This window comes from Somniosus microcephalus, chromosome 20 (assembly GCF_052327205.1).
Source record: "Somniosus microcephalus isolate GS21.2 chromosome 20, FLI_Smic_1.0, whole genome shotgun sequence".
Classification (NCBI taxonomy): Eukaryota; Metazoa; Chordata; class Chondrichthyes; order Squaliformes; family Somniosidae; genus Somniosus; species Somniosus microcephalus.
In genome coordinates, this window is record NC_141006.1 from 45001160 (window position 1) to 45145338 (window position 144179).

The 144179-nt window shown below is 44.8% G+C and overlaps 1 protein-coding gene and 1 long non-coding RNA gene across 2 annotated transcripts; one reads left to right on the plus strand and one right to left on the minus strand.

Moving 5' to 3' along the window:
* The first annotated feature begins 3726 nt into the window (after positions 1-3726).
* Positions 3727-13668, plus strand: LOC147103187 (uncharacterized). Its single transcript, XR_015072910.1, has 2 exons — positions 3727-4021; positions 11052-13668. It is a non-coding gene; the product is annotated as an uncharacterized LOC147103187 (long non-coding RNA).
* Positions 13669-34223: 20555 nt separating this feature from the next.
* Positions 34224-66379, minus strand: psmb2 (proteasome 20S subunit beta 2). The gene is made up of 6 exons (XM_085962574.1): positions 66160-66379; positions 63122-63244; positions 58272-58342; positions 37594-37756; positions 36010-36059; positions 34224-35282 (listed from the first exon to the last, which is right to left on the minus strand). Exons 1-6 carry the CDS (start codon positions 66248-66250, stop codon positions 35181-35183), a joined length of 600 nt encoding a protein of 199 aa, XP_085818700.1. The 5' UTR covers positions 66251-66379; the 3' UTR covers positions 34224-35180.
* Between the last annotated feature and the right edge of the window lie 77800 nt (positions 66380-144179).

The following is a 144179-nucleotide window of genomic DNA, read 5'->3' on the forward strand; positions in this document are numbered from 1 at the left end:
AAAGTGCAACATCCCCACCGACACCTGGGAATCCCTGGCCCAAGACTGCATAAAGTGGAGGAGAAGCATCCGGGAAGGCGCCGAACACCTCGACCTTAGACCTCTTCGCCGGGAGCAAGCGGAAGCCAAGCGCAAGCAGCGGAAGGAGCGCACGTCAACCCAAGCAACCCACCCACCCGCCCCTTCAACCAGCGTCTGCCCCACCCGTGACAGAGACTGTAGGTTCCGCACTGGACTCATCAGTCACCTGAGAACTCATTCTTAGTGTGGAAGCACGTCATCCTCGGTTCTGAGGGACTGCCTAAGAAGAAGAATCTTCCATTAAATATAAAATAATTTTGCTCTGAGTTGTGATAAACACAAACTATGATCTCACCTAATGATTGAGTTAGTAAAGCTTGCATGTAACTGAGACTACAAGGTCCCAGGTTCAATTTCTGGTCATTGCTGATATAATATTGGGATTATAATAAGGGTGTGACAATTGACCTCCCTGGGTTAGGGAGAGGAAAGTCAGCCAGAGTTCCCACTTCCCGCCCTGGGAAGGAATTTTTCCTCTGAGAACGATGTGTAGCAAAATTGTTCATTTGAATGCATTCACAATTTTGTTATACAAAGCATCCTGAAGAAACCTTTCCCCTTGAACACAACCTAGTGCTGTGTGATAAAAAGAGTGTGTATGTGAACATTGGGTGAGAATAGGAGTAGCTCAGTTATAATGCTTCCATGGTTGAACAGCCTGCCAACACCCACTATCTAGGCACACACATGAATGATGGTCTCTGGTGCCCGTTGAACTGGTTCCCACTTTGGGGAGAAGAGGGGAGCAAAGCAAAAAGATCCACAAACTATGCTCTGGTAGCATATGTACTGAACCTGGAACAAGAGATTATTAGCATTATTAGAGTACAGGACACAGAAATGTGTCAATGATTGCAGTTTTAAGAACGATGGTTAATCATTCTTTATTGCTGACCCAATTATTCTTCAATACAACCTGTTAGGATCCTACCCATCGCCTCCCCTTCAACCCTAGAATGAGACAGCAAATTTGTCAGTGTAAGGATACTGTTCCTTCTCATGGAGGTACAGGGCCATCTGCAACCTGAGATACGCACTCAGCAGTCAGCACCATACTTCCTCCTCCCACTGTGGAATCATTTAGACAGAGTAGTAGGGAACACAGATCACACAATTTTTTGTGACGGGGAGCATCAGTGGGCGCACATGCACCTCGCACCATTAGGGGGGAGGAAATTAGCTTATTTTATTTCAACGGTGTCCTACGAGTTCAGTTGGGATATGGTGGAATAAGATAGCAGCAGAGGACTGAATTTATATCTATGGTAGGGCCAAGGGCAAAGGTGCAAAGGTATGGATAGTGTATTGGTCCATTTTATTGGGCCACTTTGTTTGTGCTGTGCGTGCAATAGGCACTTAAGTTGATTAAAGCCGGCCTTACAGCACATCAGGGGTGAAATTTGACTTTGGCGCAAGTGCGAAACAGTCAATAGTGAACTGACAGCCTGGTTACATCCCACCTGATTTTCTTTTCCATTGAAGCTGGCTGCTTTTCATGGGGAAAATGATGAAGGCGTTTGCTCTAGCAGATAAGGCACCTTTTATTTATTCTTTGGATGTGGGTGATGCTGGCAACGTCCTTGCGGTGATGGTGCTCCCATGATGGCGTTAGGCAGGGAACTCTAGGATATTAACCCAGGCATTCATGTATGTGCCTAGAGAGTGGGTGAAGGAACAGTGGTATATGTTTAAGTCAGGATGATGTGTGACTTAGAAGTGAACTTTGCTGCTGTTGTCCTTCTCGGTGGTAGGGTTCTCAGGGGAGGCAGGTATTACCAAAGAAACCTTGCTGAGTTGCTGTAGTGCATCCTACAAATTGTAAGTACTGCAGACACAGTGCACTAGTGATGGAAGGAGTGGCTATTGAGTCCAGAGGCAGGGGCCCCAATTCAGCAAACTGTTCTATCCTGCATGGTGCTGAGCTTCTTGAATATCATCACACTCCTCACTTGAGCCTTGTAGATGAGGGAGCGGGTCTGAGGAGTCAGGAAGTGAGCAGATTACCCAGTCTCTGCCCTGCTCTTGTTGCCATGGTGTTGCTATAGCTGGTCCAGTTAAACTTCTGGTCAAGGATGACTCCTAAAATGTTGTTGGCGATGGACTCGGAAATGACAGATCAAGGGGAGATGACTGGACTTCCTTTTATTCGAGATGGTCATTACTTGGCACTTAAGTGGTGAAGAGAAAGCATTCAGGAAAACAACTAGGACCATATGACAAGTTTGGTCCCAGGTGATCGCTTCAACATTTGCTTCATTGTGGCAGGCATCTGCACTTTCACAACTATCTTTTTATACCAGGATTTGCAATCTCAGTATCAGATGGGCACTAGGACCCAGATGCATCTAAAAAAACATAACCTATCCACATATTGACCTGATAAATTTTAATTTATTGTTATAGTGCCAGAAAAATACATTAATTACCCCAAATCAACTTAGCACACAGCTGTCAATCATTTCCTACCAGTCCTGGGGGGGCACTGACCTGCTTTCCTCCATATGTGCCCCAGTAACCAACCCTGAACTTAATGTTATGTAGAATGACTGAAGTATGTAACAAAGGGATGACAGAAAAATGGACAATGTTTCTGGTTATTAAGACCTTTCAGCGGCAGAAGGAAGACTAACTCTAAACATATTAACCCTTTGTGCTGTGAGAGTCGGCGTATCTGCAACATTTTGTAAACAGTTATGTGTGGTAGCTCCTTCCTTTGGTCTCCGCTGTGCACATCATCTAACAGGTGTCAAAAGAGACGTGCAATTGGGAAAATGACGACGTCACCATTTTTACCAATCCTTTCTGCACTTAAAATGAAACTTAGTTCAAGGATTGAAACGTAAGTGAAATTCACACCGCGATACTTTCCAGGGCAGAACCATCGCAGTGTGGCAGCTCCAATACCTGTCGCTACTCTTGGCTTACCTACAATCCCCAATTCCATGTTACAGCTATTCTGATAACAGCAAGTGTTGCTACAGGTGTGGGGTTTTCCCCAGTAACATTTTTTGCTATAGCATCTTCTTCCTGTCAAGGTTGAGCAGCTCCTGTTTGAAGCTCCTGCCTCCTTTGACTGCAACATGGTTACTGGCGGAACAACGCATGGCCCAACCTGGCCTGTGCCCAGGGGCCCCAGCAAATATGGAGCCCCCGGTAAAACGCTCCATAACGCAAACAAAACTGCATACAACCGCTGGATCTGTTTCATTTAAGCGTAGTATATTGTGATATGATTTGCTTTACTAGTAATGCTGTATGTAAACATTCTAGGGACCTATTACTTCATGCGTTTCACTGTGTGTTTTATGTTTTAATGGAGTGTGGTGGGGATGATTGTGTGGGGGGGGGATTGTGGGGTGGGGGGATTGTGGGGGGGGGATTGTGTGGGGGGGATTGTGAGGGGGGGATTGTGGGGAGGGATTGTGTGGGGGGGGATTGTGAGGAGGGATTGTGGGGGGGGATTGTGTGGGGGGATTGTGGGGGGGGGGATTGTCCGGGGCGGGGGCGGGGGCGGTGGGTGATTGTGGTGGGTGGGGAGAGTGCGGAGGGACCCTGAATATTCTTGGTGCTCGGCCCCTAGAAATCTTAATCCAGTTCTGATCACGGTGACCTCAATCCTTCAGTGCCGTGCGCCGAGTGTGGAAGCTGTCTGTTCAACTTTGCTTCAATGGCCCAGTAATTCCGGTCCCAACGTGTGAGTACGGACGGGGTACTCACGCGTGGGCCCGTTGGAAGTGCCGGATTTCAGCATGCACAGTGCATGCGCGGAAAACCGGCATTTCCTCTCCTCTGAACCAAGGGGTTAAGAGGCGGTTCCCTAGTGACGTTTGAGGCAGCGGGTACGCGTTGAACTTCGTTTTTTTTGACAGGTTTGTCCGTGCGTGAAGGCCTCCACTTTTTACGAATGTAAAAAGCAGACGTAAGGACTTAGTTTTATAAGGTAAGTGGTCTAATAATTAAAGTTAGAATTTTTTTTCCACAGGTTTATTATTTTTAAAGAATTTACAGTAAGGTAAGTTAATTTTTGGACCCGATTTCTTGAAAAAAAAATTTTGGCAGAAATTTGAATAATTGTTTAAATTAGTTTTTTAAAGTTATTAATAGTTAATTTAATTATTGGAATGTTTTTTAAACTTTTATTTAAAGTTTAAGTAGTGTTTTGGGCGCCCGTACTTTTCATGAGTTTGACAGGTCTTATGTCTAACTCATGAATGGACTTTTGCAAACTCCCATTGGTTGCCCAGTGCTCATGTGATCCCAGCCGGCTCATCGCACTAAGTACGCCGCTGGATCACACACGCACAGCGCGCCGGGAGCTGAACCGGGCCACAGACCGGAAATCCAAGCAGGCCCAGTCTTCAAATGTCAGCGCGATATGTAAGTGTAGGTCGGGGGCTTGCACCCACGGGAAGCCCCCGACCCGAATTTCTGGGCCAATGTTTCAGGTTTATTTCCCTGTACTCAAACAGTACATGTAACTGCATAAAGGAGTGTAAAAGCATTTCATTTGAAAGTAGGGTCTATTGTACAGTACCAATAACCTTTCTGAGGAACTATTTAACATTAAACAGTTGACTTCACGCAGCTCTAAATTAATTGCCCCCTCCCCTTCCAGATCAGGTGAAGTGTCGAACTTGCTGGTGAGCCTGTGAAATGGGGCCAGACTGCAAATGGGTGAGAACACACAGCTCAGCCCACCTGAATTCATTCAAAATTGGTATTTTGGTAGACTGTCAGAATTATTACCCTGGCTGCACTTTTTATATTAACTGTACCTTTTTTTAACTGATTTATTCACAAACTGTTGGCACTAGAATTACAATGTTAGTGATTCTGGTACCAATAATTCCAGCTCAGAATTGCAGCTCCTTTAAGGGGATTTTTCACGACTAAGTCTAAAGTTGGATCATTGCATCAATGTTAATAGTAAGAAGGTGAGTTCTTGTTCAGAGCAAGTGTTAAGTTAGAAAACACTGCTCGAGCTTGTGTGAAACTGACCTGACATACAATGCTGATATGTAAGGAAATTCACATTTTGCTTGTGAATACAAACCTACATACTTAAATGAAAATGACATTTTTATTACACACAGAATGGTTCAGGCTTTCAGAGAAATAAATAGGGGGGATGTTAGTGTTTAATAAGTATGCACTTATAGTCAAATCCTGCAACACACAATCCTGCTATAAACGAATTCATGCCAATATCCTGAGGTGCCGATTATTACCAAGTCCCAGTGTTGTATCTTGTGTGAGAAATATTGTGAGGTTTGTACTGGAAATACACACATGACGCACATTTGGTGCAATGCAAATAAGTGGATTCACTGCTGTATATTTCATACTGTATTCTTTCAAAGAGTCCTTCAATATTATGGTGACCTATGTTTCAATTTGTGTCTCATTCATTACACAACCTTTCAATAACTGCTGGTAAACGGAGTTGTTACAAGCATGCTTTAGTGTGATCAACTTTGTAAGTGCCATGGTATGTTTTGTTCACTGATGACCTAGCTTTTAGCTTTAGTCTCATGTTCAAGCTTTGGCCTCATTAGGAATTGAGGACTATAACTTGAAGCCTTATATAAATATATAACAGTCTGTGGCCGCATGCAGCAAGACCTGGACAATACTTAGGCTTGGGCTGATAAGTGCCAAGTAACATTTGTGCCACAAAAGTGTCAAGCAATGACTATCTCCAACAAGAGAGAGTCTAACCACCTCCCCTTGACATTCAATGACATTACCATTGTCGAATCCCCCACCACCAACATCCTGGGGGTCACCATTGACCAGCAACTTAACTGGACCAGCCACATAAATACTGTGGCTACAAGAGCAGGTCAGAGGCTGGGTATTCTGCGGCGAGTGTCTCACCTCCTGACTCCCCAAAGCCTTTCCACCATCTACAAGGCACAAGTCAGGAGTGTGATGGAATACTCTCCACTTGTCTGGATGAGTGCAGCTCCAACAAAACTCAAGAAACTCAACACCATGCAGGACAAAGCAGCCCGCTTGATTGGCCCCCCATTCACCACTTTAAACATTCACTCCCTCCACCGGCGCACTGTGGCTGCAGTGTGTACCATCTACAAGATGCACTGCAGCAACTCACCAAGACTTCTTTGACAGCATCTCCCAAACCCGCGACCTCTACCAGCTAGAAGGACAAAGGCAGCAGGCGCATGGGAACACCACCACCTCCAAGTTCCCCTCCAAGTCACACACCATCCTGACTTGGAAGTATATCGACGATCCTTCATCGTCGCTGGGTCAAAATCCTGGAACTCCCTACCTAACAGCACTGTGGGAGTATCTTCACCACACGGACTGCAGCGGTTCAAGAAGGCAGCTCACCACCACCTTCTCAAGGACAGTTGGGGATGGGCAATAAATGCCGGCCTTGCCAGCGACACCCACATCCTGTGAATGAATAAAAACCATTAATACTGCAGACATTCCAGAATCCAACCTGTTTTTCAGAAGCCACCTAACTCAGAAGCTCTCGAGGCTCCATGTTCTGAAGATAAGGAATGTAACAGAAATAATTTAAGAATGAGAACCGATACATTTGTAGGGTTTGCCGGTGTCAGGTTTACACTGTCCAACTCTATATTTTCCTTTTAGTTGCAGATAAGATCATCTCAATCTCCCAGAGTAAGAGAAACACATAAAGGTGAAAATTAAGCTTGGCTTGTGGGTGAAAAAAAGGTGAAAAATTGGAGGGTTTAAACTATATTTTACGTAGTTTTTGTTCTACAAAATATTGAACAAAGAGGTTTCTTCCTAAGGCCCCTCACCTCCACCCACTCCCCGATATTGTCATGTTAAATTAATCATTACAGCACCAATGGAAACGCACCATTTATCAGTGGCAGTGGAAAAGCAAAAGACAATGTATTCCCATACTACTGTGCACTCACTGTGCTGCATTCCCATATGGTGGACATACCTTGTGCAGGATTTTACCTCCAAACATCTGTACATGTATAAGTCATGTTGACATGTACATTCATGTTTCTGAAACTGTTTTCTTGGTAGATTTTTATCAGTGCACTCTGGTAAGGTTGCTTCTGTCATTGGCTGCTTCTACAGCTTTCATTTGCATCAATGACGACTCCATGATTCTTATCATCACAGCTATCTCCTGCTTGGAGTGTAGGGCTCACCTGAGGGTTCAAGGAAACCCAGTGATAACCTTTCTTTAACAGGATGTGGAGCTCTGCCTCTATAAGCTATAGCACCAGTGACTGACTTGAGAACTGATGAAATCCATTGATGGCTTAAGACACTTCTCTTTGGGCAGTAAGCGGAGTTTCTTTGGCGTCAAGTTAGCTCCAAAATGATAAGCTTGGAGGCGGGAGGTCAGAATCGAGCCACTTCTTTGTGGCAGACTCAACAATCTGACACTTGACCAAGGCAGGTCCACAATACTGTAATGGTCAAGCAGCCAGCCTAGCTCATCGATGGAGGCTGGAGGGGCAGTCTAGGCTTCTTCCCACATGGCGCCGAATAACCCTGCATGACAATGGGCTAATGGATAAAGTGGTCCTAATTGGACAAGCTTCAAGAAGCTTACTAGTAAGATGCATTGCTTTAGTTGGCTAAATTCCAGTAGTATCCCTGTGCACACTTGGGGATCCTAAGTCTTGGCTTTTGCCAGCCTCTCCTAAGTTCTCTGGCCATAAGTAACGTAAGAAGTTAAGATGAGAAAAACTAAGTGGGGAGAGAGTATGCACTCTGTATCAGGCCAACAGAAACTCTATTCATGTGGACTTTTCAATGGTTTGGTTTGGAAGATTCTTAAGCACGATGATGAGGTTCCATACATGACAAAGAAAAGGGGAACTGTTCTGTTGATATTGTGCGGCTGACAATGAATATAAATCCTCTGATGGTGCCTGGGACCCATTGTTTCACGAACCCAGAAGCAGATGTTAGCAGGCTGTTATCTACTGGTTCTTTAAAGGAGATGTGAAGTGCATAGGTGCAATAGAAAGGGGAGAGTGGTACTTGGAGGTTGCGGGTTTCATCTGAGTGCTGTGTCTTGGAGCACCCAGTATAAAGGTGGTTTGACGTTAATGGAATGCTGTTGACTACAGATGCACAGTATCCATTGCCGTCAACAGCACGAATGATCCAAGCTCTGCAGGCCTGATGGAATTGGAAACCCACATTTTCTTGTAAGCTGTCTTCAAACTTAAAGCACAGAGCTAGATTCCCTCCCATATAACAAAGGGAATTGCAGGTCTCTGGGGTTGATTAGGAGGGTGGAATGAGAAAAAATAAAGAGAGTGGCTGTTGCAGATCTTTCCTGGGACCACTTAAAATAATGTGAAAAGGTATAAAAGTGTCTTTTAAGACTGGAGTGTCAGGCAGGACTGAGAATCAGACTTAGACTCACAAGTACCATCCCATAACATGCGTACAGACTGAGACATGCCAAGGTTCTTCTTAGGCAGTCCCTTGGAACCGAGGATGACTTGCTTCCACATTAAAAATGAGTTTGCAGGTGACTGATGAGTCCAATGCAGGACCTACAGTCTCTGTCACAGGTGGGGCAGACGGTGGTTGAAGGGGCGGGTGGGTGGGGTGCTTGGTTGACGTGCACTCCTTGCGCTTGGCTTCCACTTGCTCCCGGCGAAGAGACTCGAAGTGTTCGGCGCCTTCTCGGATGCTTCTCCCGGATGCTGCCAAGGCTACAGCTAGTAGCACAAGGGAGACGGGTTCCGAACAGATAAAGACTTGTGGAACAAACGGACAAATATTGTTCTGCTAACACCGTGAATTAGGAAATGTTTCCATTTTCTAATAGTTGCACTTCCTAATCATCAATATTAGAAAATTCATTTTTGAAGCTTGTATGTGGCAGATTATTTTCAAGTGATTGCGGGTTGTGGCTGCTTGTTCTTACCCAGCTTTTTCAGTGTTTAGTGCTGTAAGGTATTCAAGAAATTATAAATATTGGGCTGCACCCAAGACCATGTCATAAGCTGGAATTGACAGACAAGGGTTCACATCCATTCTCCTCTCCAGCAAGTTCCCTGTAAGCCTTAAATGGTCAGTTGTTAAGTAGAATAAAATAAATTCACACAACTAGAGGACTTTTAATCAAATATCCTCAAGTTTAAAAAGAAAATCTTAATTTTGTTCTACACCTTTTCTTTTATTCGACTACTGAAATGTTGCCAAACTGTAGGGGATCACCCAGCTCCCATTTCTTTCATGGCATCAGATTATTAGCAATTAATCTCTCTGAAGGCTGGAGCCTTGATTTGGAAATAAATATTTTGGGGGCGGGTGGGTGGAGGGCAGGGGTGTGTGAGAGAGGGCCGCCAGGAGTGTGCAGTGAATGGTGAATTGTGACAGGCCAGGATTACCCTGTCACTCTGTGCTTCATTAAACTGGTAATAATAGAGGTATTGTCAATGACCGAGTACTTCTGACCTCGACAATGGGGACAGGCAGCTGACGGTTGCAGCTGTTTCCAAACACACACACACACCCTATCGAGTTCTAATCTGCCATCAACAATGCTATTTAACCGAAAAACTTCAGCGTTTAGAAAAAGAGGCTACTGCTTCGAGACCCAATGAATTTAATGTGTATAATAGAATTAAGGGACACAGTCACACGAGCGTTTAGTTTGACTATTGAATCATTTAGCCTGGCACTCTCTTAAACCAAGTGCCTTCTCCTGGTCTCCATTAACCTGACCTCGAATTTCCTCATCGTTTGTGAATCAAACATATGGTGCTGATTACAAGAGAAATCTAGGCAGCAAAGGCCAAGTATTACTGGTAGAGAAGAGCTGAATCTTTACAAAAAGTAATGAATCAGAGCTGTTAACTGTTTGAAAACTGAAGTTTGTCAGAAATGAACTTGCATCACTTCATTTTACCACTGTAACAGTCTGAAGGGACATAGTAGAGAATAAAGAGTAGAAGTTTTGGATTATGGAATAATAAACCAATCACTATACTAGTAGCCAGTGAATAGCTCATCTTTACTCTAAAATGCTACTTTCCGTTCTGTGCTGAGTCAATTGACATCATCCAGAGCAGCAGTTGAGATGCTCCAATTGTCCTCAGTGGCGCTGGGCTAGCAAGGGAAACAATCAGCCATGGTTCTTACTTCTCATTGCAATCTAGTGACGTCTAGTAGTAAGTGTGCGTGCGGACATTGGGTGACACTGTCTCAGCTCACACTTGATAGTTGGCCACTTGGGCGAGGTAATGGAGGGCTGCCGGCCCCCAGAGCACCGTATCCCAGAAGAGTTAGCACCTTCAGAATAGGAAAGAACACTAGAACAAAACAAGAAATGCGGCTTTATTCTGCTGAAAAGGTTATTCTAGTTGGGGCTGCTTGAAGTAAGGTCCTTGGAGTTCCACCTACATGCACAGTGACACAAATCATTTTTCTTCATGCAACACAGAGATTGCTACATTTCACAGTAAACCAAACCAGAGGCAGTGAATTCACATATGGTAGCCAACATGGAATATGTATGTAGATTATTAGCACAGGAAAGATACATTGATGTAGAAAGCACTTCATGGTAATTTAGTAATGGAGCTAATGAGGTTGACTGAACTGCCTTGTCTAAAATAGTTAGATTTTTCCACCTTCACCATTCAGAAGCTTGTTTTATTCATTTTGACAAATATTTTTCTGCCAACACTGTGAATTAGGAGATGCTTCCATTTTGTAATGGTTGCAATTCCTAATAGCCAATACAGACAAGAAATGCATTTTTGAAACTTGTGTGTGGCTGGTTATTTATGTAGTTATTTTCAAGTGATTGAGAGTTGCGGCTGTTTGTTCTCCCCCAGACTTTTCAGTGTTTGGTGCTGTCAGGTTCAGGAAAGTAAAAACATTGGGCTGCACCCAGGACCATGTTCCCACCTTCACCATTCAGCTCCTTGTTTGAAGCTCTCACTCACTTTCACCCCTTTGTTCCTGTTCTGAAGGTGTTGAATCTTGCTGGGCAAAGTGGCCATCAACATGTGAGACTTGGAGTAGGAAGGCTGGGCAAATCATCCAACACACTGGCTCTGAGGCCAATTGTCATGCCCCAACTGCCACCCTGGCTGAGATCAACTAACTTAACATGAACTGGAAATCAAACCTGGGACCATCTCGGTCTGTATAACTCAACTACTTAATAAATACAATCCCCGAACCATTGGGGAAACCTCGTTGTTTCATTTGTAACACTCGTCAGCTCATCTTGAATAAGGCTGAAAAATTATGAATATATTCTATGTTTTTGAAGGAAATTGTACTTTGTGTGTGCACTTACAGAGCTGAATTAGCTAGTGCCATCTCTGTGATGAGCCTTCTCAAGTCAACAGAGATCAGAAAGTAGAAACATCGGCCCTATTTTTATAATTAGTGAGAAATTTGCTAATGACTGTTTAAATGATCCTCTCACTGGATGATACGATGTGATGCAGTGATAGCGGGCACCTTATTTGTCAAATATTAAAACCCATAATGTTGGAGACATTGGCGGATGGATAAAAATAAACAGGTTAACACATCTGTTGAAATAGCAGACCGAGGAATAGAGTCAATGCTTAAAGCAATCGTCCGCTAGTATCGCCGCTAGATAGTTCCAGCCTCAAGTCTATAAATTATTAATTGACCAAAAAAAAGGCTGATTGTGTTTGCAGGGTGCTGATAATCACGATTTAAGAATTAGTTGTCAGATTCAGTTAGCGTCAGACATTAAGGGATTAAGTTTTCTGTCCATTGGAAATTTCTTGGAAAATAATTGTAAATTCAAAAATAGCCACCATCAACTACATGTAAATAGATTGGAATAATGGCTTTCACATTTTGCTGTTTTAATTCAAAACAGTCAAAGAAACTCGCATCAATCATTAATCTGATTCTAGATTCATACGAATAACAACAGTAATAATCAGAGAAGCACAATTTGCACAAAGTCTACAGATACAACACAACTCTTCATAATGTGCAAGGAAAACAGATTGATTGCCACTTAGCACGACACTCACAAACTGCTACTAATATCTTCAAAGGGTTAAACCTTCGAGGGATAGACATGCTATGCAACTTCTCTCTTTTTTTCCATCACAGAATAGATGAAAATTACAAATCATACTTGGCATAATATTAAAAGCCTTGGTGACCTGTTTAAATTATCACAGATACGCTTGTTAAGTTCTTGTTATGCGTAAATGCCTTTGCAGCCCTCAAAGGAAGAAAACCTCTTGGATGGGGTTTTAGGAATATTAGTACACATGCTCCAATAACCATGGATGCTTTTTAGTCAGATTACAATGAGGTAAAGCTACTATTTTTTGATAAATGCGAGCTCAAATGTAGTGTTAACTTCAAAAATAATGAGAAATTTGTAACTTAAGTGAGTGAAATGTGATCCATATGGAGTTTTTGGGGTAGATATTCATTTTGGGTGTAGCGCAAAACGGGTGCTATCGTATCAGGCGTCTGTACGCCCCGCCCAATATCGAGTTCCACTGACTTCAATAGAACTGAATATCAAGCCGGGCAAGCAACAGGCGGCTGTTTCTTGTATATAAAATTGTAATTGTCATTCACATTGCAACAGTCGTTCACTTTAATAATTGAGTAATCAAATCTTATTTCACAGGAGTATGAAAGTTTTAAATTTCTGATAATGTTTCCTGTTTTTGACCCATTTTATGCGTTCAACACACAAAATGATAAGCGTATCTTTAAGATGGTGTTGTTGCATCTGCAAAGTCACAAGCCCATAGGAGTGACTTAGTAAGAGGAAACAATGGGGTAGATTATCGTTCTCACTGCCTAGGTAGTAATGTGGTGGGGTGAATTGCTCACCCTTTATAGAATATGCATTATTTGCATTCTATTGATTTCAATGGAATGAAGATCAGTCAGGTTCTATAAAGGCCTTTTTAACCAATCTGCCAGATTACACCACAGACCATGAAGGTGAAAATCTACCATGTATTTAATGTTTAATATTTAACAATTGATTTTCACTACTAAATACTGACTATATACCCATAAATGGCAGCTTTATTTACAGAATTAAATCAGAAAATAGTGCAAATCCAAGCGTTAACATTTTGGGAGCGACCAAGTTCTGATGAAAGGTCCCACCGTAATATTAACCTATCTGTCTTTTTCAGATGCTGATTAACCTACTGTTCATTTGCATTTTTTTTATAACAGCCCTCTGTGGCGGAACCACCAGAGGATTATGGACAATTGTATATAATTCCTTTTACAGCAATGTAGTACAGCTGGGGGCTGCACCTTTAATGTATCTGTTAACTGTACTGGGGCTTCTTTCCTGTACTCCGCGTGATGACGTCATGCCGTCCGTCACGTGATCTCTCAACGGTGGGAAGAACATCATGACGTCAGAGCTCGGAACCTTCTAGCAGTAGAGCTCGGAACCTGCTAGCAGTTGAGCTCGGAACCTGCTAGCAGTTGAGCTCAGAACCTTCTAGCAGTTTCCAGAGAGGCTTTCAAGCAGACCAGACCTATTTGCATTGTATCCTACAGTTTCCTGTACAGCTTCGTTTGTTCATTAAATTTTATTGTTTTTGATTTTCTGAGTCGATTTCAATTCTTCGGCTAGGAACCCCAGTTCCTACATTGGTGACCCCGATTTCTTCGAACAATTTTCGTTGAAGTTACATCATGGACACGAACGCCGTCACCCTCAAACTGCCGCAATTTTGGGAGCAACAACCAGCCGCATGGTTTTTCCAGGCGGAAGCCCAATTTGCAATCTGGGGAGTAGCAGCGGATTCGACCCGTTATTATTACATGGTCTCCACCCTCGACAGCGCCATGGCCTCGCGGGTCGTCAGCCTCCTTGAGAGTCCACCGAACGATGGCAAGTACGAAGCTTTAAAAGCACGTTTACAGCAGGTTTTCGGTCTGTCCAAGTCAGAGCGCGCTCGCAGACTTATCTCCATGCCCGGCCTCGGGGACTCAAAACCCTCAGAGCTCATGAGCCAAATGCTCACGCTTTTGGGCTCGGAATCGCAATGTTTTCTGTTCCGCAAGCTGTTTCTCTGTCAACTACCAGAGCCAGTACAGACGGCCTTGGCCAATTCCGCGATCACGGATTGAGCTGAACTCGCCGCGGAAGCGGATAAAATATTCACCGTCTCACAACAATCTTGTGCAGCCACGAGGCGCCCATCCCCCACAAGAGCGAATCCGACTCCTCCTCCTGCAGGCTGGTGTGCATACCACGCTCGTTTCGGCGCGAAGGCCAGAAATTGCTGCCCGCCCTGCAGTTTCTCACCAAAAAAAAAACCTACCTCAAACCAGCAGTTTCTGAGAAGATCAATAAGACCTAAGGGACGCGCTGGAGTTGTGACGGCCGTCGGGTCCGCAGGGAAACTCCTATACATTACAGACTCTCTGTCAGGGCGACGTTTTCTCTGTGATACTGGCTCCCAGTGCAGTATCCTACCAGTGTCGAAGCTAGATCTTCAATGCGGCGGTCAAGGTCCCCCCCTCGAGGCAGCCAATGGTGCGGCCATTCGCACGTTCGGAAAGCGTAGGGTCCAGTTGAGTTTTGGCGGCGAACGTTTTGTTTGGGAGTTCATCACGGCGAAAGTCTCACAGGCCATCCTGGGGGCAGATTTCTTCTGCGCAAACGGGTTTCTCGTCGACGTCTGACACTGCCGGCTAATCAGTGCCTCCACTTTTCACTCGGTCCCCTGCCACCGAAGCACCGCGATGTCTTGGTCAGTTGCCTGTGCAGTCCCATCTCCAAATGAGTTCTCTCGTCTTCTCAGTGAGTTCCCTGAGCTCACCAGGCCCACATTTTCTTCTTCAGTCGCGAGGCACGGTGTGGCGCACCACATTACCATGACAGGATCCCCCGTTTATGCAAGAGCTCGAAGGCTGGAATCCGGGAAACTCACGGCCGCCAAGGCGGAGTTCCATACAATGGAACGCCTGGGTATTATTCGACGTTCGAATAGTCCTTGGTCCTCGCCATTACACATTGTTCCTAAGCCGGGTGGCGGATGGCGACCATGCAGCGACTACAGACGCCTGAATGAGGCTACCACACCGGATCGGTACCCAATTCCTCACATTCAGGATTTTTCGGCCCATCTGGCAGGGAATTCCATCTTTTCCAAAGTAGACCTCGTCCGAGGCTATCAACAAGTGCCCGTGCATCCTCAGGACACCCCCAAAACTGCCGTCATCACACCTTTCGGGCTCTTTGAGTTCCTTCGTATGCTGTTTGGGCTGAAGAATGCAGCGCAAGCCTTCCAACGTCTCATGGATTCTGTGTTGCGCGATCTGCCGTTCATCTTCGTCTACCTAGACGACATCCTTATTGCCGGTAACAGCACGAAAGAACACATTACGCACTTGCGTACCCTTTTTTCTCATCTCAGCCAACATGGCCTTATTATCAACCCGGCCAAGTGCCAGTTTGGGTTGCACAGCATTGATTTCCTGGGACACAGAATCACCTCAGAAGGCGCCGTCCCGCTGGCCACGAAGGTGGAAGCAGTCACCTCGTTCCCTCTTCCTCAGACCGTCAGGGCCCTCCAGGAATTTCTAGGAATGGTCAATTTTTATCATCGGTTCGTCCCCAAGGCGGCATTGTTGATGCAACCTTTGTACGAGGCCCTCAGAGGTAAATCGGGCAAAGACCCGATCGATTGGACACCCCAGATGGACCAGGCTTTCCTCGACACTAAGAACGCTTTGGCTGCTGCAGCCATGTTGGCACATCCCCTTCCGGGCGCAACCATTGCCCTTACCACTGACGCATCTGATTATGCCATCGGGGCAGTACAGGAGCAGTGGGTCGACGGCACATGGCAACCACTGGCTTTCTTCAGCCGCCAATTGCGGAAGAACGAACGCAAGTATGGTACTTTTGATAGGGAGTTGTTGGCATTGTTTCTGGTCATCCGCCATTTTCGCTTCCTACTGGAAGGACGCCCATTCACGGCTTTTGTAGACCACAAGCCACTTACTTTTGTGATGGCCAAGACAGCGGAACCATGGTCGGCACGGCAACCTCCAAGTCCTGCTTGCCCATCACTCTTGCCCTTGCTAACCTTTTGTTGGAACCTGATGATCTAACACCTCCCATTAAAATTCTCATCCCTCCCTATCTCTGTAACTTCCTCCAGTACTACAACCCAGTACTCCAACTTTGGCCTCATGCATTCCCTACCCCCTGCCTCAACAGTGGTGGCTGTACCTTCAGTCATCTAGTTCCCATGCTTTGAAATTCCCCCCTTAAGCTTCTCTGCCTTCCTCTCTTCCTAAAAACCCACTTTGACCAAGCTTTTAGTCATCCCTCCTAATGGCTCAGTGTCCATTTTGTCTGATTATGCCACTGGGACATTTTTCTAGGTTAAAGGTGCTATGTAAATGCAAGTTGTTATTGCACATAGTGAGGCCTGGAGTCTGGGTTCACATTGGATACTGTAGTGTGATTATGTGTGTGATGGATGCTAAAGGCTGCAACAGTCACCTGCAAGAAAAGTGAATACAGGTGAATAAAGACTCTGGCTATAGCCTTGTACATTAGTGGACTTTGTCTCATGTTCCAGCATGAAATCAGTGTGATCACATTACTGATACATTGTGATCACCATTGACATTATTGCTGCCTTGCTAGTTGTGCCACTGGATATTAAAGTATAACACATTTCTGTAAAATTCAACCTTCAAGTGTTTCGTTCCATATAAAGAAAGAACTTGTATTTATAGGCCTAGAAATTCGGTTGTTTGCACCAGCGATTAACGCCTAAAGAGCCTGAGAATTGGGGCGTTACCCAATGTTCGGGTGGGCGCAGTGAATATTGCGCCACCTCCCATATTGAGTATTGTTTTAGCGCCGGCGCTAACTCTTTGCGCACGCCCGCGGGCGCAGGCAGATCATGACGTCATTTCAGTGTGCAACGCCTTTTTGGCGCCCCGGACCGGATATTGGGTGGCGCCCGGAATCTTTGCGCCTAGCGCTGTTAGTGACAGTTCAATGGAACGCTACCAGGCCCTTCTTGTAGTCGGGGGGCGCTATTTAAAGGGGACAGCTCTAGTATAAAAGCTGCAGCCACTTGGCCTGTTCATTGTGATCGTTGCTGGAGAGAGTTGGTGAGCTACTGTGGAGCAGATTTTTGGGAATTTAGTCTTAGACTACTTGGGACCTTCAAACCTGTCTGGAGCAGCTGGAGCGCTACACCTAACAGCGTTTGGACCGACTGGCATCGGTATGGGAGCTGCTTTGGATGGCAACGTCCTCATGGCCGGACACTGTGAAGGGGCAGAGAGACGGCGGGAGAGAGGGCCGGGATTGGCCAGAAGGAGGAGGGGCAATGGAGGTCGGCCAATCCGAGGGTACGCTGCGAGGGTATTCAGGCAGCAGGTCTCATACCTTGCAATGTCAGAGGAGCAGTGTGTGCGAAGGCTCCGATTCGGGAAGGCGGTTGTAACTGAGCTGTGCCACCTGCTTGCTCAGGATCTGCAGCCGCGTCTACGGTGCAGGACCTCTCTGTCGGTGTCCGTTAAAGTGACTGTTGCCCTCAATTTCTATGCCACCGGATCCTTTCAGGCAGCCACTGGGGACATTGCGAATATCTCTCAGTTTGCAGTCCATTGTTGCATCCGGCAAGTCACAGCTGCCCTTTATAGACGAAGGCGTCAATTCATCAACTTCCCTCTGAGCCTGGAGAAGCAGGCGGAGCGCGCGCAGGGCTTCGCTGCTATTGCGGACTTCCCCATGGTGCAGGGGGCGATTGATTGCACACACGTGGCTTTGCGGGCGCCATTGCTCAATCCTGAGGACTTCCGCAACCGCAAGGGGTTCCACTCCCTCAATGTGCAGCTGGTCTGTGACCACCGCCAAATGATCATGGCAGTCAACGCCCAATTCCCAGGGAGCAGCCACGATGCCTTCATCCTGCGGCAGACCTCAGTTTGTGACCTTTTTGAGGGGCCGGCTCACCCACGAGGCTGGTTCTTGGGGACAAGGGCTATCCTCTCTGCCCATGGCTCATGACACCACTCCGTTTGGCCACCACCCCAGCAGAAGAGCTGTACAACAGCAGCCATCAGGCGACCAGGAACATTGTAGAGCACATTATTGGTGTGCTCAAACAGCGTTTCCGCTGTCTGGACCATTCGGGGGGAGCCCTGCAGTACTTGCCGGAGCAAGTGGGTCACATCGTCGTCGTCTGCTGCATGCTCCACAACTTGGCGATTCGACGCACCCAGCCAATGCCAGCTGTCCCTCAAGGTCCAGCAGAGCAGGCGGACGAGGAGGAGGAGGAGGAGGATGAGCAGGCGGACGAGGAGGAGGAGGAGGAGCATGCGGACGAGGAGGAGGAGAAGGAGTGTTATGTTCATTAATAAATAGACATTCTTATTATGAACACAGCTAGCTTTTGCTAGTTACTTTTATTGAGCACATGTGGACTTGTACAGCATCTTGTAGAGGCTTCCATCTTGACTGCTGCCTTGTGGGTAGCCTAGTGCCTCATGGGTAATGTAGTCTTAATATCATACAGCTGGGTAGTGTAGTCTTATACATACAGGATTCGACGCACCCAGCCAATGCCAGCTGTCCCTCAAGGTCCAGCAGAGCAGGCGGACGAGGAGGAGGAGGAGGAGGACGAGCAGGCGGACAAGGAGGAGGAGGAGGAGCATGCAGACGAGGAGGAGAAGGAGGAGGAGGAGGAGGAAGATGGGAGGGCTCCTGCAAGTGGAAGGGCCATCCGTCAGAGGCTCATCAGGACTCGGTTCCAGGCCCCTCTGGCGGAATGATGGGTGTCATTCGTCCTGCGCACTGCGGATCTTTGAAAGGCTCTGAAGGCCAGCATGACTGTAAATAGTTACGTGTACCATTGCAAATTAAAACTTTTCTTTATTGTCACAAAAGTCCTTCCTTCCAGCATAACAACGTCATGTCAACAGAAACCATAACTAACAAAATAACAGTTAACTCTTCGGCAAAGCCACAAAACTAAACAAACCATTTCCAACTATCACAACAGGTGAGGGAGTCCTTCAATTTGGCCAAAGAAACGTCTCTGCACCTCCCTCTACTGCTGGCCCCTTGATGGAGAACGACTTCTCTTTCGCGGTCGGCCCCTTCCCTCCCTGCTGCTCCTACGTAATTGAACCCCAGTGGCGGGGTCAAGGCTGGGGGAAGCCTGCTGACTGTCTGGAAGCGCAGAAGCCCCTGAGGGATGGCCTGGCCGACCTCTGGTCTTGGAGGGTGCGGAAGCTGGCTGCTTGATCTGAGCATGGCTGGAAGCAGTGTGCCCTGCAGGTGGTGGCAGCTGCACTGCAGACGTACCAGCGGTGGCATGAGCAATGGTCACCTGCCGAGAGAGGACACCTGCACCATGGTCGGACGACACACTGGCTCTCTGAGGGGACCGGTTCGGCTCAACCGCCACAATCGCCTGCTCTACTGATTCCTGGCCTTGTATGGTACTGGAAGGGCCCGGGGTGATCCTAGCTGATGCAGATAGGGTGGCTGCAGTGAGAGTTCGCGTTGCCTCAATCTGGGTGTGGACGAGGCCAGCAAGTGACTGCGTGGCAGCAGTGAGGACCTGTGTGGCAGGTGCCAGTGCTTCGGAGAAGCCCTGGACAGTTCTTTCCATTGCTTCGGACAAGGCCGGAGCAGTCCATTCCACTGCCTCGGACAAGCCCTGGACAGACCTTTCCAGGGATTGTCCGAGGCTCTGAACAGTCCTTTCCATTGCAGCCTTGAAGCCCTGGACAGTCCTCTCCATAGCAGCCTCGAAGCCCTGGACAGTCCTCTCCATTGCTGCTCCAAAGTCCAACACACTCTTTGCCAGTGTTTCTATCGACTGAGGCATCCTCCCCACTGCAGCCATCAGCTCAGTGTGCCTGAGCCGGGCCTGGGTGCTCATTTCAGCAAGGCTACGCACCTCCTCTGCACTCTGTGCAGCAGCTATCACTCCCTGCCTTGCCCTCCGGGGAGCCGGTGGCCGAACTTGCCTACCCCCCCCACGCTGCTGCATGCCGCTTGTTCTGGCAACTGGCTCATCACCAGAGCCCCCCCCCTCCCCTCCAGGGAACTACTATCCCCAGTCTGCAGATGTGTACGCTCCCCTGAAGTTGGAACGGATGCTCCGGCTTCCTCCTGATCCTCGCCTCCGGAGGCACTGGCACTGGCAGCTTCAGGGCGCAGATCCCGAGTTGGTGCTGCAGCATCTGAAAGCAGGGAGGTGGAAGAGTGGCTTTAGCAAAAGGTCAGGTTGGCGGCAAGGCATGCCAGATTGCGGCAAGGCTCTGACATGGCTGCACACTGAGAAAGCATGCTGGCGGGGGGACCAAGTGGAAGGAGAGAGCTGAAAAAGGTGAGAGCCTTACCCTCGCTGTCGAGAAGGGGGTCGGCAGCTGCAGTGGTAACAGGACCACTCAGACGTCCTCCAAGAATCTGGTGCACTCTCCTCGAGATCCGTGAGAGTGACCACTTGTGGAGGTCCGCCACCGGTTCGACACTGGTCCTTTCGGATCATCGCCAGCTTGGACTGCAGGGGAAAGAAGGGGAAGTTCTGTTATTAATAATAATAATAATAATCAACTTTATTGTCATTGTTAGTGCACAAGTGCAGTACAACGAAATGTAGGCTTGCGGCTCCCAAGAGTGTACATTTAGATTAAGACATTTAAACATTCAACATTCATTTGGCTTGTAATACATTAACATAAACATAATAAAGTGCATTGGCAGATGTGCAGGCTTTAGAGTTTATTTGTGGAGTTCAGTAGGATGACAGCCCTGGGACAGAAGCTGTTCCTAAATCTGGTCGTTCGGGTGCGAATGCATCTGTAGCGTCTCCCAGATGGCAGGAGGGCGAACAGACTGTGGCTGGGGTGGGTAGGGTCTTTGATGATGGTCCGTGACCTCCGTAAACAGCGTTTCTGGTATATGTGCTCTATGGTCGGTAGCCGAGTACCGGTAATGCGTTGGGCAGTTTTGACTACCCGCTGCAGGGCTTTCCGGTCATAGTAGCTACAGCTGCCATACCATACTGTGATACAGTTCGTCAGGATGCTCTCCATTGTGCAGCAGTAAAAGTTAGAGAGGATCAGGGGTGACAGGTTACATCCCTTCAGCCTCCTTAGGAAATATAGGCGCTGCTGGGCCTTCTTCACCAGAGAGGAGGTATTGAGGGACCAGGAGAGGTCTTCCGTGATGTGGACTCCGAGGAACTTAAAGCTGTCCACCCTTTCCACCACAGCCCCATGGATGTGGATGGGGGTGTGACTTCCGCCTTTAGACTTCCTGAAGTCCACAATGATTTCTTTGGTTTTCTTGATGTTGAGGGCCAGGTTGCCTTGAGAGATCATCTCATGCCCCCCATGGTGTAAGAGCCCTTACATGATGCCTTGAGAGAGCATCTCTTGCCCCCCATGGTGCAAGAGCCCTTACATGATGCCTTGAGTCAAATGTGCATGTGTGTGCCCAGAAAGGGCCATGGGTGCTTGCTGACAGATGGCCATTGGGGCATCATGGCAAGAGGGTGCGCGAAGTCAGGTGCAGATGGAGGGAATCAGAAGTTTGCATAAACAACACTCACCCTAACGACCCGAGTGAGGTCGTTGAATTTCTTCCTGCACTGAACAGGGCTCCTGGTCGCCATGCTGCTGGAGTTGACCCTCTGAGAAACATCCCTCCAAGCTCGGCGGTAATCCTTTTGATTTGGCCTCCTGCCATTGTCAGGATACAGAACATCTCGACGGCGCTCCACTGCGGACACCAACTCCTCCAGAGCCTCAGTGCTGAAGCGCTCTGCTCTCTGTCTCACCTTCTCCATCCTGACCAAGTTTTTTGCGCCAGAGAAGGAAGAGCGCCGATTCTGAGGCCTACAGGGCGTTGAGTGTGGAAGCTGAGGCTGACTGACCCACCCCTTTAAGAGCCGGCCGGCGCCTGGAAGTCTTGTGGTTATCGGTAATTGAGATCACCTGCGCTGTGCCTGTCCGCGCCGATATTGGGTAGCGCCGGAAGTTTTGCGCCTTAGGAGGCCCGTGCAACGTCTGAATTCGCGCCTCAATCCCCTTTGGGGGCGATGCGACCCAATATCGCGCCAGGCGGCGATAAGTTTCGTCTGGCTATAAACTTTGCGCAGCGCCAGTTCTAACGCCTCAAGCGGGGCTATACCCAATTTCTAGGCCATAGTGTCTCCCAAAGCATCTTACAACCAATGAATTACTTTTGAATTACAGTCACTGTTGGTGCGTAGGCTAATGCCACAGCCAATAAAGGGAATTTTAGTAAACATGGGTAAAAATAGCAGTTAAGAGGATGCATATTTTAAATATATATATATTATTTTGATGCTTCTGGGGGTCAATTGCATCGCATCTTTGGCCACCACACGGTACCTTTCAGAATTTGAGTTGCTCTATAATCACAGCTAAGATTTTCCAATATTTCTGTCATTAAATTTATTAAGGAAATAAACTTTTCTGAATCCTTCCTTTTGTTGATTAGACCAATGCAGAAAGATAAAACTATTCCCAATCTGAAAATTCAGCGGCTACTCCATTGCACTGTAATATCACAGTAGGAAGAAAATCTCAAGCACAGGATGGATACTCCCAATTGGTTGACATTACACAATAAAGTTGTAATTAAATCAGTTCCAGTGTCTTCATATCTTTCGAGACAGATTAAAATGCATAGAGACAGAAAATGCTGGAAATACTCAGCAGGTCAGGCAGCGTCTGTGGAGAGAGAAACAGAGTTAACGTTACGTGAATTCTGTTTCACTCTCCACAGATGCTGCCTGACCTGCTGAGTATTTCCAGCATTTTCTGTTTTTATTTCAGATTTCCAGCATCCGCAGTATTTCGCTTTTGTAAAATGTATAGAGGTGTAGGAACTGGGGTTCCTAGCCGAAGAATTGAGATCGACTCAGAAAATCAAAAACAATAACATTTAATGAACAAACGAAGCTGTACAGGAAACTGTAGGATACAATGCAAATAGGTCTGGTCTGCTTGAAAGCCTCTCTGGAAACTGCTAGAAGGTTCCGAGCTCAACTGCTATCAGGTTCCAAGCACAACTGCTAGCAGGTTCCGAGCTCAACTGCTAGAAGGTTCCGAGCTCTGACGTCATCACGTCATCACGTTCTTCCCGCCGTTGAGAGATCACGTGACGGACGGCATGACGTCATCACGCGGAGTACAGGAAAGAAGCCCTAGTACAGTTAAGATACATTAAAGGTGCAGCCCCCAGCTGTACTACATTGCTATAAAAGGAATTATATACAATTGTCCATAATCCTCTGGTGGTTCTGCCACATGCGCCCCCCCAGAATTGCTTTTAACAGAGAAGGTAAGGCGAGAAGGGGGTCTGACGAGTCTGTCCGACTGACTGCGATACCCCGGTAGCTGGAACGGAGCGCTAGAAGACGAAATGGCCGTTGGCTCTGGCTGGGATGAAGCCGCAGGCGGAGGAGAAGAAGAGGCCGGCTGTGGTTGACCCGGTGAGGCGGGCACTGGCGACTCGGCGGATGACTGTGGCTGTACTGGACCGGCAGTCGACGGTGGACGACCACGACGAGGCAGCTGAGCGGTGACGACTGGTTCGCTCAGATCCAGATGCACCGGTTTCAACCGGTCGATGGAAACGTGGTCAGGCTTACCGCCGACGTCGACTGTGAAGGACTTGTCACCTGACGAGATGACGCAGAACGGACCTGTGTAAGGCGGTTTGAGCAGGTTTTTGCGAGCATCCTGCCGAATGAACACGTATTCTGCGCTCTTAAGATCCACCGGGACATGGGAGCGCTGCAGGTCATGATGCGACGTAGGCACTGGGATGAAATTCCTAGCCGCTTCCTGGTGGCTGACGAGCTGGGGACCAGGGTTCCGTGTGAGGAGGAAGAAAATTGCCAGGCACTCTGAGTGGTTGGCCGTAAACCAGCTCTGCTGAAGAAGAATGCAGGTTGTCCTTAGACGCCGTGTGAAGACCTAGCAGCACCCAAGGGAGCCTGTCCACCCAACTAGGCCCACGGAGACTAGCACGCAGTGCGGCTTTAAGTGACCTGTGGAATCTTTCACACAGACCGTTCACCTGATGAAGGCTCTGGAGATGTCTGCCGCTGTGGTGGCAACCAAAGGAATTGCCTCTGGCCACCTGGTGGTGCGGTCTACCATGGTAAGGAGGTGAGTGTACCCGCGAGAGGAGAGGAAGGGAGAGGACCAACCAGGTCCACGTGCACATGGTCGAATCGACGCTCTGGAACCGGAAAAGTGGCGACTGGGGCCTTAACATGGCGTTGTATCTTGGACTTCTGGCAACTCACGCAGGTACTGGTCCAGTCACGGACGTCGAGATGCATGCCCTTCCAGACAAATTTCTTTGCCATGAGTCATTGTGATGCTCTCATGCCAGGGTGTGACAACTCGTGGATAGTGTCGAAAATTCTCCTGCGCCATTCGACTGGAACGATTGGACGTGGGATGCCCATCGAGATGTCACACAGGAGTGTGGTCCCTGCGGCCTGGAAACTGACATCAGCCACTTGTAAGCTGGAAGGTGCGGTCCGGTATGCCTGCACTTCAGGGTCTGCCTTCTGTTCTTTTGCCAAACCAACATAGTCGACTCCCAGGTGTACTGCGTGGAGCTGGGCACGGGAGAGACAATCCGCCACCAGGTTGTCTTTGCCCGAGACATGTTGTATGTCGGTTGTAAATTCAGATATGTACGTAAGATGACGTTGTTGTGTATGTAACCTGTTCCACCTTAAGAGAACTTAAGCCTGGTCCACCTTAAGAAAGGTACTACTTTCTTTGGCTGCTGTATACGTAATACCGGTGGTGACCACACCGGTATATAAGCACAGTGTAATAATATTGTATTCAGTATAGTCCGACCTCCAACCAGTAAAGACCTGTTGAATTTACTCTTGTGGTCTGTGTAGTAATTCTCGCTATAACACACAGACTTAACAGTGGCGACGAGTCCGATTCTTACCCTGCTGCAGTAATTTCCACGGCGACTTCGTCCACAGACAGGACGTCGAAGAGAGGTTTCCACCCTCATCACCTACGGGAAGACACGTCGAGCGGCAGGCATCGAGCAACCGGAGTGCAGAAGACATCCTGACCTCGAAGCCTCCATCAGCGACTGTCAGCTTCTTCTACTACCTCGTGGTGGGTAAGCCGGGCAGCGACGCGACAGAAAGTCAACTGCGTTGGCTGTACAGACGGGGCTGGGAAGACGGAGGAATAAGGGCGGTGAGGTCGATCGCAACCAGAGATAAGGGCCGGGCCGCTTTCGAGCGAGAGGCGCAGCGTGGGACATCGATCGCGACCGGAGATAAGGGCCGCATTCGGGCTAAAGGCGCAGCGTCTGGGGAAACTGAAGGCGTGAGAGCCGCGCTGAAGCAGAGACAGCGTCGGGGGACGGGTGAAGACCGCCAAGCGCGGGAAAACCGCCATTTTGTGGGCGGAGGACAACGGCAAGAGCGGGAAGCCGCCATCTTAGATAACATTAAAAATACGATAAATTGCTACGATGCCTAAACATGGGAACATTAATGCCTTCGACAGTGATATAGAAGACTGGGCTATGTATGTAGAACGCATACAAAACTATTGTAAGGCAAATAAAATTCCTGAGGCAGATAAAGCACTAACATTACTAAACTTAATGGGTGCGAAGACATACGGGCAATTGAAACACCTGTTATCACCAGATGAACCGGCAGATAAGGCGTTCGAACAGATTGTTACTGTCCTAAAAAATCATCTTAGCCCCACACCGCTGATGCTAGCGGAACAATTTAAATTTTACGATAGAAGACAGCTGCAAAATGAAAGCAATGCTGAATATTTGATGGAATTACGTAAGCTAGCAAAATATTGTCAGTTTGGAACGGGACTGACAGAGGCACTTCGAGATAGATTTGTGTGTGGTTTATTTAAACAGGATACACAAAGGCGACTGCTCGAGGAGAATGAGCTGTCTCTCGAGAAGGCGGTCACTATGGCAGCAGCACACGAGGCCGCAGCGAGAGGCACGGCAGTAATGCAGCTACGGCCACCGGAACTCGGTACAAACAAATTGGGTTTGAGTTCTGTCAAATGTTATCGTTGTGGAAAGACAACGCACGATCAGAACCAGTGTTGGTTTAAAAACCAAGAATGCAGAACGCGTGGCAGGCTTGGCCACATAGCTAAAGTATGCCGGTCAGGAAAGAAGACCAGCAATAAAAAGTCACTGCAAGGAAAATATGCAAAGGTACACAAGGTGACAAAGAACAGTTTGACCGAACAGAAGTCAGATTCAGACGCTAGCAGTAATGAGCTGGATAGCTTAAGAATACACAACGTTGGTAAGGATACAGACCTCCAGACAATTTGGGTCACTCTTAAGATAGCAGGAGTCCAAGTAAATATGGAATTGGACACTGGATTGGCATTGACGGTCATGAATAAGAAAGATTACAGAAGGTTATTCCAACATATTCCCTTACAGGATACGGAGATTATATTGAAAACGTACACGGGGCAAAGAGTGTACCCCATCGGGAAAATAGAGGTAGAAGTGGTCCACAAGGGTGAAGGAAGCCAAGTAATGGACTTATATGTGCTACCTGAAGGAGGTCCACCACTACTAGGACGGGAGTGGATTAGGAAAATGAATATGGACTGGCACTCCTTGAAACCACTAACGGTAGATTCCGGGGAAACAGCTGTCAAACCTAAACGATTGTCCAGAATATTGGATGAGGCTAAAGAGGTGTTCCAGCCGGGACTGGGAACACCGAGAGGAATTACGGCAAACATCAAGATTGATGAACATGCACAACCAAAATTTTTTAAAGCCAGACCGGTACCCTATGCAATACGACCTGTGGTTGAAGCGGAGCTGGAAGCACTAGAACGTTCAGGGGTACTGTCTAAATTAGATTGGAGTGAGTGGGCTACGCCCATTGTTCCCGTTATGAAACGTCCTGCGAACAATAAGCCAGGAGATCCAGGGAAGGTTCGCATCTGTGGAGATTTCAAAATCACCGTTAATCCGGTGCTTCACACGGTGCAGTATCCGCTTCCACGGATTGAGGATATTTTTGCTTCACTGTCTGGCGGGAAACACTTCACCAAGATAGACCTGGCGCAGGCGTACTTGCAGATGGAGGTTGAAGAAGAGTCACGCCAATACCTCACGATCAACACGCATCGAGGGTTGTACCGGTACAATAGGCTGGTTTTTGGTGTGGCATCGGCTCCAGCAATTTGGCAGAGGGCCATGGAGCAGGTATTACAGGAAATTCCAGGCACACAATGTTACCTGGACGACATTCTGATCACAGGTGATGGTGATGAACAGCATCTCGCTAACTTGGAACTGGTGCTCAACAGACTGAAAGAGTATGGACTTAGAGTAAATCGGCAGAAATGTGAGTTCTTCCAGAAGCGGATCTCGTACTGTGGTCATGTCATTGACCGGGAGGGGCTTCATAAGTCTCCTGACAAGATAGCGGCAGTTGTAAAGGCTCCCGCTCCGGAGAATGTCTCTCAGTTGAGGTCGTTTCTAGGATTAATTAACTATTACCATAAATTTCTGCCACATCTATCCACGGTGCTGCATCCGTTGAACGCTCTTTTACAGAAAGGGGTACCATGGGACTGGGGCGAAAACTGTAAGAAGGCATTTTGCAAAAGCAAAGAATTGATCACCTCAGAGGAAGTGTTGGCTCACTTCAACCCGACACTGCCTATTCGGTTGGCTTGTGATGCTTCTCCATATGGTATTGGGGCAGTACTCTCACATAAATTGCCAAATGGCACGGAAAGGCCAGTCGCGTTTGCATCCAGATCATTGACCTCCGCTGAGCGCAACTATGCGCAGATCGATAGGGAGGCCCTTAGCCTTGTATGGGGAGTGAAGAAGTTTAATCATTACCTACAGGGCCAAAAATTCACACTTCTGACGGACCATCAACCGTTGGTGTCCATTTTTAACCCTAAGAAGGGTGTTTCGGTGATGACAGCACAGCGTCTCCAGAGATGGTCTCTTTTCTTAGGGGCACATCAATATCAGATAGAATTCAAAGGTACAAAACAGCATGGCAATGCTGATGGCCTGTCGTGCCTGCCACTACCTGAAGATGAAGACACGACGGAAGTTGACCCTGTTGAGTTATTTCATTCGACCATTATCGAGTGTTTACCTGTCACCAACGCAAGTATTGAAAGAGAAACCAGGAATGACCCGACACTGTCCAGAGTCTGCGAGGTGACAGTGAAAGGATGGCCAACACGGGGTGATCCTCTGTTACCGGCATTCTCGGCAAGGCGAGACCAGCTGTCCGTCTGCCATGGTACTTTGATGTACGGGACAAGAGTGATTATTCCTCCCAAGTTAAGGGAAAGAGTTTTAAAAGAACTACATGAAGGTCATCTGGGGGGAGTTAAAATGAAAAGTCTTGCTAGGGCTTACGAATGGTGGCCGGGTATTGACCAACAGATTGAGGAGTTAACGAAAAGCTGCGCTGGGTGTCAAAACGTGCAAAATGCACCTCCGATAGCACCGCTACACCCATGGGAATGGCCTTCAGCCCCATGGCAACGCGTACACATTGACTTTGCTGGTCCATTCATGGACTCCATGTTCCTAATCGCGGTGGACGCACATTCCAAATGGCCGGAAGTCATCAGGATGAATACCACGACTTCAGAAAAGACAATTGCGGTGTTAAGAACAATATTCGCAAGGAACGGATTGCCAGAACAGATCTGTTCGGACAACGGACCACAGTTTGTATCGGAAGAATTCCAACAATTCTTAAAGAAGAATGGAGTTAAACATTATACCTCTGCCCCATATCATCCGGCGACAAACGGGTTGGCTGAAAGATTTGTCCAGACATTCAAAAGGGCTATTAAGGCCATGAATGATGATCAGATTCCGCTGCAACACAAGGTCGATAAGTTCCTGATGTCATATAGAAACGCCGATCATGCCGTGACTAACCAAAGTCCTGCTATGATGTTTTATAACAGGAGGTTGCGGTCCAAGTTGGACTTGTTAAAACCAAATGTGCGGAGGGAAGTGGAAAACAAACAGTTTCGGCATATTAACAGCAAGACCACTCGAACTTTCGACGTAGGACAACCAGTGATGGCAAGGGGCTATGGAAGCGAAAAATGGCAGTCCGGAACAATCCGGGCCAGACAAGGACCTCTGATGTACATCGTAGATATTGGTCATAATGTGATAAGGCGTCATGCGGATCAACTGGTAGAGTCGAGAGCAAGGGTCGAACCCATGGTTGTGACAGAGACAGCTGTGGAAGACGTTCATGAACCTGAAGCATCTACCTCAGCTGAGAATGTATTTGATGATGATGACACCCAATACATTGGCAACCAACTAGAGGAGGCACCTCAACAAGAATCAGAGACCACTGAAAGGCGTTATCCAAGCCGAATCAGAAAGCCTCCTGAGAGACTGAACCTTTGAACTGTTATACCTGAAGTTATATATGTTATGTTTATTTGGGGATATGACTGTTAAGCTAAAAAGGGAGGATTGTGGTGTATGTAACCTGTTCCACCTTAAGAGAACTTAAGCCTGGTCCACCTTAAGAAAGGTACTACTTTCTTTGGCTGCTGTATACGTAATACCGGTGGTGACCACACCGGTATATAAGCACAGTGTAATAATATTGTATTCAGTATAGTCTGACCTCCAACCAGTAAAGACCTGTTGAATTTACTCTTGTGGTCTGTGTAGTAATTCTCACTATAACACACAGACTTAACAGTTGTTACAAAATGAAAGAGATAAAGTAAATTCCAATGGGGTGTAAAACTATAAACAAGATAACACTGAACATGGTAAAGTTGGAAAAATACTGGAAAGGTGGGATGCTACCTTAGTCTGAGTGACAATGGTATTTTGACCATTAGAACCAATTATAAAAGGTGATTTTGTTAAAGACTATATATGGACACTGGCCAAACAAACTGTTGATGAGAACAGGGTTAAAACCGCGATACTTAAAGAACAACTTCACACAGACGTAAAGCGAGGACAAAGGAACAGACTTAAGACGACGTCATCTGTGTCCGAGAGGTTCCAGAGACCTAGGGCTGCGAACTACTCGTTAAAACTATCGCCTAATATTAAGTATATTACGCTGTATGCTTAATAAATCTTGATCTATTGCTCAAACATACTGCCTGCTGCCTATTGGTGTCTTGTCCAGGACCTCAGAGATCATTAAGATCTTACACATCCTCCAAGTCCTGCTTGCTCATCACTCTTGCCCTTGCTAACCTCTCATTGGAATGTCATTGTGCATGTGGAAGTTGACCCTATGTCTTCAGATGATTTTGCCAAGGTGTATGAGGAAAAGGAGGGGGCCAAAGATAGGTCCCTGGGGGACTCCAGAGGCAACAATGCAGAGACAAGCAGAGAAGCCATTGTTGCAGATGCTCTGGCTACAATTGGATAGGTAAGAATGAAACCAAACAAGGGTCGTCCCACTGAGCTGGACAATGGAGCAAAAACATTGGGGGGGGGGGGGGGGGGGCGGGGGAAGGTGGATGGTGTAGCTGACTTTGTTAAAGGAGGGAAATGTGGAAAGACGATGATTGTTCTGTTGGCAGAGTCCAAGAGGGCAGTGGTGGGTGGAATGAGTGGGATGGGAGAGAGATTATCTCTCTATACAAAAATCAAACTACTACCATCAGTATGCATCTTGTATAAATCACACTAGGACCATCCTAAGAATTCAGTAACTGAGCAGCTAGCAGAGGTGGATGAGTCCTTTATCTAGTACCCCAGTTTTGCTAAATTGAGTACACTGCACATAATGGGATTTAAAGAAATGCTTGATACATTTACTGGATGATGCATAGGAAGATAGTAGAGTACAAAAACTGATCTAATTTTAAAAAACTGTTAAGATCATTTGGATAGTAGGTTTGAGGTGTTCATCAGAAAAGGGCACTGATACTTTAGGCTACAATTATTACTGCCATTTTTGTATCAATGCAAAGTGGTTCTGGGTGCACATCGATGCAAAAGTGGCAGCATAACTCTGGGGCCAGGTTGTGTTCGATCACCTGACTGCACTAAAGACAAGTGATGCAAGATCCCATCCAGGAGCTTGTCTTGCACCACTTGAGATTCTTACCAGATGGACATTGGTATCTGCTCAAAAACATTTTAAAAAACTATTGGAGGGTCTGAGTTTTATGTACATGTAAGCACACATACACAAAGCACTCCCTTTGTACGTAGGGTACAAGTAACATTGTAACTCCAGTTCTGCTTTGTGTTTTACATATTTAAGCTGATTTTATACTTTGGAAGACCTCTGCTTGCATTGTTGGCTCCCAATCCACAGGTCTCATGCAGCACACTGCAACCCGATACTGAATTCTATCAGGTTTGCTAAGCCTGGTGGGGATCTTCATGGCAGGTGGCCTAAATGAATCTGGAAGGTTTACCTTCAAGTTGCAGCCAGCATGAGACCAGAAGTGCCTAAAAGCAGTGGTGCTCACACAGGTCTTGCATAGTATAAAAGCAGCTTTAGTCACCAGTCTCAATAATAATGTTGTATACATGCAGCCTAAGTGTGAACTAGGTGTACAGACTAAATATCCTTTATACAAGATACAACTTCTGGATAAACCAAAGTTTCCTGTATGTCCGGAAACCTCGAACGGCAGAAATCAGCAGCCGTTTTGTTAGGATTTTTTATTTTATTTATTTTATTTATTTATTTATTTATTTATTTTTTTAAAACAGTCAGTCTCTGGAAAGCCTCTCGGAAGCTGTTGCTAAGCTACAGAGACGCTTCCAAGGTATGGGCCGACTGTTTACAAGCTGTTGCTAAGCAAGTGTTTGTTGTCAGATACGGAGATGAAAACCTCCGTATCCTTCAACATTAGCGCTGGTCTGTCCGGAAGTTTTCATAGATCGGCATCACGCCGGTCCCGTATATCACGAAGTTTCCTGTAAATGAATTGGGAGCAGGACAATTTTGACCTAGTGCATCTTGAAATGGAGTAAACTATCAGGTAAGGTTGTTCCAAAGCAGTTATCACCTCAATATGATTCCTCCCATTCAATCATTAACACCAACTCATTCAGACATTAGTTTATAACTTTTAACAAACAATTTTATATTTAGCTTTGGAGAACAGATCACAAAGAACACATTTTAGGTGAATATCAATATTGCTGATTAAAAATTGATTCAAAATATTGAGCTTTGGTTTGAAAAGTTCGACACGAGTTGGGAACAGGGGGCCATTCAGCCCCTCGAGCCTAATATGGCATTCAATTAGATCATGGCTGATCTGTATCTCAACCCCATGTATCCACTTTTGATTAATATCCCTTGATACCATTACCTAACAAAAATCTATTGACCTCAGTCCTGAAAGTTTCAGTTGACCCAGCATTCACAGCCTTTTGGGGGAAGAGTTCCAGATTTCCACAAGCCTTTGTGTGAAGAAGCGCTTCCTGATTTAACTCCTGAATGGCCTGGCTAATTTTATTATGCCCCGTTGTTCTCGATTTCCCCCACCAGAAGAAATAGTTTTTCTTTATCTACCCTATCGAATCCCATCATTTTAAACACCTTCCAAATGTTTATTTTTTTTAAAAAAAGGCTTTATGTAACAACCTCAATCAACATATTCTTCCCTATCTCAGACTCTGAATGCCATGAAATTCTCAATGAAAGCTGCTGGCTGGTTGTGTGCTACTGTGAAGAGAGGAGTAATACCCTTGCAGCCTCTCTCAGCGGGGAAGCCGGAGGGTCTCCAGCCTCAGGCGAAACATATGTTACTTTCAAACTGATTAATATGAGTTTATTTTGGAGCAATAATTATCAAATGTCTATTAATCACCTCTGTGCACATGAGCACCACTGAATAAAGATCACCTCATTGAGACAGAGGCACAAAAAAAAAACAAAGGGACAGGTGAACAGCCAGGAAAGATAATTTTGTTACCACAATTGCAGATGCTGTGAGATGTAAGATAAGTCACACTGTGCTGAGCCAGTTAATGCAAATATAAACCAGGAAAATAGTTTAGTTTCACAATTTTTAAATCACTTAAACCCTTGCACGCATCCACTCCATTCAGCCCCGTTAGATACAGTAGATCCACACTACAGCAGTGACCTTTCTTTTAGTAACAGGTTCAAGCCACAAGGCTGGCTGCTAAAGACTCAGTTTACCACAGCAAAATGCTAGGAGTTTCCACAGATGAAAGTCAGCTGAAATACTGGAGCATTTCACAGAGGGTTCAGAACAGCCTGGTGAAAACCATGGTTCTTGCTAAATGAAATAAAGCAGCCTTGGTATAAGTTATGGCAAAGTCCACTGCTCTCAGCAATAGGAGGAGGTATGAGGGTCATGGGGTTAATGATGAATTATGAAAGGTTATGTTAATAGGCAGGAGAACACAGCAATAAAATCCTGACTGCTGTGTTCTACGGATTTGGACAGCTGAAATTAGTGTTGTTGGTTCAGTTCAGTTCAAAAAATGGTAGGAGTTACCCCAATCTCAACCATAAACAACCCTGTTATATTGCAGTCTTACCACTGAACCTCAATTATACACCATAACAGAGGCCACTGGCAGATGATATTTACTGTATGATCCACAGTTCCACATTTTCCACTTTCAAAATGATAGTTCGCTCATGTGCAGAAAGTCCTGGATGCCACTGAGCTTTACGGGAAATGTCTTTCCCCCCACTCAATAGATATTAGAAATACTCCAGCACCTGTATATGGTTTTACATTAAATGAAAATCGTCAGGATCAACAATGCAGAAAAATCAAAGTTTACATATTAGCTTTTGTTGGCCCCTCACCCAGGGAATGATTTCAGCTTACTACTTATAGGCCACATACAGCAGCTGAGGTCGACCTCAAGACCTTATGCAAATCAGTGGTGGGATCACACACTGCAATATTGCCTGATTGAAACGGTGAAAGACAATTTTTCAAATAATGACTGGCATTTTTTAAGCTAATTTCGATCAGTGGATCTGATGCAATTAATAGGTTTAAATTAATCTCTTGATTCTGATTAAAATTCTTCTCTCCAATGACAAATGAATAACTTCAGTCAGAAATAAGAGTGAAATAAATTTTATTTGCAAGAATGCTGCACATTTCTATTAATGACCCGTAGCAGAAAAAAAAACAAGTGTGTAACATTTTATGAATTTTATCTAATAGAAAACAGGTGTTCAGACCTTCTCTGTAAAGTGGGCTGGACTCATCACAACACTGGGGAAATCGGGGCAGGATAGGCACCCGCCCACCCACCCAGTCATTGAACTGTGCAAATGTAAAGATTCCCCTTGCCTCATTTGGTGAATTTCAGTTTTAAAGCTTTTATGTAATAGCGAAAGTATGAAAACTGTCCCCAGTTGATTATCTACGTGTGTGATAATGGTAGAGTACGCTAACATTTTTCAAAACAACTTTAGTAAGTACATTTGGGGAGAGTTTTATGCTCAGCAGGATACAGGTCAATGTTCAGCATGAAAACATTTCTTCACTTTTTGCCCATGTTCAATCATCAAGCACTCCAAGGCCAGGTATTACTGCATGGATCAGATACAAAGTTCACCTTCCTCTGTGCTGCTGCAACAATGCATCTTAACAAGAAATGCTGATCTACTCATAGAATGAGCTGACTATGACATCCCCCGTCCTCTGTATTAAGTTTACGTGAGATGCAATTCAAATAATTTAACACACCATCAGAAAGATACTGTAAACTGGCACACTAATGGGTCTGAAACAATTCTATGCATAGTATTTCAGTAATGTTGATTTTTCCATATTCTCTAGAAATTGCTGAATAATTTTCTACTTTCAAAATTTACCTGGCCAATCAATTTTGTACCAATATAAAATTTGAACTAAGTGTGTAAATTGTGTGTTTATGCACGAGTGCGAGACCACATTTTCAAACAAACTCCACAACTCAGTGTGAACCTCAGGCTTTATTCTGAGCTCATATACATAATAAATTTCAGCAAGTAAAAAAAAAAAGCGCAAAAAAAAGGCTGAAAGTAAAATTAGATTTTTGCCACAGAAATCTGCTCCATATCATGAACACCATCTTTATCAATGATCCGAACAGTAAAGGAGGGAAGATTCAGAATAAATCGTTTTTGGATCTGAAAAAATACAAAACAATTACAAGTGAATCCAACAAAACGAACATTCTGACTAGTGATGATTGACAGTTGAAGCATTTTATCATTTACAGGTTCAATATGAAAATATATATTTTTTTTTTTACTGCATTTATGAAATGTGTAAAGATGGAGTGCAATGGAGTAACAGGACACAGGTTCACACTTGCTACTCCTGATGTCAGCTGTGCCTCAAAAGGAAGAGGATACTGTAGGAGGAATTCTTTTAAAGCAAGAACTCTCCCTGCATGCCCGGTTCAGATTTTTTTTGAAAATCTGTTAATAGCAGGATTACAACTGCATGCTGGGAGAGAGCGAGTGAGCGAGTGCAGTTCAGGTCAGGTGGAAACCCACATTCCCACTCAATTGATGCCAGGGAGCACTTGCATAAAATGAAGGATGAACACACTGTTCTTTCTTGGATGCCTAGCCAGAGCAGATGATAATTTCAAAACCCAGCAACAGCCATGCAGCATTCTTTAAAAGAAAACAAAATCTTGCTCTGCTATGAACACATCTACTCTGCGTGATCAGAGAACAGCATTATGAGGGAAATGTAGGGACTATACAGTCTTATTCTCTCTCATCAGCTGATGTCATGTGTGAAAATATAACCATATGCAGTAAATTTCAGAAATCCCACAGCTGAATACTGTCCTTTGTATAAAACAAATTTTCCTATACAACTGTATTCAGATTTGGACCTCACCTCTTTCAAACACTTCTTCAAGAGCTCCATTGCTTCTTCGCGTGTGAGATCTGCAAACACACATTGTTTCAATTTTTGAAATCTTCTCAAATAAAAACAACCCCCCCCCCCCCCCTGCAAAATTAAATAAAGTCCAGACTTGAAAACAGAAGTCATCTGACTCACAGCTGAACACAGTCCATATGTAAAGCAGGGTTCTTTTTTTCCAACAGAATCAGGCCCACTCAAACCGCAAGCTGGAACGAATCAATTAGTTTTTGGAAATCGAAGCGCATCAGAATCCGCCTCCTTTTCCTGGTCCAAACTCGGGAAAAGGACAGGCACCTCTTAGATTCAATTTATTACAAACAGTGTGAAAATGAGCTCCATCTGCAGATGCCGGCTGCAGTTAGCGCACTTCTTTCACCGGCCTCCTGCTGAGCATTAGATTCATCAATGCAAGTGACACGTGCTTTTTACTTCTAAGAGTACAGACCTGTGCTTCCTCTGCCATTAGGATCTGCGATACAGTTAATGCCACTTAACACAGCGAGAGCAAGTCTATTCATTGCACGTTTTAAAATGAACTGCAAGGTTTTTAACCCTTCAAGCACTGGTAAATTTCTTGTGATTCCAGAATTCCACTTTAATTGGACAAAAGCTTTTCTGTACATTTTATTAGCCAATACAATGTTTTTTGGTCACATATGATATGTACATTCTCAAATCACAAAGATTTTTTCCTCAGTTAAAACTGCTTCAGTGGGATTATGGCTCATGGACATCTTAAAGTGGTTACAATGTGCTTTGGAATTTACAAAACAAGATTAAAATCTAATTATCATGGGATGGCAAATTGTGTTCAAGAAAGTAATGGAGAAAAATGACTAGGGTACGTTTTAAATTTGTTCTTTCCCTCTTCCACTCCCCTAAAGAAAAACAACCTCTTACTCTCCTTAATGGTAGAGACACTCAGTTTCAATTGAACTGTGTGTTGGTAAAAAATAAATTCAAACCACTGATTACAACCAATTCATGAAAACATTAATTAACTAAATGACTCATTGTACCCCAGAATGGGAAAAATGTTTAATTCTTAAATTATTTGGTACTTAGAAAGTTCATTTCTACCAGCTTTTCACAGCTGGCTTCACTAAATGTACATTGGCGGCTCTAGAGGAAAGAATTTGCTTCCGACTCGAGTCTGACTTTTTGGACAGGCTCAACGTTAACAACTGTGTCCGAGAGCAGCTCAGCTGTTGAATATTAAAACAGATTTAAGTTTTTTTTAAATCAATAAGCCATAGAAGTAGTAGACTGACTGTTTTGTTGAATCATGGAGCCAGCATTGACTAAATCAGCATAATTAAATGGCCAACACAGAGCTGGAGGAACATCAGTGACCGACAATGGCAACTTGCAAGTCTGCTAGTATAAACAGGACAACTGCACATCATCATGGCGGTGTAAACCAAGGCTTTTACATGTTCAGAAAAGTATTTTCAATCCTGTGATGCAAAGTAGCTGGAAAATAGGGTAAGTACACAAGAATCTGCAGCTATCTAGCATGATTCCAATGTTTTTCTCAACACAAATTACACCCACCTGGTTTATAGTATCGGTCCAAGATACTGAGTGTCAGAAAAGCTCCATATCCGTGAGCAGCAAAAGGTGTTTTAGCCAGAGCTGCTAGGTAGTCCATATAGTACAGCGCAGGGCCCTCATGTTCATCACAGCCAGCTAGAAGCATGTTCACATGGTAGGGTGTCTAAAAAATAAAGTGGGTTAGACTCATGAGGAGGGTGATCACCACTCAAAACAAACTGACTCAGCTCTTCTTATGAGCAGCACTTTTTAATTCTGCAAATAAATTTCATATGTATTTCTCACATCCTGACTAACAATTGGAACTTGGAAGCAATTTAAAAAAAAAAGGAAATGAACTAAAATTTAGGATTAATATGGTTTATCATCAGACAGATAAAATTCATAGAAGTCCAGAATCAAAACACTCATGTACCAGCAACTACACATTTAATTGAGCACATGATTTAAAACTGTTATACAAGTACCTCACCAGGCTTAAAATGTCAATGACATTTCCCATATACCTATTGGCTCCCCATTCCAGTTTTTTTTTTAAAAAATGCTCAATTCTTGAATATTCTGATACTGTGCAGTTATTTTGGCATAAATGAATAAAATTGAACCATTATGTGATTTCCTTTGATACAAGTCAATGTCTGGCAAATATATAGCTGGTTTCCTGCTAATTCTTGATGGGGATTAAACCTTGTAATGCTGCAGCACTGCTAACATAACATGGGGTCTGAAGGCACAGAACACTGCATTACTAGTGTTTCATTGACACCATACCACTCTACTGTGGCTGACCCATAACTAAGTTTAAAATGATCAATATGAAGATTAACAAATAACTGGCAATTAAAAGTTTGTAACTTTTGGGTTTTGCAGACAGTCACAACCTGCTTGAGCCTGACTTGTGGCTTATGTCTGTCCTTCAATATTTTCTTGAAGGGAGGAAGGATATCTTTTTCTATGCAAAAAGATGGATTAGGAGCAAATTGTTAACGTGGTCAAGAGTTGTTTTAGACCTGTATATTGACAAATGGCACAGCTACTCTTGTACATACAAATCAGAGACCAACAACCCCAGGCATATCCAATTTAGTCCCATACATGTCATTATTTCTCATTTGTCCAAAGTATTTTCCCTCCCTGGTTTTAGCTGGTGACAAATGGCTGATGGTAGACGACAGGAGAGTGAGTAAGGGAAGGTTGTCAGTAATCAACGACGGGCTTGTGATGTCAACAGCGCAATGGAACAATGCGTACTTTACAGAGAACCATAATTACACAGCAATTAAGAGGGGAATGGGAAGGGGTTGCTGAACACACCATGTGCTACAAACCTGTCTAAAATGGACACAAGTCATGCTCCTCAGGCTATGCACGTTCCATTGGCTTAATAGGTCACATGGGGCAGAATAGCTAATGCCAATCTGAGACAAAAGAAAAGGCCTCTATGATGCAGCCAAGGGCATATGAAACTTATCCCACTGAACAATTGTCAAAAATGGCCAATACACAAGTCTTAAGGGTGGCTACACAGAGCCGCCAGCAGTTCTAGATTAAAAAAAAAACAAATTCTGGATACCGGTTTCTCAATTGTCTATCATTCTAAAATAAAGCTTTGACATTAATTAAAATTAGACAGAGTTTTTACTTCCTGGATGCGGAGAGCGGAGCGTGAGGAAGTATCCTACCAATCTGGGGATTGTACTAAATTCAGTACATCCATAGAACAAGTGGAAGGGGCACGGGAGAAAACAGGCAAGAGACACCATGTGAATGACGGTTAACAAAATAATCTTTGAAGTTTAGGACAGCATCAATTGAAACTCAAGCAAAGACTGAAAAAGCTGCTGTTACATCCAAATCTCACTGGATTATCAATTTTGGGAGAGTATTATTTCTAATGGATTTACTATCAGTCACAGACAGCTTTAAATTAAAAAAAACTTCAAAACTGAGCCGCTGAATGTAGTCAGTTTTTTTAAACACTGTTTTTCATTATCAATTCTTTAACAAATGCAAGGATTTGTTAGGCTTGATTAAAGAAAAACAAACACCAGTAGTTATTAAAAGTTAGCAAGCAAACTGTGTGAAATTACACAGACGTGGCAACCAAGCTAACAGAGTTTAATAAAGAAATTTAAAAAACAAATAGGAAAAAAAGGAGGCAGGTTACTGATGAGTTTCTCTGCGACATCTGGTGAAACAAACTCACAGTTCGGGCAGAAAGCAGAGAGTGAGGAAGTATCCTACCGAGCAGGGGAGCGGGAGCGTTAATCTCATATTGGACCTCTTCCAACCCCCAGCAGCCATAATTAAATCTTTAGAAACTTGCACCAACAGCCGGCACAACTCGAGAAAGAATAAAATACTGACGAGGGAAGTTTTACGGACTGACTTCCTGACCAATCACAGCAGACCATTCCAATATTGCAAGAAACATCCATTTACTGTGACAACTTATTTGGCAATCAAACCTTCTCTTAAAACAAAACCAAAGCACATCAGATCTTTCGCCTCTGCCTTTTTTGCGTGAGAGGGGAAGAAGAAAAAAACAAAATCATAATCAAGGGCTGCAAGTTCAGGGAAAAACAAGCGTCCTAGAACAGAACTAGGAAGCTGCCATTTTACCTTTGAACAGAAGGTAATAACAAAAGGTTTGAAGTATTGGCTCTTCAGTGTTGATTAATCTCAGTAGAAGAATTAGAACAATCAAGCATCTGGAATAAGCAGCAATAAAACCGGTTCTACGCTCTAAGTTTTTAAATCATACCTACATCTTTAGAATCAGCTTCAATTCCTGGCTAATCAAACACTGATACAGTTTCAATACGGTTACCATATAATATATCCTGTATCAAAATTTTCTGCAAGTCAGATTTTTTTAATGATTGAGTTAAATATACCACTAACAACTGATAACCCAAACTCTTTTCCCAGTTTTCTCGGATTCCTCCACTCCAAAATGAGGAGACTCATGTGGGGCTTAATGCCATACCATGACATACACCTACCCCAAGCTACCAGCAGAGTTCAACCTCCTTTTATTTAATTTAGAATTATTCGCTATTTTTCTTCAAAGTCTGCACTACCTATCTACATTGGGTCGAAATTTGCGGTCGGAGGCGTACCTTTGGAGTAGAAAAATAATACGAAGTACCTGGTGGCTCCCGAGCTTCGGGTCCTGGGCCTGCAGGCATACGCCCTGCGTAAAGGCCCACGGGATCCCAGGGATGCACGTGGTTCAGAAGCGTCCCTGGGATCACGTGGGCCAGGTCAACCAACTAGAAAGGGGGATTCTTCATAAGCTTATGGGGATTCCATTTACGAACGGAATCCCCATAAGCTTATGAGAAATCCCCAATTAAATAAATAAATTAACAATTCTAATTTTAAAAAAATGTTTCCATGTTCAAAATGAATTAAAAGCCTCTTTGACTAAGCATTTCAAAAAAAAATTTTGTTGTTGGAAAGATAACATTTTAATCCAGCCCAAAATTTACATGAATTCATTTTAAATGTTTTTGTACATTTAATCATTTAAAAAAAATGTTATTTTAACCCTTACGCTGGTAAAAACAGGCCCTACACCTGCTTTTACCAGGTGTAAGGGTTTTGTGGGCATTCGCTGGGCAATAGTTGGTCAAGTGTTCTTAGGGCGCGTGCGGACAACCTGTCCAGGAGAAATTTGACAGATCGCAAGTTCCGGCTTTTTGCATATGCCATCATCAGCCCTGCAAAATTCGGGCCATTATTCTTCTTGGTTGAAAAAACAAGATGGCTCAGATACAGGTATCCCTTAGAAAGTGTCAATCCCACTTCTTCGTCAACTAGCTAGCAAGGATACCCCGTGCAGTATCTGAAGGAGCCCGGTCTTTAGTCTACTCAACCAGGACAGGCAAACTTGCCTCCATGGAGAGGTTTGAGCGGACATGCCAGTCAAGATGGAGATTTGAACCGGACGGTCCAGCTCCATAACTAGCAAACACCAGATGTTTTGCCCCTCAATCTTTGGTGGGATGAGAAGAGGACAAAAGACATACTTGACAGACTTTATTATTCTCTAGATAAATACAGGTAGCTTTCACATTGCTGAAGACCCATACTAATTCCTGAAAACATGAGTCTTGTACAGTGGACTACAAGCTCAATACAAAACTGCTGGGAATTGTTAAGAGCCCCTAAACACGAGTCTTCCTGGCAGCCAGCTTTAACAAGACCTTGCAGTGTAATATTGGCCTTGCGGCCAGCTGCACAAGACCCACGCTTCTGGGAACCAGTGGCACTAGCACAGGATCACGTAATAGAAAAGCAGCTACAGTTTCAACACAGCTTGCCAATTATATTGTATCGTTATAGTACAATTTTCCTCTCCCAGATGAGATCCACTTCTGTCACTATTTGAAATCAGCACACAGCAGTTATAATGGATTACGCATTGGTGACATTACAGACAGAAATGACCCACAGACACATGGTCTTTCTTCAGAGTCAGCACACATGGTGACATAACTAGGCCAGTGATGTGGGGGGAAAAAAATCAACCTTTGTAAACAGTAAACAAAGTTGATGCTATTTATTATTGCATAATCATCTCTGCTATCTTGCTCTTCCACTCTCCATAGTAGTAACACAACAACATTTTGTTTTAAAAAAGCTAATTCTGCAGACTTAAAAGAAAAAACAAACCCAATTTTTACCATTAGAGAAGCTAAGATATTACTCTCCCCCTCCCCATCTCCTCCAGTTTGATGGGGCAGGGAAATGGCAACAAAGCTTCCTGATCATGTTTAAAGAGAAAACATTCAATTCACAGAAACACACGCATGTACACAAGTACCTACACTTACCTCAGAATTGGAAGAATGAAATAAATTTTCAGAAGTTAACATTTTTCCTCATCAGAAAGCTACAAACTAAACAGTAAAATAAATACCGAGACCCTCAGAAATGAGAGGATTCAGCAGAGGCCAGTTTATTAGACTTCAGACATTAACATATTGTCCCTCAAAAGGGGGAAAAAAACTTCAGCACAATTTAGTCTTACAATTGTTGGGGAATAAATCTTCATTCAAATTTGTAAAAAAAATTGTAAGGAGGTAAAAGTGAACCCTGACAGTACAGATTACACTGCCTGCAACTGAATTAACACTTCTCTCTGGAAATGCAGCTAGCTGTACTTTACTCCAAAACAATTACACACGAGGCAGCACTGGCCTAGATCATTCTAGAAGAACACCAGATGTGTCACAGAACTTGTCCCCTATTGCAGTAAACACAATGTTCAATCACTGACGGCACAGCTTTCAAAATGGCAGATTTGTTGAACTTCAATTATTCTGGAGGAGTTTAAAAAAAAATATCAAGAGCAGAGTTTCAAATATGCCTACAGTAGCTGCTGGGAACAAAGGACGTTGAGAAACTGTTTTGCGATATGGACAGACAAGTCAGATTTTCCTGTAACCCAATGCATGCTTTATCCTCTACATTTGAATATCTGCATATAAGGGACAGAGTTCCAGAAGCAGGAGAAATGGTACATGAAGCTTTGCAGGTCTAGGAGCGTGTGTTCCTGGCACAAATCACAGTAATTCATAGTGCTGCACCAGTCATAATGTTGCAGACAAATGACAATCGGGACACATCTCAAATACCACAAGGTTGGATTCTGATGTGGTATAGGTTCATTTTCATTAACTCATTTGCCTACATGATTTTGCATAGATGAGCTGACAGCAGCTAGTTCCTCAGGTGGGGCTTTAAGAATCGGACAGTTCCCTTTCTGAATTGGAAAAGGTTCACTTGTTTCACTCAAACAATCAGACTTTTAGAAATGGGACTATTTAGTTTTCAAAACTAACTAACAGATTTAACAGGAATGCACTGCGAAGAGCTGCAAAAGATATTCAACTTTTAAAAAGGGTTAAAAGTAATCATAGAGCAACATTATAGTAATGCCAAACGGCCCCCCAAAATTTCTTACAGTAAGACACCCCCCACCTCAACCCAGTGGACCACGGGAAACACAATGAGGAGTCCACAATTTGGCCCTGCAGGTAACCAGCATTTCCGCTAAGCTGCGCAGCCGTGTGGTGGCCTAGAGGTCTCGCGCAGGCCGCTCACTGGCTTTTGCACGGAACAAACAGTGCAGGCGTGAAAATTTGAATGGGCCTTGCAGCTAGTTAAAAGGACTGCGCACACAAAAGAAATTAAGAGGGAACATTGCATGCAACAGACAGCATAACCTTCAGCACAGGTATGAACACAAAAGCATCACAAATAAACTGAACTTAATTTTTTGAGGCGGAGGCTGATTTGTGACATGAGGGAGGAAACTAGCCTTCTTTGGCTTTGCAACAAGATGGCGTCTCACATAGGGCTTTGTTCCACAAAAATTCTGGTGGATAAATTGGGAAGATAGATAACTGGGGCGCAGATAATGGACTTTCAACAGCATTTTAATAATGTATTCAGTATCTTTATAGCTTTACGTTAACTACTGTACAAACATTGAATGAATACACATACAGGATCAAATCACACCATCTAGTAGTGTGACAGTTCCTCCTGTTAAACATTCTTTCACCAGCTTTTAATTAAAATGGTTATATTTAATGATTCCCTATGTGCGATGGATTACAGGCGCCTTGTTATCCCGACACTTTACACTTAATATTTTGTGTAAATCAAAATCATTAATTTCAGCAGTGTTTGAGGAGAAAAAGGGCCAAGTTAATAAACGAGTATTTTATTACATATCATTATTTCAGAGTAAAGATTAACCATCAGAAGACTAATTTGTTCCCGACAATGAATGAGAGTTTATAGTCAGGTTTTGAGCCAGATTCAGAACAGAGATGAATACAGCTGAAGCATGCTAATTGGGACACAATGGTGGAGATTAAATAAATCTGTCTCAGCCAGTCATCGTGAAATAAAATCCATCAGTGCTGATTTTAGTTTACAGAATTAAATTTGATAATTATTAAACTCTGAAATTGTGAAAATTAAGCTGAAATTCTAAACTTTGAAGTTATTACCCACTGGAAGCTTTGAAAAAATCAGTTGTTTAAGACTTTTAAAAACGAATTTTCCTGGCTTTCACTGTAAAACTCTCTAGCTTAAAACTGTATTTTATAGTAGTGTATTCAAGTACGTCCTTTGAAGGGTCCAAGTAAAATATTTCACAACATTTTGGAGTCTTAAAAAAACATATCAGAGCTTCTTGCAGAAGCTGCAATGCTTTCTTCCATTTACACCATATAAAATAGGCTATTCATACCATCCATGAGATGTATGAACTGTAAATAGTTCTTATTTTTCCACACCAGTGATATACATTTGGCAGTAGGGATTGGAACTACTTTCCTACTTAGTCCTTCAGCTCCCATAACTATGCCCCCCTCAGCCCCTGCTGCAGCTGTAATTAAGTAGTCAGAGAGCACAAGGAACTTAAAGCACCAGAATTCAATATGAACACACTTAAATATAGGTTCAAATTTACTATCAGCTGCCACAAGGAAAATAAAACCCACGATCACCGCATTCCGTAGCCACCCGTAAAAATAGCACAAGTGCTACTAAGTGCCAAATACTGGTTTCCTGCACAATTTGACTTGCAGCCACAAGCATTGCTAATACTTCTCTACAGTGGCTGATGGTAACCTTTAAAATGCATATTTTCTGAACAACCTATTGGTTTAGTGATTCACTGCTGAATCAAGACTTGTGGGTCTTAGACTCCCCATGCATTTAATACTTAATCTCTGGCTTCCATCTTGAAAATCCCCTGGCCTGAACAATCACCTCAGAAGACTCAAAAGGCAGGTCGGAGTATTAATGTTCCTTGGCAGTCATATTAATTCCCAAGAACATTAAAAATGAAAAAAGTTCAAATAATATTTAAACATGGCACAAATCACATGATAAACTGATGTGAATAGATTTCAACAAGGTGCCGAGTACCTTTTTGTGAAATATTTAATCACAATTATCCTCCACATTTCTTTAAAGCTAGATATCTTCTAAAATGAGATGAGTTAACTTGCTGAATAATGAAAAACTGAAAGGGTACTACTTTTTCAGATGCGAATAAAAATCTGAATTATTTCATACACTGAACCTGTATGTAGAAGAAATGATGTTAAAATTGATCTTAAAAGTTGTCTTCAAAATGGATGCCACGGGGAAGAGTGTAAAGTACAGAAATTAAGTGGTACAGTAAGTTAAGGGTACAGCTAGAGATAACTGCAACATCAAGACATCTCATCAAATTGAATGTAGTATTTGTGAACATAAAGACTGGAGAATGTGCGATGAAGTCAATGGGAAGGTGACTCATGCCACCTTTACTGTACAAGATTGACTCAGACTGCAAAAGCATTGGAGGAGGCAACCCCATAAAGAATCTTGTGTTGGAGGTACCAAAATCATCCTTGGGGACAGAATTTGCCATGTGCCTGACAGCAAAACTAAATGGTAGAATGCGTTGCGTGGGGGGGGGGGGGGGGGGTTCTGGCTGCGTTTTTGATATTGCTGTCCTGTATGGATCGTCCCCGACTTTGGGGAAGGCCCTAGCCAGAATAACAAAGCTGGGAATTCAACTCTAACAACTGCACATGCATAATTGCTTTAAAGCTGCATTTGTGATTTCTGAGTAATTATGCTGTTGCCAAATCTGTTCCACTGTACGGGGCCATACAGCAATGGGAATTTGCACAATTACAGAACTGGTTGGGAAGTGGTTCCATAAAAGAGGCACTAATGCTACATAACTATTCTATAAAATGAATGCCAAATAATAAACTTCACACATGTTATAGCATTAGAAGAAAACTTTTCTGAATAGGTTGACATACAGTCCCTGAATCAATCCTCACATTTTAAATATCCTAGGAGTCAAATGGTGCCAGAGGAAAAATGTTGCAAATAAGAAAACTACCTGGAATCAACATTTACATTAAAAAGTTCCATGCCCCAAAAAGGTCACATGGAAAAAGACAGGCATGAATATTAAATATTATTCATGAAATAATTGGGACAAATATATTTTTCTTTTACAATACAGTTGGTGGTAGTTACAATTCTTCATGTCTTAATCAAACACACTGACTTTTTGTAGCTTTCTAAATGGGAGACAAATGCTTCAATTATTGTCTAGTAAAAGTCAATTTTTCTCTCTGCTCTCTTATTTAATAAAAAAAACCTTGTGGTACAGTAGACAGAGATTACAATCTGTCATCGGAAATCAGTTTTCCGGCTTCCAATGAGACTTTATTACAGTTTTACTTATATCCTGAAACAGAGGAATGCTGAATACTACATTGAAATTAAAGCAATATTAAACACAGCAAATGGTGGTGCAGAAATGTTCCTGTAGTGTTTTAAGGTTTGTGTTGAAACTAAACACTGCTTAAATTTTGCATTTATTTATATTTAGTAATCAAAACCACAAATGTTAAATGTTTAGGTCATCTAAATGCAAATCGGGACATAATAGCAGCTTCAGTGGGTTAGACTTCGTTCAGGGATGCTATTTAACTTGCACTAAATGGCAGATATGAATAAAGTTTTCGTTTTTTTGCTGGAGGGGTTTAGGGGAGAGAAATTGGGAATACACAATTAATTCCCCTGCTCACTTTCTTGCCTCAAAATTGTTTTCCTCCAGAAGGCTGATGAGAATATGGATCGTTGACTTCTCCAGTGCTATCATCAAAGCCGTTTTACTAACCAATGGGAAGCATTTTGATAGGCAGAATGCATCTATTTTCTGGTCTCCCAACATGAGTTGGCTGATTACTATGTTCCAAACAAACTTGCTAGTAGAGACAGATTTTGAATGACAGCCGAGATTAGAATTTTAAACCAGGATTTCTTCATGAAGTTTAGTGCTGTACCATCCAACACAGCCATTCACTGGCTGCCAGTTTGGTGATTGCTCAATAGCTCTGGGCATGTTTAAACATTCAGTGGCAAATACACAATTACTTTTTTGGTTGAAGAAACTGAGAATTTTCAGATTTGGTAATTAGTGTACCAATCACAAACAAAATGTTTCTGGCCAGCTGTGAAACAATTGTTACCTCAATGTCCTGCTCATATAAGGAGTTGCACAGAGCAAGTTTGACTGACTGGAAACCGCTACACAGCCATTAGAGGAGCGCCAACCACATGGCCCTTACATATGGCAGCTTAGAAAAAAAAGACGACAAACTTGCTCACTATTAAATTTAATATTCTAACTCCAACTGATTAAGCTAAATTTGGATTTCAGTTACCCATCTTTGGATCTGATTTTATGGAGAATGCATAAATTAACTGCACCAATGACACTAAATACTTGCCTGTTCAGCTCTCAATTTCAAGAAATACTATTTTCAAATTAAGTTTGTATGGAGTGATTTTTATCCTCCACGGTAATTCTAATGTACCACTACTTGAATAAACACGTTTCACGTGTTGCAACAACTTGCTGTCCAAGCTTCAGTTTTGATAGTATTTAAATTCTACCTAAAAAAGGCTTAGAAATCTTTTTCCAAATTCCCTGAAAGGAAACCCCAAATATCCTGATCAGTTTCTAGACTGGGCCTTTGTGTGGGTCTAACAGTTGCCACTGAGGCAACATAACAAAACCAACAATGACATGTTTTTAATCATAGTCTATTAACTGGAAGATTGACATACGTATGAACTGAGAAACATAATCTGAACGAGCTGGGACTTGTTCAGTGTGATGTCATCATGTTACTGTTCACAACTCTGAGTGCACATTTAACAAGGAAAGAGTGCCATTCTGTCAATAGATTAATGCAATCCAAATATTTCACTGTTTTAATAAGGAATGGCGTATTTAAATCATATCTGCCAATCATCTTCTCAAAAAGTCATCTCAACTATTAACTGGAAAATAGGTTTCACATAAAATACTTAACTTCGATAACTGATGCACTACTTGGGGGACATATTGTGCTCTGACATTAATATATTTCAAAAATTATTGCAAAAATATTAAACCTTACAGTGCTGTCTCCAATCATGCTTACTGTTCCAAAAATACAAATTTAAGACTCCAGAGGTTACGACCCTGTCAAACATATTAAGCATCATGAATTTTATCACTCGAGGGGGTGTGGTCAAGTTAATAACTGCAGCTGGCTGTGCAGTCTAGAATCCAGGGCAGGCAACGACTGCAGCTCTGGGAAATAAGTGCCGTTCCATCCTTTAGCTCACTCTAAACACATTCTTCCATTGAGAGCACAGTTCCAATCCACCAGGGAAAATTAAACAGCTGGCTAACTAAAAACGTTAGGTGTCAAGGGAGGGCAAGGTTCAGTGCCAATACAACATCATCAATTATGGATAATTTAATTGGGATGTTTTGCCCACCCTTCTGTGCAAAGTGCAATGGGGGGGCTGATGAGACTAGCTGATTAGGTGTCTGACACTGATCATGTGATTAGCAACATATGGCACAGGTAAATGCTGCGAATGGTTGAGTCTGTACTCCCTTGCTAGAGCACTGCAATTGTGACTTGTTACAAGTGATTAAAATAAATTCAGTAATAAGGTAATTAACAAGTTTTTGGTTAGTGGAGGTCGCAAGGTGCAGCCGAGGTCCCCTGTGTTTGATCCCCGCAGTCTGCCCATGTCTGGACTTGCCCAACAGCCTGCCTGCTCCAGATGGACCACACAGCAGGGAGAGCACTGGCACGGGCAGATGTGTTGTTCTGGAAAGGGGGGGGGGGGGGGGGGTTTAAAATATTTGCTCCTGCAGATGGTGATATCTTAAAGCCAGTGCTGAAGTCTATAGTAACATAATAAAACTTGCAGTCACTACATCACAAAGGCCTTTTGTCAAGAAACGTCACCATTAAAAAAATAATTCATTTCCATGGCTCAGTGGGCAACACTCTCGCCTCAGTCAGAAGGTTGTGGGTTCAAGTCCCACTCCAGAGATTTAGCACAAAAATCTAGGCTGACACTCCAGGACAGTACCGAGGGAGTGCTGAACTGTTGGAGGTGCCGCTTTTGGATGAGACATTAAACTGAGGCCCCGTCTGCTCTCTCAGGTAGAGATAAAAGATCCCATGGCACTATTTTGAAGAAGAGCAGGGGGGTTATCGCCGGTGTCCTGGACAATATTTATCCCTCAATCAACATCACTAAAAACGATAATCTGGTCATTATCACCTTGCCGTTTGTGGGAGCTTGCTGTGCGCAAATTGGCTGCCGCGTTGCCTACATTACAGCAGTGACTACACTTCAAAAGTATTTCAGTGGTTGTAAAGCACTTTGGGACAGCCTGAGGTTGTGAAAGGCGCTATATAAATGCAAGTCATTCTTTCTTAAAATTATAAGTTTTTCACATGAAAAGGCACAATAGATTTGTTGCATCTTTTCATTAGCCCAATTAAGTGCACTTTTAGATGTCAAAATACTTATCTTCTACATGCAACAACTGCTTACTTCCTTGAATCACCCGTGCTTGCTGGCCTACACTGGCTCCCGGTTAAGCAGCGGCTCGATTTCAAAATTCTCATCCTTGTTTTCAAATCCATCCATGGCCTCGCCCCTCCCTATCTCTAATCTCCTTCAGCCCCCCCCCGAGATATCTGCGCTCCTCTAATTCTGCCTTCTTGAGCATCCCTGATTATTTTTTGTCTTAAATACTCCTGTGCAGCACCTTGGGACATTTTACTACGTTAAAGGCGCTATATAAATACAAGTTGTTGTTGAATGCAGTCTTGAAAGCACCAAAGAGCACATGGAGAGCCTGTGATAGCTATCCATGTAGAGTTTCCCTCCTTCTTCAAATGATAATCATCCTCTATTCTCTAGATGAGAAAACTTACCATGATAGGGAAAGCACCTACTGAGCATGCACATGAAAATGAGAATGTTGCCATGATGCTGCAAATAGGGAGTGCAGCATGTGGTCTCCTCCCGTGTCTTATAAAGCCATAGGACCCGTTTCATTTTGACAGCTCATTTTGACTTGGAGATGGACTGAATTTCACCCGTTAACTATAACCCCTCCCTCCTCCAAAAATCTAAGCACCTCCAGTGCCTGCAGGGATGGATGGGTAAGATTACCTGTGGAAGGTGCGTATTTTTCAAAGAATAAAGATAACCCTAATCTATCTTTGTTTGTTTTGCATGTGCCATATTGTAGCATACCAAAGTAGAACAATTTTAGGATTATAGGAGCCACAAAATGACAACAGACTGCAGTAAACGTTCTCAAATGCAGTGATACATGAACAGCAGTTCATTGGCTACAGATATATAGTCATCATTTACCAGTTTATTGGTAAACTGACTGATTTTTTTAAAAAATGGCAAGGAACACGAGTGCAATTCTATGGTATATGGATTAAAACATACAAACAGTATATTAAATGATGTCCTCTGATTTTTATGGGGAAATGGAATACACACAAAATTCATTTCTTACATTTAAAATTTTTAAAATTTTTTTTTTTAAAACAGAGATTACCATCCCCTAATCTTCAATCAGGATTGTGTGATGATCCAATCTGGTAGCATTACTTGACGTATCATCAATGTTACTTCTCAGTCAACTCCCAAGGCAGTACATGCTTGAGTAGGACATCTTATACACCCATTTTCACTCATTTCCTCTAACATCACATGCCATTGCCAAAAGTCAGCTCTCTGGGGGAAGCTGGAATATGAATGATGTTTGAACTAAATCTGCATTTGGTACTGTAACACTTGAACATCCTCGCTACCAGTCAGTCTATGCTTAAGCTTAGCACTGTGGGTAAATAAAGTTGCTTGAGTAATTCTGTGAATTCCCATAGGTTCACACTTTGTGACAAATGGAAATTACTCAAAGGGCCTAATTAGCTGCAAGGCCAGAAACAGAGAATGTAACCTCCCTCTCACACTCAACATTAAATCCAAATCAGCTGATCGTCAAAGAATGTTTCATCTACTCAGAATTTAAAGTAACATCCCAGAGCAAGGTCCTACAATAAGAATGCAAGAAATAGAAGCAGGAATAGGCCACTTGGTCCCTTGAGCCTGCTCCGCCATTCAATAAGATCATGGCTGATCTTGGGCTCAAAGCCACTTCCCTGCCCGCTCCCCATAACCCTTCACTCCTTTATCTTGCAAAAATCTGTCTATCTCCACCTTAAATGTATTTAATGACCCAGCCTCCATGACTCTCTGGGGCAAAGAATTACACAGATTTACATCCCTCAGAGAAGAAATTCCTCATCTCAGTTCTAAAAGGACGACCCTTTATTCTGAAACTATGCCCCCAAGTTCTAGATTTCCCCATGAGGGGAAACATCCTCTCTGCATCTACCTTGTCGAGCCCCCTCAGTATCTTGTATGTTTCAATCAGATCACCTCTCATTCTTCTAAATTCCAATGAGTATAGGCCCAACCTGCTCAACCTTTCTTCATAAGTCAACCCCCTCATCTCTGGAATTAACCTTGTGAATCGTCTCTGAACTGCCTCCAATGCAAGTATATCCTTCCTTAAATAAGGAGACCAAAACTGTACGCAGTACTCCAGGTGTGGTCTCACCAATACCCTGTACAGTTGTAGCAGGACTTCCCTGCTTTTATACTCCAACCCCCTTGCAATAAAGGTCAAGATTCCATTTGCCTTTTTGATTACTTGCTGTACCTGCATGCTAACTTTTTGTGTTTCATGCACAAGGACCCCCAGGTCCCTCTGAACTGTAGCATTTTGTAATCTCTCTCCATTTAAATAATAATTTGCTTTTTTATTTTTCCTGCCAAAGTGGATAACCTCGCACTTTCCCACATTATACTCCATCTGCCAAATGTTTGCCCACTCACTTAGCCTGGGCAAACATTGTCTTCCCTAAAGTTACATATTCATGTAGCCCCTTATTAAATTTGATCATTTTTGTCTTGGCATTAAAATTTTTCCTTTGTTTGGCAGTCTCGAGAGCAGCAATATCACTTCCCCCACTTCTAGACAGGTTACGGTGTCTCGACATCATTTGTTTGGGAGGTTTTAGCCAGCAATCACATGTGGAGAACAGGTCAGATTTAAAATTATTTTTATATGCTTAGCTTTATAAGAAATGGAACTGAACGTACAGATAATATATAATGGCCCAGAAATTCGGGTCGGGGGCTTCCCGCGGGTGTAAGCCCCCGACCTGCACTTACCTTGCGCGCCGGCCGTTGAGCTGTGGGCCCGTGTGGAATTCCGATGCGGGGCCTGGTCCAGCTGCCGGCGCACAGTGCTTGCGTATCCCAGGGGCGCAGTTAGTTTGATGCTTCCCCTGGGATCACGTGGGCCACGGGCAGCCAATCGGAGCAGGGAATGCTCCATTCATAAGTCTGACAGGAAGTGCTGTCAAGACTTATAAATATTACGGCCCCAAAATAGCACTAAATCTTCAAATAAATTTTTAAAAAACCATCACATTTTTTAAATAAACTATAAATTACATGAAATAACTATTTTATACAATAATTTAAATTTTGAAAAAAATAATTTTATATTCTAACGGGGCTAAAAATAAACTTACCTTGCTTTAAAGTATTTAAAAATAATAAACTTGTGGAAAAAATGTTTTAATTTTAATTAATTCACCACTTTTATATTTCTAAATTCTGCAGGCTTACCCTCCCGGAGAAACCTGTAAAAAAAATAATAATTTGATGCGCACGCGCAGCCTCTCCTGCGCACGCGTTCGACCTCTGAACCTCTTCATTCAGAGAAACGGAAGTGCCGGTTTCCATAGAAACATAGGAGATAGGACCAGGAGTAGGCCATTCGGCCCTTCGAGCCTGCTCCGCCATTCAATGAGATCATGGCTGATCATCCAAATTCAGTACCCTGTCCCTGCCTTCTCCCCATATCCCTTGATCCCTTTAGCCTTAAGAAATATATCCAACTCCTTTTTGAATATATTTAATGAACTGGCCTCCACCGCCCTCTGTGGCAGAGAATTCTACAGGTTCACCACTCTCTGGGTGAAGAAATTCCTCCTCATTTCAGTCCTAAATGGCTTACCCCTTATCCTTAGACTATGACCCCTGGTTCTGGACTCCCCGGCCATCAGAAACATCCTTCCTGCATCTAGTCTGTCCAGGCCTGACAGAATTTTATAGGTTTCGATGAGATCCCCTCTCAATCTTCTAAACTCCAGTGAGTATAAGCCCAATCGACACAATCTCTCCTCTACGTCATTCCTGCCATCCCAGGTATCAGCCTGGTGAATCTTCGCTGCACTCCTTCCATGGCAAGAACATCCTTCCTCAGGTAAGGCGACCAAAACTGCACACAATACTCAAGGTGCGGTCTCACCAAGGCCCTGTACAACTGTAGCAAGACATCCTTGTTCCTGTACTCGAACCCTCTTGCTACGAAGGCCAGCATGCCATTTGCCTTCTTAACCGCCTGCTGCACCTGCATGCTTACCTTCAGCGACTGGTGCACAAGAACACCAAAGTCTCTTTGCACTTCCCCTTCTCCCAATCTATTGCCATTCAAATAATAATCTGCCTTCCTGTTTTTGCCACCAAAGTGGATAACCTCACATTTATCCACATTATAGTGCATTTGCCATGTTTCTGCCCAATCCCCCAATCTGTCCAAATTGTACTGGAGTTTCTCGACATCCTCCTCACAGCTTACCCTCCCACCCAGCTTTGTGTCGTCTGCAAATTTGGAGATATTACATCCAATTCCCTCGTCCAGATCATTAATATATATTGTGAACAGCTGGGGTCCTAGGACCAATCCTTGCGGTACCCCACTAGTCACTGCCTGCCACTCGGAAAACGACCCGTTTATTCCAACTCTTTGCTTTCTGTCCGCCAACCAGTTCTCTATCCAAGTCAATACCTTGTCCCCAATCCCATGTGCCTTAATTTTGCACGCTAATCTCTTATGCGGGACCTTATCGAAAGCCTTCTGAAAGTCCAAATACACCACATCCACTGGTTCTCCCTTATCTATTTTACCAGTTACATCCTCAAAAAATTCCAGTAGATTAGTCAAGCATGATTTACCTTTTGTAAATCCATGTTGACTTTGTCCGATCCAGTCACTGCTTACCAAGTGCTTTGCTATTACATCTTTTATATAATAGATTCTAGCATTTTCCTCACTACCGATGTCCCACGCATGCGCAGTGCATGCAGGAAACCGGCACTTCCATCGGGCCTACGGGTGAGTACCCCGTGCGTACTCACCCGTGGAGACCCGAATTTCTGGGCCATTGCTTGTCTGAGTCTTAGACGATACATACATTGTGAGGAATATATAAAATTTCACACAATTTTGTTTAGGTTGGATGTGAAAACCTACAATTTCCTACTTGGCAAGTTCCTGAATGCACCAAACAGAAAGCAACAGTAATTATGGATCAAGATATAAAGCGTTAAATGGTATGAACAATTCCTTCTGTCATCATTGACAGTTGATGGGGTGGACAGGAGGGATGTCAATACTGTTAATGAAGAAGTTATAAGTTTTAAAAAAAGTTTTAAAGTTCCGCTCCAAGTCCTGCTTGCCCATCACTCCTGTCTTTGCTGACCTACATCGGTTCTAGGTCCCCCCAATGCCTCTTATTAAAATTGTCAACCTCATTTCTCCCCGTCACTAACCTCCTCCAGCCATAAAAATCGCCTTAAAAGTCCGTTAACCCCCTGATAACCTATAATCTATTTATTTTGATGTTTCTCACCTTGTATTATAAACTGAATGATCAAAAATGTTGCTTTTCATAGTGTTTAATTGACAAAAAAACATTTAATGACAATGGGAATGGAGCTGGATATTGTGAACTGCTTTATTAAGAAATTCACCTCTGTTGTGCCACAATATGCAGGTTTACAAATTCAGTTCCTCACAGGAAGGAGAAAAATCACATGTTTCGTCACCTTTGACCATTCTCACTCTCTTCTCCATGGCCTCTTTTGGAACTGCAGAGGCTTGGGAACAGATTGTCATTTCAACTCCCTCTTTAAAGTCATTTTCTCCAATTCCTGCGCTGTCACTTGTGTTACTCTAGTTCATCGACCCGTAAGCTTTTGTCAACAATGCTCTAAAACCAGTTGCTAGATAGTGCACGAGAGCGGCTGCAGATAAATGTCTCCCCTTCTCTTCCCGCCACCCACTCCCACACTCAGAAAGGCACTTGGATTCCATTGGGCACCTTTTTATGGCACTTTCTCCTAGACCGGAAAATCGGTGCTAGGGGTGAAAATGGCAGGCGCATGTCTATGTTTCACTACGTTATGCTACATTACGATGTGTGACCAATAGAAATGTTAAATCTTGGCACATTTAATTAAAATGATATTTTTCACCTTAAACTAAACTACTTTTTTTTTTAAACTTCCAGTAAAATGATCCTGGATTTACAGCACTGTCTTTCAAATAATAATTTCAGAAAATTAGTTTCATTGAGATATCCAATGCAATTACAATGAGGATGTCGAAAGGCTGAAAGAGGACTTCTGCAGGATGGGCAGATGCAGTTCAATATAGAAAAAGGAGAAGTAATCATTTTAAAAGAATAGCAAAAAAAAAATCTTAAAATGGTGAGTTAAATGAAGTAGAAAAGCGAGGTATATTGGTGCGCAGATATATAGGCCTTTAAAAAAGGTGGCAGCTCCAGCAAGTAAGGCCACAGATAAAATGGAATCCTTGTTTTTATATCTAGGTGATTATAATACAAAAGCAAGGAGATCATGCTGAACTTGTACAAGATCTTAAGACTGCATTTAGAGTAGTGTATATGGTTTAGAGCACCGATTATTAGAAGAATAAAAAAAGCAATGAAAAAAGTGGAGCACAGATGTTATGTGCTGAGGGGAAGTTACAGTTTTAAAGACTTGAGAAATCAGGGTTTTTTCCATTACCGCAGAAAAGGTTAAGGGCAATTTAAAAGTCTTCAAGATTACGAATTGTTATGGTAGGTTAAGCAGTGATAAAAGTGTTCCCACTAGTTGATGAAGCAGTAATGAGGACATAAATTTAAGCTATCACAAAAAGAATGAGGATGTTCGAAAGAATTTCTTGACATATTGGTTAGAATGTAGAATTCTCTGCTACAATTTTTAAAAAAAAATTTGTTCATGGGATGTAGGCATCGTTGGCAAGGCCAGCATTTATTGCCCATCCCTAGTTGCCCTTGAGAAGGTGGCGGTGAGCCACCTTCTTGAACTGCTGCAGTCAGTGTGGTAAAGGTACTCCCACAGTGTTGTTAGGGAGGGAGTTCCAGGATTTTGATCCAGCGATGATGAAGGAACAGCGATATACTTCCACGTCAGGATGGTGTGCGACTTGGAGGGGAACTTGGAGGTGGTGGTGTTCCCATGCGCCTGCTGCCTTTGTCCTTCTAGGTGGTAGAAGTCACAGGTTTGGGAGGTGCTGCCAAAGAAGCCTTGGCGAGTTGCTACAGTGCATCTTGTAGATGGTACACACTGCAGCCACAGTATGTCGGTGGTGGAGGGAGTCAATATTTAAGGTAGTGGATGGGGTGCCAATCAAGCAGGCTGCTTTATCTTGGATGGTGTCGAGCTTCTTCAGTGTTGTTGGAGCTGCACTCATCCAGGCAAGTGGAGAGTATTCCATCACACTCCTGACTCGTGCCTCGTCATTGGTGGAAAGGCTTTGGGGGGTTAGGAGGTGAGACACTCGCCGCAGAATACCCAGCCTCTGTCCTGCTCTTGTTGCCACAGTATTTATTTGGCTGGTCCAGTTAAGTTTCTGGTCAATGGTGACTCCCAGGATATTGATGGTGGGGGATTCGGCGATGGTAATGCTGTTGAATGTCATGGGGCAGTGGTTAGACGCTCGCTTGTTGGAGACAGTCATTGCCTGGCACTTAAGTGGCAGGTAACATTCATGCCACACATCAGCCCAAGCCTGAATGTTGTCCAGGTCTTGCTGCATGCGAGCATGGACTGCTTCATTATCTGAGGAGTTGGGAATGGCACTGAACACTGTGCAGTCACCAGTGAACATCCCCACTCGCGAACAATCCCACTTCTGACCTTATGATGGAGGGAAGGTCATTGATGAAGCAGATGAAGATGGTTGGGCCTAGGATACTGCCCTGAGGAACTCCTGCAGTGACGTCCTGGGGCTGTGATGATTGACCTTCAACCACCACAACCATCTTCCTTTGTGCTAGGTATGACTGCAGCCAGTGGAGAGTTTCCCCCCAGATTCCCATTGACTTCAGTTTTACTAGGACTCATTGATGCCACACTGTCAAATGCTGCCTTGATGTCAAGGGCAGTCACTCTCACCTCACGTCTGGAATTCAGCTCTTCTGTCCATGTTTGGACCAAGGCTGTAATGAGGTCGGGAGCCGAGTGGTCCTGGCGGAGCCCAAACTGGGCATCAGTGAGCAGGTTATTGGTGAGTAAGCGCTGCTTGTTAGCTGCTCATAAAAGAGGAATTTTAAAGAGTATGGGAATCGAGCAGGAGATTGTGATTATAGACTAAGTCGCTCATGTGGAGAAAGACACTGGTACAGGCGTGTTACACCAAATGGCCTGTTTCTGTGCTGTAACATTCTGTTCTATAGATCACAACAGATTCAAAGTTGGAATTAGAATGGATTCATCTCTTAACAAAAGTCTAAATTCATTCTTATAGGAAGTCTAACGCACTGCAAGTTATCCATTGCAGTCATGTTCCGTTCACTCACCCGGCTTCGGAGGTACTCTGCCAGGTTTTTGCGAGTGAAGTTGGCAGCTGCTGTCGGAGACAGTTCATAACCTGCAAGGATGAAACAAAGATGAATGGTCTCCAACTTCCTTGCACATTTTATCACTAATCGATAGTTAATTTGGAACAAACTACACGTCAAACTGTACTCATTATAATTCTTTGTATGTACATACAAATCTCCTGTGGCATCACTCATGGTATATCAAAGGAGACACTTTTATAATGAATGCAATGTTATACCATGAAATGCAAGGAGAATTGTGTCTGCTTAGCACAGTTGGTAAAACACTCACTTCTGTAGCAGAAGGTTATGCGTTCAGGCCCCACTCCAGCACTTGCACATCATCTGGGCTGAAACTCTCGTGCAGTAGAGGGGATAGCTGCATTGTGATTTGGATGAGATGTTAAGCTTGCATCCCACCTGCCAGTTCAGGTGGATGTAAAAAGCCCCATGCCACTATTCAAAGAGGAGCAGTGTCCTGGCCAATATGCCACTTCCTACCATCCCATCAAGAACAGATGATATATTATATTAGAGCAGTAGGGCAGTGCTGGGACTCAAACCTGTAGCTAGAGCAGTAAACTAAGTGTATTGGGCCTCGTCTCACCAGATAATGAGCAGAATTCACACAACAACATGGGTAAGGAAACACTTCATCCACACAGAATATACTAGCCCACAACTCTGGGCAGAAAGTGTACAATGTGGATATACCATGCAGTTTGAATATATAATGCACTTTGAGAGATTCCCACAAGCCCTGCCCAAGTTTCATGGAAAGCCACAGGGCGCACCTCGTGTTTTGCCAAAATGTTCTAAAACTACAACTGAGCAGGCACGGAAAAAAGTTTTATTTTAAAGAAAGACTTAAATGAAGTGGAATTCATGGAAAAGACAAAGAAACCCTTAAAACAATGCAGTTGTTGTATAAATACATTTCAGTTTTAATTTTACCAATCTTTGGTGAGATAAGCTCAAGGAAGAAGCTGATTCTAAGATTTGTCAATATGGATAAAAAGCAACAGAATGGATCATGAAAGCTGACTTTAATTGATCTTGTTCACACAAATCTGTATTTGGGTTTTAACAAAATGATTGTTTGGAGAGAACAATGCTAGGTTTCCGAGACTTGGTTTATTTTCTTGTGTCGAAATGTTACACTTGCAGTGTTCTGTAAATGAAATGCATAGAACAGGTACAAATCAATAGGAAATTTCAGCAATTAAGACGGCGGCCCATCCACCTGCCCAATAGATATGGATAGCTACCTATTTAACTGAAACTCTCAAAGATAAATATCCAGATCTGTGCTGATATAAAAAGACATAACAGGACACAGACTGGAATGTGAATTGAGATGGCAACAGAGTACCAGAGCGTTAGTCGTTTAGTTGAATATGGGGCTAAAGACATTTAAGCCAGATGTTTTCCAAACCAATTCTAACCCACAGCATGGAAAATAATCAACATTCAAAGCTGACTTCACAACAACACAGGGCAGCACGGTGGCATAGTGGTTAGCACTGTTGCCTCACAGCGCCAGGGACCCGGGTTCAAATCCGGCCTCGGGCGACTGTCTGTGTGGAGTTTGCACATTCTCCCCGTGTTTGCGTGGGTTTCCTCCGGGTGCTCCGGTTTCCTCCCACAGTCCAAAGATGTGCTGGTTAGGTTGATTGGCTATGATAAATTGACCCTTAGTGTTAGGGGGATTAAATACGTGGAGTTACGGGGATGGGGTGGGATATGTGTCGGTGCAGGCTCGATGGGCCGAAATGGCCTCTATCTGCACTGTGGGGTTCCTGTGATTTCCTGTGAACTTGAACTTGATGCTGTAAAAGGAGATTCAGTAACTGCAACTAGTCAGTAAAGAGAATTGCAAACAAAAAAAAGTTTTTAAGCTTCATTGACAAAGTTCACAAGAAATTTTTATCTCATAATTGTGCCGTATGTTTGAATCAGACATGATGACCCTTTGGAACCGTACCCCAGTGAAGGCACGAGCTGTTTTTTCCAAAAATGAGTGAGACTTGGCAGGCTTTTGAGTTATGAAACCTTGCCAACAGAATAGTGCTAGTGGTTAAAAGTGCAACAAAAAAACCAGACTGAAAACATTGACAAAGCTAACAATCTCTCATGGCAACAAGGACCGTCATTTAAGAACACAAAATGTGTAAATGTGAAAGAACGTCTGTGATCGCAACAGAATTTGATGCAATTCATGGCCGAGTTACTTTTCTTTTTATAATGAATGTTGGATAAAATGTGTAGACAGATCAGTTTCCCATCAAGATTATGAGCTAAGATGGAAGTTATTAAAATATTTCAGTCCTGAAAATTCAAAAAAAATTCACTCTTTATGGACTAGAATCAAAAATTATAACTGAGATTATGTGGCTTATCAAGGACAGCAGTATGCACTAGTCTTTGACAAGTGCATTCCAAATTTGCTCAGTTTATCTCAATTCCAAGTTGTGATGCCACCTCTGGCCATTTGAGATGCAGCAACAAAAAATGCCCAAAGCTGGCACGCTGAATGCAAATTTCCCCAACATGTTCCTTAATATTGCAAAAGATGCAAAGTACTAATTTTGCACAATTAAGCAGCAAATTAATCAACCTACCATCAACATGGATATGGTGCAGCATTTTATGCACATTTTTCCCTGATCCTTGGGTATACAGCAAAGAACAAGGGATTCAAGAACTCCATTTGATTTAAGGGTCATATTCTCTTCAGTTGCAAATTTGTGACATAGAAGTACCAAGATGTGGGTGAACACAGGGAGGCTGACCAAATCTAAGGAATGTTTTAAAGAACCACACAAGTCCTGATTAGGGAAAGATATGGAGAATCATCTCTTTATCCTATATGGAACATAGCTCCAGAAATTAAATTTCAGTCCGAGTTAGCTGAATATGTTAAACAACTTTTTCCTCATTCATGTTCTGCTCACCATAACAAATAACATTAATTCTACATCAAATTAGTTGATTAGCTGCAAAATGGAGCCAATATGAGCTGATGGTATATCACCACAATATTAAGTTAATGGAAAAGATTGCCCCATGTTTAGTGCAAAAGCTGGTAAGCAGCAGGAAACACTTCTTCATAGTTGCATTGTTTTTTTTACACTAAACCTTAGTGCGTGTATAGCAATCTTACCCTTCAAACAGCTACTCAACAAAAAAAAGGGAAAATTTTACGACGGGAATTAACGTGAAAACAGACCAAAAAAAAGTTATTCCCCAATTTCCTTAGCCTTCACTTTATGCCTGACCCATTCTGACTGGTTGAGATAAAGAACTCACTGTGTAGCGAACAGAAGATAAAAGAACCCACACCATAACATTCTGGTACACCAATGTGAAGTGCCACTGGCTAGCCTGAAAACTGATACCCACGCTAGGTTTACTGCATACCAAAGTGAGTATAAAGCAGTTAATTTTGAAAATGTATCCCCGTTACAGTTTTAATGTAGCAATGTAACAATTGTGTTACTGAAGCTCTAAGGCAAGGAATCACATTCTTTTACTAGAAATAACTATCTCAAATTCCTTTACAATATCAACAAGTTTCAGCCCAGCGAGTAGCTGAATATTTGATTGAATATTTCACTGATTATTGAACCAATTACCAAGCTAATTGCTGGCTCGGCCCTAATTTCAATCCCCGTGCACAGAAGCAATTTCACCAAGTACAGTGCAAGTGTGTTAACAGAACTTAATCTCTCAACTGTCAGTTACTGTGCTGTAATGAATAATTGAAGCAGGGTTTTATTACACCGATGCATTCCTCAACTCTGAGCAAATCTTTATAGTTCAGAGCTAAAACTGAAAGTGTCAAAAATGAGGTACTACCAGAATTTTGGCATCAAATAAACTTTCATCAGAAAGAAAGAAAAAAAACTTTGAATTTGATTATAGCAATGTTAAGACACAAAGCATCTTATTTATAAAATGTATAAAAACCTAAATTAATTACTCTGTCTGCCCTGGCTGTTAGACATTTTATAATTTAATATCCTAAGAATGAAAAGGTTTCCATAGTGTTCTAGTAGCAGGAAACAATAAGATTTGACAATTCTAAGATAGTGGTCAGCTAAAGCAAATTCAATGACCATGAACAATGTTGCAACAAGAAAAAAATTAAACAGGTGCATTTTAATGGTGTAGCCCAGGAAGTTACTAATGTCACCTAGGAGTATTAACTCCTGACAATACTGCAGCAGCGGAGGCGGCCAAGAAATGAGTCATCGCACCAGGAACCAAAGGTGACCATGTGAGAATTTTTAGACTCCCGACAGAAAAAAGCATGTTGATGAACAAAATTACAGCAGATTGAATCCAGAGATGGAACCAGTTTAAACACAACTTTTTGTTTTATCTGGGACTTCTTCAGCTGCTTAGCATATTGCTCAGTCTATATTCTTGCAATTTTGAGACAAAAACATTACAAAAGCTTGCAAGTTTGGCCCTTTAAACAGACAGACACCCTAAAAGAAATACAGAGTGAGGCAGAACTGTGCAGACTTTTAAAAAAGTCTGTTTGCAGTTTGACAACAGTATATATTCTGTTCAGGATATTATCTAAGAATTCAGGTGAAAACATTTAAACTCTCAAAACCTTGGACCCAGAATGGCTTTAAACAGACAACTGTAGTACAACACTTGGTTAATAGAGAGACAAGACTAATGAAAAGCACTGTTGTATGAATATTTCAGTTGTTGTTTGTCAAACAAATACACAATTTCCGCTCGTTAAAAAAAAGTGATTTTTAATCTTGACAAGTCCTGAAAGAGGCGAATGAGGCATACCAATTACCCACCATTTCTCATTTTGTAAAGCTGCACATTTTTCTGAATGTACTCTGCAAACTGGACGGTGTCTCCAGCTTCCCCGACACATAGCAGCATGATCTTCTCACTCAGTTTAAACATTTTATCATAATCTAAATGAAACAAGGAAAAAGAGGAAATTAGAAACCACAAAGCAATAGCCGACAACAAAATCTGGAGATCCACCCTTCTAAATCTAAAAGATTTTAAATGAACAGAGCAACTAAAAAGTTTGCACATGCACTTGGTCACAGAAAAATAATACAATCGATGCAGCAAGGCCAGAGAAGTGAATTGCGCAAACCTGACTACAGGACTAAGCAATTTTCAAACCTGACTACAGTATGAAGCAATTTTCAAAATGCCCCAGCAGTTAGCTTTATATCATTTGACATGCACACAACAGATTCTGACACTTTGAAATTAATTTCTCCACTTCACAATTCTATGGCTCCCTATATTGTTCAAGCTCTACGGCAGGGTAGTCAGGAGGTTTATGTCAAGTTCAACAGGCAAAAAATCATTCAGAACAATTCTGATGTTTAGGTTTGAAATCAGTGCCTGATCAGGGAGAAATTGCTATCATTGCACTTTGAAACGTGTTGCATCAACAAGTGTTTCCCTTTCATTCATTAAATCGGGCTGGTTATGGGCTATGACATATCCAACAGTGAATGCCTCCTGGATCTAGCCCATGATATGTAGGAGCCCAGAAAATAAGTGATTTGAATCTCAACCCAGAAGATGAAAGCATAAAAACCACCAAAAAATGTGGGGTTAACCAGTTAATTTTATTGCCTCACTGATGCTTGGATGGGGGTCTTTCCTTCCTTGGTTAAGGACGAGCAGTTAAGTAGCTTTGATAATAAATGTTTAACTCCATTTTGTCCCTTTGAAATGGTAGTTCACTATTCCTCGTTTATACTTTCACTTTCACTTTGCTGAATAATGCTGAATAATACCGTGAGCCAAGGCAAGGCCTGAAAGAGCAGACTGAAAAAAAAATGAAACCGTAGCTGGATATTTGAAAGCTGAATATTCTGGGTGTAAGCATTCTGGGACAATACAATTCTGAATATCTCTCTAAATACTGAAAATGTTACCACTTGAGGACTAGTAGACTTTGTGCGCCACATTTTGTTGCACAAAGAACTCATTTACGCATCAAATTACAGTGACTATTTACATTAGACCTACACAACCCCTGCTTAAAATACAATTTTTAAATAAATTATCCAGTTTCTCCAGCTTCAACTAATATAAGCAAAGTTTTCAATGTTCTTTATAGTTGACACATTCCAGATGGCTACATTTCATGTTTTGACACTTTTTTTGAAAATAAGATGGTTTTCTAAAAATGCTTTGCTGCACTTAAAAGGAGCATGATCTAGTAATAAGTATTAAAATCAATTTGTTTTAGGAATTATGAACAGTATCAGCTCTATTCCTGCAAATGTTTAAATGTCATCTTTTATACAGCGTTCAGATTAATGTTGAGTATTGTGGGGACGAAGACCAAACACATTGCTCTATTTAAACTATTTATTCTTGAACACATGCCCAAAAGAACTTTTAAGAGGATTTAACAGAACTCTTGTTATATTGTAATTGCTAATTAGATATGAATTAGATTTAAGGTAAATTTTAAAATCATGTTGGAATGATAGCCTGCAGGCAGTGTTCCAATCTGTTTCTCACCACAGTATAGTAAACAGTATAGAGGATGCTGTTCGCCATCACTGATCAGTATTTTAATGCAGTATTAGAATTGCGAGAACCCAGTTACTTAGTGACTTAAAAATAAAACACCAGCACTGATCACTCACCCAGTCATGGCAAGATTGCACCTATAGTTGCTTATGGTATATAACATACACTATTAGTTTATATTATAAATCAAACAATCCAGAGCTCACTCAAATTTGAGGGGTTCACATTATACAACAGACTACAGTATATACACTGGTTAATGTAAATCGCTGAGCGAATAGCAGCAAGAACAGTACAACGCCACCATTAGCAAGCAGATTTCAGTGATATTGCTATTGTAACTTGTTCACTTTTCTTCCTCTTGGCAAAGAAATTCCAAACCAGGCCAGTTTCAGTTGGTTTAAAAACCCTGGCCTGTATAATGCCACAGAAGTATGATGCTAGAAGTCTACGAAACCTAAACTCACTGATTCAGACTTTTAAAAAAATATTCCAACTAACTACAATTCTCTCCGCCATCAGTTGAAGTGCCATTTCACTAAAATGAAACTACATTACAACAGTGACTACACTTCAAAAAGTACTTCATTGGCTGTAAAGCACTTTGGGACGTCCGGTGGTCACGAAAGGTGCTATAAAAATGTAAGTCTTTTTTCTTCATGAGGAAAAAGTTGTTTTATGCAGCGAGTTGTTACACTCTGGAATGCATTACTTGAAAGGGTAGTGGGAGCAGATTCAATAGTAACTTTCAAACGGGAATACACTTGAAAAGAAAAACTTTGCAGGGCTATGGGGAAAGAGCAGGGGAGTGGGACTAATTGGATAGCTGTTTCAAAGAGCCAGCATGGGCACATTGGGCCGAATGGCCTCCTTCTCTACGGTTTGATTCTATGATCTGCCTTTTATCTTTACAGATGCTGCCCCACCTGCTGAGTATTTCCAGAATTCAAGAACTTGCAGCTTTTCTTCCCCCTCCCCTCCCTCTCGCATTACAACAGTGACTACACTTTCAAAAGTACTTCACTGGCTGTAAAGTGCTTTGGGACGTCCTGAGGTCGTGAAAGGCGCTATATAAATGCAAGTCTTTCTTTTTATTATCATGATGATTCTCATTGGATTGAAGGCTGCTCACGCTGATCGCAACAGAAGAACATTTACCCATTCACTGGGTTCACTTTAACGCTGCCATTTTGTGCCGAGTGCCGCAGCTCCCAGGCCCTTTCCCCGATAACGGGATTGTCGGGCTGATCCAGGCCGAGGCCCAGCCTCATCCTGCGGCCTTCCGCCGGCCGCGACACCCACCCTCTTGCCGCCTTACCGTGCTTCATGGCGACGATGTTGCTGGCGGCCACCGTGTCGGACGCCACCAGGACGAAGTCCCTGCCCTGCATACCGACCAGGTACTCCATGGCGCAGGCCGAGTCGCGGGAAGAGTTGGGGCTGAGCAGCAACACGAGCACCGGCCACCCTCTGAGACAGCAAATCCACTCACCGGCGCTGGTGACGTCAGCCGGCCCGCCAGCACCGCGAGAGGCGGCGAGAGTGAGCCCAGGCTGTGCTGGTGGCTGGGACCCAGTGGCAGTGGGGTCATCATCATCATGAGGTTTTTTTTTAATTTTAAAATTTGAACATTTTATTTACAGTGAATGACATTACAGAGCTCAATTCTCAGCTCTTTGTACAGTCACAAGCCCTCATGCCTACAAGGCAGGGGTCCCAGTCTCTACAAATTGGTGATGTGGTCTCCAAGCTCATCATCAGAGGGTTGATCTGGCTGGGGTTATTCTAACAACATCCTTCTCAAGGGCAACTAGTGATGGGCAATAAATGCTGGCAGCGGTGCCCACATCCCATGAACAAATTTTAAAAAAACAACAACTTGTATTTAGAAACATAGAAGATAGGAGCAGGAGTAGGCCATTCGGCCCCTCAAGCCTGCTCCGCCATTCAATGAGGTCATGGTTGATCATCCAAATTCAGTACCCTGTCCCTGCCTTCTCCCCATACCCCTTGATCCCTTTAGCCTTAAGAAATATATCTAACTCCTTCTTGAATATATTTAATGAATTGGCCTCCACTGCCTTGTGTGGTAGAGAATGCCACAGGTTCACCACTCTCTGGGTGAAGAAATTCCTCCTCATCTCTGTCCTAAATGGCTTACCCCTTACCCTTAGACTGTGACCCCTGGTTCTGGACTCCACGGCCATCGGGAACATCCTGCATCTAGTTTGTCTAGTCCTGTTAGAATTTTATAAGTTTCAATGAGATCCCCTCTCATTCTTCTAACGGGCCTTTAACGTAGTAAAATGTCCCAAGGCGCTTCACAGGATTACTATAAGACCAAAAAAAATTGACACCGAGCCACATAAGGAGAAATTGGGGCAGGTGACCAAAAGCTTAGTCAAAGAGGTAGGTTTTAAGGAGCGTCTTAAAGGAAGAAAGAGGTGGAGAGGTTTAGGCAGGGAATTCCAGAGCTTGGGGCCTAGGCAACAGAAGGGACGGCCACCAATGGTTGAACGATTATAATCAGGGATGCTCAAGAGGGCAGAATTAGTGGAGCGCAGATATCTCGGGGCGGGGGGGTGGTGTTGGAGAGGGGAACGCCTCAGACAAATGTTAGGGAGAGGGACGGAGTCAGTGGCTAGGGAACGGAGTTTGTGGCGGGGACCGAAAACAATGGCTTCGGTCTTCCCGATATTTAATTGGAGAAAATTTTTGCTCATCCAGAACTGGATGTCGGACAAACAGTCTGACAATTTAGATACCGTGGAGGGGTCGAGAGAAGAGGTAGTGAGGTAGAGCTGGGTGTCGTCAGCGAACATATGGAAACTGACGCTGTGTTTTCGTATGATGTCGCCATGTAGATGAGAAATAGGAGGGGACCAAGGATAGATCCTTGGGGATACCAGAGGTAAAGATGTGGGAGCGGGAAGAGAAGCCGTTGCAGGTGATTCTCTGCCTATGATTAGATAGATAAGAATGGACTCATAACGCCCATATACAAAAGTGGGGACAAAGCCGACCCAAATAACTATCGAGGCATCTGTGTAAACAGTAACCTGGGGAAGGTATTCTGTAGCATCATAAACAAAAGACTTATAAACTTCCTTGAGGAGCACAATGTCTTGAGTAAAAGCCAAATTGGATTCCTGCCAAACTATAGAACATCAGATCATATCTTCACCCTACAGACCCTAATTGACAAACACGTTCATCAAAACAAAAGCAAAATCTACGCATGCTTTATAGATTTCCAGAAGGCTTTCGACTCCATCTGGCATGACGGTTTATTCCTGAAACTTATCGAAAGCGGGGTAGGGGGAAAAACATATGATATAATTAAATCAATGTATACAAACAACAAATGTGCAGTTAAAATTGGAGACAAACAAACAAAATACTTCCCACAGGGGCGGGGGGTGACACAGGGCTCGCCAATCTCACCGACACTCTTTAATATTTACATAAATGAATTGGCAAAACTACTTGAACAATCTACAGCACCCGGCCTCACCCTATATGAATCCAAGGTTAAATTCCTCCTCTATGCAGACGACCTGGTTCTGCTGTCACCAACTAAGGAGGGTCTACAGCAGAACCTGGATCTGCTGGAGTCGTACTGCCAGATTTGGGCCCTGACAATAAATCCCCAAAAAACCAAAGTCCTTGTGTTCCAGCAAAGATCCAGACATCAGGGACTCAAAATAAATTTCACACTAGGAACAACCAAAATTGAACAAACCACTAACTACACATACTTGGGCTTAAAAATCAGTTCTACGGGAAATTTCAAACTGGCTGTGAATGAACTGAAAGAGAAAGCAAGAAGGGCTTTCTATGCCATTAAAAAATCAATCCAAATAGAAATCCCAATTAGCATTTGGCTCAAAATTTTCAAATCAGTAATTGAACCAATTGCACTCTATGGCAGTGAGGTGTGGGGACTGCTAACACAACAAGAATTTGCAAAATGGGACAAACACCCAATTGAGATCCTACATGCAGAATTCTGTAAAAGTATCCTCCGGACTCAAAGGAAAACCGTAAACAATGCATGCAGGGCAGAACTAGGCCAATATCCATTAATAATCACTATCCAAAAAAGAGCCACCAAATTTTGGAAACACCTAGAAATGAGCAACCCCCAATGCTATCATTACGAAGCCCTGAAATGCCAAGAGAGGACCATAAAGAAGAATACCCTCAGTCAACTAGTCCTGGGACTCAGTGAAGTAACTACTAACACTAACCAGCCCCAGGACAGTGACAGCGTAACACAAAGAATTCGACCCAACACAATCGTCGCTAAGCAAAAGGAAAAATATCTGTCATATTGGGCAGAAACAACAAAAACCCAAAGCAAACTCAATTGCTACTTGGCCCTAAACAGACAATACAACATGGCTGATTACCTGACCATGGTAAAGGATAGCAAACTGAGAAAAACTTTGACAATGTACAGACTTAGTGAACATAACCTGGCGATCGAAAAAGGTAGACACAGACAGACCCGGCAACCAAGAGAGGACAGGATATGCTCTCACTGCAGTCAGGGAGTGGTGGAGACAGAGATGCACTTCCTCACAGCTTGTAGAAAATATCAGGGCATAAGGGAGAATTTCTACCCAAAATTCACAAAAATATGCCCGGATTTCAGAAATTTGAATGACGACCAAAAACTCCCATACCTACTAGGGGAAGAGAGAAATTGTATAACACTAGCGGCACACTATGTTACAGCTTGCCATAAACAGAGGGACAACCACTAAATATAAGAAAAGAGTATATATAAATTATATGAAAGTATATTTATACACTCAGGGATATATCTGTTTATACACTATGGATAGATCTGTATTTTTGTGAACAAACATGAATGTTTTTCGATGCTTTGCAACATAAGATATAACTTGTCATGCCAATAAAGCGATTTGAATTGAATTGAATTGAATTGAGTGCAGTCTCACCCAGCTGGACAACGGTGGAGAGGAGTTGGAGAAGGATGGAGTGGTCAACTGTGTCAAAGGTTGCAGACAAGTCAAGAAGGACGAGGAGGGACAGTTTACGTTCGTCACAGTCACAAAGGATGTTTCAGTACTGAGGCAGGGGCGGAAACCTGATTGGAGGGATTCAAACATGGAATTGCGGGAAAGATGGGCATGGATTTGGGAGGTGACAACATGTTCAAGGACTTTGGAGAGGAAAGGGAGGTTGGAGATGGGGCGGTAGTTTGCAAGGACAGAGGGGTCAAGGGTTGGTTTTTTGAGGAGAGGGATGATGGCAGATTGGAGAGAGAGAGAGAGAGCCAATACCCGAGGAGAGAGAACCGTTAACAATGTTAGCAAACATTATCACTGTGGGAGGTGGGGGTTATTCTAGGTGGGTTATTAGCACAGTGGGGTGGTGGGGGGGGGCAGTTTATTCTAGGTGGGTTATTATCACAGAGAGGGTTGATCTGGGTGGGTTATCACGGAGGGGGTTGCTCTGGGTGGGATATTATCACAGAGGAGGGTTGATCTGGCTGGGTTATTATCACAGAGGAGGGTTGATCTGGCTGGGTTATTATCACAGAGGAGGGTTGATCTGGCTGGGTTATTATCACAGAGGAGGGTTGGTGAGCTATGACATAGTACTTACAACACAGAAACAGACCATTCGGCCCAACAGGTCCATGCCGGTGTTTATGCTCCACACGAGCCTCCTCCCACCCGACTTCCTCTAACCCCATCAACATATCCTTCTATTCCTTTCTCCCTCATATATTTATCAAGCATCTCCTTAAATGCATCTATGCTATTCTCCGCAACTACGCCTTCTGGTAGTGAGATTAACATTCTAATCTCTGTAAAAAAGTTTCTCCTGAATTCTCTATTGGATTCATTAGTGACTATCTTATATTTATGCCCCTAGTTCTGGTCTCCACCACAAGTGGAAACACCGTCTCTACGACTATCCTATCAAACCCTTTCATTATCTTAAAGACCTCTATCAGGTCAACCCTCAGTCTTCTCCTTTCGAGAGAAAAGAGCCCCAGCCTGTTCAATCTTTCCCGATAGGTATTATCACAGTGTGGGGGATTGCTCTGTGTGGGTGAGTTATTATCACAGTGGGGGGGATTGCTCTGTGTGGGTGAGTTATTATCACAGTGGGGGGGTTGCTATAGGTGGGTGGGTTATTCTCTCGGCGGGTGGGGGCGCATTCCTCTGGTGGTGAAGCTAAATTCTTTTTGACATTATAGTTAATGGTTTATAAATACATTTTTGCAAAAGATTGAACAGCTAATGAGATAAAAAGAAAAAGCCCAAGTGTTAATAATCTGAAATAAAACCAGAAAATCTTGGAAATACACAGCCGGCCAGTCCGGATCAGAAAAGAGGAAATACAAGTTAACAGTCCCCATTGGCTGATACGGATATACACCTGAAACATTTACCTATCTTTTTTCTTTGCAGATACTCACAGATCTGGTGTGTATTTTCTGAAGTATATATCTTTTTTTGATACTAGTGGATATGTCATGGTGGTCTTCAGGAGTAGTCTGGAGCACAGTTCGGGGCCCAGAATTTGCGGTCAGCGGCGAAGCGATGGCGATCGCCACTGACCACGCAGAAAGCTGCCCACAGAGATCGCGCGATCTCTGTGGCGAGAACTTTAGGTTTCTCGACGTTAAATTAATTGTAACGCTGTCAAAAGGGGATCCCCAGTGCAATGCAACAGTGATGTCAAGCTGTCTAAGCAGCCAATCAGATTGAAGAATTCTCATAGACAGTAAACCAGGAAATAAAAAGCACTGATTCAATTCACTTTTTAAAAATTTAACAGAGAGCGAAATAAAGATTAGGACATATACATGGGGTTAAGGTAGAAGCTGAAATATCATAAACAAACTTAAAAAAAATTATTCTCTATCATAATGGAGAAATTTGACATTCCACAAATATAAAATGTGTTTTTCTGGGCCAGAACGGTTGTTCAGCAATCAATGCGCCGTTAAAACCCAGTTACACCTATTCCAACAAGGCTTAACTTTTAATGGGGTTTTTAACAGCACAATTAGATCCGAAATGTTTACGTTTTCATCAGTTCAACTGATTTCATTGATTGCTAGCTATGGGGAGTTCCACAGCGCAGCCTGTGGCGGAGCAAGGAATGACTGACCGCAACTTCAGGATTTCCGCATTATCTGCGCACGGGCTAAATCCTGACGTTACGGTCAGTTTCAGAGGGGTAATGACGGCGAATGCAAAATCCAGGCCATGATGTTTGGCTGCTAACCTAACCTGTCCCATTAGGGCCACTGTTCTAAATAGGCAAATGCTGGTAGTTGTAGCTACTCAAACTGAAGTCAATTGGAGGGCAGTTAGTTGTAAGTGCTTTTAGGCCAATGACTAGCTGTTTCTGTGTTTAAGGTGGAACAAAGGCTGACAGTTTGAATTGCGATTTCTGGATTGTGAAGTATGCTTGCTGGATGTAAAACTTTTAATATGTCACAGACTAATGGATGTGCTGTGATACTGCTCACAGTAAATTAAATGATATATAGTGGTATTCAATAACTGGACATAATAGTAATTAGCAGATGTTTTATAATGACAGGAATATTATATCATGTAATGCATCATGTATTATTCTGCTGTTAAGATGGAGATTTATTTACACTAGTCTGCCCCTTTAAGGTTAGAAAGTTTAATTGCTTTATGCAAACAGAGCCCGAGGGCACTTAGAGTTTAATTGCTGCTTATGCAGGGAACTTTGCAGACTGGAATGTGCTTGTCAATTTCAGGCTGCAGCTCAGAAGTACCTAGCACTTTAAGATTGTCCTTCATCTGTAACAAAGTGTGATGTCTGGACATGTTGACACTATTTTTGACATTATTAGGAAATGACCTATGGCGTTGCCCATAGTTGGTTGATAACTAAGTTTTTTTTAATATACAAGCTATTGGGAGGTTTGGGACAGACCACAGATACTCAGCCCACAGAGCCACCTAATGGTCAGATCCTGCAACTACATTGTGACAGTTGACATAGCAAAATTGAATGGGAAATGTTGACATAGCAATTGACAATGATGAATGTTGACAGGAAAACATAACCAAAATTCAAGACGACAGGTTGTAAACAGGAAGTGTGTGACAACACAATATTTTTAATTAAATAGTTGATAGATGGATAATATAGATGGACCATTATCTTTTAGTTGCCTGGTCTATTCCACTGGCATTAAAAGTGCTATTTTCTGGCAGTAAAATGCCCAAGTATTTTCATTCTTTTACTTGCATGCCCGACACTCAATTTTTTAATATAGATTATTATTAGGAAGTACATAATCCACAAGCCTAAATCCCAGCATCTTAAATTATTTATGTATATCCAGCTGCTGCAAGATAATTTTACCTTGGTGTGCTGTTGTACTTTAAAAATAATGGAACAAATGCAATAAAATGTGTGTTATGGGAAGTTACTTACAATATTAATATCTGTTCCAAATAGTTCCAAGTAATAGATTGCTCCAGTTCTGTCCTGATAGCCCTGATATCTGATACCTTAAGTAGAGGCTTCACTGTAACCTTTATAAAATGACCACCTGTCTTGTAGCTTTCACACTTTGCTGTAGCCACCAAGAGTAAACAAATGTTAATGGTCCCCAATATGCTACAGGCCGCCAACGTGATGGTTTCATTGGGATCACGTCCTCCAGCTTTGAACCTGCTGAGGTTTGTGGGGTCAGTATGAGGACACCCTATCTGCATAGGACAGGACAGCACCCATGCCACTGCCAGTGTAGTGTATGTACCTTTAAGAGGAAATCTACTTGTTACAGCTTCTGTATACTGTAGTACCGGCAGTGACCACACCTGTATATAACCCCGAGTAGGGATCTGTACTGTTAGTTTTAGAGTAACCCTCATCCAGTAAACACCTGTTGATTGTTCCTCTGCAGTCTCTGTCTATTTATTGAAGGACACCATACATCAAGATTCACGGATTCAACATTGGCGACGAGTTGATTCGAACCTACCTGCAACTCTGCAGAAGAAGGTCGATTCCAGGGGCACGGGCGTCGACCATCCGGTGGAGACTCCAGCGAGACGGGCTGGCAGCAGGTACGGCGCAGACCCTTCCCGGATGGCGGCGGCTGGAGCCGACCGACGGCACAGGGGAAGGCCGAGCAGCGTCGACGGGGTAAGAGAGAGGGTAAAGCGCACAGGGCACAGCCGGGGTTGAAGACTGAGTGGCGTCAACAAGAGAGGCGTGCAGGAAAACGCACAGAACGCGGCCGGTGTTCAAGGGCTGAACAGCGTCCGCGGGGGGAGAAGAAAGGAAAGCGCGGGAGACGCCATTTGAGCCGCAGCGGAGAAGGGGGCGCGCGGGAGACGCCATTTTGAGCCACAGCGGAGAAGAAGGGAGAGCGCGGGAGACGCCATTTTTAGCCAGTCTAACCACACCCAGGGATGCCGAAGAGTGGCAGTGTCACAGCGTTCGACAATGAAGTCGAAGATTGGGCGACATATGTAGAAAGCATAGAAGTGTACTGCAAGGCAAATGAAGTGCCAGATGCCAGGAAAGCACTGGTATTGTTGAATTCCATGGGTGCAAAAACGTATGGCTTATGCGAAACCTAGTAACCCCAGAGAAGCCAGTGGAAAAGGATTTTGAAAGCATAGTGGCAATCCTACAGGACCACTTAAACCCCACACCGCTGCTGATAGCAGAAAGATTTAAGTTTCACAAAAGGAACCAGCATAAAGACGAAAGTAATGCTGAGTATTTAACGGAACTGCGCAAGCTATCGAAACACTGCCAGTTTGGAACGGGACTAGCAGATACTTTAAGGGACAAGTTTGTGTGTGGGCTTCAAAGTGAAGGAACCCAGAAACGGCTTCTATCAGAAAAGGATCTTACGCTGGACAAGGCTTTCAGCATGGCAGTATCACACGAAGCAGCCGCACGGGGCGCTGCAGAGATACAATGGAGACCGCAAGCATATGGCACAAATGAAATGTCATATGGAGCAGTGAAGTGTTATCGCTGCGGCAGGACAACACACGACCATAAGGATTGTTGGTTCAAGGACCAAGTGTGCAGACAGTGTGGAAAAGTAGGACACATAGCAAGAGTCTGCAGGTCGGGAAAGAAAACCAGCAGCAAGAAATCTCCACAGGAGAAGTACAAAAAGGTACATAAGGTGACGGAGAGTAGTTCAGATGAACAGAAAAGTGATACAGACTCCGGAAGCAAGGAGCTGGGTTGTCTGAAACTACATAATGTAATCAAAATGGAGGATCACCAAACTATCTGGGTCACGCTCAAGATAGACGGAGACCAAGTGAAAATGGAATTGGACACAGGATCAGCCCTAACAGTCATAAACCGAAGGGACTACAAGCGGCTATTCTCACATATACCCTTGAGAGATACAGAGATTGTCTTGAAGACGTACACGGGGCAAAAAGTCTACCCCAAAGGAAAAATAAGGGTGAACGTTATATATAACGGCAAGGAAACACCAAAAATGGACCTATATGTATTGCCAGATGGAGGACCACCACTACTAGGACGTGAATGGATCCGGAAGATACAGCATTCCATACAAGCACTGACTGTAGATGCCAAAAAGGATGACTACGTCACACCTGGACGACTGTCAAAAATGCTAACTGACGCACAAGAAGTGTTCCAGGAGGGACTCGGAACACTAAAAGGCATAACAGCGATGATCAAAATAGAGGAAAATGCAAGCCCAAAGTTTTTTAAGGCCAGACCGGTGCCTTATGCGATCCGCCCAGGCGTCGAAGCAGAGCTGGAAGGTTTGGAACGTTCTGGAGTACTGTCCAAAGTGAACTGGAGCGAGTGGGCTACACCCATCGTTCCAGTAATGAAGAGGTCGTTGAGTAATACGCCTGGGGAACCAAAGAAGGTTCGCATCTGTGGGGACTTTAAGGTGACAGTGAACCCAGTCCTTCACACGGTACAATATCCGCTTCTGCGGATTAAAGATATTTTCGCCTCGCTATCTGGAGGAAAACGCTTCACTAAGATTGATCTGGCCCAGGCGTACCTGCAAATGGAGGTAGAAGAAGCCTCGAAACAGTACCTCACGATCAACACTCAAAGGTCTCTACCAATACAACCAGCTGGTGTTCGGGGTAGCATCAGCTCCGGCTATTTGGCAAAGGGCAATGGATCAAGTCCTGCAAGGGATTCCAGGAACCCAGTGTTATTTGGACGACATCCTGGTCACGGGCAAAAATGACAGTGATCACCTCGCCAACCTGGAGCAGGTGCTCACTAGATTGAAGGAATATGGGCTCCGAGCTAATCGCCACAAATGCGAGTTTTTCCAGAAGCAGATCTCGTATTGTGGCCACGTTATTGATGAAGAGGGGTTACATAAGTCCCCTGAAAAAATTGAGGCAGTAGTCAAGGCTCCAGCACCGGAAAATGTGTCACAACTGAGGTCGTTCCTCGGGCTGGTGAACTACTACCATAAGTTCTTGCCGAATTTGTCTACAGTACTACACCCACTGAACACCCTACTGCAAACGGGGGTACCATGGAAGTGGAATGACGAATGTAAACGAGCTTTCCAGAAGTGCAAAGAATTGATCACATTAAAAGAGGTGTTGGCTCATTTCAACCCAGCACTACCAATTCGGTTGGCGTGTGATGCATCACTCTATGGTATTGGAGCGGTGCTGTCGCACAAATTTCCGGACGACTCGGAGAGGCCAGTAGCCTTTGCGTCTCGGTCACTAACCTCAGCTGAGCATAACTATGCCCAGATTGACAGGGAGGCCCTCAGCCTAGTGTGGGGAGTGAAAAAGTTCAACCACTATCTGCACGGGCAGAAGTTCACCTTGCTGATCGACCACCAACCACTTGTCTCCATCTTTAATCCAAAGAAGGGCGTTCCGGTGATGACTGCGCAACGGCTACAAAGATGGTCCCTTTTTCTAGGGGCGAACCAATATGAAATAGAGTATAAGGGCACGAAACAGCATGGAAACGCTGATGGGCTATCACGCCTGCCACTGCCTACTGCGGAGGAAACACCAGCAGTGGACCCTGTCGAAATATTTTATTCGACTATAATTGAACGCTTGCCAGTAACTAACGCGGATATAGAGAAGGAGACCCGAAATGACCCGACACGGTCTCGGGTATATGACTTGACGGTGAAGGGATGGCCAACACATGGCGACTCACTGTTGCCAGCATTCTCATCCAGAAGAGAACAGCTGTCAGTATGCCAGGCGACCTTGATGTGTGGATCCCGAGTGGTAATTTCACCCAAGTTAAGGGAGAGAGTGCTCAATGAGCTTCACGAAGGCCATCTGGGAGGGGTGAAAATGAAAAGCCTTGCTAGGGCTTATGTGTGGTGGCCGGGGATCGATCAGCAAATCGAGGACCTGACCAAGAGCTGCTCAGGATGCCAGAAGGTCCAAAATGCACCACCACATGCCCCTCTACACCCATGGGAGTGGCCCTCCTCTCCATGGCAACGGGTGCATATTGATTTTGCTGGTCCATTCATGGACTCAATGTTTTTAATAGCCGTGGATGTGCACTCGAAATGGCCTGAGGTGATCAAAATGTCCTCCACCACCACGGAGAAAACGATTGCAGTCCTACGGACCATATTTGCCAGGAACAGGTTGCCAGAGCAGATTTGCTCTGATAACGGACCACAGTTTGTGTCCGAAGAGTTTCGGAAATTTATGAAAAGGAATGGGGTAAGGCATTACACATCCGCCCCGTATCATCCAGCCACAAATGGATTGGCTGAGCGGTTCGTACAAACCTTTAAAAAGGCAGTAAGGGCCATGTGTGATGACGACATTCCACTGCAGCATAAGGTGGACAATTTCCTGTTAGCCTACAGAAATGTGACACATGCAGTCACCAACCAGACCCCGGCCATGATGTTCTTTAACCGAAGGTTGAGATCTCGTCTGGATTTGCTCAGACCAAATGTACGAAGAGATGTTGAGAATAAGCAATTCCAGCACATCAATGAGAAGCCGACAAGGAGCTTCAATGTAGGGCAACCAGTCTTGGTCCGCGACTACCGAACAGAGAAATGGCAACCAGGAACGATATGCACACGGCAGAGGCCACTAATGTACACAGTGGATGTTGGGGAGAACATTGTGAGACGCCATGTCGACCAGATCCTAGAGTCACAGGAACGAGTCAACCCCATGTCTCGCGTACCTGGTAATGAACCCGACATACAGGTAGCATCTACCCCAGAAACAGTAGCATCGGAAGCTAATGAACCAACCGACGACAGGGGGCCAGAATCGCCTCCGCACCAAGAGCAAGACACTCAGGAAAGGCGCTATCCAGAAATGATCAGGAAGCCGCCCCAAAGACTGAATTTATAAATGGACTATTTTCAGTTAGTGTTGCATGTTAAAAGTGTTAATTGTTAAATGAATGTTATGGTACTGTTAATCTAAAAGGGGAGGAATTGTAGTGTATGTACCTTTAAGGGGAGAACTACTTTTTACAGCTCCTGTATACTGTAGTACCGGCAGTGACCACACCTGTATATAACCCTGAGTAGGGATCTGTACTGTTAGTTTTAGAGTAACCCTCATCCAGTAAACACCTGTTGATTGTTCCTCTGCAGTCTCTGTCTATTTATTGAAGGACACCATACATCAAGATTCACGGATTCAACAGCCAGTGCATCTCCAGTGCCTGCCTGCCCCACCCCGCTGAAAAATCCAGTGCCTACAAGCCACTGGGGGCTGTTGCCAGGGCCCCCTCCATACTGCAGCTATGTCCTGTTGGCCACCTCATATAAGGGGACCGATCATGAAATCTAAAAAGAAAATTCCATTCTTCAGGAGTCCAAGCCCCTTGCTGACCACTTCCTTGTCATCCCCTCCCCTCCCTGGTGGGGCCAACTTACTCCCATCTGGAGGCTGGTCTGCCCCATTTCACTGCGTATACTGGACCGTAGTACTACGCTAGCTCCCAAATGAGCTAGAGAAGCAGGTACTCCTGGCGTAAGGAATCCCCATCCTTCCTGTCTCTGCCCCTTGATGGCATTTGAAGGCGGAAAATCCTGGAAATGGCGGAGACCTGTTGCAACTGAGCCGCTGCTGTCGTCTCCCGCTGGAGTTATGGCGAGAGTCTGGAAGAAACCACAAGCAGACGCCTGTGCAGTCTGGTCACTGAATTGCACCTCCATAAAATGACCCAGGACTGAATGAGCGTTGGAACTGGAGACGGAGGCTGACTGTTCTTCGTTTCCTGTCATGGTAAAAGGCAGGCCTCTTGTAATGACCTAACAAATGAACTTGTGGCTTAAGCAGCCATCTGTGAACTATGGCCAATTTGTTGTCGGACCTGTGTGTGGCATCAATAGAGAGGCTCCACTATGATCAATTAACTGTTTCATAAGTACTTCAATTTGTATGATACTTCTGTTTGTATATGCTAATTACTGGAATGTACCCAAGCCAATATTTAACTGTGTCTCAGTATTGGAAAGCTTACAGTTAGTTAAGGTGGAGTGGCTGGCAAGCATAACAATTGGGGATCATCATGGCTATGTATTGCACAGCATTCTTCTTTATGAGTGTCTGAAGACTTAAACCAGTGTGGATCTTAACTGCAGATATGCAGTAGTTACAACTGTTTTGAAGGTCTGCAGTGTAGACTAGGTTCTGTTTGTGTAGTGACATTGCTACAGTGCTAGACTGTTGGAGTCCTGAGTAGTCCCGAGTTTGAATCTCCTATGAGGTGAATCTTGACTGCTTTGTGTGCAGAACAATAACAACTTGTATTTATATAGCACCTTTAATATAGTAAAACGTCCCAAGACACTTCACAGGAGTATTATAAGACAAAAAATTTGACACCGAGCTTGGTCAAAGAGGTAGGTTTTAAGGAGCATTTTAAAGGATGAAAGAGAGGTAGAGAGGCGGAGCGGTTTAGGCAGGGAATTCTAGAGCTTAGAGCCTAGGCAGCTGAAAGAAACCTCTATGGTTGATCAAGAAGTGACATTCATGTCATCTATTGAGAGGACTCTCTAAGATTCCCTTTTGACAGGCCAAGGAGAATAGCATAGGTATATATATGATTGCTGGGGAGAAAAATAAGAGGAAAGTTGCATGGCAGGAGAAAGTTATACCACAAAAAATATACAAGTGAGCCTTTGTACAGATTTTTGGCTTAATTTAAGTGATGAGGACCCCAACCTATTGAATTCAAAGCAAGATCTAAGTGACTGTAACCCTGGGTCTAGGGCACTATTTATACTGGCAGGTTGATGCTGGGATAAATTGACAAGAACCACATTCTAGCACAACAGTGTAAATCCTCCTGAATTACTCAGTCCAATCTCACCCTGATATGACAGCACACTCCTTTGGGGAATGCAACTTGCGAACATTTTGAATCTGCGATTTGAAAAACCAACTGCCTGCAGTGGTACTTGGCAGATTTTTCATTTGTTAAACAAATTCAGCAACTTTAATCTAGAGTGCTGATAAATTTTTGACTAATTTTTATTAAAAGTTTTCAGGTAATAACATATCAATCAATATACAGTGAACTAATACAGAAAATAGCAAAGTAACAATTCAAAACACTAAGATCGGTAGAGGAAATCAAGGTTGAAGTAGAGAAGAGAGACAGATGCCTAGTATTATCTACACCATGATTGCAAAGATAGAAGTTACAAAGTACCAATGCCTTATTCCAAAAGCAACAAGTAAAAGGGCAAATAGCTACACAAAATGGCCTGTAATTTCCGATAGGAGGCTACCTGCGTGCGGAAGCCTCCTATCGGGAAAAAATCTACGCCCTTACCTGAGGGCTTCCGAGGTCCGGACTCTTCCGATCCTGGGCCTCTCCTGGTGCGCGCGCGCAGAGGCCCAGGGGCGCAAGCGGTTCGCAAGCGTCCTTGGGATCACGTGGGCCAGGCGAGCCAATGGGAGAAGGGAATCCCCCTTCATACTTTTGACAGATAGACCCATCAAAAGTATGAATGGGGATCACTGAAAAAAGACATCAAAACATTAAATAAATTTTTTAAAAAACATCACGTTTTTAAAATGAGTTAAAATTACATTCAATTTAATATTTTAAACAAAATTAAAGTTTTTTACAGGGCTAAAAATAAACTTACCTTTTTTAAAAGTATTTTTTAAATTATAAATGAGTGAAATTTAAAAAAAAACTTTTTTAAAACTTATGCTGGTAAGAGCAGGCCTTACGCCTGTTTTTACCAGGCATAAGACTTTTAAAGGATTTCAGCTGGCGGTTCTGCAGAATGTGGAACTCTCCCCCCGCAGAGGCCCTTCTCCAGGGCAAGAGCATTCTTGACAGATCGGAAGTGCCGGTTTTCAGCGCATGCGCTTCACATGCCTGAAACCGGCATTTCCGATGTCCCTACGGGTGTGTACACAGCTCGTACACATCGGAAAATACGGGCCAATGTGTTCAGCTTTATGGTGCAATCACTACAATGCAGGAATCCCACAAGAAATTCATAAACGGAGAACAGATTTCCAGTACAGATCCTGGCAGAGCTTAAGTAAACACAGAAAATGCTGGGAATACTCAGCAGGCCAGGAGAGAGAAACAGAGTTAACGTTTCAGGTCGATGGCCTTTCGTCCGAACTGGAAAAAGTTAACAATGTAACAGCGCCTGTTTCCCTCTCCACAGATGCTGCCTGACCTGCTGAGTATTTCCAGCATTTTCTGTTTTTATTTCAGATTTCCAGCATCCATAGTATTTTGCTTTTGTACTTGTTCTGCTACTGCCTGGAGTTGTTCAAAGCTATGACTAGTAGAGTGATTGGGGGTAATTTTAACTTTTGGCAATAGTGTAAAATGGGCGGCATTGGATCAGCTGCCCGTTATGCATCTTTCCCGATTTTCCTTTCTATTGAAGTATATAACAGGCGGCCGACCTAATATCGCCCGTTTTACACTATCACAAAAAGTTAAAATGACCCCCAGGGTTTAGAATCATAAATTACTTTAGTCACTGGAATCCATTCAATGGATGGTTCAAACCCAATATTTGTTCATTAACTTAACAAGATAAAACTGAAGGTTCAAATCTTCACTATAACAAGAGCATATATTTAGTATCTACACTACATTCCTAACATGGGAAATGGACATGCAATGCCCATTAGGCTCAGACCTAGGCTTAGATAGAACATGTTACTACTGAATAGCTGTTCCACAGATATTGTTCCTACACATTCACAGGCTTGTCATCTTGGTAAAATGTTGCCATCCTGTAGTAGCACATATAATTAGGGTTGGAGTAGTAAACTGGTTCCAGGTGGGGCAGGGGATGATGGGTGCATTTTGTATTGTGTTATTGCCTTGGGAAACACTAAGGGCTTGATTTTAATAGCCCCGAGGAGGCGGGTTTTGGAGGTGGATCTGTAGCAAAAATCGGAAAAAATGGCTTCAGGCACCCAACCCGCCTTCATCCTACCCCCACCCGATTTTCGTGAGTGTCTGTTTAGTCGTTACAAAACTGACCCGACGGGAACCGGTGGGACTGGCAGTTAAGGCAGTTAAGAGCCTGTTAACTGCCTTGCTAATCCTATTTTGATAGTGGTTTCCCATTTTTGTGCTTCTGGCTCCTGTTTCCCGACTTGTCAGAAACAGGCCAGGTTCAAGGAGATGAGTTACTGGAGAACATGATTTGTATTCATTGGTGGAGCACTTTACAAGCGCCCCTGAAAAATGGCTGCCATTCAAATGCAACAACTTTGCTGTTGTAGGTATGGGATAAGATTTTGCACATCTACTGACCTTGTGACTGTTCAAGTTGACATCCACCTGCAGTGTGACCTTAATGGAATAATTTCAGGCCACTTTGACTGACTCAAATGAAATCTATAGCAAGGGGATGGGGAAAATTTATGTCCTCTCATCCTGGTCCTCATAATCGGAGGAGCAGCAGCTGCGTGGTTCAGCGCAGATCTTCCTGGGAAGAGGAGGAGGACGAGGGACACCTTGCATGCCCTGTTGTGACCAATGCAGCATCTCTCCAGTTCACTGCTGCCTGTGCCACATTAGCATAAGATTATTCTTAAACTATAGGTGGCTACCATATGGCTCTGTAATTGTAGGCGACATTTGTCCAACGTCATACATCATCACTGCTATACCCTGTTATTTCCTATCACTTTCACCATCAGCATTACAAAAGCAAGTTGCCCTGAGCCCTCAATGCGCTTTTGCCATTTCCCAGAACACATACAATCAACTATTTTCCATAATTTTTTTCTTACACATGACAAAAGGATAATAAACCAACACCAGTCAGAAAAAAAAGACAAACCACCCAAGTGAGTCCCCTTGTGATAGGTGCTTAATCTTTTTCTTACGCGTGCTTCTACATGGTGCTTCCCCTGTAGCTTCAGCAGATGTAGAGGCACCTTGCTGACTAGGATGCTTCACCTGCTTAGACGCCTTTGGCGGGTGTCCTCTGGGTTTGGGAGCCTAGGAGGGCTCTTCAACAGTCTGCTCTTCCTGTGGCTGTGCAGGGGCTGAAACGGCCATCTCAGTTGTCTCCACAAAGTGAGCCTCTGACCGAGGGCTCTGCAGTGGCATGGTTGTGTGAGCGCTTTGAGAGGAGCCCATGCTTCCTTGTGTCCTGCCAACAACATCCCTCTCATGGGTCAGCCACACCTCAGTGCTGGCAAGTGGCTGGAGAGCACCTTGCTGCACATCAGGGGGACCATGAGGACCCGTATCTGCACTGGCAGTCCTCATCACATGGACGTCCATGAAGCTCTGGTCTCTGCTCAATAGCTGCCCATCCCTCCTCCGGAGATGACATTCTATTTTGAACAGTCACCATGTTTTCCTGACTCTGGCGACTTATTTCCTCCATGGTGGTAGCCATCCTTTCCACTGAGGTAACCAGCCTTTCCACTGAGGTAGCCAGCCTTTCCACGGAGGTTGCCATCCTATCCATGGTGGTACGTTCATGCGCCATTGCCTCCACCGCGGCAGTGCTGATGTTAGAGATGGTCTCCTCCATTCTATCCACACTTGCACTAACCCTGGAGGCAAATCTTTCCAGAGACTCCTGCACTTGTTCCTGTATTTCCCGAGATGCTCTTTTTCTGAATGGCCCCAGAGGCACAGCGTCTGCATGCAGCTCAGCAGTGCTAGGAGATTGCTGTGACTCCCGCCGAGGACTCTCCACTGCTGTCGCTGTCTCCACCATCTGCTGATGCTCACTTGTGCGCTGTGATACACCAGATGGCAACACTACTCTAACTCGAGAGGGTCCCACCGAGGTGTGTGTTGCTGCGTGTGCTGACTCCTGGTGATGCTGCTCCCTCAGAGCCTTCAGGTTCCTCTGAGGAGTTTTCTGGTTCTTCGTCCTGGATCATGGGGAGGGGGGCGCTCGATGGTCCTGTGGGAGAGTAAAGGCATGATTTAGACATCTGATACAGACACATCCTTTTGAGCAGATGATACAACGCAAATCTCTATGAACATCATATGCCATTGCAATCTGAGAGGGGTGAAACTCTATTATGTCACCAGCTTCCTCTAGTGTGCCCATCTCTCCATCGCCCACTTCCAGGTCCTCGCTGTTACGTCCGTGTAATAATCAGACATAGACTGCGGAGAACGGTACAACGGTGTTTACTCAACGTGGCTCAGACTGCAACTGATCTGTACTGATTACTACTCAGTGTTATATACAGGTGTGGTCACTGCCGGTACTGCAGTATACATGAGCTGTAAAACATAGTTCCCCCCTTAAAGGTACATACATTACAATTCCTCCCCTTTTAGATTAACAGTACCATAACACTCATTTAACAATTAAATATCAAACTAATTACAATTAACACTTTTAACATGCAACATTAGCTGAAAATAGTCTATTTATAAATTCAGTCTTTGGGGAGGCTTCCTGATCCTTTCTGGATAGTGCCTTTCCCGAGTGTCTTGCTCTTGCTGCGGAGGCGATTCTGGCCCCCTGTTGTCGGTTGGTTCATCAGCTTCCGATGCTACTGTTTCTGGGGTAGATGCTACCTGTACGTCGGGTTCATCACCAGGTACGTATGGGCGAGGCATGGGGTTGACTTGTTCCTGTGACTCTAGGATCTGGTCAGCATGGCATCTCACGATGCTCTCCCCAACGTCCACTGTGTACATTAGTGGGCCCTGCCGTGTGCATGTCGTTCCTGGCTGCCATTTTTCTGTTCGGTAGTCGCGGGCCAAGACTGGTTGCCCTACATTGAAGCTCCTTGTTGGCTTCTCATGGATGTGCTGGAATTGCTTACTCTCAACATCTCTTCGTACATTTGGTCTGAGCAAATCCAGGCAAGATCTTAACCTTCGGTTAAAGAACATCATGGCTGGGGCCTGGTTGGTGACTGCATGTGTCGCATTCCGGTAGGCAAACAGGAAATTGTCCACCTTGTGCTGCAGCAGAATGTTGTCATTGTACATAGCCTTTATTGCCTTCTTAAAGGTTTGTACGAACCTCTCAGCCAATCCATTTGTGGCTGGATGATACGGGGCGGATGTGTAATGCCTTACCCCGTTCTTTTTGAAGAACCTCCGGAACTCTTCGGACACAAACTGTGGTCCGTTGTCGGAGCAAATCTGTTCTGGCAAGCCATTCCTGGCAAAAATGGTCCGTAGGACTGCAATAGTTTTGTCCGTGGTGGTGGAGGACATTTTGATGACCTCAGGCCATTTCGAGTGCACATCCACGGCTTTTAAAAACATTGAGTCCATGAATGGACCAGCAAAATCAATATGCACCTGTTGCCATGGAGATGAGGGCCACTCCCATGGGTGTAGAGGGGCCTGTGGTGGTGCATTTTGGACTTTCTGGCATCCTGAGCAGCTCTTGGTCAGGTCCTCGATTTGTTTGTCGATTCCCGGCCACCACACATAAGCCCTGGCTAGGCTTTTCATTTTCACCCCTCCCAGCTGACCCTCATGAAGCTCATTGAGCACTTTATCCCTTAACTTGGGTGGAATTACCACTCGGGATCCACACATCAAGGTCCCCCGGCATACTGACAGCTGTTCTCTCCTTGTCGAGAATGCTGGCAACAGTGAGTCGCCATGTGCTGGCCATCCCTTCACCGTCAAATCATATACCCGAGACAGTGTCGGGTCATTTCGGGTTTCCTTTTCGATACAAGCGTTAGTTACCGGTAGGTATTCAACTATAGTCGAATGGAATATTTCAACAGGATCCACTGCTGGTGCTTCCTCCGCAGTAGGCAGTGGCAGGCGTGATAGCCCATCAGCATTTCCATGCTGTTTCGTGCCCTTATATTCAATCTCATAGTGGTGCGCCCCTAGAAAAAGTGACCATCTTTGTAGTCGTTGCGCAGTCATCACCGGAACGCCCTTCTTCAGATTAAAAATGGAGACAAGAGGCTGGTGATCAGTCAGCAAGGTGAATTTCTGCCCGTGCAGATAGTGATTGAACTTTTTCACTCCCCACACTAGGCTGAGGGCCTCCCTGTCAATCTGGGCGTAGTTACGCTCGGCTGAGGTTAGTGATCGTGACGCAAAGGCTATTGGCCTCTCTGAGCCGTCCGAGAATTTGTGCGACAGCACCGCTCCAATGCCGTAGGGTGACGCATCACATCCCAACCGAATTGGTAATGCTGGGTTGTAATGGGCCAATACCTCTTTTGATGTGATTAGTGTTTTGCTCTTCTGGAAAGCTCGTCTACATTCGTCACTCCACTTCCATGGCACCCCAGTTTGCAGTAGGGTGTTCAGTGGGTGTAGTATTGTAAACAAATTTGGCAAGAACTTATGGTAGTAGTTTACCAGCCCGAGGAACGACCTCAGTTGTGACACATTTTCCGGTGCTGGAGCCTTGACTACTGCCTCAATCTTCTCTGGGAACTTATGTAACCCCTCTTTATCGATAACGTGGCCACAATACGAGATCTGTTTTCTAAAAAACTCGCATTTGGGGCGGTTAGCTCGGAGCTCATATTCCTGCAATCTAGTGAGCACCTGCTCCAGGTTGGCAAGGTGATCACTGTCATTTTTGCCCGTGACCAGGATGTCGTCCAAATAACACTGGGTTCCTGGGATCCCTTGCAGCACTTGTTCCATTGCCCTCTGCCAAATAGCCGGAGCTGATGCTACCCCGAATACCAGCCGGTTGTATTGGTAGAGACCTTTATGGGTGTTGATTGTGAGGTATTTTTTTGATGCTTCTTCTACCTCCATTTGCAGATACGCCTAGGCCAGATCAATCTTAGTGAAGTGTTTCCCTCCAGATAGCGAGGCGAAAATATCTTCAATCCGCGGAAGTGGATATTGTACGGTGTGAAGGACTGGGTTCACTGTTACCTTAAAGTCCCCACAGATGCGAACCTTCCTTGGTTCCCCAGGCGTGCTGCTCAACGACTTTTTCATCACAGGGACGATGGGTGTAGCCCACTCGCTCCAGTCTACCTTGGACAGTACACCTGAACATTCCAGACTCTCCAGCTCTGCTTCGACGGCTGGGCGGATCGCATAAGGTACAGGTCTGGCCTTAAAAAATTTTGGGCTTGCGTTTTCTTCAATTTTAATCGTCGCTGTCATGTCTTTTAGTGTTCCGAGTCCTTGCTGGAACACTTCTTTCGCGTCAGTTAGGATCTTTGACAGTCGCCCAGGTGTGACGTCGTCATCCTTTTTGTCAGCCACAGTCAGTGCCTGTATGGAATGCCAGTCCAGTTGTATTTTCTGGATCCATTCACGTCCCAGTAATGGTGGTCCTCCATCTTGCAATACATACAGGTCTAGTTTTGGTGTTTCCGAACCGTTATATATAACGGTCACCCTTATTTTTCCTTTGGGGTAGACTTTTTGCCCCGTGTACATCTTCAAAATAATTTTTGTGTCTCTCAAGGGTATGTGTGAGAATAGCCACTCGTAGTCCCGTCGGTTTATGACTGTTAGGGCTGATCCTGTGTCCAATTCCATCTTTACCTGGACTCCTGCTATCTTGAGAGTGACCCAAATGGTTCGGTGATCCTCCGTTGTGATCACATTATGTAGTTTCAGACAACTCAGTTCCCTGCTTTCGGAGTCGTTATCACTCTTTTGTTCGTCTGAACTATTCTCCGTTATCTTATGTACCTTCTTGTACTTTCCTTTGGTCGGTTTCTTATTGCTGGTTTTCTTTCCCGACCTGCAGACTCGTGCTATGTGTTCTGCTTTTCCACACTGTCTGCACACTTTGTCTTTGAACCAGCAATCATTATGGTCGTGTGTTGTTCTGCCGCAGCGATAGCGCTTCTCTGTTCCATATGACATTTTGTTTGTGCCATATTCTTGCGGTCTCTGTTGTATCTCTGCAGCGCCCCGTGCTGCTGCTTCATATGTTACCGCAATGCTGAAAGCCTTTTCCAGCGTAAGGTCCTTTTCAGATAAAAACCATTTCTGGGTTCCTTCACTTTGAAGCCCACACACAAACTTGTCCCTTAAGGTATCTGCCAGTCCCGCTCCAAGCTGGCAGTGTTTCGATAGTTTGCGCAGTTCTGTTAGATAATCAGCATTGCTTTCATCCTTATGCTGGTTCCGTTTGTGAAACTTGAATCTTTCTGCTATCAGCAGCGGTGTGGGGTTTAAATGTTCCTTTAGTGTCGTTACTATGTCTTCAAAACTCTTTTCCATTGGCTTCGTTGGGGTTAGTAGATTTCGTAATAAACCATACGTCTTTGCACCCATTAAATTTAACAATACCGACGCTTTCTTGTCATCTGACACCTCATTTGCCTCGCAGTACACCTCTATTCGTTCAACACATGTAGTCCAATCTTCGACTTCATTGTCAAATGCGGTGATACTGCCACTCTTCGGCATTTTGGGTGTGGTTTAAAATGGCATCTCCCAATGGCTTAAAATGGCATCTCCCACACTTTCCTTCCCCCCCCCGCTGCTGCCGACGCCGCTCCCGGCAGTTCTCGTGGCAATGGCAGCGCCCTGTAGGTTTCGCGCGCTTCTCTCTCTCCGACGCTGCTCGGCCCCTGAACACCAGCTGCGCCCTGTGCGCTCTGCCCTCTCTCTCTCTCTCCCATCGCCGCTGCTCGGCCCTTTGCTGTGCCGCTCGGTCGGGCTTTAGCCCGCCGCTGCCCGGGAAGGGTCTGCGCACTACCTGTTGCCAGCCCGTTTCGCTGGACCACCTCGACTGGAAAGCCAAGCCTGGCTCTCGACAGCCTCCCCCGCAATTCTCGAGTCTCTGCTGGATGACTGGGCGGTTGCCCGTGGTCGACGCCCGAGTCTCTGGCCTTGACCTCCAATCCACTGATCTCCAGGAACGAATCCCTGGGAGGTGATGCAGAGTTGCAGGTAGGTTCGAACCTGCCTCGTCGCCAATGTTATGTCCGTGTAATAATCAGACACAGACTGCGGAGAACGGTACAACGGTGTTTACTCAACGTGGCTCAGACTGCAACTGATCTGTACAGATTACTACTCAGTGTTATATACAGGTGTGGTCACTGCCGGTACTGAGCTGTAAAACATAGCTCCCCCCTTAAAGGTACATACATTACACTCGCCACCTCCAACAATCTCGTATGCAGCCTCCTCAGCATTGGTCAATGTTGCTAGGGTAGGTGTTCCTCCTCCAGTTATTGCTCTCTCCCTCTTATTGTGGGCTATCTTTTCCTGCAAGGAGGGACACAAGCGATGTTTCAACCACAGTGATGGAGTGAGTGTGAATAATCCCTACCATAGAAGCTTTGAGGGAGACAAAGATAATGGGCCAGAAATTCCAGGCCAGAAGCGTGAGTGCGGTCGGCTTACTCACGCTTCTGGCCGTTGGAAATGCCGGCGTTCAGCATGAACAGCGCATGCGGGGAACGCCGGCATTTCCAGACCTCGAGCGCGTGCGACTGCACAGGCAGTGAATGTGATGAAATATATTCCATTCATCACTGCCTGTTTTCTGTGTCTTGTAACTGCCTGCTTTCTGTGTCTTTTCCCTTCCCCCAGTCCTCATGTATTATGTATTGGAATGTGCTGGAACTGGTTGTGTGCAGGGCTCCGCCCATACCTGGCTCCTTTGTAATCTAACTTCAGTCCGGCATCAGCCTCCTGAAGGTAGACATCTCTCTATTTTACGTGTTATGTCCTGAGTTAATAAAAGCCTTACTTTTGTTCTGCTAACTTCGAGTCTCGGAATAATTGAGGCACATCAATTTTATTAACTCAATTTTCAACACTATGGATCAACTCCTGAAACCCGAACGTTTGGATTTGGATCAACATGCTCCGGACGCATCAGCATGCTTCGGACACTGGTTTGACTGTATGGAATTCTTCCTGGACAATTCCGCAGCCGTCAAAGACGCTACGGACACTGCGAAGATGAGACTCGGAATGCTACGGAATTGGGTAAGCCACCTGGTTTACCCCCTCATCCAAGACGCCGATGCGTACCTGGCCGCCTGCAACACCTTAAAGGCGCATTACCAGCAGCCTACGAATGAGGTGTATGCTAGGCATCTACTCGCTACTCGCGCACAGCGACCTGGGGAATCGGTGGAGGAGTTCCTAAGCATCCTGAAAAAGCTTGGCAAGGACTGTAAGTGCCGAGATGTAAAAGCCGCAGTGTACACCGACGAGCTTGTTCGCGATGCCTTTATCACAGGCCTCAGCTCCACTCACATCCGGCAAAGACTGCTGGAAAAAACGGGGTTGGACCTGAAACAGGCTGCGGACACCGCGCGGTCCCTGGAGATGGCCCAGAGAAACTCAGACGCCTACTCTTCAGCCCGCGCCGCCCACGCCGCCACGTGTGCGCCGAGGGCGCCGCCATCTTGGCAGGCATCTTCCCCGCCCGGCAGCCCGACACCGGCGGGGCCCAGCTCCCCCCCCAGAAGCCCTACGACAGCCGCGACGCGTCAAGGACCCAACTGCTACTTCTGCGGGCAGCCAAAGCACACCAGAAACCTGTGCCCGGCGAAAGGCACCACCTGCTTTAAGTGCGGTAAGAAGGGGCACTTCGGGAAGGTGTGCAGAGGGAACCCCGCCGGAAAACCAACCGCCGGAAAACCCGCCACCGCCGCGTGTGCGCCGTGGGAGCGGCCATCTTGGACGCCATCTCGCCCGACCTCGTGGGGTCCGCCATCTTATGAGCAGACAGCGTGGACGCCATCTTGTCTCGATCAGGGCCCTACAGTGGCATCGGTCACAGTGGACCAGACCAGGCCGCATCCGCTATCCAAATCAATGGTGGACATCGAGGTAAACGGGTGCCGGGTTAAATGCTTAATTGACAGTGGAAGCACGGAGAGTTTTATCCACCCTGAACTGGCACAACAACTCTCCCTAAAGGTGGTCCCTGCTCAGGGTACCATCTCTATGGCCGATAAAACCCAGACATCGACCATTCTGGGTTACTGCACGGTACAATTGTGCGTTAACGGAACTGTGTATGATAATTTTAAAGTATTAATCATGAAGAATCTATGTGCGAGCGTGATCTTGGGTTTGGATTTCCAGTGCAACCACCAAAGCATCACGCTCAAGTACGGTGGGTCCCAGCCGCCCCTCACAGTGTGCGGTCTGGCTACCCTGAAGGTAAAGCCGCCTTCGCTATTCGCGAACCTTACCCCTAACTGCCGGCCAATAGCGACCAAAAGCAGGAGGTACAGCTGGGAGGACAGGCGGTTTATCGCGACCGAGGTAGACAGGCTCCTGAAAGAGCGCATTATTGAACACAGCAACAGCCCGTGGCGCGCCCAAGTGGTAGTGGTAAGGGGTAGCGAGAAGAAACGGATGGTGATCGACTATAGTCAAACGATCAACAGGTACACCCTACTAGACGCCTACCCGCTACCCCGCATATCAGAAATGGTGAACCAAATCGCCCAATACCGGGTGTTCTCCACCATCGACCTCAAGTCAGCGTACCACCAGCTCCCTATCAGACCAGAGGACCGCCCGTACACCGCCTTCGAGGCGAACGGACGCCTCTACCAATTCCTCAGAGTCCCCTTTGGGGTGACGAACGGGGTCTCGGTCTTTCAGAGGGAGATGGATCGCATGGTCGATGACCACCACTTGCAGGCAACCTTCCCCTACCTCGACAACGTCACCATCTGCGGTCACAACCAGCAGGATCACGACTCGAACCTCGAGAGGCTCCTGAAAACCGCACAAAAACTCAACCTCACCTATAACGAGGACAAGTGCGTTTTCAACACCACGCGCCTCTGCATACTGGGCAGCGTGGTGGAGAATGGGGAAATCGGACCAGACCCCGACCGATTGCGCCCCCTACGGGAGCTGCCCCTGCCCAACACTCCCAAAGCCCTGAAAAGGTGCCTGGGGTTATTTTCTTACTATTCCCAATGGGTCCCCAACTACTCCGACAAAGCCCGCCCCCTCTTGAAAGCATCCTCTTTTCCGCTCTCTGCTGAGGCCCACGCCGCCTTCAAAAGCATTAAGCAGGATATTGAGCGGGCCACGCTACAGGCAGTGGACGAGAACACTCCATTTCAAGTGGAAAGTGATGCGTCCGACTTCGCCTTGGCGGCCACCCTCAACCAGGCGGGGCGGCCCGTAGCTTTCTTCTCGAGGACCCTCCAAGGCCCCGAGATCAGACACTCCTCCGTGGAAAAGGAGGCCCAAGCCATCGTGGAGGCAGTGCGCCACTGGCGCCACTACCTAGCCGGCAAACGCTTCACCCTACTTACCGACCAGCGATCGGTAGCGTTTATGTTCAACAATAAACAGAGGGGGAAGATTAAAAATGATAAGATTCTTAGGTGGCGGATCGAGCTCTCCACTTTCGAGTACGACATCATTTACCGGCCAGGGGCCCTTAACGAATCCCCTGACGCCCTCTCACGAGGGATGTGTGCCAGCGCCACCGAGGATCGGCTACAGACCCTCCACAACGACCTCTGCCACCCAGGGGTCACGCGGCTGTTCCACTTCATAAAGTCCCGTAACTTACCCTACTCGATTGAGGAAGTTCGGTCTCTGACCAGGAACTGCCGCACTTGCGCTGAGTGCAAGCCTCAGTTCTACCGCCCAGATAGAGCCCACTTAATCAAAGCTACACGGCCCTTCGAGCGGCTCAGCTTAGATTTCAAGGGCCCCCTCCCGTCCGTCGACCGCAATGTTTACTTCCTGAACATTGTGGACGAATACTCCCGTTTCCCATTCGCCTTCCCCTGCCCAGACATGACCAGCGCCACGGTCATTAAATGCCTCAACAGCCTGTTCTGCCTGTTCGGTATGCCGAGCTATATCCACACGGATAGGGGGGCGTCCTTCATGAGTGAAGAGCTACGCCAGTACATGCTGTCCAAGGGGATCGCCACGAGCCGTACCACCAGCTACAACCCCCGGGGTAACGGCCAGGTGGAGCGAGAGAACGGGACAGTGTGGAAAGCAGTCACTCTAGCTCTAAGGACCAAGGGCCTCCCTATCTCCAGCTGGCAGGAAGTCCTCTCGGATGTGCTCCATTCGATACGGTCGCTATTGTGTACGGCCACTAATGCCACGCCTCATGAACGAATGTTTGTCTTTCCTCGGAAATCCACCTCAGGCGTATCCATGCCGTCATGGCTCTCCACCCCAGGTCCGGTACTCGTGCGAAGGCATGTGAGGGGCCACAAGACGGACCCTCTCGTGGAGCCAGTACACCTACTCCACGCCAACCCCCAATACGCATATGTCCGGCACGCCGACGGAAGGGAGGACACCGTGTCCATAAAAGACGTCGCCCCAGCCGGCATCGACAACAACCACGGCAATAGCAGCGACGACGATCACAGCAACCCTTACCCACCCACTATTCTTTCATCACCCCCGGAAGAACATCGACCAACGGCACCCCCACCAACTACCCCTTCAACAACCCCGGCGGCACCCCCGGCAGAGACCCAGGAGGCTACCGGGGACACCCAGCCGACACCCGCGGCACCACAACAGCCACGTCGGTCGCAGAGGACTATCAAACCCCCGAACAGACTAAATCTATAGAAGGGGTGAATGTGATGAAATATATTCCATTCATCACTGCCTGTTTTCTGTGTCTTGTAACTGCCTGCTTTCTGTGTCTTTTCCCTTCCCCCAGTCCTCATGTATTATGTATTGGAATGTGCTGGAACTGGTTGTGTGCAGGGCTCCGCCCATACCTGGCTCCTTTGTAATCTAACTTCAGTCCGGCATCAGCCTCCTGAAGGTAGACATCTCTCTATTTTACGTGTTATGTTCTGAGTTAATAAAAGCCTTACTTTTGTTCTGCTAACTTCGAGTCTCGGAATAATTGAGGCACATCAGTGAACTTCGTGGATTTCATTCATGAAATCCGTGAGGTTAAGTCCTTAGAAGTTACACTGAAAAAAAGCAAGTGTAAAGTGGTTCATTGGCTGCGGAGGAAGATATATTTTATCGTGGAGCTTTTGAAATGCAATATTTTTGTTTGGGAAAGGGAGGGAAGATATTTTAAGAAATTTTAAGTAAGTTTTAAAGTTAAATTTTTTTTTTTTTTAAAGGGTTTTCAGAACGGTAGGTAGAAGGAGCAATTGTGGCTGTGTGAATGGAATGTGAGAATGAGTTATGTATGTATGTCCACATATATTCCTTTACGTATATGTATGTATGTTTTATATTCCTTTATTATGAATGTATATTTTTAATTATGATTTTCCAATAAGTTACTTTCTCTGAAAGTCATAATTAAATAATACATTCATACACATAAGTAAAGGAATATATACATAACACGCAAAGGAATATATACAGACATACATACTTTCAGAAGCTCCACGATAAGAAATATCTTCCTCCGCAGCCTCTGTAGCAACTGTACCCATGCTTTTTTCATGTGTAAGTTGTAATGACTGGACCTCACTGAAAGCATTAATGAAAGCGGCGAATTATACTGCGCACGTGCTGCCTGTGCAGTCGCACGTGTTCTGCCTCTGAACCCCTTCGTTCAGAGGACAGGAAATGCCGGTTTTCCCCACATGCACTGTGCATGCTGAAAACCGGCATTTCATCCGGCCAGATGCGTAAGTACCCCGACCGTACTAGCGCATTTGGAAGGGAATTATTGGGCCAACATTTTACATGTCAATAAAATAAAAAATTTAACACTTGCACGACTTGCCCCCTCGCATCTGCGATTGAGGGTCCAAGGAGGTGCATTGCGCAAGAGGTCATCATCGCACGTATCCTCACACTGTTCCCTTTGGGGAACTGTATGAAGTGGTGGAAGGATTTATGGCCGTGATTAACGCTCATTCCGTGACCGTAACCATCTTTGAACCAGCCATTAGGGTGGTTAGTGCTATGGCGGGAGGGTTTTACGGGCTCCCACAACCCATCTGAGGGGGGGTGCCACCAACACCCACGGACGCAAGTATCCCGCTGGATGTCCACCCAGAATTTAAAGTTGGAGCTCCGACTCCACTTGCCGGGACTGTCTGGAGTGGGGTTCAAAACCCTACTCCTTCTGGCCCAGCGGCGGGGATGCTTACTGCTACGCAAAAGGCCCACTCCGCACAAAAGGTGACACCCATACGTTTCCTGCGCCTTTTCCCTCCCCGTGACTGGAGCCCTATGCTGCCATTTCACGTAGCTAATCGGATTGGGCGTTTGTCATAGCGGTAGGATCCCCGCCGCTGGGCCAGATCAGGGTAGGGTTTCGAACCCCGCTCCAGACAGTCCCGGCAAGTGGAGTCGGAGCTCCGGCTCTAAATTCTGGGTTGACATCCAGTGGGATATTTGCGTCCGTGGGTGTGGGTGGCCCCCCCTCCTTGTATAGCTTGTGGGAGCCCGTAAAACCCTCCCGCCATAGGACTAACCGCCCTAATGGCTGGTTCAAAGATGGTTACGGTCACGGAATGAGTGTTAATCACGGCCATAAATCCTTCCACCACTTCATACAGTTCCCCAAAGGGAACAGTGTGAAGACACGTATGACGACGACATTGCTAAATAAATAAATGGAATTAAAAAAATTCTTTTAGGGCTTTTAAAAGTCTTTAAATTGCTTTAATTCTCTTTAAAACTACTTCAGATTACTCAAAATAATGTAAACATTTTAAAAAGTTTATAAAAGTTACCAAAATCTTCAAAAAACTTCCAAAAACCTATTTAAACTGCTGCTTTGCATGTAAAAAAGCAAAGCAGCTTGACAGAAACATTGGGGGCGTGTCCAGTGAAACTGAGACCTCAAGGGGCGTGTCTCACTTACACTGCACGCTCCTGGGTCCGCGCTGGCTGCACTCCTGGGCGGCGTGACGTCATACGCTGCCCGGGAATGTGCTTTCAATTTCTCCAAGTTCAGGCGTCCCAGAAGCTGATCGGCAGGAGCGCGGGGTAAGTGCAAATACGGGGCTTGCACGCGCTGCAAGCCCCGTTCTGGAATTTCTGGCCCAATGTAAGGTGCCAAGAGGAAGCTAGCTCCCTGTGCGTTGTTAGTTGTTGTCACTGCATAACAGTGAGAGCGAGTCTAAGGGGTGCATAGGCAGGCTGCTGAAGTGATTCAGTGCAGAGACAGAGATGGATAGGTAAGGGTGCAAGGGAAGTAAGAGTAAGGTGGGATGTGAAGGAGGAGGCTTACAATGCAGAGTGCTGGTGATGAGAAGACAAGGGAAGCAGAGTGAAGGTAAGTGTGATGGGATACTCACTTTTGATGTTTGCACAGGATCATTAAACCTTTTTCGGCACTGGATCCATGAGCGTGAACATATGGACCTTGTGCTGACCTCCTCAGCAATGTGCAGCCAGGCTGCCTTGGTCTGCTGAGGAGGCTTCCTCCGGCCATCAGGAGGGAAGAGAATCTCCTTGCGTCCTATGACAGCATCCACAAGAGCATGGAGGGAGTCATCATTAAATAGAGGAGCTGCCTTGCCTCTGGAGGAAGTCATTGTGTATAGATCAATCTCACTGAGTATCAGAATCCAGAAGAGAAAGGCTTAGGCTGAATGGCAGCTTTAAAAGCAGCTGCTTTGATGACGTCATCAGAGGCGGCCAGCCGACCCGATCGCACTCATTGGACCGGCCAGCGCACCCCATTGAACTCAACAAGCTGATTAAATCAAAATCGGACATCAGCAGCTGATCCCGCCAGAAGCGGCTCCGGAACCCGCCCACCACGCAACCCAACTTGGGAATTAAAATCGAGCCCTTAGCTTCTGGCAATTTATTTGAGCTTTTGAAGATCGCTCTTCCTAAAAGACCATGGGGGTGAAATTGGTCTACACCAGTAGCGCAAAAAGGGCTCATAGTAAATCGACAGCCTGTTTTATGAGCTGCTAAAATGAGCTGCTCATTGGCAATTAGCTGCTCATTGGCAATGAGCCCATTTCGTGCCACTGCCACAGACCAATTCCACCCCCACCCCTTATCTTAGTGAATGCTGGACACACAAGCAAAAATCCTTATCTTATGCTTTGTCTGAATTAACACTAGATGATCATGGAGACACAGTGGCTGTAAACAAAACAGATTTGGAATGCCCCTTGATTTTATGATTATGAGTAATGCAGCGCTGTCAAATCTAGACACTAACTGTAACCGATATGTGGAATTTTAAATCAGCTCCATCTCCTTTTGAAATAAATGGTATTCTTGATTTCTTTGATTGCCCCAATTTTATCTTTTTGAAAACCATTTGCTAATTTGTCTCAAACAATCTTCTTACCTTCTTTTCTGATGGCTTTGATTCTTTGCAGGTTCCAGAGGTACCAGCCACCCTCCAGCACCATACCCTAGAGTCATTACTCATGTGCGAACTGTGACAATAAATGCCGGCAGACGATGCAACCAGGGCATGGGGGTATCATAGCTGGACCTGACGCTGTCCTCAGATGAACCTGATCCTGACCTCACCCACCTCCACACATGTGGATGTGATGAAATATGCCATTCATCAGGCACTCTGTTCTGTCTGTTCGGTATGCCGAGCTACAGCCATACGGATAGGGGGGCGTCCTTCATGAGTGAAGAGCTACGCCAGTACATGCTAGGGATATGGTGTTGGGTAAGTTGAGGGGACTGAAGGCCGACAAATCCCCGGGGCCTGATAAACTACATCCTAGGGTACTTAAGGAGGTGGCCCTGGAGATAGCAGATGCTCTAAGGATCATCTTCCGGAACTCCATTGACTCGGGAACAGTACCCGTGGATTGGAGGGTAGCTAATGTTACCCCAATATTTAAAAAGGGGGGTAGAGAGAAAGCAGGGAATTATAGACCAGTAAGCCTTACATCGGTTGTGGGCAAAATGCTAGAGTCCATTATTAAGGATAAAATAGCGGAGCACTTGACAAATGGGGAAAGGATCGGACAGAGTCAACATGGATTTACAAAGGGTAAATCGTGTTTGACTAATCTGCTGGAATTTTTTGAGGAAGTAACTGGTAAAATAGATGGGGGAGAGCCAGTGGATGTGGTGTACCTTGACTTCCAGAAAGCCTTCGATAAGGTTCCACACAAAAGATTATCATGCAAAATTAAGGCTCATGGGATTGGGGGCAAAGTATTAACGTGGATAGAGAACTGGCTGGCGGATAGAAAACAGAGAGTTGGAATAAACGGCTCGTTTTCGGAGTGGCAGGCAGTGACCAGCGGGGTGCCGCAAGGATCTGTCCTGGGACCCCAGCTGTTCACAATATATATAAATGATCTGGATCAGGGAATTGGATGCAATATTTCCAAATTCGCTGACGACACTAAACTAGGAGGAGGGGTGGGCTCTGATGAGGATGTCAGGAGGCTACAGTGCGATTTGGACAGGTTGGGGGAATGGGCGGATACGTGGCAGATGCACTATAATGTGGATAAATGCGAGGTTATCCACTTTGGGGGTAAAAACAGGAGGGTAGATTATTATCTAAATGGCAATAGATTGGGAGATGGGGAAGTGCAGAGGGACCTGGGTGTTCTTGTGCACCAGTCACTGAAGGAGAGCATGCAGGTGCAACAGGCGATTAAGAAGGCAAATGGTATGTTGGCCTTCATATCAAGGGGGTTCGAGTATAGGAATAGGGATACCTTACTACAGCTGTACAAGGTGCTGGTGAGACCGCATCTGGAGTATTGTGTACAGTTTTGGTCGCCCCATCTGCGGAAGGATGTTCTTGCCATGGAAAGAGTGCAACGGCGATTCACCAGGCTGATACCTGGAATGGCGGGAATGACCTACGAAGAGAGATTAAATAGTTTGGGCTTGTACTCACTGGAGTTTAGAAGATTGAGAGGGGATCTCATCGAAACATATAAAATTATGGCAGGCCTGGACAGGCTGAATTCAGAGAGAATGTTTCCAATGGCCGGGGAGCACAGAACCAGGGGCCACAGTCTAAAAATAGCGGGCAAATCATTTAAAACAGAGATGAGGAAGAATTTCTTCACTCAAAGAGTGGTGAGCCTGTGGAATTCCCTGCCACAGAGGGCTGTGAAGGCTAATTCAATAAATATTTTCAAGAGAGAATTGGATATATTTCTGAAGGCTAAGGGGATTAAGGGTTACGGAGAAAAGGCGGGGACGGGGTACTGAACTGGTAAGATCAGCTATGATCTCAGACGAAGATCAGCCATGATCTCATTGAATGGCGGAGCAGGCTCGAGGGGCCGAATGGCCTACTCCTGTTCCTATCTCTCTATGCTGTCCAGGGGGATCGCCACGAGCCGTACCACCAGCTACAACCCCCAGGGTAACGGCCAGGTGGAGCGAGAGAACGGGACAGTATGGAAAGCAGTCACTCTAGCCCTAAGGACCAAGGGCCTCCCTATCTCCCGCTGGCAGGAAGTCCTCCCAGATGTGCTCCATTCGATACGGTCGCTATTGTGTACTGCCACTAATGCCATGCCTCATGAACGAATGTTTGTCTTTCCCCGGAAATCCACCTCAGGCGTATCCATGCCGTCATGGCTCTCCACCCCAGGTCCGGTATTTGTACGAAGGCATGTGAGGGGCCACAAGACGGACCCTCTCGTGGAGTCAGTGCACCTACTCCACGCCAACCCCCAATACGCGTATGTCCGGCACGCCGACGGAAGGGAGGACACCGTGTCCATAAAAGACGTCGCCCCAGCCGGTAACGACAACAACCACGACAACAACAGCAACAACGATCACAGCAACTCTTACCCACCCACTATCCTTTCATCACCCCCGGAAGAACATCGACCAACGGTGCCCCCACCAACTACCCCTTCAACAACCCTGGCGGCGCCACCGGCAGAGACCCAGGAGGCCACCGGGGACACCCAGCCTTGCTTTGCTCCGTTAACGTTGAGTCTCGGATTCATTGAGGCACATCAGTGGACTCCCGGCAGGGAGAGCAGGATAGGGATCAGAAGCAGGAACTCTGGCATTGTTTTTCTTCCTAATCCAAGGCTACCGGGGCAAATTTCCTAACTCCGTTTTGGCTGAAAACAGCTAACCGAACATGGAATGAACCTGGAACCTTCCTAGTCTGCATTGCTGTACTACTCAATGGTTAAACCTGCTGAGCCATTAACCAGGAGGTCTGCACAGTCTGATCTATGGTTTTCTTTACAATGACAGTCACTGTTTCTCCATGACCATCTAAGTAAGCATGTGAATTGATGGCCTTGCCTTAAGTTGCCTAGGCCCTAAGTTGTGGAATTTCCTCCCTAAATCTCTCCGCCTCTCTGCCTCCCTCTCCTCCTTTAAGACACACCTTAAAACCTACCTCTTTGACCAAGCTTTTGATCAGCTGTCCGAATAGCTCCTTATGTGGCTCGGTGTCAAATTTTGTGATAACGCTCCTGTGAAACATCTTGGGACATTTTACTACATTAAAGGCACAAAATAAATACAAGTTATTGCTGAAAGCATAAGATAAAAATTAGAGATTTTTCTGCTTGTGAGTCCAGCATTCACTAAGATAAGGGGTGGGGGTGGGGGGGGGGATGCGGCGGGGGGGTGAAATTGAGCTGCCCATTTTACACCGTGCCCGATTTTCTTTTCCATTGAGGTCAATTTAAAAAACCAGGCATAATATGAAACGGGCTGCTCATTCGCTAAGAGTAGATTTGCGCTCCTGGTGTAAACCAATTTCACACACATGGGGGTCGGTTTTCAGCGTGCCGTGAGGCGGGCTTTTAGGCGTGCGGGGGGGCTAAAATCCCGAATTCGGGGCTCCCGACACCATCTCGCCCAAAACCCGCCTCCATGTAAGTTTCAAAGGAGGCGGGTACCCGCCCTGCACTGGGACCCGCCGACCCGAGGCGGGAAGGGATTAGTGCCAATTAACTGCCTGTTAACAGGTAGTTAACAGGCAGTTTTTAGCCTAATCCCTATTTTGAAGGTTGTCGTGTGGGATTCCCGACGGCTCCAAACCATGCCAAGTTAGAGGAGTCGGGCCGTTGGGTTGAAGGACTTGGAGGGGTCGAGATGTCTGTGTTCAGGTGAGTGATGGGTGCATGAGTGCAAAGGTAAGTGTGTTTGGTGTAAAGAAGTTTAAATTACCTGTACTTACCTTTACAGCCTTCCTTCCTCTAGGCTTCGGGAGTCCCTCATCTCACCGGCACAGAAAGCAGAATGGCTGCGATCTGTCAAAAGTGACAGCCTGCAGCTTTCAGTGGCGGCGAGATTTCTAACTGAGTCTGTGTAGAAGGACTCAGGTTGACTGTCAGTGTTTGACAGCTTCAAGCAGCTGTGGAACACTGATATTTCATCTGTCAAAACGTCTTGACAGATGAAATTTTAGTCTGTGACATCACCTGTTGCCGGGTGGCCCTTAATTGGCCTGCTGAGCCCGCTGGGTGGGCTCAACAAGGTCAATCAAGTGAAAATCGCGCAGATTGCCCGCATCTCGATGGAGGCGGGACTACAACCCGAAAGTTGTAGTCCCGCCTCCTTCCCGACTTCTGAATGAAAATCCAGCCCATGGTCTTTTAGGAAGGGGGAAACTTAAAACATTCAGTCCACTTGTAATGTAACACTGTCACCAACAGCAACACATCAAAGTATGTACTTCACCTCATTCTCTTATAATAGACACAACATTTTTTAGAAGAATGAGAGGGGATCTCATTGAAACTTATAAAATTCTGACAGGACTGGACAGACTAGATGCAGGAAGGATGTTCCCGATGGTCAGGGAGTCCAGAACCAGGGGTCACAGTCTAAGGATAAGGGGTAAGCCATTTAGGACAGAAATGAGGAGGAATTTCTTCACCCAGAGAGTGGTGAACCTGTGGAATTCTCTACCACAGAAGACAGTAGAGGCCAATTCATTAAATATATTCAAGAAGGAGTTGGATATATTTCTTAAGGCTAAAGGGATCAAGGGATATGGGGAGAAAGCAGGGACAGGGTACTGAATTTGGATGATCAGCCATGATCTCATTGAATGGCGGAGCAGGCTCGAGGGGCCAAATGGTCTACTCCTGCTCCTATCTTCTATGTTTCTATGTTTCTATAAAAATCAGTTATTCCTGTTAATCCAACTAAATCAATCTCTCAGTTGAATATTTCCTTCTATGAATCAGTCTGTCAGTAGCATCGACTGGATGCTAAGTAATGGCCATGGTATGAACTGGTTTTGAACCACTTTGTCGTCATCATTTGGGGCATTGGGCCACTGGTTTGACAAGGCATCGTAATGAAAGGTTAATTGCATAATTTTGCTTATTGATATGGTCTTTCAAAATGTTACCCCGATTCCAGCTATAGAACGATGATTTTCTCAATAAGAGGCTGAAAATTACGAGTATTCCAATATAACTTAATGTATCTGATGTCTAGAAGCCTGCATGGAGAGTCATGATACCTGGTAGGGGCATTATTTCTATGTCCAGTCAAACAGGGTCTATGCCTGCCCGGTTCCACAAAATTAGGATCGGGTGCTTGCCGCGCGTACAAGCCCCCGATCTGCACTCACCCTGCGCGCTGACATCTGAAGCCCGGGCCTGCTTGCATTTCCTGTCACAGGCCCGGTTCTGATGTCGGCGCGATGTGCTTACCTGATCCAGCGGCGTACTTAGTGCGATGTGCCGGCTGGGATCAGGTGAGCACTCTGCAGCCAATCAGGGGAGGGGAAACTCATTCATGAGTTTGATAGTAAAGACTGTCAAACTCATGAAAAGTACGGGCGCCCAAAAGACTACTTTAACTTTAATTAAAATTTTAAAAAACATCCCAATAATTAAATAAACTATAAATAACTTTAAAAAACTACTTAAAACAATTTTTAAAAATTTTGAATTTTTTTTTCACGAATTCGGGTCTAAAAATAAACTTACCTTACTGTAATGCCGTTAAAAACAATGAAGCTGTGGAAAAAATTTAATAATTTTAAATATTAGACCACTTACCTTCAAGAATCTACTCCTTACGCCTCCTTTTTTCATTTCCAAAAAGTCCAGGCCCTTGCACACGCGCAAACCTGTCAAAACGAAGGAAGTTCAACGCGTGCGCGCAGAGTCCTGCGCGCACGCGTTGGACCTCTTAACCCCTTAGTTCGATGGAGAGGAAATGCCGGTTTCCCGCGCATGCGCTGTGCATGCTGGAATCCGACAATTCCTCCGGCCACACGCGTGAGCACACCGTCCGTACTCACGCGTTGGGAACGGAATTACTGGCCCATTATGATTTTGTGCAGCACTGTCAAATAGCTAAAGTAAATAGATAATATTTTCCACCTTCATTAATGAATATATACCTGATTTTGTTATTATATGAAACTGAATGTGCCCTGTAAGGAAATGAATGACTTTTGGGTAGTTTCTACTTCGATATCTGTATGGCAAAATTCACTGAAAATCATGTTTCCCACCCTGTCCTGTCTTAGGGTTGGAAGAATCCTCATGCTGACATTTTCTGTGGTGCTTATGTGTGGTATCCTACAATGGGAATTTACAGATAATCATCTGGACAGAGGTATATGTTAGAGAACACTTGCTTGCCTTGAAAGTTGCAAATAAAGTTCAGGATGATGCCAAATGCTGAGATATCACATAAAGTCTATTATCCCAAAGTGACTAGCAATATCGGGCACACTGCAATCGTAGTGGGAGACTGGGGAATGAACAATAACAGCTTGTATACAGTCAATAACCTACCACAAAACATGTTAAAGTGCATCTAGAAAAATTAAGCTGAATGATGCTATCCTTTAGAGTGTGTGTGAGTCACTGATTACTCTTCACAGTCAGTCTGTATCTGTGAAAGAGTTATTTGAGTGTAATATCGCAGAGGAAACCATGAGAAATCGATTTGTATTTGAAGGTGAAAATGGATTCTAACTTGCTGTCTGCAGTGACAGCCCATGTGATTATCACTAACTTTCTCTCCAATCGATTGATCTGCAGGCGTGAATGGAGCAGAATATAGCTGGGAAATCTGGAGAGACTTGAGGAGCAGCACACTGCCCCCAACCTCGACCGGCAGGTTGCAAGCAGTCAAAAAATGATAGCCACTATTTGAACTTGTATCTATTGACAACAGATCTTAAATGATTGAACCCAGCAATGTATAAATACTCTCCACTCTCATAGAATTGTCCTTGCAATCAAAGCTGTTTGCATATAATAATGCGCACATTAAAGTTATTATCCCACAATATGACATAAAAAGATTGCACGCTGACCACAAAGGGATGACCTGATAGAGGACCTCAAGATTATGAAGGATATAAACAAAATACAAGTGAATAGTGATAGATTGTTTCCACTTTAAGATAATCACAAAAAACTTCTTTAAACACAGGGTAGTTAAAATGTGGAATTCTCTAACACAAACCATCATTGAAACAGACTCCATAAATTCTTTTAAAAAGGAATTAGATAATCGCTTGTAAAAGCAAATTATTGAAGGGCATGAGGAGTGAGCAGGCGAGTGGGATTAGAGTTCATGGTTTAGGTAGAGAAAAAAACACAGGCACAGACTTGATGGGCCAAATGTTCTGTTTCTGTGCTGTAGCATTCTATGATTCCATGTTATGACAGCCCACACATACAATAAGTAAAGGATTCCTCTTGGGAAGCATAGCTTACATGAAGGTACGGGTTACATAACTTAGGAGAACCACAAGCGAGTGCGTTATTTTGGCCACATTATGATTGCGTGCTTTCCATAATGCTTTGCTGTTCCAATATGCATTTTTATTATAGCATATCTCCAGCTACATTAGTATTTAAAACATTAACAACAACGACTTGCATTTATATAGCGGCTTTAACATAGCAAAATGTCCCAAGGCGCTTAACAAGAGCGGGAGGAAAGGAGGACAGTGAACTCAAAGGAGAGAGAGAAAGAAGAGTTGAGATGGAGGTTGAAATCACCGAGGATGAAAAGTCGCTCAATGCACTGGCTGAGGGAGGAAAGCGGTGAAGATATCTCAGTGAGAAACTTGGCATGATACTTGGGTGGGTGGTAGAGAACGAGGATTTTTAATGAGAGGCATGAGGGATGGAACAAGGTGAGATGCTCAAAGGAGAAGAACTTGCCAGAGGAGTAGGGGGGCAGACCAAGGTGTGATTAAGAGATAAGGGCTACACCACCACTGTGGCAGTTTGAGCGGGGCAGGTGGTGAAATGTATAGCCAGGCAGAGAAGCTTCATTAAGGGGAAAGGTGCTATCTCTCCTCAGCCATGTCTCCGTCAAGGCCTTGATGTCGATGTGATCATCCACAATAAGCTCATGGATTGTAAGGGCCTTGTTCACAAGTGAACATACATTCTGGAGGGAGATGCCGAAAGGACGGTGATAGCCAAACCACTGGCAGAGTTCACAGGGTCAGTGCTATGCACTATGAGTGGGATGGGAAGGAGGTTGACAAGTTTAGCCCCTGGTAGGTGTGCTGGGCATGGAGGTCAGTGAGTGTAGGATGGGGCAGTTAGGGTTGCTGTAGTAGGGGCACTTAGAAAATCATAATATGATTGGGCAGAGACAACACGCATTTATGAAAGGGAAACCATGTTCGATAAATCTGCTAAGAGTTTTTTGAGGTTGAAACTAACAGGGTAGATAAAGGGGAACCAGTGGATGTAGTGCATTTGGATTTTCAGAAGGCATTTGATAGCATGCCACAAAAGAAGTTATTACACAAAATTAGGGCTCATGGGATTGGGGGTAATATATTAGTATGGATTGAGGATTGGTTAACAGACAGAAAACAGAAGTTAGGAATAAACTGGTCATTTTCGGATTGACAGGTTGTAATTATTGGGGTACCGCAAGGATCGCTGCTTGGGCCTCAGCTATTTACAATCTATATCAGTGACTTAGATGAGAGGACAGAGTGTAATGTATCCAAATTTGCTGATGATACAAAGTTAGGTGGGAAAGTAAGCTGTGAGGAGGACCCAAAGAGGCTGCAAAGGGATATAGACAGGTTAAGTGAATGGGCAAGAACATGGCAGATGAATGTAATATGGAGAAGTGTCAAGTTATCCACATTGGTAGGAAAAATAAAAAGCAGAATATTTTTTAAATGGTGAGAGACTGGGAAATGTTGGTATTGAGAGGGACCTGGGTATTCTTGTATACAAATCACAGAAAGTTAACATGCAGGTACAGCAAGCAATTAGGAAAGCAAATGGTATGTTAGCCTTTATTGCAAAGGGATTGGAGTTTAAGAGTAAAGAAGTCTTACTACAATTATATAGGGCCTTGGTGAGATCACACCGGGAGCACTGTGTACAGTTTTGGTCTCCTTACCTAAGGAAGGATATACCTGCCTTAGAGGGAGTGCAATGAAAGTTCACGAGACTGATTCATGGGATGAGGGGATTGTCCTATGAGGGGAGATTGAGTAGGCTTATATTCCCTAGAGTTTAGAAGAATGAGAGGAGATCTCATTGAAACATATAAAATTCTTAACGGGCTTGACAGGATGTTTCTCCTGGTGGGAGAGTCCAGAAGTTGGGGGTCAGTCTCAGAATAAGGGGTTGACCATTTAGGACTGAGATGAGGAGAAATTTCTTCACTTAAAGGGTTGTGAATCTTTGGAATTCTCTACCCCAGAGGGCTGTGGAAGCTCAGTCGTTGAGTATATTCAAGACAGATATCGATAGATTTTTGGATACTAATGGAATCAAGGGATATGAGGATAGTGCGGGAATGTGGAGTTGAGGTAGATGATCAGCCATGATTTTATTGAGTGGCAGAGCAGGCTCGAAGGGCCGAATGGCCTACTCCTGCTCCTATTTCTTTTGGTCTTATGTTATTATGCTCGTTAGCAGGCAGTGATGAGTGCCTCAGTGGGCCCTGACATAAGAAAGCTCCTAGGCACTTGGTCTAAGCGTTAAATAAAGCTTTAATCAACTGTTTTTCAACATGGAGATCTAGTTGTATCCTTCACTAGTTCCTGTTAAAGAATGTCCTGAGCAAGTTGGGCCCATGCCCGAGTATTTATACTCTCCCTGGACAGCACCACCAGCAGGCCACTGAGTATTATTTCATAAGTCATTTCCACATGAATGACAAGATTCATGTCAGGCCCTTTAGAGGGTGCCAAGAGAGGCACAGAGGGAAGCTGTAGCATTATTTAAGAGGGAATCAAGCCTGAGACAGCGACAGGAGAGTAGGAAAGGAAACCAATGCTGACGGATTGGAGCTTGTGAGGACAGAGTACCCAAGAGTGGTGAAAGGAAAGGAGGCATGAGGCAGGAGGGGTAAAGAGAAAAGAGGGGGAAAAGGGAGAGAAAAGGGGAAATGGAAATGACGGGCTTGGATCTGAAGCGTGAATGGACACGGGGAAACTAAGCTACTCAGGCGTTGTTACGTGCTAGATTAAGATAGCTATACTTTGAAATACACGGAGAGTAGGAAGGAGACAGCATGTAGGAAAACTAGATTTAAAGTCAGAGGTCTGATAAAGTTGTTGCAGGTTGATTGACTCGGTTTAACGCAGATTAACCTGGTTTCCTAATTATTTTTCCTAGTGTTTTACATTACAATGGGCCGTATTTTGCAACCCCTACAGGTGCGTATGCGCTGCGCAAGTGCCGGGTTTAGGCATGCGAAGCGCATGCGCTGAAACTCGGCGCTTGCGATCTGTCAAAAATTCTCTTGCCAGATCCTCGGCATGCCCAAGAAAAGTGCCTCTGTGGGTGGAGAGTCGCGCTATTTGCACAACTTCCGCCCGCTGAAAGCCGGTCAAATTCTAACACCTGGTAAAAGCAAGCGTAAGGCCTGCTTTTACCAGCTTAAGAGTTTTAAAAATTGAAAAGTAAAATTTTATTACTCATTCATTAATTTAAAATATTCTTCAAAAAGGTAAGTTTATTTTTAGCCCCGTAAAAACATTAAATTTTTTATTCTCAAAAAATTAAATTTTTGTTTAAAATATTTAATTAAATGGAATTTTAATTAATTTAAAATATGTAATTAAAAACTTTTTTTTTCATGTGTTGGTATATTTTTAAGTGATCCCCATTCATACTTTTGACAGTTCTGTACGTATGGACCTGTCAAAGGTATGAATGGGGATTCTCTTCTTTTATTGGTTGGGCCGGCCCACGTGATCCCAGGAGCGCCTACGAACTGCATGCACCCCTGGGATACGTGGGGCTCTGCCCGCGTGGACCCGGTGAGGCCCAGGGGCGCAAGCCGCCATTCTTCCCGGGCCAACAGGTACGTTCGTAGAAATTTTGCAGGTCGAAGGCGTCCGCCCGCGAGAAGCCTCCGATCGCAAATGTTGGCCCAATGAGGAAAGGTGATTGGTGATTTGGCACCATCAGTGCTGTGGTCCATCACACGGGCTCAGTGTGTGGTTATTGGTCCCTGTCTTCACACTGGTGAACACCGTAACTGAGAAGGAAGAAATGAGAGAGTCGGGTTACAGAAACAGGACAATGATAAGACAGAAATAGACTTGGAGAAAGACAGAAAAGCGCACAGGAAAGGAAGAAGCTGTAAGATGAAAGAGACAGAAAGCACCCAGGAGACAAGTAGGCAAGCAGTCAATAGGCAGAAGAGGATTGTAATGGGTGCAATAATATTGGAAAGGATTGTTGCAGTAGTTGCACCCCAGATCCATAAACCAGTAAAGCAAGATTGGTAAACAGACAGGTGTGGCGTAAGCATAGGCTACTGCATCTGTGACTGTGAATTACTGGTTTTAATTGATAAAAATATATGAACATAGAAAAAAAGATAAGAAAAGACCATATGGTCTATCGAATCTGCTCCATCCAAAAACAAAGATAAAAAAATCATAAACTCTGTAATGTTAAATAAATTATCCCACTGTCTCACACTAATTAATTGAACCTGTAACTCAATGACCTGGCAATAATATTCTTTTTAATTGCATTTTTTGTCTTTATTGTACAATCTTTGTTTCCAGTTTTTGTTAAAGTTTTGAATTAAGCCTGAATGAGTCACTCTGTTTATTGCTTGAATGTTATAACGGGTCAGGGTCATGGTTATGTTACTGAAGGAGTAATCCAGAGGCCTGGACTAATAATCCCACATAAATTAATGAGTTCAAATCCCACATAAGTTTGGGAATTTTAATTTGATTAAGTAAGTAAAAAAAGTGATCATGAAGCTATCAAATTGTTGAAAAACCTACCTACTGTTCTTTAGGGAAGGAAACCTGCCTCCTTACATGGTTTGGCCTGAATGTACTCCAGTCCCACCACCAATGTTAGAATCACAGGGGGCGATCTTGCCAGCCCTGGGGAGGCGGGTATGGAGGCGGGACTGCCGGGAAAATGGTAGAATTTGGGGGCGGGTGCCTCATCAAACTACATCAAAGACCTCATCACCCTTCCTTTGGCTATCAAACTACATCAAGACCTCATCAAACTACAGAGAATGCCACTGTTTGACAGCTTCACAGAGCTGTCAAATGATGACAATTCATCTGTCAAATGAAACGTCATACGTTGACAATCTTTGCAACCGGATTTCCCTTAATTGGCCTGCTAAGCCCGCTGGGCAGGCTTAACAAGGCCAATCAAGGGAAAATAGCGTGGGTTAGCCAGAAGTCAATGGAGGCGGGACTAAAACCCGACAAATGGGAGCCCCGCCTCCAAAAGCTCCCCATTGGCAAAATCACCCCCATAGAATCATAGAATGATACAGCACAGAAGGAGGTCATTTGGCCCATCATGTCTGTATGAGCTCTTTGGTAGAGCTATCCAATTAATCCCACTCCTCTGGTCTTTCCCCATTGCTCTGTAAGTTTTTCCCTTTAATTATTTATCCAATTCTCTTTTGAATGTTACTATTGAGTCTGTTTCCACCACCCTTTCAGGCAGTGCATTCCAGATCAGAACAACTTGCTTTGTAAAAAAATATTTGGAAGCCCATGGAATTAAGGGGAAAGTGGCAGTATGGATACAAAATTGGCTCAGTGACAGGAAGCAAAGGGTGGTGGTGGATGGATGTTTCTCAGACTGGGAGGTGGTTTCCCCAAGGGACAATTACTCTTCAATTTTTATAAATGACCTAGACTCGGGTGTAGCGACTCCTGGGGAACACCACCATATACTCCCCCCACCCCCCGCCTGAAAAACAACAGTTCAGCACTACTTTCTGCTTTCTGTCTCTTACCCAATTTTGTATCCATGCTGCCAATGTCACTTTAATCCCATGGGCTTTAATTTTGCTAACAAGTCTATTATGCGGTACTTTGTTAAACACCTTTTGAAAGACCATATACACAACATCAACCGCACTACCCCCATCAACCCTCTCCATTACCTCATCAAAGAACTCGATCAAATTAGTCAACATGATTTGCCATTTACAAATCCATGCTGACTTTCATTTATTAACCCAATACTTTTCCAAATGCCAGTTAATTATGTCCCGGATTATTATCACAAAGTTTCCCCACCACCGACGTTAGGCTGACTGGCCTGTAGTTGCTGGGTTTATCCGTCACTTGTAGCGATTCGTGTGCATCGCCACTAAATAACCGAGTTCGACTTCGACGAACTATAAATAAGTTGTTTATTTACAGGAACAGGTTAAATACAACCGGTAAGGTAGCAGGTAAGATGGCTGACTGTAGGAGCACCGTGGTGTAGGTCTTTCCCCAGTGGGGACGCCACGAGGACTGACTAGAAGTTTCCGAGCTCAACTGCTAGCAGGTTCAAGCTCAACTGCCAGCAGGTTCCGAGCTCAACTGCCAGCAGGTTCCAAGCTCAACTGCCAGAAGGTTCCAAGCTCTGACGTCATGACGTCATCACGTTCTTCCTGCCATTGAGGAGTCACGTGATGGATGGCGTGACGTCATCGCACAGAGTACAGGAGAGAAGCCTGAGTATAGTAACAGATACATACAGTAAGGTAAGTTAAAGGGAATTATGTATCTCAATGTAAGGGACAACCGGTGGTACCACCACAATAGGCCCCCCCCAGAATTCGCTTTAACGAAAGTCCAAGGATGAGATGGTCTGATGAGCTGGTGGTCACGGTGGTCATGCTGTCTCGACTTGGTAGGCGAGGTCTGAAGATGCTGCTCGTGAGCGGATCCTTACGCGCGTCGTGGCGAATAAAGTGTATCCGTCAGGCGAAGGACCGTGGAGATGTGCGAAACAGCAGGCCTTGTCAGAGTGACGGGCAGGTCGGGCGGATGCGGGCGATGGCTCCGTTGATGTTGAAAGAAGTCCTTGTTCTGACGAACTCTGCAGGAACGCCAAACGAGCAATCCAGAAGGACTTGACAGGCGAGGTCGGTGAACTCGCCGACAGGTGAGCGAAACCTTCAGGAGGCTGGAACGCGCGGAACGGTGCGTGCCATAGTGCTATGACGATAACACAATGGAGGGTGAAAAGTTGCTGCGTTGATCAGTGATCGGTGCGGACAGCAACTTTCACGTGGATGATCGCGGTCGCGGGATGCCCGTTGGACCCGTCCTCGATGTTTGCAGCGTCAGTAGATGTTTGCGTTTGTTGAGGGGAAAACTGCCAAGAAGGCGGCACGCTTCTCTTTCTCGCCGAAAAGTGTGGTAGGTAACACAACCAGCAGGCTGACGGGCTGGTGCGTCGTCGGCGGGGAACGAGTCTTCGTGTTTCACGAGGGCAGGGTCCTCGTGGTTCGCGGGGGTGAGTCCTCGTGGTATCCCCGCAGGGCGCGCTCCGATCTTGTGTGCCAGAACATGCTGTACCCCGCGCTTGGAGAGATGTATACTTGCTGTTGCTTTGGACGTAGAGGCGGACGATCCGTGTGGCGGTAGGAAAGACGAGTACGGGGACCGTAAGCAAGTGCGTGGTTGGCGCCACATCGATGTTCTCGTCGAACGGGGCTTCTACCTTTATAAAGCACGAGGGAGACTGAGGCTCCCTGGATTGCGTCAGCAACAGCAAAACGGCTGGTGCTTCCATGGCGTGCTTCTTTTGTGAAAATTGCTCACAAAAAAAAAGGGGGTCCGGTTGAGTTTTGTCCGTGTCAAACGGGATCTGCTCCAGGCTGCGCTTACCTTGCGAATACATTTGCAAAGATGGGGTCGCCTTTGGAGGAATCGGTGTTAGGCGGTTGCTGTTCCGTGGTTGTTCGTCGGTTGTGCGTCGGTCGTCTTGTGGGAAGATGAGGTTCAGGCGCGCGTTGCTACCGTGAAAATCGTTCACGGATACGGGTTCACCAATTGTAGTGTTGGAATTGATGAGCTCCCGTACTCACGTCGTTGGGTCACCAATGTAGCGATTCATGTGCATCGCCACTAAATAATCGAGTTCAACTTTGACGAACTATAAATAAGTTGTTTATTTACAGGAACAGGTTAAATACAACAGGTAAGGTAGCAGATAAGATGGCTGACTGTAGGAGCACCGTGGTGTAGGTCTTTCCCCAGCGGGGACGCCACGAGGACTGACTAGAAGTTTCCGAGCTCAACTGCCAGCAGGTTCTGAGCTCAACTGCCAGCAGGTTCCGAGCTCTACTGCCAGAAGGTTCCAAGCTCTGACGTCATGACGTCATCACGTTCTTCCTGCCGTTGAGGAGTCACGTGATGGACGGCGTGACGTCATCACGCAGTGTACAGGAGAGAAGCCTGAGTATAGTAACAGATACATACAGTAAGGTAAGTTAAAGGGAATTATGTATCTCAATGTAAGGGACAACCGGTGGTACCACTGTCATTTATTAACCCATACTTTTCCAAATGCCAGTTAATTATGTCCCGGATTATTATCACAAAGTTTCCCCACCACCGACGTTAGGCTGACTGGCCTGTAGTTGCTGGGTTTATCCGTCACCCCTTTTTTAAACAGTGGTGTAACATTTGCAATTCTCCAGTCCTCTGGCAGCTCTCCCATATCCAAGGAGGATTGGAAGATTATGTCCAGAGCCTCCCCAATTCACATCGTTACTTCCTTCAGTAACCTAGGATGCATCTCATCCAGACCAGGTGACTTTTCTACTTTGAGGACTGCCAGCTCTTTAAGTACCTCCTCTTTCTCTATTTTTATCCTATCCATTATCACTACTATCTTCTCCTTTACTGCTACATTGGCAGCTTCCTCTTCTCTCATGAAGACAGATGCAAAGTACTCATTTATTACCTCAGCCGTGCCCTCTGCCTCCACAAGAATATCTCCTTTTTGGTCCCTAATTGGCCTCACCCTTCCTTTGACTATCATTTTATTATTTATGTGTTTATAAAAGACTTTTGGGTTCTCCTTTATGTTAGCCACTAATCTAGTGTCATATTCTTTGCCCCTCTTATTCCCTGTACTTTCTATATTCAGCTTGGTTCTCTACTGTATTATGAATCTTACAATTGTCATAAGCAATGTTCCCTGTAATTTTTTTGGGGGCCGCGTGGCCCCTTTAAGGGGCTGCATAGCCCATTCAAAATACCGCGCATGCGCGGTTTTCTATTGAAAAGTTGCATGGGACCCCGGAGCGGTGTGCGACTGCGCAGCTTACTGTGAATTTTAGTCATAAGCCTTCTTTCTCTGTCTCATTTTAACCTCTATTTCTTTAGTCATCCAGGGAGCTCTAGCTTTCAATGCCCTTCCTTTCCCCTCATGGGAATGTGTCTACTTTGTACCCAAACTATCTCCTCTTTGAAGGCCTCCCATTGTTCAATTACTGTTTAGCCTACCAATTTTTGATTCCAATCCATCTGGGTCAGATCTATTTTCAACTCACTGAAGTTAACTGGAGGAGGGCTATGTATTTTTACGCTTGATTGTACCTTGTCATTTTCTATAACTATACTAGATGATCGTGGAGGAGAAGCATCCGGGAAGACGGCGAACACCTCGAGTCTCTTCGCCGGGAGCAAGCGGAAGCCAAGCGCAGGCAGCGCAAGGAGCGCATGTCAACCCAAGCACCCCACCCACCCGCCCCTTCAACCACCGTCTGCTCCACCTGTGACAGAGACTGTAGGTCCCGCATTAGACTCATCAGTCACCTGAGAACTCATTTTTAGTTTGGAAGCAAGTCATCCTCGGTTCCGAGGGACTGCCTAAGAAGAAGACTAGATGATATTATGATCACTGTTCCCCAAATACTCTCCCAGAACTAGATCCAGCACTGCTTCCTTCCTCATTGGGCTGGAAACACGCTGATCAAAAAAGCTGTCTTGTACACATTTCAGGAATTCCTCCCCTTCTTTGTCCTTTACACTCTTACTATCGCAGTCTATATTAGGATGTTGACTCTTAAGTGCCCTCTGAATTGGCCTTGAAAGCCAGACAGTTGTATCAAACTGCTACAATGAATAACACGGACTACAGTGGTTCAAGAAGACCTACCATCACCTTCTCAGAGTAACAAGGGATGGCCAATAAATGCCGACGTCCAAATCCCGAGAATTATTTTTTTTTAAACTGGATGCTCAACCTATCCAATATTTGGATTAAGTAACAAGGAAAAGTCCTATTTACATTGCAGCAACTCCAATAAGATTAGTAATTAATGAGAAAACCTAACAAATCAGGGCAACCTGGGATGGCCAATAGATGCCAGCCTTGCCAGTGATGCCACATCCTGAAGATGATTAAATAAGGAAAGAAAACAATGGGAAGAGAAAAATAATATTGTATAAGTACCTGGTAATGAGTAGGTAAAGGAAGCGTAAATTTTTAATAAGCACAATTTCAGCACAAATGAACATCTGGGTTGTATAGCCGGATGTTTTTATAAAGAAAAATAACCACTATTTTCCTTCATCACATGTTCACAGCATTTGCTGATAATAAAAGAAATGTCATGGACTGCAGACAAAAACATATTTATTTGATAAAATTGTCAATAGAGATCTTAAAAACAACTGAAGACACAAGTGAAACAGATCAATACACCTCCCAAGTACTCTGAACATTGTTTTTAACCCCATTCACTGAATTATTGAAGAAGGTTTGCATAATTAGTTGTAATGGAGAGGTGCCAAAAGTGTAGAATGCAATGTTTTTTTTAGATTTGTAAAACTTCGATGCTATTTCAGTTGTATTTTTAAATACTCTTATGCCTTTATTCCTTCCTTTATATTTTTAGTGATTTTCTTCCCTCCCTGGGGTTATTTAACATATTAGCAGTACACGGTAGAAAAGATAGCACTCAAACTAAAACACTCTAATGTTGCGTGATGCAGTACACTTCTTGTGCGATACACCCGTGATAGACCTATAGCCACTAATACATCAACCTGGTGGTCTTATGCACCTCAAACAACTCTCTCCAGACACAACACATGTTTGAAAGGATTAATTGCTGTACATCCTTCTCACTTCAAGTATAAAAATTGCACATGCCTGTTATCATACTCCAGTGAAATCTTGGTGACAACACTTTACATGTTTAGATCCTTTCCCCATATCACACCATTGTTTAACTGGATGCCAGGAGTTATAGATGCTGACTTATCTTCTGACTTCCCTTTTCTCCTACCATTGCACCTTCTCTCCCACCACATAGAATCATACAGCACAAAAGGAAGCCATCGTGCCTTTGAAAGAGCTATTTAATTTATTCCTTTTAAAGTACATGTTCAATTTCACTTTGAAAATTACTATTGAATCTGCTTCCACCACCCTTTCAGGCAGTGCTTTGCAGATCACAACAACTTGCTGCATAAACAAATTTCTCATCTCTCCCCTGGTTCTTTTGCTAATTATCTTAAATCTGTGTCTTCTGGTTAGTGACTTTCCTGCTAGTGGAAAGAGTTTCTCTCCATCTACTCTATCAAAGCCCTTCATAATTTTGAACATCTATTAAATCACCTCTTAACCTTCTCTGCTCTAAGACGAACAAGCCCATAGCCCAGCTGAGATTGGAAACATTATGGACGCAAGAGTTTGCAGGTGCAAGTTGTATTACTCTCTGGCAAGTGCATTAATACATGCTGGCTCACTGGACCATCTGAAAGATAGGTATTCCAAAATAATACTGTGACAGTGATTACATTTTGCACAAAGCACACACAAATATGCTGAATAGACCCAGAGCACAAACAGATAGCAGCACAAATCATTCTTTCCTCTAACCATAACACCTCTCCTGCTCCATCAGTGCTATCCCATCCTTGCTGACTGCCACAATCCTCAAAACTTGCAGATCACAAGTATATTCACAGGAACTCAGTTTTGGAGATGTATTTAATCAGATTGAAAATCTCTTTCCATATAAAATCTATACTTCAACTGGCCATTTCTCAGCACTAAATGCCCAATTGGAAGAAGGTGATAATCTCACAGGTATGCTTGTGCATCAATATTCAATTACTATTCAGGAATATGTGTCTAGAAATATATCAGGAGTCCATGTGAATTGTTAATGCTGAGTGGTATTATAATCTTTTTAATTGAGGAAATGTTTCAATTAATTACGAATTACACTATTTAACTGTCAGGTTTCATCACTCAATTCGCAATGTTAAAGGCTATGATGAATCTTTCGGACAAGGTGTACAAACACTCATACCATGTGGCTTCAAAGATTCATGGGCTCCGGTGCGTAAAAATTGTGAACTGTGATTTTTTTTTAAAGATCTCCCCTTTTACAAGGTAATTTAAACCCCTCCACCCTCCCCAGTTAGAATCTAACAGTCATCATCTCTTCACACTGCTATTTACTAAAGACGGTCAGGATTGCAGAGGGTCAGTAACTGGGATTGACCCTTAAAGGTTGAGGTTATCGGGGATTGCTTTCACCCACTGCTCTCGCCTGTGGTGAATGTAATCAAGACACAATAACCACATTTGACAGGTCCCTTTAAGGCATATTTACATGTAGGGTTTTTGAATGTTTCCTGCCGATTTATGGTTAGCCTGAAGTGGTGCTAGTCTTACCACTTCACTGCGATTTTGTATTGGCATCATTTCAAAAGTTCACAGTACGATCCCAGAATTCAGTGCCAATGACAAATCTTCGCCACTCACCCCTTCACATCAAATGTTTGTGTAGTAAAGCACGATGGATGTGCAACAGGAAAACAGGTTAATTTTTCCTGAGAGTGTAATTACTACATAGCAAACAGCCTTAGAATGTGTAGTTTCAGTGCTAGGAGTTAAAGTAAAACCCCAGTTCTCACTAAAGCTATAGGAACACTACATTTAGGTGAGTTTGTTGAACTTTTGATACCAGAACAACAGCTTGCATGTATATAGCACATTTAACGTTGTAAAACAACCCAAGGCACGTTCACAGGAGTGTTATCAGACAGAATTTGACACATGAGATATTAGGACAAGTGATCAAAAGCTTGGTCAAAGAGGTAGGTTTTAAGGAGCGTCTTAAAAGAGGAGGGAGAGGTAGAGAGGCGCAGAGGTTTAGGGAGGGAATTCCAGAGCTTAAGGCCTAGGCAGCTGAAGGCATGGCCGCCAATGGCGAAGCGGTGAATGGATGCACAAAAGGCCAGAATTAGAGGAGCACAGAGATCTCGGAGGGTTGTAGGGCTGGAGGAGGTTACAGAGCTAGGAAGGGGAGAGGCCATGGAGGGATTTGAAAACAAGGTTGATAGTGAGGAAGAAAGCGGTAGACTGCAGGACGATATTAATGGACTGGTCAGGTGGGCAGAAAAGTGGCAAATGGAATTCAATCTGGAGAAGTAATACATTTGTGGAGGGCTAACAATGCAAGGGAATACACAATAAATGGTAGTGTTGCATTTGCAAAGATAATCCAGAGGCCGTATGTAGAACTCAACTCATGTTGCTTTTAATGGCTGATGCAACCACACTCTTACAGGCAAAACCAATCGAATACCTATATCCAATGTCAGACATAATATAACGACAACAGCACTATCAAACTTCATGTGCTCAGGCCAAGGCAATCGAGTACCTATCCCCAATGTCAGACATAACAGGTAGGATACTGAGAGGTGTAGAGGAACAGAGGGACTTTGGAGTGCATGTCCACAGATCCCTGAAGGTAGCAGGACAGGTAGATAAGGTGGTTAAGAAGCATTACGGGATACTTTCTTTTATTAGCCGAGGCATAGAATATAAGAGCAGGGAGTTTATGCTTGAATTGTATAAAACACTAGTTAGACCACAGCTAGAGTACTGCGTACATTTCTGGTCACCACATTACAGGAAAGATGTGATTGCACTAGAGAGAGTACAGAGGAGATTTATGGGGATGTCGCCAGGACTGGAGAATTTTAGCTATGAATAGGCTGGGGCTGTTTTCTTTGGAACAGAGGATGCTGAGGGGAGACTTAATTGAAGTGTATAAAATTACGAGGGGCCTAGATAGAGTGGCTAGGAAGGACCTATTTCCCTTAGCAGTGTTCAATACCTACTTTAAAACACAGATTTAAAGTAATTGGTGGAAGAATTAGAGAGGAGTTGAGGAGAACCTCTTTCACTCAAAGGGTCTTGGGGGTCTGGAACTCACTGCCTTAAAGGGTGGTAGAGGCAGAAACCTCATTGCATTTTAAAAGTACTTGGATGTGCACTTGAAGTTCCGTAACCTACAAGGCTATGGACCAAGAGCTGGGATTTGGCTGGATAACTCTTCTTTGGCCGGCACAGACACAAAGGGCTGAACGGCCTCCTTCTGTGCTGTAAATTTCTATGATCCATGATTACAATTTTGATGAGGTCAGAAGCTCAGCTCAAGGTCAAATAGGACTCCAAGGTTGCAAACTGTCCAGTTCAACCTCAGACAGTGAACAGGTTAGAGGGGTGGCTAGAGAATCGGTGGCTCGAGAATCGGTGGCTCGAGAATCGGTGGCTAGAGAATCGGTGGCTAGAGAATCGGTGGCTAGAGAATCGGTGGCTCGAGAAACGGTGGCTCGAGAATCGGTGGCTCGAGAAACGGTGGCTCGAGAATCGGTGGCTAGAGAATCGGTGGCTACAGAATCGGTGGCTCGAGAATCGGTGGCTAGAGAATCGGTGGCTAGAGAATCGGTGGCTCGAGAATCGGTGGCTAGAGAATCGGTGGCTCGAGAATCGGTGGCTAGAGAATCGGTGGCTAGAGAATCGGTGGCTCGAGAAACGGTGGCTAGAGAATCGGTGGCTAGAGAATCGGTGGCTAGAGAATCGGTGGCTCGAGAATCGGTGGCTAGAGAATCGGTGGCTAGAGAATCGGTGGCTCGAGAATCGGTGGCTAGAGAATCGGTGGCTCGAGAATCGGTGGCCCGGGAAACGGAGTTTGGGACGCGGATCGAAGACAATGACTTTGGAATTCCCAATATTTAATTGGAGGAAATTTCTGCTCATCCAATACTGGATGTTGGACAAGCAGTGTGACAAATCAGAGATAGTGGAGGGGTTGAGAGAGGTGGTGGTGAGATAGAGCTGGGTGTTGTCAACGTACATGTGGAACCTGGTTTCTTTTCCTTAGAGTTTTCCATTTCTTTGTATTTGAGATAATGGGGCAGAAATTGGAAGGATTATAATACATTGGTGTTGAGCTGTACACCGTAGGAAAAATAGCACTCAAACCAATACACCGACAACAACAACTTGTATTTATATAGCGCCTTTAACATCGTAAAAAGCCCCAAGGCGCTTCACAGGAATGTTATAAGACAAAAAATTTACAGCGAGCCACATAAGAAATTAGGGCAGATGACCAAAAGCTTGGTCAAAGAGGTGGGTTTTAAGGAGGGTCTTAAAGGAGGAAAGAGAGGTAGAGAGGCGGAGAGGTTTAGGGAGGGAATTCCAGAGCTTAGGGCCTAAGCTTTAATGCACTTTAATGTTGTGTGCTACAGTACACTTCTTGTGCGATACTCTTAATTCTTAAACTTTTCTCTTTGTTTCCATCCTGTTATTGATTTATTCCTGATTTCCCTTGCTCCCACTCGTGAATTACTAGTCAAGCACACATAGATTAGCAATAACAACAGAAAATGCTGGAAAAACTCAGCAGGCCAGGCAACATCCGTGGAGAGAAATTAGAATCAACGTTTCGGGTGAACCCTTTTTCACCCGAAACGTCGACTCTAATTTCTCTCCACGGATGTTGCCTGGCCTGCTGAGTTTTTCCAGCATTTTCTGTTGTTATTTCGGATTTCCAGCATCTGCAGTATTTTGCTATCGTACACATAGATTAGCGATGGGGCAAATCACTGTTGTCTTTAGGTGACATTAAGCATTGATTAGGTAACAATAGTGCGATTGCTCAGATTTGGTTTATTTATACTAAACTTGAGTAAGGAAACAACACATTTAATTTCTATATACAATGAGTGAATGGAGAAGGATAGGATGCATTATATTTCTATATATCGGGATTAAATTGGAAGGATTATAATACATTGGGAGTGAAATTGCTTATGGGCAGGGACGCAATACAGGGGCTATTGTATCGGTCACCCGTTATATGCTCCGCCCGATATTCCATTCCATTGAGTTCAATAGAACTAAATATCGGGCGTGTTGTATAACAGTCGGCAAATGTGATTCCACCTGTTTTGTTTCCACACCCAGGTCGAATTTCACCCTCATTGTATTCCAAAGAATTGGAAGTGATCCGATACATTTTATTTCCATAGAATGTGAGCTCTATAGTGCATTGTGGTCCTATATAAGGAAAATGAACAAAAGGGTATGATACATTGGAATTTCCTACTTAAGTGGGAATTAAGCTGGTATCATATTTGCTTTTGTCTGAATCTGGCTGTGTCCAATAGACCCTTATAATGTCTCTGAATTCTGGCAATTTGGGATGATTTTAGTCGAAACAGTTTCTAATGAACAATAAATATTGATTATAAAACATTATTGCATAAAATATGTAACAAATTTACTAAGGACTCACTGTTATCAACATACTGGTAATTATTTATTGGGCTCATAAGATTTCAAGTTCCCAGAGTGCAAACTCTATTGTCTAATGGTGAGATGTGTATAAAACTGGATGTGAAATGGGTTTTACAGACTGGGGAAGATGTGCTGTAGAAATGCACAGTTCAGTGGGTTGGGAGCTGTCAGTCATTATTTGACTTGTCACATAATCACCACTGACACAGAGTGGAGTACAGGAACGCTGATGATGTCTCAGCCCTTAACAGATTCCATCTGACAATCCTCACGTCCAGTCGCTGGGCCATGCGCTTTCAGCTGTCATTGGTAATAAATTAGAAGAAAAAGAATCACGGCAGCCACACAAAACTTGCTTCAGGAAAAACGCTGGAAAAACTCCTTGGCCTAGAAATTCACTAGCCTTAGCGCCGCTTTTGAGGCGCTAGAGGGACTAGCGCCAGAGTTATGCCCAGTTGAAAAATTCCCTGGGGCCCTAAAGCGGCGTTGCACCGGTAGCGCTGCGCCGGCACCGATGACGTCATCGGTGTGCGCAGCGTCCCGGTTGCCATGCCGACGGGCCCCAGCGCCAAAATTCAGTTGCGGCCGCCTCGCCCGTGGCAGCTGCAACTAAGACTCTGGCAACCGAGTCTTACACAAGTTAGCGCCGGCGCATTAAGGTCGCGCGGCGGCCGGCCGCTTTCCCACCGGCCGCCTGCCCGCACCTCCCTCCCCGGACTCCTCCACCACCCCCCCCCCGCGGAACAGATGCGTCTGGCCTGCAAGCCCGGCACTTGTCCGAGGTGCCGGGCTCATTTTTGAAAAAATCAAACGGCCAGCGATTGGGTGAAGGCAGCGCCTCCTTAACGGGAGGAGGAGGCCTGCACTTCCCCAGCCTGCCGCACCGCATCGGGTGCCGCAGCGCCGGATTAGCGCCGCAATTCGGCACTCAGCGCCCATTGGGAGGCACTCACGCCCGCCAGTAGTGCCGGCAGCCGTCTGGGCGCGGCGCTACTGAATTTTTGGCGCGCGCAAGGGAATTAGCGCCGGCGCTAAATTTCCGGCGCTAAAGCCCTGGCGCGGCGTCAACTCAATTTCTAGGCCATTCTGTTCGTTCTCTGAAGGTCAGTCTTGATCCAGTCAGAGTTCGGGGACTTGTTTAAAAATAGCGACATCTGACTGATGTATTTTTTTTATTCCAGTTGATTCTGATTGCTCTGCTTTTTGTTCTTCTCTTGACCGCCAACCCTGACTGTTGTGAATTTTCTTTCTAACAGCGTGTTTGGTTGACGGCAACATGAATGTCTTCAATAGAACCATCACTAATACAGTTCTCTGTTCAGGTGACAAGCAATGTGGTTGTACAGTGTGAATTGGGAAACGCCAAATTTAATTGCTCCCCCTGTCCACAGGAACCTCTGCTTCCATTGGGAACAAACAAATACTTTATAAAACATTAGGCCTGATGTTGATCCCTACCTGGCGGGAACGATGATAGATTTGGGGGATCAGGGGTTAAGATGGTGGGATGGTTCGCACCGCATTCCCAATTCATTCCCACGTTCCCCCCTCGCATCTTAACTTGCCTGAATTCAGGCACGGGAAACCTGCTTGCTTCAGAGGAGCGAGGGCCTAATTTAAATGGCGAAGTAGCATCCCCAATACGCCACACCATTTTAACTGCAGGCCTGACAATGGACCGCACAGTCTCAACCTCGCCAGCAACAGCTGGCAGCAGGCAGGTTCCTTGACTTCAGGAGGCCCAGGTAAGTTAATATTTTTTTACTTTTTAAAGGTTGCTTGTGGAACGGGAGGAGCAGGAGTACCACAAGGATAACCTGGGCTTCCCCTGACCCTGGCTTCATACCCGTCCCCGATCATGGACTTTCCCAACCCCCCCACCCTCCCCATTGCCAAGGACTGTTTCCACGGCTCTTCGGTGGCAGCCTGGCCCCCTAAGAACTTAGACTGCCGCCCGCCAGCTTTGGGTGGGAGTCAGTGTCGGAGCATGCTAATGAGGCCCGGGATAAAATCTCCTGGGCCTCACACTTGGGATGTGGCGGGGGCGATGGATTGCTACTCGCTTTGGCCCCCGCACCCCTAATTTCTGCCCCATGTTAAAATCGACTAAAATTTGTTCCTGTAGTGCAATGTTACAAACACTCTGTTACACAGAGGATGCAACAGGCAATACTTTGATGATTTTATCTTGGGTTACAAACTATTTTTGTAGTTTTGCTGGATATTTACTGGGGCAGGTTGTGTAGGCGGGGGGTGGGGTGGAATTTCGGATGGGGAAACCCGGAAGTCTGGGAATCCCCACATGCTGTGGAGCACTTTGGAGGAGGCCGCAGGACCAGGTAGGTGGGATCCACAACCCTGTGGGGGGGTGGTCCTATCCCAAGGGTGGGGGCGGGGTGTCGATTCCTGACTCTGGGGGGGCTCCGATCCCAAGAGGGGATCCGACCCTGGGGGTGGGGGGAGGGGTATGGTGGTCTGATGGTGGGGGAGCTTGGGGGGCAGGTAGGAAGCACTCCTGGTCTTCCCGGCCCATAAGGATTGCTCCCCGAGGCTGTCCTCGCCTCGCTGCAGTTGCCGTGTTTCCCGGGGTTCGGGAAACCCGGCTGGCTGCAGTAAAAACCTGCAAAGCAGGTTAAATCCATGGGTTCCAGCTTCATTATCATTTAAAATGCCCACCCGCCACCTGGGAGCGGGTTGGCTGCCCGCCTCTTGTCCCACCTCAGTAAAACCCGGAAGTCTGCGGGTTGGAGCCAGCTTCTCGACACGCTTAAAACTTTTGTCCATTTAACCCCTCCCACCCACACCCTCCCGCTCACCCATGTTAAAATCCACTCCCCCATAATCCTGAGATAAAAAATGCAAACATCACATGACAAAACCTCACACTGCAGCGATTATATTGCCTCTACCATGTGAACCTGTGAAAGGGCTGACATGAATCAGTCATTCATGAAAGAAAGACTTATGAAATAATACTGAGTGGCCTGCGGGTGGCGCTGTCCAGGGAGAGTATAAATACTCGGGCACGGGCCCAGCTTGCGCAGGACATTCTTAACAGGAACTAATGAAGGACACAACTAGACCTCCATGTTGTAAAACAGTTGATTAAAGCTTTGTTTAACGCTTAGACCAAGTGCCTAGTAGTTTTCTTACGTCAAGGGCTGTGGTGTTTAATGGGGCAACATTGCCACAGAGTTTTCTGCACAACCTGTTCAACCAGCCTGGAGCCTCCCCCATATGTTAATACCACCTTTTTACATATACCTTCATATAAAGAAAGTTCTTGGTGGTCTCATTAAAAATTGCTCTTGTGTTGCTCTTCCTTTACTTTGGAGTCTGACGTCTGTGTCTCAACATTTGTGTAAGAATCATAGAATCAGAGAAAGTTACAGCACCGAAGGAGGCCATTTCAGCCCATCGTGTCTGTGCCGGCCAACGAAGAACTATCCAGCCTAATCCCACTTCCCAGCTCTTGGTCCGTAGCCCTGCAGGTTAGAACATCCCACGTGCACATCCAAGTACTTTTTAAATGTGGTTAGGGTTCCTGCCTCTACCACCCTTTCAGGCAGTGAGTTCCAGACCCCCACAACCCTCTGGGTGAAGAAATTTCCCCTCAAATCCCCTCTAAACCTTCCACCAATTTAAATCTGTGCCCCCTGGTTTTTGACCCCTCTGCTAAGGGAAATAGGTCCTTTCTATCCACTTTATCTATGCCCCTCATAATTTATGCACCTCAATAAGGTCTCCCCACAGCCTCCTCTGTTCCAAGGAAAACAGACCCAGCCTATCCAGTCTTTCCTCATAGCTAAGATTCTCTACTCCCAGCAACATCCTTGTAAATCCCCTCTGTACCCCCTCCAGTGCAATCACATCTTTCCTGTAATGTGGTGACCAGAACTGCACGCAGTACTCCAGCTGAGGCCTAACTAGTGTTTTATACAGTTGAAGCATAACCCTCCTGCTCTTGTATTCTATGCCACGGATAATAAAGGCAAGCATTCTGTATGCCTTCTTAACCACCTTATCTACCTGGCCTGCTACCTTCAGGGATCTGTGGACATGCACTCCAAGGTTCCTTTGTTCCTCTACACTACTCAGTGTTCTACCATTTAATGTGTATTCCCTTTCCTTGTTAGCCCTCCCCAAATGCATTACCTCACACTTCTCCGGATTGAATTCTATTTGCCACTGTTCTGCCCACCTGACCAATTTATTGATATCTTCCTGCAGTCTACAGCTTCCTTCTTCAGTATCAACCACACAGCCGATTTTAGTGTCATCTGCAAACTTCTTAATCATACCCCCTATATTCAAGTCTAGATCATTGATATATACCACAAAAAGCAAGGGACCTAGTACTGAGCCCTGCGGCACCCCACTGGAAACAGCCTTCCAGTCACAAAAGCACCCATCAACCATTACCCTCTGCTTGCTGTCTCCGAGTCAATTTTGAATCCAACTTGACACTTTACCCTGGATCCCATTAACTTCTGCCAAAAGCCTTGCTAAAGCCCATATACACTACATCAAACGCACTTCCCTCATCTACTCTCCTTGTTACCTCCTTAAAAAATTCAATCAAGTTTGCCAGACACGACCTTCCCTTAACAAATCCGTACTGACTATCCTTGATTAATCCGTGACTTTCTAAATGAAGATTTATCCTGTACTTCAGAATTCTTTTCAATAATTTTCCCACCACTGAGGTTAGGCTGACTGGCCTGTAATTACTCGGTCTATCCTTTTCTCCCTTTTTAAACAAGGGTACCACATTAGCAGTCCTCCAGTCCTCCGGCACCACACCTGAAGCCAGAGAGGATTGAAAAATGATGATCAGGGCCTCTGCTATTTCCTCTTTTGCTTCGCTTAACAGCCTGGGATACATTTCATCCGGGCCTGGGGATTTATCCACTTTTAAAGCTTCTAAACCCCTTAATACTTCCTCTCTCACTATGTTTATTTCATCTAATATTTCACACTCCTCCCTCCTGATAGCAATGTCTGCTTCGCCCCTCTCCTTTGTGAAAACAGACGCAAAGTATTCATTAAGAACCCTACCGACGTCGCCCACCTCCACACACCAATTACCCTCAGGATCTCTAATAGGCCCTACCCTTTCTTTAGTTATCCTCTTACTCTTAATATATTTATAAAACATCTTTGCGTTTTCCTTGATTTTACTTGCCAAGAATTCTTCATGCTCTCTCTTTGCTTTCCTAATATCCTTTTTAATTGCACCCCTGCACTTTCTGTACTCCTCTAAAGATTCTGGAGTATTTATTGTTGTTAAAGTCGCTTTGTGTAGACCAGTGGCTGACTTGTGGATCCAATTTTATCTGGGTCTGCAAGTCTGCTGCCAGTCTAAAAAATGAATTTAACAGCATCAATGACAGGAACCAGCTCACCGATGCTGGGTTCCTGAATTCCAAATGAAAGGAAGACCAATATAAAAGCCCCTAAAGATAAATTGCAGGTAGACCAACAGAAGGGTATTGAATAATTGAAAATCATCGGACGGTTTCATTATTCTGTGTGAGTGTTAATGCAGACATGGAAAACACAGACAACAGAAGAAAATGCAATTCCAAAATGTGTGTTTAAAAAAAAGAAAATCTTGCACTTATATTGTCACATTTCTCAGAAACCTCTCACAGCACTTTACATGTGTCACCTTGAAATGGGGGCAGCTATTATGCTCACAGCAGGACCCGACAATTAGCAAGAAGCTCAACGCCATCCAGGAAAAAGCAATCCGCTTGATCGGCAGCCCATCTACTCCCTCCACTACCGGTGTGCCATGGCTGCAGTGTGTACTATCCACAGGATGGTGTGGAGATGCCGGTGTTGGACTGGGGTGTGACTTCTTACATTTATCCACAGGATGCACAAGGCTTCTTCGACAGCACCTCCCAAACCTGCAACCTCCATTACCTAGAAGGACAAGAGCAGCAGGTGCATGGCAACACCACCACCACCAAGTTCCTGAACTAAGTCACACACCGTCCTGACTTGGACATATATCGCTGTCCCTACATCATCCTGGAACTCTGCACCTAACAGCACTGTGGGAGCACCTTCACCACGCGGGCTGCAGCGGTTCAAGTAGAAGGCTCACCAACACCTTCTCAAGGGCAACTAGGGATGGGCAATAAATGTTGGTCTTGCTAGAGATGTCCATATCACGAGAATTGGTTTTAAAATTTTAAAAATAAATCATATTAACCGGTATTGTTTGAGGGAGGAATGTGGCCAGGAGATTCAGGGAACTCCCTGCTCTTTCTCGAATAGTGTAACAGGATTTTTAACACAACACCAGGTTATAGTCCAACAGCTTTATTTGAAATCACAAGCTTTCGGAGCGCTGCTCCTTCGTCAGCTCCGAAAGCTTGTGATTTCAAATAAAGCTGTTGGACTATAACCTGGTGTTGTGTGACTTCCCACATTTGTCCACCCCAGTCCAACACCGGCATCTCCACATCAGGATTTTTAACATCCACCCAAACCATCAGAACAGGCAGATATGGTCTTTATTTAACTTCTCATCCAAGGGGCAGGACCTCCAACAATGCTGCACTCTGTCAGTGTTAGCCTAGATTATGCACTCATCTACTGCTACCCCTATTCTAGTGGCAAAAATACATTTGAAGGTGTACGTTTGTGTAAGCATGAACACACTGGGATCCCTATTAGTATTTAGCTTTTCACTTCATGCTACGGTAGTTCTGACAAGCACACTTGTTCCAGAGATTGGTACAGATATTTATACTTACCTTTGGTCAAAATAGTCATGACAAGAGAAGTCTTTTGTTGCTGATATTAAGTCATTGAGCACTGATTATTCTTTGCAATTTCAAAATCATACACATTTCTGTCACTTGCCATCGATGGAGAAAATGTTTCTATTTAATTCTAAAAAAAACGCCTTTTCAATTTTAAGATGATGTTCTCCTCCAGGTTCAGTCCCGCACTGTGTCATTATGCAATCCTTCATTAATAAGCAGGTAAAGAATCCTCTGAAAGTGTTGATGAAGATTTCCTCTGTTTGATACTTCTAGCAAAATTGTAGAAGTGTTCTTTCAGAGTGCGTTTTAATGAGAAAGTGCACGAACCACTGAAAAGAGGAAGGTTATACATTCCTTTTTGTGTACAGTTAAAGAAAAATCCTTTTAGTGAAAGAATGGTTTAGTAAAAGAATTAACTGACCAATTTTCCACTGGCGATACGCCAGCTCTCCAGCCAAAAGTCAGTGGGCTCCAACATCCACCGCCACTTCCAGCATTTTCCACCAGAAGTGACATCAGGTGCCCGGTGCGTCTACTCGTATGGGTGGGCATTTTGTAAAGACATGGTGGAGAACATAGAAGCCTAATATCTGTCGTTGGGAAAATGCTGGAGCCCTTCATTAAGGAAGCAGTAGCAGGGCATTTGGAAAATCATAATGCAGTCAAGCAGAGTCAGCATGGTTTTATGAAAGGGAAATCATGTTTACCAAACTTGCTGGAGTTCTTTGAGGAGGTAACGAGCAGGGTGGACAAAGGTGAACCAGTGGATGTGGTGTATTTAGATTTCCAGAAGGCATTTGATAAGGTGCCACATAAAAGGTTACTGCATAAGAGCTCACGGAATTGGCATGGATAGAGAATTGGCTAACTAACAGAAAGCAGAGAGTCGGGATAAACGGGTCATTTTCTGGTTGGCAAACGGTAACTAGTGGGATGCCACAGGGATCGGTGCTGGGGCCTCAACTATTTACAATCTACATTAATGACTTGGAAGAAGGGACCGAGTGTAATGTAGCCAAGTTTGCGGATGATACAAAGATGGATGGGAAAGCAAGTTGTGCAGAGGACTCAAAGAACCTGCAAAGGGATATAGACAGGCTAAGTGAGTGGGCAAACATTTGGCAGATGAAGTATAATGTGGGAAAGTGCAAGGTTATCCACTTTGGCAGGAAAAATTAAAAAGCAAATTATTATTTAAATGGAGAGAGATTACAAAATGCTACAGTTCAGAGGGACCTGGGGGGGCCTTGTGCATGAAACACAAAAAGTTAGCATGCAGGTACAGCAAGTAATCAAAAAGGCAAATGGAATGTTGGCCTTTATTTCAAAGGGGTTGGAGTATAAAAGCAGGGAAGTCCTGCTACAACTGTACAGGGTATTGGTGAGGCCACACCTTGAGTACTGCATACAGTTTTGGTCTCCTTATTTAAGGAAGGATATGCTTGCATTGGAGGCAGTTCAGAGATGATTCACCAGGTTAATTCCAGAGATGAGGGTGTTGACTTATGAGCAGGCTGGGCCTATACTCATTGGAATTTAGAAGAGTGAGAGGGGATCTTATTGAAACATATAAGTTACTGAGGGGGCTCGACAAGGTAGATGCAGAGAGGATGTTTCCCCTCGTGGGGAAATCTAGAACTTGGGGGCACAGTTTTAGAATAAAGGGTCGCCCTTTTAGAACTCAGATGAGGAGGAATTTCTTCTCTCAGAGGGTCATAAATCTGTGGAATTCTCTGCCCCAGAGAGCTGTGGAGGCTGGGTCATTGAATATATTTAAGGTGGAGATAGACAAATTTTTGCAAGATAAGGGAGTGAAGGGTTATGGGGAGCGGGCGGGGAAGTGGCTTTGAGCCCAAGATCAGCCATGATCTTATTGAATGGCGGAGCAGGCTCGAGGGGCCAAGTGGCCTATTCCTGCTCCTATTTCTTATGTTCTTATAACCTCCTACCACCACTCCCTTGTACTGCACATTACAGCATTCTTGAGAGTGCTCTGGATCAAAATATTGTTTATAATTGAGTCCTTCAACAAAAAGTTGATGAGTAACATTGACTTAGACAATGAATGTTGCTATTTGATGACAATTGGCAGCACAGCCTGGTCTGATCTTGTCCTCACCTGGTATCTGCAGAATCACACGTTCTAGCAGGAATCATTCAATAGCATTCAGGACCAGGAGCACTTTGCTGATTTTTCCTCCCTTTGCACGGGGATGGAGGTCAATTGTTAACACCCAACTGCTGTTTGAGATCAGCTCTCCTATCACAGAGTGGGGATTGAACCTGGGACTTTGTTGTCTGAATGGCTCAGTTCTACATTACCAATTGAGCCAGCAGGGGAGCTATCTGGGTGAATTTTAATGGATCATTACTTAGCGAAAAGTCCTTGGGCAAGATTTTCATTGAGCTGTGGAGGCGGGATTTGAGGCGTGTGGGGGAGTTAAAATCTTGAAATCGGGGGCACGAACCCATCCCGCCCCCATGCCAGTTTCAAAGGAGGCGGGTACCCGGCCCACGCTGGGATCTGCCTCCCGGTGGCGGAAAGGGGATTAGTGCCAATTAACTGCCTGTTAACAGGTAGTTAACAGGCAGTTTATAGCCTAATCCCTATTTTTATTGGTGAAGTGTGGGATTCCCGACAGCTCCAAACCACGAGATGAAGGGCTTGGAGGGGTCAAGATGTCCGGTGTTCAGGTGAGTGATGGGTGCATGAGTGCAGAGGTAAGTGTGTTTGGTGTGTGTAAAGTGTTTAAACAAGTTTTACTTACATGTACTTACCTTTACAGCCTTCCTTCCTTCGGGTCTCGGGAGTCCCTCATCTCACCGGCACAAAAAGCAGAATGGCCGCGATCTGTCAAAATCTGCAGCATTCAGCTTTCTGTTCCGGAGAGATCTCTAAATCATCCTGAGAGGAAGGAATTAACTTAGAGTACAGATTATCAAGTGTTTGACAGCTTCAAACAGCTGTGAAACACTGATATTTCATCTGTCAAAAGCTCTTGACAGATGAAATGTCTGTCTGTGATGTCACCTGTTGCTGGGTGGCCCTTAATTGGCCCGAAAGTTGTAGTCCCGCCTCCTACATGCCTCCTCAATGAAAATCCAGCCCCTTGTATTGCACCACTCATCAGCTGTTATATGTAAAATTGAGTTTTAGTTTGATTTATGACTGATTTCTTTTAATACAGTAATTATGTTAATGTGTTTGTGGAATGACAACATTTTCAGGTGAACTTTAATAAAATTGTGTTGGTTGTTCAGTAGATGCAGATGATTAAATCACACAAAGCTGACACTGCAGTGATATTGCAGCTCTGTTCTGTTGTATAATGTGCACTGTATATAGAGGCCCCCAAAATCCACCGAGTGTGATACCAGCAGTTACACTGGAAACCTGCCATCCAGTGCTAACCCTGCTAGGCTTCATAGGGTCAATGGGCAGGCACCCACATCACTACAAGCACTTCTCCAGTGCCAGCCTGTCCTATGCTGCTGGAAACTCTGGCACTTGCTGACATGGAGGTGTTGAGGCCCATTCCTGGCGACCCCATATAGACCTCTCCTTGCCCCCCTCTTCATCCACCCCCCTCCCCCCAGGCAAGTGGAACAATCAAAAACTTTAAATATCACCCTTCTTCGGAGATCCAGGCTGATTTCCTGACCCCTGCCAAATCCAAGTCCTGGGCAAATTCTGGGTCCTTTCACTGCACTCCCACCGCACTTCAGTGTAAGTGTGTCAGAACGGTGAAGCAATTTTAGCCTCAGACTTATCTAGTTGATAGTCAATAGGCCAGTTTAATGACATTCTAGCCGTAGATCCTTCAGGGAGAACATTATCACATATTAGTGATGAGGAGCACACTGGCAGCCACAGTTTGCATAAAATCAGACTGAAACTTCCACGTAAAATGGAAACAGTAACAGACACCTTAGAGTGATCATTTTAATACTGTAATCTAATCCTAGAGTTCATAGCATGGTTATTAACTACATGAGCTTCACTGGTACAATTTATAATGTCTTCTGAGTCCCATGATTAGATTATTGTCTTGTAATCATAGTCAGGTGTCCATTAAGCTCTGTTTTTACAGTTTATATTAGACATAGTAGCGATGTTCCTGTATTTATGATGGTGTGTGATACATGGTAATGTGCAATGTCCTCTTTGTAATACATAAAATGCATTGGATTTCCTGGTAGTAAATGGTAAAATCAGACTTCAAATCATTTCAGTTTGAGCCAGATTGTATATTCATCATTTAATTTAAACTGCATCAATCACTTGCTAGCTTCAAACCTCTTCCTTAAATCATACACATTCCGTAAATCTTTTTAACTTTATGTGCTGTGAAGAATAACAAAAATAATATTGGAATTCATATGATATGTCGTTTAAATATATAACAATACCATCTTTATTGGCAGGCACCACATTCCAGAAGGTTTTAAAATTCCATCCCAAACAATGCCAATAGAATATTACACTGATGACAAGGGGACATTGTATTAGCATTGCCAATACCATTGTTGTGCCTGTGCTTCAGACCATGACATTCATAATCTGCTCAAGCTTGTCTCTTGTGTTTAACAATAATATTATCTGAACCCACTCAATGTATATTGCTTTGTAGGTATCTGTTATCCTCTATTTATCAGTTTCTGGTTGAAAATGTGTTTATATTTTGCATATTTAATCTCTATAGAAATTTGCACTCTCTTTCATGATAAGGCTACCATACTAGTGATGGTGCATCACAGCTATTGTATCAGCTCCCTCAACTCAACAGCAGCATGAGCAAGATAAGAGTGGTACTTGGTTTATTGAGAAATAATGTATATTTGATTACTTAGAAACTCTGTATACCAAATATATATTCAAAAAGGTGTGGCAGTGGAGGGGGGCGGGTGATTAAAGGGTACAGCCTAATCGCAGGGTTCAGAGAACATGCATCGGCAGGTCAGTTTTGGTCTCACTTCTCCTGACACATCTCAACCCCAAAATTATGTCACTGTCTTGCAAGTTCTTGCCATCACCCTTGTATATTCTCATTCTGATGAAGTACAATAGTAGGAAGATACCAATATTAACTGCACAATAAATTAAAAGTCTATAACAGGACATCCAGTACTTCTAAGGTACAATTTGTCCTCGATTGTCAGTATGACATGAATGATTTTGCACTGTAACTCAGTTAAAGGGTGGTTTAGCAGGAGACCAAAGCAGAGACCAGGCAGAAGGAAAAGATTTTTTTTTAATTCTGAGATGCCTGATGTGTTCAGCTTCACTGGCTCATTATTGTTCCTAATTTGCGTTAGGATTAATTAACTAATTACAGACAAATGTCTGAAGGCAAAATTATGGTTCTGCTTGTCAACTTGAAGTATTTAATTATTTTAATCATTTACTTTAATCTTCAACTTCATCCTGCACAGTTATGTTTCCAGGCATCGTGAATTATAATTCAGTGGTTTAAAAGAAAAAATAGTTAACCCTTTCATTTGCCTCCTAGGAGACACAGTACAAATTATATCTTGCAAAATGTGGTCAAAATAACATGTGCTGAATGCAGCTGGAATACAAGAATGCTCTTGACGTAAATACATTTGTTAGCAAGACCTAAATTATTCTTCACTTAGTATTGTTAGAAAGAAAGAAAGAACTTGCATTTATATAGCAAATGTTATCACCTCAGGACATCCCAAAATGTTTTAAAGCCCAAAAAGTACTTTAAAAGTGTAGTCACGGTTGTAATGTAGGAAAACGTGGCAGCCAATTTACGCACAGCAAGCTCCCACAAACAGCAATGAGATAATGACCAAATAATCTGCATTTTAGTGCTGTTGGTTGAGGGATATATATTGGCCAGGACACTGGAAGAACTCCCCTGCTCTTCTTTGAATACTGCCATGGGATCTTTTACATCCACCTGAGATGGCAAACAGGGCCTCAGTTTAATGTCTCATCAGAAAGACAGCGCTGCCGGCACTGAAGTGCCAGCCTAGATGATCTGCTCAAGTGTCTGGAATGGGACTCTGAATCCACAACCTTCTGACTCATAGGCAAGAGCGCTACCACTGAGCCAAGGTTGACACCTACATATATATGTACAGATATGTAGATATCAGCCATGACTATATAGATATATAAAAATAACTTATATAGTTACTACATATCTGGGGGTAAGCCATCTGTACATCCCTCCTAACCTATTATATAGAATAGGATTCCAGTGTGTACTTATTTCCGAACAGTGCTGTTTGCCGTAGGTGTCGACTGCCTCTTATCAGCAGCCATTCCGGAGGGCCACAGGTGCTGAGACAAGAAGGCTTCTCTCATGAGTGAAATGATCTGCTGTCACTATGAGGTTCCCAGGTTTCAGTAAAAAGTTTAAACTCATCCTGGAGTCCTGCCCCTGACTGGTGACTTCTACTTGCTCGTTTAGTTGAGTGGTGTTTTCATTTATTTTTTGTCCTGTGGAATAAATCCATTGTATTTGAATGTCACGACTCCAATGGGATCGTGCTATCAGAATCTCCTGCTGAAGGTGACTGCTTTACCTTTTTGATTTATAGGTATTTTGGAGGTTCCCTTTTCAAATCAATATTATAGGGTTGAAATTCCTATTTTTTTTTAGAAAATGTTTCTTCTTTTGTCAAGACTAACAAACTGCTGAAGAAATTGTGGGAACATACGTTTTGGAAGGTGCAATTTTGGAAACCGCAATTTTATTAGCGACAATGAAAAATAGCAGCCGACCGCAATAATAATTTAATGCTTCTTGAGCAGTTAATGAGTCATTTAACTGGTATAAATGCTGGAAAGGTAATTCGCCTAGCTGTGCAGTGTGCAACTGTAGTAGACAATGACTCAACGCCATGAGAAAATCTCATCTCAACGGCCAGGTGCTATTAATCCTCATGCACTCTGCAATGGAGCATAGCAAGGGCATTGTTGGTGGTGGGAGTGTGACTCCCAAATATGCAATGGAGAAGAAAAAATACATCAGAGATTTGGTGACCTCTGTATCAGCAACTCAATGGAGTTGGAATGGTGTCTGGGAGAATTTACAAGAGCACAAAGGTTAAGGCATGAATAAAGCTGCAACATGGCACATATGAAGAAAAGTCGGAGTTGTTAAAGATATATAGGCGTGCAAAAAAATGGTATACTGACACAGGGAAATATTAGCATGGGCGCAGCAAATAATGTAGCAGAAGTAAAATAGCAGGGCTGTGTAAATTGTATTATCCATCCCCCAACGGGAAAGAGAAAGTACCGAGGACAGAATTTCCATGAGTTATGTCACTGCATCTTAATCTCCCCATCTCTGCTGTTTATCGGAAAAATGTACCTATAATTAATCATGGAGATACTATAAGACACTGGCTCCGTGCGATCAAGCTATTGTTGAGCTGTTTGGGGGTGTTGTATATGGAGGGTGCAAGACAGCGAAGAAATTGTGGTATGTACCATATTATTCAAGTATTCTGTGTTTTACAGCATATTTTACATAGACATATCCACACACAGGGATTGTGCCCAAGCGCATATTACTGCATATCATGTCGGTGCCATTCCCATATGGACAAGTATCCTTATTTACTCATAATGTACCGCCTGCTGTCTTCACAGAGCAAGTCCTTCTGCAAAACTTGAAGAGCACCACTTTCTAGAGTACTGACCAGCACCGCCCCAACTTGAATCAGTCACCACTGCAGGGACACACCCTATAGGAGAAATAAATGGTAATGTTGAGAAGGAACCATAGGTTGAAACATCAATCATGGTTAACAAAGAGATAACAGTCATAGTGCTTAATGAAGGACAACTGAGACACGGGAGAGGTCCAGCATGCTGATTCCCTCCTAAATTGTATGGGAATAAGACCTCAGTGATTTAGCTTTCCCTATATTACCACAGTGACTACACTTCAAAAGGTATTTAATTGGCTGCAAAGCGCTGTGGGACGTCCTTAAGGCTGTGAAAAGTGCTACATAAATGCAAGTTTTTTCTTTATTAAAATGGAGGCCAGTACTACAGTAGGAATGTGTCAAGAAGTTATTTTCCTTCTTACAGATAGTGGAAGGTGACCTGAGTACACAAATTGTCATCTCTCATGAGTAATTGCCATGGAGTAATGATTGCCTGCACTGACGTCTCCCATTGAACAAATGGCACCTGCAGCAGAGACCTCGAATTGCACAGGCCACATCCCACAGTAGAAGCATGTCTCACGAATGCTTCCATTGTTGCTACAGAGGCTTTGGGGACCAACTCCAAGATGAAGTCTTGACTGACTACGGACAACCATGAGGAAAAGATTCTAAGATCTCCTTAGATGCCCAATGTTTTATGCTCAGACAGATTCATGGTCATGGGGAAGAGATCCCTCCAGCAATGTTATACATGGACTACTACAGCAACAAGTTTGCATTTATGTCAACAGTAGTCATTTAGCCCTATGCAAGTCACAGTAGCCTTTTCTGAAAAGAATGAGCCTAGTGCAACTACACCAATAGATAGCCCTGATCTAATGCAGGTCCATTAGGGTTTGTCATGGATACAGCTAGCAGTCCCTTCTGTAATTGCTGACAGTAGCCATCTACCAGTGATAATCCCTTAACCAGGAGAGCACTAAGTAGTAATGCACATAGATAACCAACACAGAGAGTTTCATGACACAAAAGGGGCAGAAACACCAACAAAATACATGAATCATTGACACATTGATCACCAACGGTTCTGTGACGCTTCTGATAAATCTTGCAGTCTGTCATTCTTTTGTAGTGCAGAAAAGAAAGTATCAAAATAACAGAAACCTGACAAATCATATCTTTAATTCTCCTCCGCCCTCCTACGGAAAAAAACAGATGCCATTTTATTCCATTATACTGTAGCACTTTAAACATCTAAAGCTTGGTAAATTGACTGGACTCAGAGCAAAAGAGACCTTTTGATGATTGTAAAATGTCTCATCTGCACTACATTCACTCAATTTAACAGGCTTTAGATACTAATATCGCCGCAACATAATGCAAAACGAATGTGACTTGTAGTGAGTACTCTAGAATCTTAGATTACGGTTTAGATATGCGGGAGAACGCAGCATTCAATACTGCTGTTTTCAACTGCCATCTTTGTTTCCAGGTCAGTAAAAATTGCTCAACATTAAGTAATTTCATTTACTCATTACAAATGCAAGGAGCTGTACAGCAGGGATAACAGCAGGGCTATGTTCATAAGCGCATATAATAGAGGTTTTATTTTCAACCACTTCTGAAAGCACTGGATGGGAGGCTCAGGGGCAAAAAAAGGGAATTCTGTGATGATATAGATAGCACAATAGCACCTGCAACAAGAACAGTGTACCACAAAGAGAAGTGAGTCCATAACATAATCATCGTCCTGTTTGTCAAACATGTCTGGTTTAGTCGTAGTTTTCCAAGAATCAGTGTACAATATTTTGAAAGTGGACCAACAGTGGTTTGCCATTGAGGAAGGGAGCTAATGCCCTACCTCCTGTAATGTAGGTGAACCCTTACACTACTGGCAGCTTGGCCCCATTTTATTACCCCCAATGTGGGTAAAATGTGACCTGGCAACAGCCATCCTTGAATCAGTGGACTGGCAACTTTACAAAAGCAAAATACTGCGGATGCTGGAAATCTGAAATAACAACAGAAAACGCTGGAAATACTCAGCAGGCCAGGCAGCATCCGTGGAGAGAGAAACAGAGTTAACGTTTCAGGTCTGGGACCCTTCATCAGAACTGGAAAAGTAACAGATATTAAGCAGGTGCGGAGACCGGGGGTGGGGGGGGGGGGGTGGCGTTAGGAGGGGAGGAAGGAATTGAAAGAACATACCGTGAAAGTGTTGCAAATGGGAATGACTGGCAACTTTACTTCAGTATCATTCAGCTACCCTTGTAAAGCACCCTCTTCGCTGTGCTCTGTAAGGACTCCACCAACACAAATGCTAACAATTTTGACAAGCACAGCACAAAGCAGGGGTGTGGCAGAATGCTCATTGCCCATCCGAGTCCCTGACTCCCTCTGACTTATGACTTTGGGAAGAGGTAAAATATTTGCTTTATATTTATAAAGAAAGAAAAGTTCTGAAAATGTATAAAGCGGCAGCTGTACAGAACTTCATCTGGATAAAAACATCAACCTGTGGAATTACGGCTCGCAAACTTGCAAAAAAATGTCCACGCTTGCAGCAGATCTGTTCGTGGGCTGGATATTCAACTTCCCACCCGGGTGTAAAGCATGCTTGCAGCAGATCTGTTCGTGGGCTGGATATTCAACTTCCCGCCCGGGTGTAAAATCTGATGTTGCAGATCAGCCGCCCGTTATAGAAACCGCCCAATTTACCTTTCCACTGATTTCAATCTTGCTGGTCGATAACTTCAAAGTTTATCCCTGTGTCTCTTGTCGTGCTTTATGCTTCACACACGCTGGACTGGATTTTGTCAGGCGTGTCAGGTTGAAATCGTGTCAGGATCCCGACTCCTAGGTGATGTGTTGAAAAAGTGGGATTTTCCCCTAATTGGGCAATTGATTTCCTGCGTGTGGGAACCACTGGCCCAATGAGTCTTTTCATACAGAAAGTCGCCTCTGATGACGTCATCAATGCAAACAGCCTTGATTCTTCTGGAGACTGCAATTTATATGAAGGAATTGAATTGTGGAAAATGTCAATGATCAAGCAAAAGTGTGCTCCTCGGTTTGATGAGCCCTCCCTCCAAGCTCTGGTGTACAGAACCAGCTGTAATAAGGAGGTGCTGTTCCCTTCCTCAGGGAGAAAAAAGCCACCCCAGCAGACAAAAGCTGTGTGGCTGCAAGTGGCCCAGGAGGTCAACTCCATTTCGATGAGCCACAGAACCTGGCTGCAGTGCAGGAAGAGGTTTCATGACCTTCTCCGCACAGGAAAAGTGAGTATGACTTTCCCATCACCCTCAATCTGATCCCCATTGCCTCTCCTCACCAGCACTCTGCTTTGCCAACCTCTTCGTCCACATGCCACTTGACACTGACATCCCTGCACCGTTACCCATTCCCCCTCTCGCTATGGTCACATTCACTTAACTATTCGACCATGCAGCCCTCACACTCCCTATCACTGTGATGCCATGACAACAACAACTTACAACACACAGGGAGGATCCTTTGTATCCTTCTAAGCATCTATGCTATGCATTCACTACACTCGCTCCTTCATTCTCACTCAAACCCCACTTGTGTCCCTCATTGCAGGAAAAGAGAGCCCACAATGAGAGGGAAAGAGCCATGACAGGAGGAGGACCACCCTCAGTAGCCCAGCTCACCCCCTGGGAGGAGGTGGCCCTGGAAATCGCCGGGATCGAGGATGCCCAAGTGGGGGACGGACAGACGGGCGCATCACAGCAAACTGGTGACAGAATAGTTTGGAATCTCTCTCATTGACAAAGCATGAGCCACTGATAATGATTCTGATGCTCTAACAGATTGACTTATGATCATCTGCAATATTCAATGTGCATGTAACCTTGGCCTCACATCTCTAACTCCTTTACTCCCCCACAGGACCATCGAAAGCCCCCGTCCCCACTATCCAGGAGGAACAGCCTGAGCCTCCAGACTCCTCAGAGGAAGCTGTAACCTCTGAGGGCGCAGCGTCTGCAGAATTCAGCGCACCCAGCACCAGCGCAGACACTCACACCTCGGTGGGACCTTTGCGAGATAGAGTAGTGTTGTCACCTGGTGTATCACAGCTCACAAGTGAGCATCAGCAGATGGTGGTGACAGGGACAGCAGTGGAAAGTCCTCGTCGGAGGGCGCAGGACTCTACCAGCTTGGTTCCGCTACATGTAGACCCTGTGCCTCCGGGTCCATCCAGAAGGAGAGCGGTGCTGGAACTCCAGGAACAGGTGCAGAAGTCTCTGGCAGGTTTTGTCTCCAGGGTCGCTGCGAGTGTGGACTGAATGGAGGTGTCCATCGCGAACATGAGCAAAGCCTTTGTGGAGGCATTGGCGCATGAACGCATCTCCGCGGAAAGGATGGCTACCTCCATGGAAAGGATGGCTACCTCCATGGTAAGACTAGCTATCGTAGGGGAGAGGATGGCTACGGTAGAGGAGAGGATGGCTACGTCCATGGAGGAGCTTAGTCACCAGGGTATTGAAAACATGGTCATTGTTCAGAATAGAATGACATCTCTTGAGGAGCGATAGTCAGCCATTGAGCAAACAAACCAGACCTTCATGCAAGTCCTCTGGAGTAGGACTTTCAGTGCAGAAATGGGTCCTCATGGCCCCCCTGCAGTGCAGCAAGGTGCTGTCAAGCCACTTGCTAGCTCTAAAGTGGGGCTGACCCATGAGTGGGATGTTGGTGGCAGACAACAAGGAAGTGGGGGCTCCTCTCCAAGCACTCACATGACCATGCCACAGCAAAGCCCTCAGTCAGAGCCCCACCAGAGTCCTCATCCAACTGAGATGGGCGTCTCAGCCCCTGCACAGCCGCAGGAGCAGCAGACTGTTGGCGAGCCCACACAGGTTCGCAACCCCAGAGGACGCCTGCCAAAGGCGTCGAGACAGGAGCAGCAAGAGAGTGAGCAAAGGGCCTCCACATCTGCTGAAGTCACAGGGGAATCACCACGTAGAAGCACGCGTAAGAGGAACTTAAAGCACAAGTAGTCACAAGGGTAGTCACTTGGGTGCTGTGTTGTTTTGTTTTTGGACCAGCCATCATTGTGATTGTATTATAAAGTGTTTTGATGGCAAACTGTTGAAGTTGTGGCCTGTGTCATTTTGCAAATGGGCCTTTCACATTGAGGGCTTAGGGCGCCTTGCGATTGTCAGAATGGTGGTCAGAATGATAGGATTCCGTAGGTTCTTGTCCATTGTCGATGCTCTGGTAAGAAGGAGTGAGACTGAAGCGTTTGATTGAGCAGGCTAAGCAAATCTGGCCAGGATGAGTGCGTCCCTTGCAACCCGGGCAGCAATGTTGTCGCGCGCTGGTGCCTTCCGGCCTGTGCATCTTCAGATGGGTGACTAGCAGCTTGGCGCTCCTGTTGATGCTCCTGCTGTTGGTGCTGCTGTTGCTCATGGTTCTGCTGCTGCCGCGGCTGGTCTTCGTCCGAATCTGATGTCCAGGAGGAAAGGAATTAAATGGTCACCATGTTTCTGGTATATGCCTCAGTTGAGGAAGTGCTTAGTCAAGGTGGGGAGAGGAGTTTCCCAGGAGGTCACACTGGAGATGGGCGTCAGGCTCCAAACTTCCACAACACTGAGTATGACTGCTAAAAGTTCCCCCAGACCTGAGACATCAACGTTCTGCCACCTGCAAATGATCATTGCTGAAAACTCCTTTGTAATGTGGAGCTGCAGCTGTTAGTAAGCAATCCACTTGTGAGGCTGCCAGCCTTACCTGGCGTATTCCAGAGGAGGCATGTAGGATGGGGGGAGTGTCTAAAAATCAGAAAGGCCTCTCAAAATGGGATTATAGAGGCAATTAAGTGGTTGTTAAGGGCCTTAAGGGCCTATCCCGCCTCTTGGAGGCGGGATGGAAAGAGGGTCAGAAAACACGTATTTGGGAAAATTGCTTGGAGGCGGGATTGGGCCCACCCGCCATTTTTGGCGATTTTAACAACTCGCATGCCTCCAAACCCGCCTCCTCAGGGCTGGTAAAATCCAGCCCAATGTGTGGATGACAGTGTGGAATGCAGAGCTGTTCATGGTGTTATAAAGCCTTTTTTTTTACAGAAATCTATATTTTCCCACCAATTTCCTTCCTTTGCTGCTGAAGCCATTCATTCCTTGCTTGGGCATGTTCCATGAGCACCGGTCTGTCTCCATTGCCTCTCGCAAGTGGCGTTATTTAAGTGGCAGCCTGACCCTGTCCTCACCTGATATACACACTTGCTGCAGGAGTCACTGGATAATCATCAGGAGCTGGAACTTGAGTTGATTTTCCATTCTTTAACCCACGGGCACTGAGGCCATTTCTAGTACCCCCCCACTACTGCGACTCTCGCTGAGATCAGCTAACCCAGCACAGACCAGTGTCCTACCTGGGATCTCCCGGGTGGTGCTACTCCCGGGATAAACTCACTAGGCCATAGTGGGAGCTTAACTGGATATTGTACAAATTAGATTTTATTAGTTTCAGTTTAGTAAATCCAAGTTTGCTTAAAGAACAACTTAGGAATCTTAAATACACATTATAACTGATGTGCCTCAATAAATCCGAGACTCGATGTTAGCGAAACAAAACAAGGCTTTTATTGACTTAGAAGGTAACACATAGAGGAGAATGTATCTTCCATCCAGAGGTCTGCCGTACTGGATGTGCTGCAGGCTGGGCCAGGTTACATAGGAGCCAGGTATGGGCGGAGCCCTACACACAGTACAATACAATGGAAATGAAACTGAAACCAACCACAGTCACAGGCAGAGAAATACTGATGAGTGATGAATGGAATATTTCATCACAATAACCATCAACCCCACTAATCTCAGTTTATCAGCCTAGCAATGGTTCACGCCCGGCTTCGTGGCCTATTCTTTTACCAACCGATTTGGTGACCGCCTCCTGCGGCCCTTTCAAAGACCGCTGCTGTGCATCTGAGGAAACTGACCACAGCACACAAAGCACACACTTTGGTCAGTCGCGGACCAATTTTGGAAAGGAGCCTGAAACAAGTGTTCGACCCCTGAATTGCATAAACAGTGCGCGCGCTAACCAAACAACAACAACGTGTATTTATATAGCGCCTTTAACGTAGTGAAACGTCCCAAGGTGCTTCGCAGGAGTATTATAAGACAAAAAATTGACACCGAGCCACATAAGGATAAATTAGGGCAGGTGACGAAAAGCTTGGTCAAAGAGGTAGGTTTTAAGGAGCGTCTTAAAGGCGGAAAGAGAGGTAGCGATGTGGAGAGGTTTAGGCAGCGAATTCCAGAGCTTAGGGCCCAGGCAACCGAAGGCACGGCCACCACAAGTTGAGCGATTATAAACAGGGATGCCCAAGAGGGCAGAATTAGGGGAGCGCAGTTATCTCGGGGGGTTGTGGGGCTGAAGGAGATTACAGAGATTGGGAGGGGCGAGGCCATGGAGGGATTTGAAAACAAGGATGAGAATTTTGAAATCGAGGCGCTGCTTAACCAGGTGTCTATGTAGGTCAGCGAGCACAGGGGTGATGGGCGAATGGGACTTGGTGCGAGTTAGGACACGGGCAGCCGATATAGCATGCAGCGTATACCCAGCACAGAAGGAGCGCCCGTTTTTTTCATCTGCATGCTCCAATTTCTGGGTGATTAAATCAACTTATTTAGACAAATAGCAGTTTAGTCTGTTCTAAGAATCTGAAGAAAAGGGAACCTTCTGGAATAGACAGTAATCTCTCCTGCTGTTATTCTGTGGTATTTTCCATGTAATGTTACGCGACACAAATCCACTTTGTGTACTTGAATGCCATCCCATGGAGGGGGAAGGTTGCTATTTTTGCACCTGAGGTTCCCAACACTTGTTCTCACTCTCAGTCGCACTGTCTGCAAGTGAAGCACAGAATGGAAGTAATGTACTTCCCTTGAAGATGAAGAAAAAGCTCAAGAATCCACCTGTCGTGCCCCTCCGAACACTGGTACAGATGGTAAAGGACTGTGAACAAGTATCTTGGTTGCCCCCTTGATCAAAAATTGGATGCATCATAGTGGCGGGGTGGGGGAGAGTGAGGGGGATATAAAAGAGAGCCGTGAAAAATAAATTAGAGAAGAGATAAATTTGACTTTTACATTGCCTGCAGGCTCAGGGAAATTCCAAGCTCTACTGGCTGGTCACCTCGATGCTGAAACATACAGTAATATTATAGTAACAAAGCTACACACTTTATTACTGCAATATTAACTGTATAAAACCAAAATATACACTTATAGGCTGGGATTTTTCAATTCAGCCTATCTGCCCCATATCGGCATATCAGGAAATTCTGTACTTCCATTCCATGAATTTCCTGCTATTAAAATTAATGTTGAGAAATCATGGCGGGGTTGTGGAATTTCCCGATAAGTAATCCCAGCCTGGACCAGGAGCATTGAAGTGGAAACTCTCAGCGAAAATATCTAAAAAGATTAAGGTCGGAATTTTCCCGCTGCCTTGTATGCGGGACTAAAGGCGGGTTGACAGTAAAAGTCGGAGAAAAAGGGAGCTCGTCAGGAACCCGCCGCCATTCCGCCTTTAACTTGGATGCGTTTGCCAGCGTGGCACCGATTTGAATGGCAGAGACGGGCGACTCATTAAAACCTTGTTGTCTTAACCAGACCTTTTGAATTTCACTGGTTGACCATGGGAATCACGTAGCTCGGGAACCACGTCTGTCAACCTGAGGCGGAAGCTCAGTGGCCATTGAGCGAGGTGATTAATGCAGAGCATGGGAATCCCAATAAATACTCCTACAT

Bases quoted from the DNA above. Each gene is read 5' to 3' on its own strand.
- psmb2 (XM_085962574.1), bottom strand. From the start codon at position 66,250: ATGGAGTACCTGGTCGGTATGCAGGGCAGGGACTTCGTCCTGGTGGCG. The intron at 58,343-63,121 runs GTGGGTAATTGG...TCATCCTTGCAG, and splicing joins GCTTTACAAAATGAGAAATG to GTTATGAACTGTCTCCGACA. The intron at 36,060-37,593 runs GTGGGTGTAATT...GTGTGTTTGCAG, and splicing joins GGACCGATACTATAAACCAG to ATCTCACACGCGAAGAAGCA.